Here is a 143,701-nt window from a genome sequence, read left to right as displayed (position 1 = left end):
TTCAAGCTATTCATGTTTACACTGAGGGAAATGTTCTAAATGTCTCATGTGTCATTTAGTTTACATTCCCCTAAAATTCAGCCTGGTATATTTGGTAGCCTCTTGTTGAAAGCTTTTGGAATCTCCTAGTGAGAGATGAGTTAGCTAAATGACTAGCTAAAGCTTGAAAGTTATCTACGTTGGTGCCACACCATTGTTTTGAAGGCCTATTATTCCATAATCCCAATAGTCTGAAAAATACTCCACTGGACTGATTTGTTTGACAGCCTGTTCTCTGCTAAACAAATGGCCACTGTCCCAAAAGCCCACTGCTCTGAAAACACACTCTCCCTGCAGTTCTTAGTTCAGTGGCTGCTGGCTCTGTCCATGTTACTGAATTGGTGGAGTTTTGCCCTTAATAGCCCTTAATGAGTTCTTTTTGGCCTTACACTAAACAAAATTTCAAGCAATTTTATTGTCGCAGGGCTTTTTTAATGTCTTAAAATCAAGAACGTTAAACTTACTAACTACAGGGAGAGTGTGTATTTTCGGAGCACTGGGTGGGCTGTCAGGCAAACGGGTTTTCAGTCCAGTGGAACATTTTTCGCAATAACGGGCCATCAGAACAATCAGCAGTCCCGTTACATAAATAGCTGCTGTTAATGTAGCTCCTACCCTGAGTCTGTAATTTTCTGATGAAGCGATTTGTAGAGAGATTTGTTGGACTGAAATCAGTCCAGGTTTTGGCTTCCAGTAGGGCCCTATTTATTTTCTCTGTTCAGCATTGGACTTTACCAACTCTCTTTTAGTCTTTGCTTGACTGCTCATTTTTCTCTCGACCTTTCTAGACCCCATTTGCTGACCAAAGACAGAAATAGGAAAAATGCTTTTAAATTCAGAAAAAGCAGTGATAATTTTTCACACTGGCATCAAAGATCAGCTCCTAAAGGAGACATGTAAGAAACTTTAGATTCAACTGGTTTCTGTGGATGAAAAACAGTTTAAAGAGGCTACATTACACACTATCATTACTGCTTTGCTTTAACGTTTACAACAAAGTCTGACATGCATGGACTAAATCCATTACTGCATGGAAAGAAATCATATAGATTAGATTACACAGAACAACATTAACAATATTTTCCAGTTGCCTCTTGACCTCAGCCTCATCCACATCTTCTAGTTCCAACCAGAAATGTCTCTGTGTTGACACAAAGGTTAATTAACATTCGGGCTGCAGGGTAGCAAACAAACATATTACAACATTACAGCAATATGAGGTGGGAAATGAGGAATGAGCTGCTGATGTTTAAATGTAACACAAGTTTTTAATTGAAGGCAGAATGAGTCTGTTTTTCGGAAGTGAGTTAATGTTTTGAGCTGTCCTTTCTGAAATAATAAAAAGTTTTTGATAAGCATTTCAAAAATATTTTCCTCGAACCCACAAATCATAAAGGACCAGTACGTAGGATTTAGTGCCATCTAGCAGTGAGCTTACAACTTGCAACCACCTCACCTTACCCTCCCCTTCCAAGTGTGCAGGAGAATCTACGGTGGCCACAAAACTCTCAAGAAGCTTGAAAGGCACTGTTCAGAGGCAGTATTTGGTTTGTTCATTCTGGGTTACTGTAGCAGGCTTTCATTTTTTTTTACATTTTAACACTAATGAAATATTATATTCCATTTCTGCCAACAAGAAGGTGAGGTCAGGCCACTTCTGGTGGGCCACCATGGGACCTAACATGAACTGTAGTCAGTGGCAAGAGACAAATTGTTTTTCGATTCCATTTGAATAGTGCCACAAATTACGCTCATGATGTCTGTCGATTTGAAAGATAATTTTACAAGACGAGAAAGTTGAAGTTAGGTCCCATGGGACACACTGGAAGGGGTGTGACTTTGCCTCTCCTTAGATCCCCCCAGATCTTACACACTGGACCTTTAAATATATAAAAGTGGTAACTTTTTTATTTGGAGTTTTCCTCTAAAATAAATGGTTTCCATGAGCTGTTGTTCAAATGCAGATTTCAAATTAAGATTTTTTTCATTTTAAGTCACATGGTCCCTTTCACACATTCACTACACATAGAAACTACATCAAAGAATCACTTCAGTTTAGATTAAGATATGATTCACATTTTGCAAAGTTAAATGCAACAATATGTAGTGTTTAGCCAACAGTGTACTTTTGGCCTGTGACAGTTTTTCATGTTTTGGGGCCTTTAGTATCAGTGAAGGGAAATCTATGTAGATAGTATAGATAGTAGTGTGTGTATGCAGGGATGGCATACAGCATGCACATGCATGCACACATTAATGTACTCTCATATCTATTTTAATTATTAACACTACATATTACAGTTTCTTATTCCTGTTTCAAATTTGTATTTCAAAGCTAAATAGTCCTCTCTTTATCATGGAAAATATTTTATGATTTATTATTTAGATCATTTATTAATTTATTACATAGGCTAAATTAACCTAGGAAAAAAAAAGTAGGCTACATCCAAAAGAAGACAATGCACATTTAAAATTATTTATCAAACAGTTGATTCAAACTAAGGTCCTGCTTCTCACTAGACAGATAACCAATCATACTTGAGCATAATAGGGTGGTCAGTGCCCCCCCATGCTCCCCGTCCAGAACACCCCTAGCCCCCATGCAAACAGTCAAGACCATAAAGCAATGGATTTGCCTGTTTGGTATGAAAGAACATGACTGTCCTGCTCAGAGCCCTGACCTCGATCCCATCCAACACTTTTGGGATGAACTGGAACAGACTGAGCCAGAACTCATCACACAACTTCAGTGCTGAACCTCACTGATGCTCCTCTGTTTGGATGGAAGCAAATCTCTGCAGCCAGGTTCTAAATTACTATTACAGCAGCAGATTAATGCATGTTTTCAAATTCAGATGTCTGCATACTTTTGGCCATGGAGTGTACTTGTGAAAGTAACACAAAAACACTGTCCCAAACCAGACATGCACTTCTTCTTTTTTTAGGTCTGAGAGTTTAGCTGTGTTGAAGCTCCAGCGTTTCTCCCCTGAGTCTGTGTTTCTGACTTGCTGCAGGAGGCTTTGTGTCCTGCAACACACTGATACTCAGAGTCAGTGAAGCGCACAAATCCAATTTGCTGTGTGGGAGCATTAGAGTATTAGACTCCTGTGTTAATTTCTTTCTGAAATGACTTCCAGTCTGTTCTGTGCTCACCCTGGGACAGAGACAGAGGGGGAGAGAGGTTAAAAGAGGAAGAAAGAGGGAAAAAGACGGAGATGGAGACAGAATCAGGAAATACAACAGAGATTTAAAAAAAAAAAAAAAAGCAGAAGGGATGAGCAAAAGAACTCAAATTGTTTGGCTAAGTGAAAGGACTAATTTGATTATCAATACTAACTGAAAAAAGTGTTCAAATCACATTTCATTTAGTTTATCTAACTGCAGCATCTTTGTAGGAGAATAATATAATGAACTATAACCTGTAAATCAAATCCTTTTGTTTTTTGAGAAATACGGTAAGGTTTAATAATTTTTTTGGTCTTGAATAATGTCTTCAAATTTCTGTATACAATCTCAACAAGCTCCACCAATCAGAGGGTAGCCTAAAGCTCAGGGCCAAAAAAAGGTGCACAAATCACCTGCTGCTGCTTAGAAAGCTTATTAATGCTTGATATTTCCATCACGTTTTTCACAGATTTCATTCATTTGAGGTTTGAATGGAGCTCTTTTAATTGTGTTCTTCCTCTGCAATGGTTTAATGGCACCAGACTGGAAAATTAGCAACACAAACTATTTTTCTCGATGTGCCCTAATACTCTAACATGTCCTCGTACCTAAATTAATATGTCAACTGCCAGTGAAACCACACATGACCACTCACGAGTACCAGCGGCCCTTAATGTTGTGAAACAGCAGCAGTTTCATTAGGTTAAGGCACCAAAACTACTTGGTTAGGTTTAGGAAAAGACCATGGTTTGGGTAAATGTTACGTATGCCACATGACAAAAGTGACAGAAATCCCAAACTTTAAATAACTCAGTGTTGACTCTTGGTTTTACACGGGACACAAATCCAAGTCTCCAGGTCTCCACAGTCTGCTGTGTATGTTTGGCACATCCATCCATCCAACCTCCTCCTGTGGACTTTTGAGGTCTTCATACTACATCAACTGACATCTTCCTTTGCTCCTGTCATAGTTCCTATGGCCATTGGAGGTTGTCACCTAAGAATAAATGTCGTAAATATGAGTTGTAGTAAACTGCTTCCACAGATGACCTATTAGTAGAGATGCACTGATTCCAGTTGTGTTGGCCGATTCTGATTTTCAGTCTTTCTGAGAACTGTAATTAAATATTCATTCATTTTCTCCAACAGTCCTCCAGGTGACGACAAAGTCTAATTATATTATTGTATTAAGATTCTGGACTAGAGGGAACACGATCTGGCGAGATCTCATGGAATCTCGCAGAATTCCATTTCATGTGATCTCATATGGAAGCAGATGTAAACAAACCGGAGACTGACAACAGTTTGCTGTGGTAAAAGTTTGCGGTGAGAAAAACAGAAGAGAAAAAAAAGAAGATGACACACTAGATGTCACAAAGATGTCTAGAACTTAAGTTCTAGACATCTTTTTTTCTGGATAAAATCCAGATTGTTGGAGTTATAAGAACTTGTCTTTGTCCTCAGTGGCGGACTCAGGCTGCCTGAGGTTCAAACAAAAGGAAACAATACAAAAGGCACCTACAGGCAGCAGGACAACAGCGTGGTGAAAGTTGTGATACTACTTGTAATGAAACAGTTCCAAACCTTGGTTTGGATTAAAACTGACTTGAAGTACAGCAACTACTACAGCTCTGTAATGAAAAACACAACTGATATAGCTCTGAATTGTGTTTCGTCTACTGAACGGACACCTCAGTGGGCACTTTATCACGTTTACTCCATGGAAGGACACCGCAGAGGGCATTTTATCATAATGTGCCCTCTAGAAGGGCACTTTGTCATGTTTTGACCAATGAAAGGGCATTTTAGAGGGCACTTTGTCACATTTTATCCACTGGAAGCGCAATTTGTCATGTTTTGTCCACTGAAAGGACACATTAGAGGGCAATTTGTCATGATTTGCTTTCTAGAAGGGCACTTAGAGTGCACTTTAACACATTTTGTCCACTAGAAATGCATCTTAGGGGGCACTTTAACATGTTTTATCTACCATAAGGGGATCCAAGAGGGCACCTCTGCGTCGTCCACCAGTGCCTGTACTGTACATGTCAGTCTGTTCACTGCTGGATTTTATCCTGAAAACGAAACGCACCAAAGCATTGATCTGTGGAGGTTAAGCTGACAAAGATTGCATCAGAGTTATGAGAACTTGTCTTTCTCCTCCTTTCTTTGATGTTCGTCTGTGGGCCTGAATCTCACTAGAATAAGTATGTATCCATGTGTTTTTGAAACAGGGTCATTAATGCACATGCTGTGAGTGAGCTAACGTGTTTTTATTAATGCCTGAGCACACATCTATTTTCCTGCTGCTGAGAATCTGTTGAAAACTTGTTGGACGTCTGACAGAGAGGAAAAAAAAGGAGAAATCCACAGCACTTGATTCTGAACTGTGTTTCTCAAGTCGAGCAGAGCGTGTCTGAAAGTCAGCCGGGTGTCACGGTGCTTTACCCTCACTCATCTGTCCTCAGTTAAATGGACTGTACATGAACTCAAGTGCTTAAACATGTTAATACCTCTTAAGTTTGTTTCCCTACTGCAGTCTGAACAGCAGATCAGTCAAAGAGAAGCCTGGATGGATCTCTAACGCAGTCCTCCGACCACACACAGATCCTCTATTGACACAGTAAACACTCGCTGTGAGCTGAAAACATGGCCGGACTCATGCTTCCTCTCCTCAGCCTCATGTGTGGGTGGTCTGCTCGTTGCAAGGCAGATTCGACCACTTCCTGCAGCGGCTCACGTCTCCTCTTTCATGATTCCAAATTCAGCTTTACAGCTAACCTGGCAATAAAAACAAATACTACAATTGTTAAGTGATTCATGGTTGATACAAAGGCTCTGGTCACTCCTTGTCCAGAGATCAAATCTATTTTGTTTTGTGCTTCTTTTCTTTTTTGTAAAACTTCCCAGTGTGTCTCAGTCAGTGTGTCTGACAGGTGTGTTGATTGCTGTGTAATAACAGTTTGTGTTGTGTGCTCGTTGGGAAACATCTGGAGAGAGGGATAATGGCAGATGAGGTGTAAGGGAGGAGCGAGTCCTCTTCCTGTGCCAAGACATTCTTGAAGAAAAAGAGGGAAGTAGTTTCCAAACATTTACTTTATGTTTTTCTGTCGTGAAGTCTAATTTGATAAATGGAACGATACCTAAAGGCAGAGGCTTGGACTCCAGTCACTTGACTTGAGTCAGACTGGAATCACAAATTGGATGACTTTAGACTTGACTTGACAAAATCAAAAAAGATTTGCAATTCAACTTGGACTTAAACACTAACGACTTGTGACTTCACTTGGACTTGAGCCTTTTGACTTGAAAATACTTGATACCTGCCCCTGAGCCCAAAGATTGGGTGTTAAAAAGAGTGAATCCACAAATTAATTCATGCGCCTTCATTTTCTAAGGCAACTAACAAGAACACTATTCCTTCCCAGCAAGTCAACATTTAATTATCCAGATCCACTTTGTTTGAACTAATCTGAAAGCATCCAATCAGGCTGCAGGTAGCAAGTCATAGTAAGTCTAGAGGACCATGAAGGAGTAATGTTACGTTTCTGAGCTCCTTTTGGAAAAACTAATAATACCAAAGATAGCGAACAAAAACTACAAGCTGGTCAACAAAAAATGAATTGCAGCATGTAAATAATGCGGTTCAGAAATTACAGACAGAGATGCAATAACTTCCGCACTTGAAATTGCACAAAAAACAGAGATAATAATCTGTGTATTTGAGATTAGCCAGCCCTGCACAGAATCAATCACCAGCGATTGCTGCACAGTGCATGCTGGTTAGATTTGTGTGTGGCTTGATCCCGACGTCATGCACCTGTGGGCAACAATAACCTTACGAGATCAAGGCGGCCACAGTTTCCTGAGCCCATCGCCGCAGTTGCTCTCAATGATCTGCAAGTGCCTGGCTGTCACCTGATCAATGAGCTGACAGACTCCAACTGGCTCTACATTTTGACAACTGACACTATGTGTTGTATAAAATACTATTTTTCTGTGTAATTGTAATATTTAACAGTATATATATTAGTCTTAAATTGTGCAATCAAGTTTTTATCATCAACAAACAGATATTTTGTAGCTGATAATAATAATAATGGTTATATCAATCAATCAATCAAATTTAATTTATATAGCACTTTTCATGCAATCAGAGTGCAACACAAAGTGCTTCACACAATAAAAACAATAAAACATACACACACATAAAGCAAAGACTGTAATGGTAAAGACTAAAATAAGAACAGCACTCATTTTTAAAAAAAAAGGCAGGGACTGAGGAAACACCAGAGGCAGGATAAAAACTCAAAATAGAAAACTATTTTAAATCAGTCAATAAATAAGTACATAAATACGTTAAAATAAGTTAAAATAAGATAAAATAAATAAGGAACAAAATAGAAGAATATGGCAGCTAGAAAACAGATTAATAAAAGTAAATGAATAGATAAATACACAACAATAATAATAATAAATACAAAATAAATAAAGACATAAAGTTCAATTAAAAGCCAGGCTGAGTTTACTTTAAAAACATCAACATTATATGTGACTTATCAAACGAACAGTTGTTTCATCAATCATTAGGGGCAGAACAAAATCCCACTTGATATTCTCTGGGCACTATTTGACAATTATCCGAAGATCGGAAGCCCACCGAGAGACTTACTTACATACAGCAGCAACACACACGCATTATACACACGCCAGAGCCGTGGGCCGCACCGGCTTCCGTACATAAACAAAGTTCAGCAGTTCGCTCTGCAGTGTAAACTTCCACATAAAGAAACAGTTGCACCATCTAGATACTTCAAACGAGGCTTATGGATCACACAAAGTCTCTTAACTGTCTCCCAGTATCACACAATTAGTCCAACAGCGCCCAGACCTCCCGGAAGTAGCCATACTAGCAACAGAGTGGCGCCAAATTAAACAGGATACGCTACGGAGTAAATACTAAAACAACACAAACAGGACAAAACTTACAGCTTTCCAGTTTGAAGTCGGGTCACAACAGCTGGTATTTATCCATCACTGAGCTTGAACCGATAACGACAGATGCTTGTTAAGAAAGCAGTCAGGCGGAGTAAAATCCACACGTTGTCATCAAAAATAAACTTTTTGTGGAGGCTGATGTAACCATATCTACTGTTTCTCTGACATGATGTCAGTTAGTTTGGAGCCAGTAAATATTCAGTAAACAGCCTGTTACTCTGAAATAAAATAAAACAGAGTCCGCAGACGTTCTTTCAGCACCTGAGCAGGTAATAACGCGATCTGGTAGTATCGCGTTATTTCCAGGCGCCAGTAAAACAAGGGAAAATACACTTTAAAAGACAAAACAATAATCACATGAACTATTCAATTTTCTATCATTTAATGACTATTAAAATATTTGAAAATCATGATTGCATCCTTACCAATTATTATTAAAGACAGATAATAATTGTGTGGTCAGGGGACTTAACTTTTTTCAGTTTATTGAAGGGGGCACGCCAGAAAAGTTGGGACTTGATTCCAGACTAGCCTGTCTTACTTGAGTCCAAAGACTTAGAGACTTTCTTGTGACTTGCAAAACAATGACTTTAGGCCCACGCGCTCCTCTGATTTTACACACTTTAACCCACCCACCATGTTTAGTCCTCCTCAGACTGTGAAAACAGTTGAATAACAATTAGTCTGAGAAAATAACCCCGATGGTGTCATACTGATGTCATCAGGTTTAACTCAAACAGCACTTGGAAGGAATGGCAGACCGGCGGCATTATGGGAAATATGGGAGCCTTTTGGCGCTTAACCCAGGGATTAAATGTCAGGACACCTTGGGCTCTGCTAGGACTTAAAAATATATTCAAATATATTCTGCTCCAGTACACTTTGATATATGTTACAAATACACTTATAAAATGTAAGTCATGGTATTTCAAATGTGTTTAAGTACACTAAACCACATTTTGTGTGCAACTTTAATGAGTATACTGTAAGTGTGATTACAAGTATGCTATCTAATTCCATTTTAGCACGTTCAAGAAGACTAAATGCAGTTAAAGTTCACCTTTTGTACAACTGTCGGACTACTAACATACATTAAGCATAAACAATATTTGTTCCATTTTAGCTCTTCTAATAATTTCTCTGTCAGCTACACTTTAATGTGCTGTAGCATTTAGATTCAGTTAGCACAGATCAAGTAAATCAAATACGCAAAATATGAACTAAAATCTGAAACAAACAAAAAATCTATGAGAGAAATATGTGTAACAAAGGCATTGTAAAGTGCATTCAGATGCAGAGGCAATTCAAAGTACTTGCAATCAGGCAAATGAATAGATTAAAACAGCATTTGAAATCACAATGAAAAGTCGGATAAAAGTTAAAATTTACTACAGTTACAGTGCAGTAACAGGTTGCCCCAAATTTCATAAAAATATAAGAAAATAGTCCATCATATGTGTGTGTGTGTGTGTGTGTGTGTGTGTGTGTGTGTGTGTGTGTGTGTGTGTGTGTGTGTGTGTGCGTGTGTGTGTTGGACAGCGTCAGTCAGCATGAATAATTGGATGTCAAACAAACCAAAGGAAACTGAAGAGTTCACAGACTTACTCATGTTTAGGCAGTTAATATTCTGTGTTAGTTTGCACCCAGTTTAATATATTTATTGGATTAAAAGCTCTCAGCTTCTTTATTTTCTCATCTGAATTAAATTTACACACTCATCATGGTCATTTATTTTTAATCAAAGCCACATTGTCTAAAATCAGTGGTTGCATTCAGGATGAGCTGTGATGCAGGAGCAGCTCTGAACCAGCAGGAGGAGCTGTTGCTCTGTGTTTCATCAGGCTGATGATTAAACATGACATCCTGTAGTAGCACTGGTACACCACTAGGTGGCAGACTGCACACATGGACAAGATCCATTCACTCATTTTTTTTTCCTTCATTCATTCAGGACAAATTCAAACTCAGTTCACTCCTGACTCAATGCTTCAAACCACTGGCTCTGCATGATTAATGACATAGTAATATCAAATTTTTTTTCCTGCACAATATTTTGCTGATAATAGCTTTACTTTATTTTACCTCAGATTTTTTTTTTATTATTATTTTAGAAAGCTGTAGTGGTGCTTTTACTGCTGAAGTAAAGGGTCTGCAAAGTTTTTTCACCACTGCTTAGATGTGAAGAATAATTATAAAACAGTACCAGGGCGAGGCATAAGGGGAAAAATCAGAAGAGGAAGATTTTTTAAAAAACACATTATTATTACTTTGCATTTTAAGAAAAAAATGAAATGTCAATAACAGTGTATTTCCTGACAAGAAAAAAAGTAGTCAACAAAAAAAAAACAGTAACACAGTCATTGTCAAGACACAAGAGACACTTTAAAATTTTTAGAAAAAGATCATAATGAAAAAATCCCCAAAAATGTTCTGTATTTTAAGTGGGTTTGAATTATTGTGAGATATTGTAGTATACAGTATTTATAGACCTATGGTGTAACTTTTTATTTTATTTTTATCCATTTTGTTGTAGTTACTTCATTGTTGTTTCCTACCTCTGATGTGTCTCTTGGACAGCGGAGACATGTGAGTTTCCTCCATGTGGATCGATACAGTCTTCTGTCAGTAGAGGGCGCTGTAACAGTTCTGTCCTGTCAGATGTGCTCCTCTGCTCTCAGCTTCACATTAGCTGGCACTTCACTGAGGAGAGAGACAACTGTAAAGTTGAGAGTAATTTTTGTACAATAATATTGTCCAGTGTCTGCAAGAAAAAGACTAGATTCAAAGTAGTGAGTGAGATTTTGAAAATTAATACACAATATTTAGTATTCAATAGTACTGTTAGTATTTACTTAGTTTTAGTAATTTGCTGTTGTCTATCTTTCTATTAAATGAAGAAATTAAATTAAAAAATTAAACATTTCTTGTTAATCTGGATGCGTTGATTCATTCTATTCTATTGAATTTATTTGAACTGAGTCCCTCAACTACAGAAGCTGAGAATGGCCATACTTGCAAATATTTTTTTAATGCCATACTTTTATGCAAAAACACAGTAAACCATTTAATGCATAATTTTAACTTGTGATCTTGAGATAACAGGATTAAGAAAATATTTGCAAGTATGGTCATTCTCTGCTCCTGTACTCAGCTTTAAGTAAGTGCAGTACTAAATACTTAAATTTCTTTCTATTAAAAAGAAGAAATTAAATGTTTCTTTTTAATCTTGGAGTCTGACATTAATCTTGCAGAGTGAGCAAATGTCCTCTATTGATTGAGAAAACTGTACAAAGATCACGATTGACAGAAACAGACCATTTTTAAAAAAAGTGATACCAAAAGTCGTTCATGGAAATTTGCTTGGAAAAAAAAATGCCTAATTGATAGGTGACATTTTGGAGGATGTAAAATATTCTTAAACACGTTTCATAATCTTCACCAGCACTAATCAATCGGATGCACTAAAACACTAAAACAACAAAGTGCCCTCCTACCTATCTGGCTAATTGAGACACTGTGTTAATGACAACCGCTCTGCAGCCAATCAGAAAGCAGAGATGTGTTGTCGCTGGGTAGAGCAGGGTGCAGAGCTCGCCCTGCCATTGGCTGTGGCTGGATTTCTTTGAGTGATTCCTGAACAGATGATGTGCCTGCGTCCATATGGCAGACCTCTGGGACTCCTTTGTGCTGTGACTGATGTGACTCACGTCAACTTTAAAGGCTTCCTCCTTCACTTTAAGACCCACCCCCCCAACCTCACCCCCTGCCTCACCCCCCCTGTGCTGCTGATCTGCAGGATGAATGGGGAGTCAGCTCCACGTTGATCTGGCAAAGTGTGCCTTTCGTTTTGTATACATCCCTCCTCCTCCTCCTCCCTGCAGCCCTGCAGCCTGCACACACTCACAGCTCCAGACTTTGTTTTTGGTGAAAGGGACCGTCTCAAATGTCCCGTGCAGCCAACAGCAGCTGCTCCTGGACCTCGCCATTCTTCAGCACAAAAGAAGGGAGAGGGCCGGGGTCTCGCTGCACCTTTGTGCGGGGCCCCTCCTGTCGTTTTTCTGCTCTTTGTGCCCATTGACGAGGGTGTAGAAGTGTTGGCTGTAGCTTTTGTCTGAGTTTTGTTGTGGTGAGGGTGTGTAGTGGATGGGGGCACCGTACAAGCACATTTAGCCATCTGATCTGCTTCTGCAGGACACACACACACCACATGTACACACACATACACAAGTGTTGTGTCTCAAGTCTGCTCTGCAGTCCACTTTGATGTGATTGTGTCATTTTGATCTTGTATGCACAACACACCTCCAGTGTCCACCAAAGTCAAAGAAGCATTTTTTTATCCGGTGTGATATGCATAGGTGACACAACTACACACATTCTGTACTCAAGCAGAAGTACTCATCCAAGTTTTTTACTCAAGTAGAAGTACACAGAATTCTGGTAAAAGTAAAAGTACAGATCCTTGTGCAAAAACCACTCTGGTAAGTATCCCTCTGAAAGTCATTTCTACCAGCTGTGTCTCAAAACTAACTGAACCTCAACTTTTTTCCACCATCATGTCTCCGTCTCATTTAGCTTGTTACATCTTTGTGACATTTTTGTCTTGTTAAATCTTTTGTATTGTTTTTGTCTTTTTATCTATTGCATTCTTTGCATATTATATTGTTTATTGTTTATATTGTTATACCAATTTTGTCTTATTACGTAGTTTTCATCTTGTTACATTGTTTTTGTCTCGTTATGTAATTTTTGTTGTTTTCGTCTTGTTACGTCTTTTACATAATTTTCATCTTATTACATTGCTTTCATCTTGTTAAATCTTTTTTTTTTTTAATTTTCGGCTTGTTATGTCTTGTTATTTTATTATATCCTTTTTGTCTTGTTAAATCTTTTCCGTCTCTTTGGTCCTGTTACATTTTTTTCATTGTTTTTGTCTTGTTACGTCTGTCATGCACTGATGGATCGGCTTTGTGTTGATTGGTCTGGACATTGGATGCAAATGCATTAAAATGCATTAAAATTAAAATAATGAGCCTGTTTTAAAAAAGAGTATAAAGTACAGATATTTGTCTTAAAATGTAGAGAAACTACTTTAAAACACTACTTAAGTATAATAATAAAATAATTGTACTTTATCCATCCCTCCTCTGATATCAGATTGAAAGCTTTCAGAAAAGGTCATAAGCACACCTTCAGTTAAATCTACTTTTTTCTTCTTTTTTTGTGGTTTGTCAGACGACTGTTTTAATGAATTCACTTTTATGCTGCAGTTGTATACTCTGCCATATTAGCTGTCAAACACACACAGACACACATGGAGAGTGTTGCTGCTGTCTGAATGAGGCCCTTGAGGGCCTCAGCAGTGAATGGAGAGGCAGACCAGTGTTTAGTGTTTTGGCAACAGCTGGCAGTGTGTGTCTCTGTGTGTGCGCGTGTGTGTGTATGTGTCCACTTTGCATTTACAAGCTGCTACTGTGGACGTAAACAGATAAAAACACTTTATCTTCATATTTATTTACACTCTGTTGCCTTTTAAGATTAAATCTGATACAAGCAAACACACTTTTTACTCCCAAATAACATCTCATTAGCTTGTAATAACATCATTATGGATATACAAAAAAACCCACAACTTCTTAATAGAAGTCTTCAGAACTGGACATACAAGTTCTCACTTTAATGCCATATTGATGATGTTTGTATTATTATTATTGCATTAATATTTTGAATTATGCAAATTCATTGCATAACCAGCAGAGCAGCAGCCTGAGGGGCTTCAGGTTTGTTAATGTAATTAATGATTAGATTCATCATGAGTTGACACAGGCCTGACTGATGGAGATCACACACAAATTAGCATCAACAGCTGATGACTGAGAGTATGGGCGTGTGTGTGTGTGTGTGTGTGTGTGTGTGTGTGTGTGTGTGTATGTGTGCATATATACAGAGTTACACGTGTGTGTGTTGATTGACCCTGAGCCTGCGGTGACCTGCAGCAGCAGCAGGCTTATGGTAATGATGGAGGACATTAGCATAGTTAGAAAAGTAGATTAGCATAGTTATCAGACAGTCAGCAGACATTAACCTCTGAAACTATTCATCTTTACAAACTCACCATGTTCAGGCAAACATTTTTACAAAACTGCAAATGATAGTGGAGACAATGTGATGTGGCTGAAACAAGCAGATTCACAATACACATGATAATTTCTCTCTGCAGCTTTATTTTTGGCTGGTTGCACCAACAAGGGTTCATTTTTAAATCACGGTTTAACTACAAATTATGCTCCACCAAACTTTAATAGTCACTAAAAATTAAGAAAGATTCAATTCAAAATTCTCTTTAAACCTCAGTTTAGTTTTTACTCTCAGCAGACAACATTAAATTAATTCTGTTGCACTAAAACTTTCCAAACGTCCAATTTAAAATGTCAACCTAACTTTAAACTTAAATTTTAGCAAAATAATCAAGTTCATTGATGAAAGTTAGGGGACAGACTCAACCCAACGTTTATGATCTGTCTCTTGTTTCTGACTTCTATCATTTGGTTATATTGCTTCATTAACTCAACCAACATGTTTTTCACAAATTAGAACTTCTCTGCTGAGCCACAGGCTAACTAATTGTTTAGCTAGCTGGCAAACGATGCAACATTAACTTCCTAACTAGCACACAATGTAACATGTTGTTATCGTTTTAGTTAGCTAGCGAACAATGCAAAATGAACTTCTTAACTACCAAACAATGTAGCATTTTATTAAATTTTAAGTAAGCTGCCAAACTGCAATGTTAAGTTTACTTCTTAATTAGCAATAGGTGTGACATTTTATTAAATTTTTAGCTAGCTAGCAATCATTGCAATATTAACTTAACTAACAAATAATGTCACATTTTAATACATTTTAGCTATCTAGCAAATAATGCAACAATAAGTTAACTTATTACCTAGCAAACAATGTAAGATTTTATGAAACTTTTAGCTAGCTAACAACCATTGCAACATTAGCTTTTTTTATGGAGCAAACAGTGTAACATTGAATTTTTAGCTAGCTAGCAAAAAATGTAACAGTAACTTCTTAACTAACAAATAACGTCACATTTTAAGACATTTTAGCTAACTAGAACACAATGCAACAATAAGCTAACATATTACGTAGCAAACAATGTATCATTTTATTAAGTTTTTAGCTAGCTAGCAAATGTTGCAACCTGAGTTAATTTCTTAACCAGCAAACTGTAACATTTTATTAATTTTTTGGCTAGCTAGCAAACAACACAACTATGAGTTAACTTGTAAGATTTTTTTAGCTAGCTAACAAACAATACAACAATAATTTCTTAACTAACAAATAATATCATATTTTCATACATTTTAGGTAACTAGCAAACAATGTAATGATAAGTTCACTTATTAACTATCAAACAATGTAACATTTTATTAACTTTTTAGCTCGTTAGCAAACAATGTAGCATTTTGGTGAGAAATTCGGAGCAGCCAAATGTTAATGATTCAATGATCAAACAGAAAAACAACACTAAGCTCCCAAACTTAAAACTGAACAGGAGAAAAAAGGGAAGGGAAATAAACAGCGGACAACGACGAGGCAAGACAAGTTCAACAAAGCACTTGCACCAACAAAATGTCTTAATAATTTGGTCAAGTGTGTCAAGAAAAATAAACAACTTAACAAACAAATAAATAAAGGTAGATAAAATGAATTTGAGGGGATGCTGAGGCCTGTAACCTAGGCAACCTGCTCAACCAAAACATCAACAAACTAAAACACAGAGACACACACACACACACTGAGCCTGCAGCCTGTCATCACAACCATCTGCTGCAGCTCTCTAGCGCACAGAAAAGATTTTGGGAGGAGGAGGAAGCTTTTATGTTGAAAGGACACTTGAGAAGCAGCATGTGGCTGCAGCAGCAGAGCTTTTTATGACCAGGGTTGAGACAGAGGGCAGCTGAGGTTGTTCAGGGTGACAGAGTTCAGAAGGACTGACGGAAAATTCAACCACTTCTATTTTTCTGTTTGTGTACAAATAAAACAAAAGATATAAAATGTTAATTAGTGAGCTTTAGAGATGTCGGCAGGCGTATTTTTTTAAATCTGGATGAAGCCAGGCCAGCTGTTTCCCCTCACTTCCATGCCGTTATGCTAAGCTAAGCTAACCATGCCCTAACTCCAGAAAGAAGGAATATTTCCCAAAAATCTTGAACTATAGCGTCACTGTGAGTGTTCTCCGTCCTGCAGGCGCTCTGCTGTGTTGTGTTCCTGCTGACTGTTGGGGGATGTTGTTGTTGTTGTTGATGTTGTTGTTAGTCAGGATTTGGTCCTGAATGGATGAATGGCAGCAGGCTTGTGCCAGGCACACTGCCTCCTCCTCCTCCTCCTCCTCCTCTCTCCCTTTCTCCTCATCATTAAATTGGACAGCAGATGGAGTGAGTGCTGGGGTGGTTGCCATGGAGATTTTAAAGGGCTGATTGCGTTTCTGCTGGTCCATTTTTTTCCCTTTCTTTTTTGACACGGAGGGTGTGTATTTGTGTGTGTGTGTGTGTGTGTGTGTGTGTGTGTGTGTGTGTGTGTGTGTGTGTGTGTGCACATGTGAGGGTGCAGCACAGTGAGTGATGAAGCTGCTGCAGGTTTTAATCACGTTTTTTTAAAAGTCACTCTTCTTCTTGGGTGCGTTTTTTGTTTTTCTGCTGAAACATTGTATTATTTCAAGTTGTATGAGCACTTGAATAGAAACAGAGAAAGTCATAGTCGTGTGTGTGTGTGTGTGTGTGTGTGTGTGTGTGTGTGTGTCACAGTGGGGCGTGGGGGCTGCAGCAGCTGTTGACTCCACAATAGTTTGCAGTGACAGGCGACATGCAGGTCAGAGTGACTTTAGAGTTTGAGTCCAAACAGACAAAAGCCTCTTAAAACTCCTGAATCACAAATGAGGGAGAGAAAAGAAAAATCAGCGTGTGCCAGGAGCAAAAGATCACCTTCATTAAGCTGTAGCTTCACTTTGGTTGTTTCTTCTTGAGCAGCATCGCGAAATAAAACTTCTGAGTCTAATTAAAGTTAGTGTGACATTTTTCTCTGAAAACACGCTGAGCTGTAAAAAGTCAGCTAACCAGCTCAGATTAGCTGTGATGATCAGCTGTGGTAGCAGTTTGACACAGTATTTTACAACATCTGTGCTCATGTACACTCAGAATAATGAAGAATGAAAAATAGGACAATCTGCTGAATACATCATCAAGAAAATAAATCTCATCTTACACCAACAAAGAATGAATGAGCACCATGTATTAAGAAGTGGTGAGCAGTGCACTGAAAATCTGTAGTCAAGTAAAAGTACAGTTATTCTTGTAAAAACTGACTCACTGACATATCTAACATTAGCTAGCTAACTGTATCTTCATCTAAAGCTGTGTTTCCCAAAATTTCTGAGGACCTGCTTATTGAAAATAACAAACTATCGCAATCCAGTTCACAACAGCCCTTACCAATAAGCCTTGACAAGAGTTAATTTGTGCTTAAATTAACTTTTTTTTTTTTATAGTTTTCCCAACCTATAATCTGTAGTTGAGATAATTTACTTTTCTTCTTTAGATTAACTTGAATCTTTGACCTTTAGAAACCTCCCAGAAAAATTGCATTTCAAAATTTGTTCACAGTGAACTGTGAACTGTATTTGTCATTATTTGGGTGTGGGTGTTTTTTTATTGAAAATATTAAAATGCTAACCAATATTCACTTTACTTCGAAGGTACTCAGTAATTGTTGAAATTCAGTTTTGGGGGGTTTCTAAAAGTTTAGCATTCAAGCTTATATGAAGATGAAAAGTCGTCTCAACAAAACATTATTACTTGAAAAAACTTTTTGAAAACTCAAAACTCTATTGAAGTAAGTGACCTTGTAGTGTAAGACATTTTAGGTTACTTCATAAATGAGACAAAATAAATGCATTTTGACGGAATTAAAAGGCTCTTGTTCTTTCCTTTCATCAGTAAAACAATATATTTTAAATGCTTTAAAACAGGTGCATTACAGATATAAATCTTAAATTTGCAGAATTTCTTCCATAGTATCATTTGGTGACCCACCTGTCTCTGGGAATGACTGATCTACATTACGTGCAACTTGTTTAAGTGTTGTTTTGGAAAACGTTAGACGAGAAGTTTTTAAGAGTGGGGATCTCAGTGTTTTCGGGGAGGCGCCACAAACACCTCATCATGTAACATTTTAAGATTTTGCTCTGCTTTTTAAGATTTTACTCTGTTTTCATTCCATGGTGATCAAAAGACACGTGGTGCTTATTTTTCCTCCAGATAGCAATAACCTGTAGAGGTGTTCCTCACACACTCCCTACACTCAATCCTCACATTTAGAGCAGACTGGAAAATACAGTGAAGTAAAAAATAGATTAAAGAGTAAAGAGTAAAAGTACAGGTTTTAAAAAGAAAAATGAAAAGCACTTGTACCTTAAAAAAAACATTTTTTTTTAGAATAGAATAAAGATAAGATAAGATAAGATAGAACTTTTTTAATCCTAAAGTAACTTCTTGTGCTGGATTGCTCCAAAATTACAGAATAACAACAATAGAACATTATAAAAAAATAAATATAAAAATGAAATAGAAAGTGTATAAGAAGTAAATGCAAAAACACACTGCCCAATAGAATAACAATAGAAGTAAGATAAGTAAGAAGTTAAGTTGCACCAGATAATGAATGTAAAGATAGCATGATTATGATATGACGTTATAGACCATAATATTAAATAGTGCACATGATAATGAACACAATACAGCCCCTGATATTGAAAAGTAGCATTTCACATGATGATGAAAATACTGCACATGATATTAAACCATGACATGAAATGTGATAGAACTACTTTCTTGCCAAGAGTCAGATCACTCTCATGTTTGAGGAGCTAAAGCTAGCAGGTGGTTAGCTTAGCTTAAAAAGCTCAAATCGTCTGTTTACACTTCACTTCAGTTGTTCTAGAGATTTAACAAACTAGATAAAACAGCTAACCTGGTTCAGTCCATCTACCAGGAAGTCTAAAGCTCACTCCTTGAGTCTTAATGCTAAGCTAAGCTAATTTCCTGCTGCCTCTAGTTGCGTATTAGCCTACATGAGAGTGATAGCAGTGATAGTGGGTGCTGAGGAGGGTGCTGTCTGTGTATTCTCTCTCTTCCTTTCTATATTACTGTTTCTCCATGAGTTGCAATCATTATAACTCTTTGATTTATGGGATGGCATGTCGGCTCAGTGGTTTGCGCTGTCGCCTTACTTCCTGTGTTGGCCCCTGTGTGGGTTTCCTCAGGTTGCTCTGAGTGTTCCAGCTTCCCCCACCATCAAGAACATGAACACTCGGTCACTTCTCCTGTCGGGCACAGCGGCTGACCACTGCTCCTGATACTTAGGAGGGATTAAATACAGAGACTGAGTCTGACTGTATGTTATACTCTGTGAGTGTGACAATGAAGCTGACCTTTACCTTCATAAGGGGTTATATATGCAAAAATGGAATATGTACGTACACTTCTTACACATATAGATATGTATGTATATAGATTTTGGTTGTATTTTCATTATTTTTATTCTTGCATCTTTACGGATATTTAATATTTGTACTCTGTCCTGCTTTGTTCTCTGATTGCAGCAAAAAAAAAAAAAAAAAATCCCTCGCGACAAATAAAGTTCTACCTTTTCTTATCATCTGACCAGAAATCACACACATTTTTCCATGTGTCAGACTATTCCTTCAAACTTGGTGATCACACTGAAAAAGGATGCCTGATTACTTACAACTACACTGGATAATATTTAGACTAAATTTATTTAGATGGTGATTTTGGGTGACTTTTTGAAGACTAATGACCCCAGGGGTTCAGTTCACGTAATCAGCTGTAAGAGGGTGTCATCTTGGTGACTAAATGAAGGACAAAACTGTTCAGTGAAATCTGTCATCTCCACCCCAGTCATCATCCAAACACGACTTACATTGTGATCAGCACATTTACTGATAGACATCAATAGTATTTTATTCATACGGCCACTAAACTTGCATCACAGGTGTTATTCTTGAATTACTGTAATGTCTAGCCTTCAAATCACAGCATGTTCTAAACCAGTGGCTACCAAACGGTGTGTCGAGGCACACTGGTGTGCCATAAGGCAAGTCCAGGTGTACCTTGGGATATTACGACAAACATATATTATTATTGTAATATGCAATTACACAGAAAGTTATGACAGAATCAGTACTTTGTTCACACTCATTTCCTAATACAGTTGCCAGATGGTGTGAATTATTAGACACGTCAAAACTCCTGAGTGACTGTCACCCTATTTTCTTTTCCACCCACACACCAGGAATTCTGTCTCTGATTGGCTAATAGGCTTCTCGTTGCCTCCATGGGTTAAGTTGGTTCTAGAGGTTATTTTGCATGGATATGGATACAGCTGTGTCCTGAGAAACTCATAGTATGGTTCCTTTTTTGCGCAGTGCACCTGACTGATTGTATTAAAACATCTCAAATCTCACTGAGCAAATACTTCAGACTGTTCCAGATCAAAACCCCTCACGTAAAAGTGCACCCAGGGAAGACTCAGATTTTGAAGAACAGGAAATTTTTAAAGAAATTACCAAAAAAGGACTTGTCAATCAGACTGGAGCAGGTTTGTCAAATAAAATGTCTAATTCACGCTTTAGACAACTTTAACCTCAAAAACCTGAAAAAGTGAAAGTACAGTCAGAGGACAATACTGATTTCAAATCATTTTATTTCTATGCTTTCATCTTACAAAATATCAGATACACAGTGAAAAGTTAACAAAGTTAACAAGTTAATGGACATTTTTTCTGAGTATCAAAGATGAAACTACATCTAAATGTCACTATACACCTCTGTTGTAAATGATAAATAAATCTATCTTGTATCTTGAACAAGTTATTTCATTTGACATAAATAAGTGAAGTGAAACCTTCAGTAAGTACTACATTTCCTTTGTTTTGTTTTTTCATATTTTTCAGATTCCATGTCAGATTCACTTTTATTCTCTTCATGTTAACATCTTTTTGTATTTTTTCTCTTAATATTAAATATCTAAAGTGAAACCATTAGATATTATTTTTTCCAATACTTTTTTGAAGACTGTTTAACTTAATTTAGCCATTTTCTAAAGTGAAACCTTTAGAGAACAGATATTTTTTCAATGTTTTTTTTTAAGTTTTAGAATATTTTTTGTCATTGTTAAATTTCTAAAGTGAAACCTTTAGAGAATTAAGACAATTCTGGAAAGTGGGAAACATTTCAGCTGATTGCAACTGTTGTCATGTTGCTCAGCAAAGAGGCCATCTTTAAAAAGTCCCTTTTTAAGAAGTCCTCTTTCTCAGCACCGCTTCTTCTCCTGCTGCGCGTGCTTCAGAGTGCGACATTTGCTCTGTGGAACCACAGGACGCAGAACTCGCTTCTCCTTCCTCTCCAAACCTCATCCGCACAAAGAATGAGGGTCGATGTGTCGCTCTTGTGGCATACCTGACCTCATTCACATAAAGAATGAGAGTCATCTTGGCATGGACGGGACAAGAGGCGACGGTTCATCACGGGGGCCCCTCGGGCCGGCGCCGTGCTGCCTGGATGTGAATCCTCCTCAGGAGTATCCAGGGATGAGCAGAAACAGGGTCATCCTGGTCATCAGGATGAGTATTTCCAAATAAGAAGCTTCACAGCATCTGAGCAAAGAGATGGAGCCGAGGCCCAGATCAACGCTCGGGCAGGCTGATCTCAGGGACCCAGTCGTTCAGACGCCGGCTCTCCTCACAGAACAGGTGCAGCTTCTCCAGAGCAGGGTCCTCCCAAGACCCGTCAGCTGGGTTCTGTTCACAAAAGAAGAGGAAGGAGGGTTTAGTCACATGTCTCTTTAAAAAAAAAAAGCATGAAATAAAGACCTCTGAAATAGTTTAGTAAGATCTAATCTGAGCTCTACATACCGTGATGAGGACGCAGTGGGCATCTTCAAGCTGATCTGCCTTGTCGCCAACAATCTCAGCGAGACGCTGCATGTCGCTCACTCTGACGATGCTGATGTCGTTGTCGAAGCAGAAGGACTGGATGAGGGTGAAGTGGATCTGCAGAGCGATGTCACACTCAAACTCCTCATCCATGGCCAGGACGCAGAAGGACACGCTGTCCGGGTCACTGTGGGCAAAGAAAAGTCTTGTTAGCTGCTGCTGTTTAATGCTGATCATGTTGGTTTCAGAGAGGATGCCAGAGTCATATTTAAATCATGTTCAGTTTACTTACTCAGTCATAATCTTGGCGCTCTCGTAGACTCCGACAGTGAGTCGGTCCTCGCTCTGAGCACAGAGCAGAGCTTCTTTCAGAGATTTTCCAGGAGACTGCATGGTGACGTTTTAGCTCACAGTTTGGCTGATGTGATCACAAAGTCCAGAAAAGGGTGTTTGTGCTGAGCTCCAAGAATCTGCCAGCTTTTATACTGCAGACCCGGCACACGCTCACTCTTTGATTGGCTGTCCAGGCACAATGGCTACAACAGGCCTGCAGCCCCCACCCCACCCTCGAGGACGCGTGCCTATAGAAAAGTCTTAGAAAGTCGGGGGCAGCTTTGGTTGAAAGGATCAGATGTAGAAACTCTCTGACCTTTAAATGATTCTTTCAGCGTACAGGAATAATGAAACCACACAGGAAGACCAGACTGCTGTCGTCAAAGTCTTCAAAGTTCTGGAAGAATTACAGGCAGCCAATAACTCCCATTCAAATGTGGACTATATAGCGGCTTTTCCATGTGTACATCGATGGTGCTTTTCATCACAGCTGAGCATTTTACAAACCACACTAATATTTTGAAGATTTTCTTGTTATTTTTTTTTGACAGGCAGCCATTGATTTCCATTAATTTAAGCAAATCAATCTGCACTTAAAAGTAAAAATAAATTACAGTGTAAAACTTAAATTAAACTCCATTACCGTGCAATGATAATAGAATTTTGACCAATGTTTTTGCAAATTTGATGTTCACTACGGTGGACTTCACATCAAGCAACTTTCAAGTGTCTACTATGTCATTTTTGTACTGTACAGAAATTGAATGGAAGTCTATGACTGCCTGGGGTGATATGGAAAGCTGAAGTGAAATCCTCAAAAAGTGCTACATTTGTTGTTCACTCATTTTGCTTCCACATTGTTTCAGATTTAAGATCATATTTGAAGTCATATTTAAAACCATATTTTGTTTAACAGTTCAGTCAGTCATTGACTTCCATGAATTTCTATACAATATGAAACTGCATTACTGTGCAATAATAATCTAAGTTTAAACAACATTACTGTAGATTTGATGTTCCCTGTGGTGGACAAAAACCTCAGGCAACTTTCAAGAGTCTACCATTTGATTTTCACACTGTACAGAAAATGAAAGGAAATCTATGGCTGTTTTCAATATACTATTTTTAATATATTTTTCAACAATATTTATATTTTATAATTAAACTCCATTCCTATACAATGATAACCTAATTTGGACCAGAATTTTTCCAGACTTGATGTTCAGTGTGGTTGATTACACACCTCAAGCAACTTTTAACTTTTAAGACTCTACTATTATGTGTGTGTGTATATGTATATATACTTGGTACAAAATGTAAGGAAATCTATGGCTGCCTGAAGCAGCATGAAGAAGCTCAATTGAAAGCCTGAGAAAGTGCTACATTTTCATTCCTTACACATTTTTTAAATTTCAAGATCCAAGATCAGATTTTAAAACATATTTACCTACCAGTCAGTCAGCCATTGGCTTTTATTAATTTCTATACAACATGTAATTAAACTGCATTGCTGTGCAATGATAATCTTAATTTCAACATTTTTGCAGATTTAATGCTCATTGTAGTGAATTACACTCCTCAAGCAGCTTTTAAGAGTCTACTATTTGATTTTTCAGAAAATAAATGAAGGTCTGTGGCTGCCTGGAGCAATATAAAAAAAGCTGAAGTGAAACCCTCAAAATGCCTACATTGTTGTGTTCTGTTATTGTCCTTCCATTTTGTTTCAGATTTCAGAATTCAAGGTTAGATTCTACAATGTATTTTCCCTAACCAGTCAGCCATTGGCTTCCATTCATTTCCATTCAATGTGTATGTCAATTAGCAGACTCTTGACATTGCCTGAGTGAACAGTGAACATCAAATCTGCATTAATTTTGGTCAAAATTTAAATTATTGTTATGCAGTAATGCTGAGCAGACCTTTAAAACTAATCTCCACTTTCACATTAAAAACCTTAGGTTTTAACCTACATTATATTTGCATGCAATTAATTTTTGTTTGGCCAATGTAATTTTGCCAAAAAGAAATATAGATTTGATGTTCACTGGGACTAAACACACAAATCAAGCAAGTTCCAAGAGTTTACTGATTGATTTTCACATTGTGCAGAAATAATTGGACACCAATGGTTTCCTGAAGGTTTTCACTCCAGCTAAATTCACCTCAAAATATCTATCTAATATATCAAAATAAATAACTTTTTCACCGTTTTTTCCTCTAAACCCTCCAAAATAAAAGTCTGAATTCAATGTTGTTTTTGTCTGTTTATGAAGTTAATCTGTTAATGTTTGTGAAATTAAGTCTCATGTAAACTTTTATTTGTCTAACTTCAAGCCTGTAATGACTTTTCTGACATTCTCATTTTGATTTTGTCATGTTTGAATGTTGCTGAACTGTACTGAAACTTGGATAAAAAGCACTTAATACTCTACACCATGCATTCAAACATGGACAGAAAATATGTTACGTACAGTAAGGACACTGGTATGGTCCTTTATTTTCATCATCATAATACTCAGAGAGACTCTTTTAATTGCAGGATGTCAGTCGGACTTTTATGACTCATGACTAATTTCACTCCATGAACTTTTTTTTGTATATTAAGGCAGTGGCACGCGCCGCTGTTTTGCATGCGTAAAGCCTGGCCACACTTGAGGCGCGTGGCATCTGGAGATGCCTGCATGCTTCATCTCTCTGTCTGCATCACTCTCCATGGCAACCGAGAGATACCATCTGTCCCCGGGGGGAAGGTGAAGGGACGGGTGGACAAAGGAAGTCAGGCAGCACCTGCTGGGCGTGATGATGGTCGTTTTTCATTCCGGTGCAAATATATTGTATTTAAGTCTAAACACATAAGTTCAGCTGAATCAATATTAAGTTTATTAGGTTTTGCTTGTAGTTCATTTGATTAATGTAAAATAAATAAATATTGCGTTTTTTCTTGTTTTAAATCTGTTTTCCCAAACCACAAGTGATATTTGCACACACCAGACGCCAAATATGTACCATCAATGTCATCTTATCTGCAGTTTCAGACACTTTCTATCCTTACAAAGAGGTTTAGGGCTTTACTGATTTGCCGCAGGTCACCAGAAAAAGAGCTTTGACCACCAACACCTGTCGCGCGCTGCCGGGGAGGCCTCCGTCTGGCAGATGTGCTTCAGCAACAATAGGTCCGTATCGATTTGCACGCGCCTGCCCTGTGGTCATGCAAGCTGATCCTTCCTAAAATAGCTCAGTGTTCGAGCTTCTATCAGCTGGACCCAAATCAAACCTTGGCCCAAATAAGCCTCTCAGCCAGCTGATGTGCTTGATGAGTTTGCAGAAACTGAAAGCGATGCAGAAATAAACAAATGGTTGTGTCGCTTCAGTAATGTGCAGATAAGAGTTTTGTTGTTCCGCAAAACACGCTTTGAGCATTCTTGCATGTGTTTACAGCTCAAACTGAAAGTGATTTTTATCTGCCTTTCCATGTCTGGCATCTTTTGCAGATAACACTTGAAAGTTTGGACCATAAGCTTGTCTCTTTGGCATTCAAATTTAATCAAAACTCAGACAACAGACTGGCGAATGTGGAGACTTGGAGACAAAAGAACAGGGCGCCCTGGGGTCGGGGTTGACCTAGGTTTAGGAGAGAGGAGAGGAGGGGAGGGGGGTCCTCTCATAGCGACAGTTCTCCATCTGCCGCTCTGCCTTCCGCAAAACAATAGCGCTGAATCAATCACCGCCAACCTGTGTCTCCTCCTGCACCGCCTCTCCACAAACCCCCCTCCTCTTCACTATTTACGCAGCAGTGGCAGCAGGCCTGACCTGATGCAAGATGTGTTTTGAATTATTATGCAGATAACAGAGCCAAATAAGCACGAGCTGTTCAAGAGAAGCTGGTCTATTAGTGGAGCAGATGAAATAGAGGCGTGCGTAAAAGTTTCGTCGTGCGTAAAAGTGATCGGAAATTAATAGAAGGCTGTCAGAGACAACTTTATGTAAAACAGCTGACAGACAACTAGTGGATCTACACACAAAATACTAAATATAACGAAATGAGCACGAGCTAAAGGAGAGACATATTCTATTAGTGGAGGGCATGATAGAGCCGTGTGTAAAAGTTTTGTTGTGCATAAAATAGAAGGCTGTCAGAAACAAATGTATTTAAAACCACTAATAAAGACATTTAGTGGATCTCCGCAACAAATGCCAAACACAAGTGCAAGAAACTTCACAAGTTTACTAAATACAACCAAGCTGCAGAGCAGAAATAGCTCCGTCAGCGGAAAAGATGATATAGAGCTGTGTGTAAAAGTTTTGTTGTGCTCAAAAATGATCAGGAATCAACAGAACGATGTCAGAAATAAGTCTATGGTGGATCTACGCATCAAACACAAAACAGAAGTTAAATAATCTTCCCCGATTTACCAAGTTTACCAAATATAAATAAGCTACAGGGACGACACAATTTCACTCAGTGGAACAGGTGAAACAGATCTGTACTTAAGTTTTATTGTGCGTAAAAGTAATCAGAAATTAAAAGTTAGCATAACTAAGTTGAAATAAAACCACAGATGAGGACATCTGGTGGAACACCAAACAAAAGTACAATAAACGTCCCAAGTTTACTACGTTTACTAAAGGTAACCAAGCTGTAGGGAAGAAGACAGCTCAGTCGGTGGAGAAGATGAAATAGAGCTGTTCGTAAAAGTTTTGTTGTGCGTAAAAGTGATCAGAAATGAACAGAAAGTTGTCAGAAATAAGTTTAAATACATTTGGTGCATATGTGCATCTACACACCAAACAAAGTGCAATAAACTTCACAAGTTTTCCTTTAGAATTCAGGTCGTGTGGCCTCCTGAACTCCCCAGAGTAAATAAATAAAAACCGAGCAAGGATTTTCTGGCCAGCTGATGGCCACGTGGTCAGCAGTGGGCCAGCAGTGCAGATTGCGCAGCACGCACAGCGTTCTGGCACGCGCTGGTCATTTGCATTTGTATGGAGCTTCGTGATAATAGAGGGCTTCTGCGCGCACAATGGGGCCGTTTTATGGCCAGCCTCTAGTCCACAGATGGCATCATCCACCTGCCCTTTCTCTCTGCTTCTGCTGCTGCTCGGGGACAGCGCAGAGGGGGGAGGGGGCGCTTCACACTTTCTCCACTGACATACTGTCACCCAAAATCCAAAATATTGAGAGTTTGTTGAGTTTGTGTAGAGTTTTCTTTTAGTGGAGCTCAGTTTTCCTGTTTAAAATGTGACTTTTGATCAAAACTGGTCTGTAAATCATTTTTGTCTTTACAAAGGTGACAATATGACAGCTTTGCTTTTCTTTTTTCTCTCCTCTTCTTTTCTTCAGGCCTTCTCAATCCTCCACAAAACATTTTGTGAAATATACAAACGCTTTTGCAACTTCCACTTCTAATATTATCATTATCATTACTAAAATGTTGCATTTGGCCAAAACTAGTCTGAAAATAGTTTTTGTGTGCCTCTGTGCATGATCAGGAGTTCTTCTAAATGCATCGATGTCCAGCAGCGTGCATCTCTGCAGAATCAGCTGCTGTGTTTTCATTAATCTGCACCAAAGTGCTGCACAGCGATCAAACTCCTTTTTTAATGGAGCTATTTTTAGTTTGAGGCAGGGCTGCTGCTGCTCAGAGGGGGAGCGTGCGTGGCTCGATGACCCCCATCAATCTGCCACGAGCCGGAGTGTGACAATAGCATTATCATACCAATACACCATTCAGCTCTCAGCCAATCAGAGCGCTTCGCTTTCACTGCGCCGCACGAGCTGGAGAGTATAAAAGAGGGAGGCTGCGTGTCTGAAAGCACTCTGCTCCCTTTTCGGATTTAGCAAACTCTCTAAAGCTCTCAGCTCTCCCTTTGCGGAATATCTTCATCAACTTCATCATGACTCTTGAGGAAGTTCTGATCCAGAAGCCCACCGAGCGTGCTCAGTGCACCGGCCAAGCCCTGGAAGAGGTGCTCGTGGCTGCTAAAGACAACGACTCCCTCACCGTGGGCGTCTACGAGTGCGCAAAAGTGATGAATCTGTAAGTATAAAGAGACTCTCAGCTGATTTATAGATTTAAAAACACTTTGGTCAGTTATATCAGTTCATTTTGGATCATTTTTGAATGAAATCTCATGCGCTTTTCCCCCTTTCTTTTGTCTCCACAGTGACCCGGACAGCGTGTCCTTCTGCGTCCTGGCCATGGATGAGGAGTTTGAGTGTGACATCGCTCTGCAGATCCACTTCACCCTCATCCAGTCCTTCTGCTTCGACAACGACATCAGCATCGTCAGAGTGAGCGACATGCAGCGTCTGGCTGAGATTGTTGGCGACAAGGCAGATCAGCTTGAAGATGCCCACTGCGTCCTCATCACGGTATGTAGAGCTCAGATTAGATCTTACTAAACTATTTCAGAGGTCTTTATTTCATGTTTTTTTTAAAGAGACATGTGACTAAACCCTCCTTCCTCTTCTTTCGTGAACAGAACCCAGCTGACGGGTCTTGGGAGGACCCTGCTCTGGAGAAGCTGCACCTGTTCTGTGAGGAGAGCCGGCGTCTGAACGACTGGGTCCCTGAGATCAGCCTGCCCGAGCGTTGATCTGGGCCTCGGCTCCATCTCTTTGCTCAGATGCTGTGAAGCTTCTTATCTGGAAATACTCATCCTGATGACCAGGATGACCCTGTTTCTGCTCATCCCTGGATACTCCTGAGGAGGATTCACATCCAGGCAGCACGGCGCCGGCCCGAGGGGCCCCCGTGATGAACCGTCGCCTCTTGTCCCGTCCATGCCAAGATGACTCTCATTCTTTATGTGAATGAGGTCAGGTATGCCACAAGAGCGACACATCGACCCTCATTCTTTGTGCGGATGAGGTTTGGAGAGGAAGGAGAAGCGAGTTCTGCGTCCTGTGGTTCCACAGAGCAAATGTCGCACTCTGAAGCACGCGCAGCAGGAGAAGAAGCGGTGCTGAGAAAGAGGACTTCTTAAAAAGGGACTTTTTAAAGATGGCCTCTTTGCTGAGCAACATGACAACAGTTGCAATCAGCTGAAATGTTTCCCACTTTCCAGAATTGTCTTAATTCTCTAAAGGTTTCACTTTAGAAATTTAACAATGACAAAAAATATTCTAAAACTTAAAAAAAAAAACATTGGAAAAAAGTCTTTTCTCTAAAGGTTTCACTTTAGAAAATGGCTAAATTAATTTAATACTAAAAATTATGAGAATTTGTAAGATTATCTTATAAACACAATGTTAAAAATGAAAATATTGAACTTAAAGCTACTATATGAAATGTTGGTATTGTTTTGATTTTGGAGGCAGCATTTAAATAAAAATGTCCTCCTGATTCTTTTTAACTGGCTGATGAATGTCTCACTGTAACTCTGCCTGGAGAAATGTAAACACAGGCTCCATCTGATTCCAAGAAGAATCCAACCCGGTGGCAGCCATTAAGAACTAATGTACAGAAACAGCCAGTCTTCAAGCTGATGGTCTTGTTTCATTATGTAGATCATATAGAGACATCAATCTACATTGAGACTGTTTCACACCCAATTTAAAACTTCTTGTAGTAGCTTTAAATGTTGTGATCCTGATGGAAACTAATTTATATAATTATACCGGTTTCACGTTAGAAATTGTTGGAAATTATAAGTGGAAAATGCTCAATAAAACACAAAAAGAAAAATATTTCTGCTGTGATGTGTTTTCACTTTCTAAGTTGTGTGTATTGTGTGTGTTTGGGTTGGAGGAGGTGGTGGTGACAGCAGGGAGGGAGGGGTTGGTTATGAAACTAACAAAAGTTTAGGACTCAGCAGATTTGCATGGAAGGCGCTAAGGTCTGTCATCTGCTCCGCGCTGCGGTCCCTCCTCCAGCAGACCTCATCTGCATGTGTATGGCGCTGCGCACAATAGCGCAGCTCCGGGCCTGTCAGCTCCAGCGGTCCGCACAGAGCGCCTATTGTCTGGGCCTGCAGATGTCTCCGCAGCCACGCCGCGCCATCTGCCGCTTCCTGCAGGTGGGGGTCGGGCCAGGGCAGGACAGGGTTTGGGAGGAGGAGCAGTGCCAGAGGGGGGATAGCCGGGCGGGTTGGGTCTGGCCGGTTTGGGCCGGTTGTGGAGGGGGGGGGGGGGGTCCTGCCTGAGTATCATCTGGTGTCCTGCCAGCTGCCGTCGGGTCTTATTATTTACTCGCACGCAGTTAGTGAAACTTTGGTAAACAGGCCACAGAGACGCGAGATGAGCTCTGTTTGGGTGCAGCAGCAGCCACCTGCTCGCCTCCAGCCTCAACAAAGAAATCTGCGTGACGCATCAGTTTCTTTCAACACTTTTATTGAGGTTTGCATCAACAATAAGAATCTTTTCTAGACAGGATTGGTTCAAGTGTCTGTGAGCTTAAACAAACTTACAGATTGTTCAATAAACTTTCTCCTCTGTGCACTCAAGGATTGAAAAGCAAAAATCAGATGCTCAAATATATTTTAGTTATATTCAGCTGCTGCCCCCCCCCTAATTATTTAGGGCTGTTTGGCTCTGGGAAAATACTAGATACTTTCACATCTTCAGACCCCTATAAATCCTTCAAATCAAATAATTTAAGAAGAAAAAGCACTCTTTAGTTGAATGTACATAGATGCTTTGACAACATTTACTTTTGTTTAAAGGTATAGTTTTGATTATTTGATGTGGGGTATGGGGTACTCAAAGTCAGTGTATTACTACCGCAGATGATGGTTGGCACACCCCCTGTTAGGAGAAGCAGCAGTAGCACCAGCATGGAAGCTAAGCAATATACACCTGTGGACAGGGACAGCAGAAAAAACATATTTTTACTCCTAAAAAAAGACCAATATCACTTTAAAAGTTCAAACCCATTTTTCCTCTCACCTGTAGTGCTATCCATCCATAGACAGACTTGGCATAAGCTGAAGTGTTTTGGAGAAATTTCCTGTAAAGATGTCCGCTTTCTTTCCAATATAATGGAACTAGATGGCACCGAAGAACTGTACTGTAATACAGTGACTGCTGATCAGTACCTCATACAACTCCACATTAAATGATACAAACTATCCCTTTAATTTCCTCAGGCACATATACATATTAGGCAATAGTTTAGGCTATCCCAAACAGTTGCATTGAAAGAAGTAAAAGAAATGTATCAAAAGCTACAAAGTGTGAAAAAGTATTTGTCAGTAAAAACTACAAATAAACAATGTAAAATAAAAAAAAATCACTGCTGCTACTTATGTGTTTGTATAAAAGAAGTCTGTGTGTATAAAAACTGTGCTGAAGGATCTCTGTCAGTGTCCTATGAAAGCACACACAGTTTAGAGGTGTGTCTGAGGCCCCTGTAGGCCCGGAGCCCCTCCCTCTTAGGGTCCCTGACCATCCCTCGGACCACTGGGAGGCTGTCGCAGCCCCTTCTCTTCTGGGCTCGGTGCCGCAGGATTCGATAAACTCCAGTGACGGGGTTGCGGCTGTCTTTGAGCGAATTGTTCCGCAGGTGCTCTGCAGTGAAGCCAAGCTCCTCCAGGGAGCTCCTCACTTCCTCCTCCTCCTCCTCCTCCCCCTCCAGGTCCCCACGCTCAGAGTCCAGCAGGCTGTGGAAAGGGCTTTGCGGTTCAGGAGGCACCAACGACCAAGGGAACTCCACAGGTAAGAGCCAATCACAGCCCAGCATCTGGTCGATGGCGTAGCGTTCAGCAGGGACCCCCTTCAAGATGCCCTTGATGAGCCTCTGGCAAGGGCCGGGCACCCAGGGTGGGATGGTGTAGACGCCATCGATGATGTTGCGGCGCAGCTTCCCCATGGTCTCGGCACGGAACGGCATGGTGCCGGTCACCATGAAGAAAAGCAGGACCCCCATGGCCCACACGTCCACTGGGGGCCCCACGTAGCACTCGTCCCTGAACAGCTCTGGGGCGGCATAGGGTGGCGAGCCACAGAAGGTGTCAAGGGCGTCGTTGCGGTTTGGAACCCGTGTGCTGAATCCAAAATCGGCCACCTTTACACAGCTGGTGGTGGTGAACAGAACGTTCTCGGCCTTCAGGTCCCGGTGGATGATGTTGATGTTGTGCTGCATGAACAAACAGACACCCTGGTTTTGAAAACCTGTGTTTTGTTAAATTCTATTTTAGTCTTGACCATCATTTCTATTGATTATGAAAACCTTTTACTTTTGACCCGGGCTTTTGGGGACTTAACAGCTGGCGATAGACCAATTAATCAGACGATAATTGGCATCAGCCGTGGCAGTGAGTGCAGGCAATGGCACCAGTGAGTTTTGGGAAGGTAGGCAAAGTTAGTTTGGTTCTCTGTACTATAAATCTCATGCATCCAGCTGTAAAAAGTTGCCTAATTTTCCTCAGTCACCATTGTCTTTTTTAAATGAAAAGCAAAGAAAAACATTTCTCCATCTAAAATGACCACAAATCTAATCTAAAACCATTATCAGCTAGTGTTAAATATTTTACTGCATTAGAGGATACTATACTGTACCCTACTATACCTGAAATAACAGTCACATTCTGAAATCTGCAGCATAACCTTAGATATTTTTCTATTTCATTCATTAGTAAAAAAATCCATCTAAAACATTATGTTACTGGGTAAGATAATCATGTATATTGATTATAATGTGCATGGAGTAATGTAATTATACCTGACTTTTCTTTGGTTTGATATTGGCATTATGTGTCAGCCACTGGCCACCTATTTTCTAAATGTTGGCATCTGACACCGAAAAACCCCATATCAGCCAACCACTATTAAGAGCTCTATAACTGTGATTAATTAGAAACACAAATCAAACAAGTTTTAAAGTAGTCCAGTTTCTTCAAACAAATCAAAACTACTTGGAAGTGAAAACAAATGTAAACGTTACCACAATAATGTTAATATTGGACCTGGTAGACATTTAACAGCCATCTTTTACATTTCCAAAGGAGTGGTTTAGGTCACTGGGTTTAAAGTGAGTACTTGCTTAAAACCTGACAAACTATGTTACTTGCTGTATTTGGATCCAGTAGTTTCTGTCCCTGGTATGTAAAATGCTAATCTCTGCTGATAGAACCCACCCCACCAAACGATACGTGTAATACTAAGACTGTAGGGTGGAAGGGGGAAGTTTCCACCCCTGCTTCCAGTGTCTGTGCTGTGCTAGACTAAACACACTCTTGATGAATCCCAGAGATTAAACTATTATCGATCCTCTCATCTAACCAAATGTTGGAGTAACGCCACAAGCGCCTAATCAATGGAGTAAGTGGAGTAAATGCATCCCTATTATTCAATTTGGGGAGTGAAGTTATGGTTGTGCTACCCCACTTTTAGTCTTCCCAAATATAGACTTATCATCATACAGTCCACACAATCAGGTGGTTATACTTCATAAATCTGCAGCCTCTCAGAACTACTGCGCCACTGTTACACATGGCTGTTTACTATGTTTACCTTCATTAAATCACCTGAAAACAACATCATCTGCTACAGCAGATCATACAGACCTGTACACACTTCAGACTGGTCTGTTATAACTCCATATTCTGGATTAACTTTCTTTTTATCCCTGAAACCCATCACAGTGCCAACACTGTTGTGTAACATTAGTTACTGAAGTATGTGAAGTGAGATACATTAGGATTACTGCTAAAATAGTGTTGGCTCGGTTTAATCATCACCAAATCAGTTCCCTTCCTTTTTTTTCTGTCATTGTAGCACCTATCTGATGGAAAATCATACTCCATCAGTCTTTGGGTGGAGATTTTTGTGATGTGACTAACTGAAAGAGCATTTAATAATCACGTCACCATGTTCGCTGATGGTACAAAATATTAAACTGGGGGTGCAGGGCATTCTTTTGAACTGTTTTAGAACCCGACTTGGTCTCATTTACATGCTCATGAGTGAGACTTTTTTGCTGTGTCATCACCACAACAATCTACAACCAGTGGGTGTATGATTAAATTGTTCACATGATCACAAAGTTCTTCACAGATCTAAACTCTTAATTAGTCTGCCCCTGGCTCCCCTAGAGGGTCTGTATCAAAATGTCTGCTCTTTTAAGTCACTGGCTTCTGCCTCTCTGGTCTACTGCCGCCTTGATCGGTTAGTTTGTTTCTGTTATCATGTGACTTTGGTGTTTTAAAAGATAAAAAAAAAAACAATCAAGGCAGCAGTAGAGCAGAAGTAAACTCACTGTTTCTGTTACCGAGTCTGGCTGCTTTGAACACAGCTCTTTAAGAATCCTTTCCATAATGTTATCAGACACCTAGAACAATAACTTGAGCCTGTCAGTGGCAAATACAAGCACTTTTAGTGGACACAGATTGACAGTACACAGTTGCTTGGAAGGACTACACTGCTGCTCAGTTTTACTTCTGCCGGCTGCAGTGCTTTCCCTCAATACTGGAACAATTTCAAAAACTGTTGACTGTTGACACAAAAACATGGGAAATAGGATCTGGGTTGAAAAATACCAAAGTTACCCCTTTAAGTGGGTCAAACAAAGTACTATCTTAAGTCCTGACAAACTGTGTTACTCGCTGTATTGAGTTGTTTCTGTCTAAAGCCATGTCCCTGTAATCTCAGCAACACTGAATCGGCTTCGTAAATTTCCTAATTACTTTCAAAATCATTAAAATAATACAAAGAAACTACTATGTCCAAAAGTTTTCCTTCCTCATCATCACTTCATACAACTGCACAATGGGGAAAACAAAGTCGAGCTCAGAAATGTTTCCATGTCACTAACCATATATTTGATGGCAGAGAGGATCTGGGCGAAGGTGATCTTGCTGGTGTTGTCAGAAAGTTTCCCCTCGTTGCAGATCTTGTTGTGGAGGTCTCCTCCTCCTGCGTACTCCAGCACCAGGTAGAGGCGGCTCGGCGTCTCCACCACCTCGTACAGGTGGACCACGTTGGGGTGACGGAGAAGCTCCATACTGTTGATCTCCCGGGCGAGCAGCCGCTGGGCCTGAGTGTCCAACCTGGTCTTATCCAGGATCTTCAGGGCCACTTTGTCTACGAAGAGAACAGATGAAGGACATGGAGACATTACACAACAGCCTGGCTGTGAACAAGAGGTTTGAAGTAAAATGACTCGATGCTACTCAGGCCTTGGTTACAACATCACAAGCTGACAGTGATACAGCTGAACAGATACAACACATAAACAACTTGTGCTGAAATTATTAGTAAATGGACAGAAAATTAATGATGACAGGTTTTGTACATGATTAATCATGTCATTCATAAATTTACAAAGTTTCTACTTCATATTATTGTGAACTATCATCAACAATTGTGATAATTGGTTTATCACTTAAGTCATTTAACAAGCAAAGAAGCTGTGTGAAGCTTGGCGTTTGGCTTATTATCTCTGCCAGGTGTTAGCGATTGCTTGTGTGCGTCTTTGTTCTGTCCGCAGCTAATCTCTCATACTACTGGACCCATCAGCTGAATATTTTTGTGCCCATTTATGACTGTATGCTCAAGCACCTCTTGTGGTTGTGGTGAGTCACAATTTTTGAAAAATATATTTTATTAACTGCTGTTTCATGCTGACTGCTGACTTGTCACTCCTCTTAACTGGCCAGTAGGGGCTGCAAGTTATTAACAACTGCTAGGCTACAAACAATGCTCAACTGTTAAGTCTGTTGCAGGCTACAATATGGCCTCTGTCGTGGTTAAAAAACTGACATCCTGACATCAAAAGTTCTGTTTCATCTTAAATTGGAGCATCTGAAGATCAATTCCATACCTGATATGGTATGCTCCACTATAGTTAGGCACAATACAAGATGAATAAATAACCATTTTGTTAGCTTCACCGCTATCATGACTGTAAGGTAGTCGCTATGCGTCTGCCAGTTCGCCATGCATTTGTTTACCCAAGTAAACTAATACAATGTGTATTGAGAGATGCAGACCTCACTATAAAGTTGACTGCAATATGCTCCATTCTGAACCAGGTTTCATGAAATTTAGTGGTTACTTGTGAGAATTAAACTTGGGACGATCTCTTTGTCAAAACATTTACCCCCTGATAAGCCACAACTTCCACTGGGACATGCAGGCCAGATTGCCGGGTCTTTGTGAAAAAACTTTTTTTTGATTACAGATCAAAACCAGCCCAATGGCCAATAGGACTGGTGTCAGCAGTTGGACAGTATAAGCATGTTGTATTTGTGTTTGTTTATGTGGGTGTGCATGTGACATGTGCCAGGTCCATGTCTGTACATGCTGATCCAGAGTCAGTTAGTTATGATTTCTATATTAAATTACTTCATTTCAAATATGAATGTCTCTTTAAAGATATTATTAATGCAATTTGAATGCAAAATAATTTCACCCAACCAGCAGACTAAAAAAATTCATCCCACAGAAACAAAAGTAGGACAATTCTTAAGGAAAAATATGAACCTGACAACCAGGAAACACCTGCCAAACTTGAGTCTCTGCTGGTTGCATCTGGCAGTTGTGGTGGCATCACAGTGGGTGCTCCACCATCTGTTGCCTTGAGGAGATCTGCACTCCACTGACTGACCTCTCCTAGTTTAAAGTTTTTGTCATTTATTAAGCCAGGTGTCGCATAATGATGAATGTCAAAGCGAGGTTTATAGCTTTCAGTCTTGGGTAGTGTTTGGCTCTGAACTTTGGCAATATCTGTCTGGCTTAGTAAGTTTGGGTCCGGTCTCAAGGACACAGTTACAGGCTGGGTTTGGGTCTCAGTTTTAGGCTTGCACAGAACTTCACTAACAAAGGTGTGTAGGTCTTTTGTGCTGTTTAACAACAGACTGCATCCAGTTTAATGTAATATGACCACACTCTGCTGCTCCTCTTTTCCTGTAAGCTATTCACAAGGTGCTCTGAGTCTCTCTTATTGTCCAAATGAAGTACAGTGAAGGCACACTGATCACAGGTAAATTAACTGAGTCTTTAATTAACTCTTCTTGCACAGTCACGCAGCATGAACACGTACCTTTAGTCAGAGCGTGGAAAGCCAGTTTGACCCTGGAGAAGGTCCCAGAGCCGATCTCCCCGCGGACCTTGTAGAAGCCCACCCTGCGGCCGATGATCAGCTCCTTGATGGTGGTCTCATCCTTGCACATGTCAGTGGTGAGCTTCTGCAGTGGGGTGAGGCGCAGCGAGCCGTCTGCCTCCTCATCCTCTGGACCGACGTCTGAGCTGTCAGTCAGGCTGTAGATGCTGTGGTGGAGCTTGGGGCTTGCCACCTGATACTGGCCTCCAGGCATGTCTGCAGCAGGCTGAAGATTTGCTCATCTTTGAAAACAGAATGTCATTAAACATTTGCCAGCTCAGAGTTTTAATATACAGTTGTTACCTTTTCCCCTGAAACTGCTAATAGGATGTTAAAACTCACGCAGAAGTGCCTCATTATTTTGTAAAAAAAAAAAAAAAGATACCAAATATCAGTACATTTACCTATAAATAATGAGGTACAAAGGGGTTTTAAAGTATCCAGAAAGGGTTAACTTCAGAGAACAGATGCACTGGTCATTGTCAAAAACAGCTGCAGAATGGCTTTAACTCAGTAACAGAATGTATAAAGTCTAACTGAGGAAGCAAGCATCACAACATACTGGTGAAATCATGTTTCCCTTGTCTCTTCACTACTTGAACCCAAATTTCCCCTTAACATCACAAATAAATATTGTATAGGCTCTTTAACACTAATCATTGTACACCATCTACACACCAGTAGAGCTGCAACGATTAATTAATTAGTTGTAAACTACTAAATTAATCGCCAACTGTAATTTAAGTTTTTAAGAAAAAAATTCAGTATCTTGAGCGTGAATATTTTCTGATTTCTGACTTGTCTATGACAGTAAACCTAATATCTGTGGGTTATGGACAAAACAAGACATTTGAGGCCATCATCTTGAGTTCAGGGACAAGTTATAGACATTTCTTACCATTTTCTGACATCCCACAGACCAAACAACTTAATTGATTAATCAAGAAAAGATCAACAGTTCAATCAACAATATGAATAACTGTTAGTTGCAGAACTAGCCATATTAATGCAATTTTTTAGATGTCTGATGCAACATTTTGTACAAATATAACTGTAATTTTACTCAAGACTAGAAACTCTTGAACAGCTGCAATAAGAGATCAAGATAGAGAAAAAAATACAGAAAACAACTCTTGTTTTCTTGCCAAGTTTTCAAATTGCTGCTCGGCATCAAACAGAATCCATTGAAAGCAGCAATACAAAAAATGTTGAAAAAAAATATTTTTTTCCACTTACATGCTGAAGTCTGACATGGTTTGTGCCAAAATCAGTGCAGGAAGTCCTCTACAGTGCCGTCATGGTCTCCTTCTCTGTCCTCTCTGTACAGACTACTGTACACTGATGGACAAGAACACAGGAGGGGAGGGGGCGCATGTGTTTGAGCCATCAGTCCAGCGGATGGACAGTACGGGCTTCCCTGGCCACACCCCTCACAGATCACCTCTCCCCTCTTCATGCTCTCCTTCTAACTGAGGGACAAAGGATTGAGGTGGTGTCATGAAGTGTAATCCTGTTTTAATTTAGGTCTGTCCACAATCCCTTCAAATGTCTAACAGGGCTGCAGAAATAAGGTCAAAAGAATGCAATGGACGAAATATGTCCATGTGTTTGTACCTACAGCATGCATATATGTTTAACAAGGATACTCTTGTTTGCAGGTGTAGCAGAGGACACTTGTGTGAGAGAAACAGCGTGTTATGCAGTTAAGGTTGAGCTTTTGTGAAGATGAAATGTTATGCAATGGCATTACCCAATGTTCCCATAGAGATTAGCTGTGTCCCCTTTAGACGCTGGCTGAGCAGCACAGATAAAGAGATTAAAAAGCATGAGGTAAACACCACACCAGGCAGAGCGTCTTCATTCAGGTGTGTTGCCCCTGTGAGAAGCAGTGAAGGGAGGGACGGCAGGGGGACGCTACAGTCTAAAGACATAAAGACAATAATAAGAGCACGTTCAAGTCTGCTTTGTCTAATGCAATGCAGGTGTAGTTCAGGTGTAACAACCTGATCACTACCACGGCTTTTAGTTTATCAAAGATATAGTGGTGGAAATCCAAAATGCACTATCAGTTGGTATTGAGCTGAAAACAGTGAGGCTGATATCCTCCTGAGGAGTAAGGCAGAACTCCTCAGGAGGATATCAGGGCCAGAATGACTGCATTACTCTGAATATTCCCAGTGAACACTCCACTTAATAATTTATACAGGTAGACATAAAAGTTTCAGGCAACTGAGCAAAGACGATCTTAGCACACTCATGTTTTCCTGCACAACAAATGGGAAATCTTTAAACAGACATTCCAGAGGGCGCATTTCAACAGCTTTTCCTGTCCACAACATCACAACTGTTGATGTCAAGAACACAAGCTTGACTTCAAGGAATCTGAAAAAATAGGAGAGATAACTTGAAATATTTATTTGTTATTTGAATGAATGAATGAATGAATGAATGAATGAATGAATGAATGAATGGTATCTGATTCACTGCCAAGTGTGTCTACGCCTCCCTCTGTCACTACCATGCAGGCGTCTGATTGGATTAAAGTCTTAGACAGGAACATGGCCTGTGTTTAAATGTGCTCTCTGCACACTAGTCACCTGCAAGCAGGGGTGGTGAAACAGCAGGTCTAATCCAGTATGACAGTGCACAAAAAGCAACATTGTTTAAAATAATAAACTAACTCAGAAGCTGGAATTCTGCTTTGAAACTAAACTGAAAGACAACACATTTCAGTCACTTCTGCCCTCAGCAGACCTGATGGGTCAACAGCTTGTTAGCCTCCAAACAAATTAGACCTTTTTCCTCTTCAGACGGGTGTCATTGACGCCGCAGGCACGCTGGTTCTCTTCCAGCTCTTTGATTCTCTGACGCAGAGCCACAATCTCCTTGTTCTTCTCCTCCTGGAAGAACTGCAGCTTCTGAGGACACACACGCACAGTTAATCCACACACACTCACTACAAAGTGGAAATATAAACAAGACATGCAACACGATTCTCAGAACAGGACAGTTGACAGTTTTGTTCTACAAAACACCACTCACTGATTTTAAATCTGTTATTCAGTGATTCTTGTGAACGGCTGCACCAGAATCACAATTCAAAAGAATCTGTGGTCTGTTTTCGATTTAGAGACTGCTTATCAATTTCTTTCTAGGGCTGGAACTAATTATTATTTTCTCCTTATTATCCTATATACTGTGATATTACATGGTTAATTATTTTATTTTATGATTTTTATTTACATTCATTGCAAAAGATAATTCATGCAAATGTTTTAAACATGCTTAGGTCATGGCTGGCTACTTTTATTTAATTTTATTAAAGAAGAAAAGCAGAAGCACTTAAAGATAAAAGGAACAACTAATTTTATACAAATAAAAAATGCTGTACATATCAGATTTCTTCCTGACGATTTTTCAAGTTGTCATTTTTAATATTGTGATAAATATTGCATCTTGAACTTTTTAATTGGGATATGATCGCAGTGTGAATTTTTGGTATTGTTACATGCCTATTACTTTATGATTTCTGAGACTATTATTTTTCTTGATTAATTTAGTGCGTAAAATGTTATAAAATGCAAATTACATTTTCCCAAACCACAAGGTAACATCTTCAACTTGAAGTAAAAAGAAAAACAGCACTTTCCCACATTTGAAAAGGTGGAACCAAAGAATGTTTGACATCAATAATCAATTGACAGATTCTAATAACTTGACAATGTGAGACAAACAGCTGCTAACAATCTTTGGCTTACAACCTTCAACAGACCTCATCTGTAATCAGAGTGAAGACAAAGTGAAATTTAGGGTGCTTTTGCACCTTTTCTGTTTGGTTCAGTTAAAACAGACCATTGTGTGTTTGCCAGGTTAGCAGAGATCACTTGGGCTGAGTGTAAAAGCCTGGTGTGGACCAAACAACTCAACCAAGACCGCTTGAAAAGGTGGGAGTCTTTGCGGTTAAGCAAAAGCAAACAAACCAACCAGAGGATTTTAAGATAGATATGTGATTCAGCCTGATTCCAAAAACTGAACTGTTAATAAAACCATCAGCTGATTGTGAAAACTGTTCAGGAAGTGATCTCATATTAAAAGCTATGTATGGGCTGCGCATATTTATGCAAATCATTTAATAACCATTGTAAAGCGTATGACTTTGTACATCAGTGTGGACATTTCCCCTTATTAATGGGTCACAAGATGTTGAAACTGCTGTGCTTTATCCAACTCAGTGTATTTTGTCAGTTCATTAAGTCAGTTAAAAGTGTGTGACAGTAATAAGCCCCAAATCATTACTGTACAAGACTCCTCCATTTCATCCGGTCTCTACACGAGTCATTATTTCTAACATGAGGAAGATTTGCTGCCTAATAATAATAAATATAATAATAATAGATATACATGTCAGAAGCAATTAAGCGTTGCATCAAGTTCTGTTACCAGAATTTGATTTCCCCACCTTGGTTCTGATGACGCAGGACAACAATCACTAAAACTGTCCAATATAATATACATAGTGCCATGTGCAAAGACACAAGTGGATGCAAACAGACATGAGTGAGGGAAACTTGAGACAAGGACATGTCAGCCTTCAGTGAAGTCATTTACTCTGTCCCCTGCTTTTATGAAAAGAGAAAGGGGAAGTAATAACAGAATATACTGTGTCATGGTTTGTTACTGGGCTGCTGACAGCGCCGTCACTCCATTTCTATCACCCTTCGCTGAATCCATCATAGTTAGTTTTATATTGGTGGTGATTTAGAGACTCGGTTTCTTAAGTTTACAGCCTGACAGGCTGTTGCACTGTTCTTTGTACAAAGACGCAGCTAAAAAACAAAAGCCAAAACTCCACCTCAAGTTTAACTCCTTTCAACATGTTTTAGCAAATATCCCAGGTCCCAATAAAAAATAAATATATTTATGATTCACCTTGTCTACAATTACTCATTGAAATGTCCCTGAGCATTTTTGTAAGGGTCTGTTTGTTTGATGCTGATATTGTGATGGACAATGACTGTCAGAAAAAAAACAAAAAAAAAACAGGTCTTAGTCAACTGACGATTCGACTCCTCTGTCAGGGGGCAGCCGTGAAGCTGATGCTACTTAGATGGTGGGGACTAACAAGATGAGACATCCAGGTCAAATCGATTACAGTTTGCTTTGCTCATGGCTGAGAATTGCATGCCAAGGACACGAGCTGGCAAACCCAAACCACCTTGGAGGATCAAACGTATGGAACATGCTTGTGTACACCAAGACCTTGAACTACAGATTAACTTTGTAATGTAACTTGTTAGCTCATCTCTGTAATGAAAAGAGAGGCTGTACTGTACTACATGCTGTACTGTTACTGTGTGGGCTGCTCACCCTCTTGAAGACACTCTGTGGAAGAAGGTTGGAGTCGTGTTGTTGACGCTGCTGCTGTTGGCTCCACTGAGCTGTACTCTGAACCCTGGCTAACTTTGCACCAAACTGCCAAAACACACAAAGAAAAAACACCGGCAAGCTTATAGAGAAGCAGGAACAGTCCAGCCAAGACTAGAGCAGTTATCCAGCTTTAACTACAACCCCAGCATTATCAATAAATCAATGAGTATATTGCTATGTAAATTTGATTATTAAATGATGGCCTTATTAAGTCTTGTAAGGTTTTCTGTGTACATGGTGAACAGAAAGGTTAAGTGCAGCCTTTAAATTCACCTCCATCTGTAACTTGAGGAGCTCGCTCTGCCTCTCCCTCTCCTGCTCCTTCAGCCTCTTCTTCATTTCATCCAGATCCACGTCCTTTTTTTCCAGCAGCTTCTTCACCTCAGCATCTTTAGCTTCCACTGTTAGGAAATAAACCAACACCAGGCACCAGACAAATATGCATCTTTAACATATTTGTTTTCTTCTAATTATTACTGTTACGAAACTTTCACGTTGTTTTGCTTTACTGAAAAATTATGTAGGAAATGCTTCACACAGTTTCCTACATTGATCCTCAAGTGTTACACATTTCAGCATATATCTGATTCACTGTCTATGTCTTGTATCACAGGAAACCTTACACTGATTGAAGCTCTGTCTGTGGGCCTCTTCCACCTCTCTCCTGCACTGCTGCCTCACAGTCTCTAGCTCCCTCTTGTGTTTCTCTCCTTCAGCTCTCATTTCACTGACCAGCTGCTGAATTTCAGCCTCTCCATCCTAACACACAGGCCACACACACCGCATCACTGACTCATGCTACAAGTACAATTACTACTGGGCAAACCTGTGGAATTTTTACTTAGTTTTGAGGTTTGGAACGGAATCAACAAGCTTTAAAATATTGGTAAGACTGCAGAGAATCAACTAGTCATTATGATGTCGAATTAAAGCTTTGAGTTACAGTTTTTTCTAGAGTCAGACAAAACAAATGTTACTCTGTACACAATGTTGCTGTTTATTTAGATGAATTTATATTAACCTCGCAAATTACCCATTAAAATGCAATCTATCATCAGAATTGAACAATTACAAATGTGGACTATATTTCAGCACCGCATTACAGCACCAACTTTCAAATTCATGTACTGAAGCTAAGATGAAGCTTGTAATTACAAATTGCATAAATAAAACACAGTCAAGTCTCTCCATTCTCACCTCATTTGGTATCGTTTGGAAAAAGCTAATTTTTGTCTGTTTTAAATAATTAATTGATTGTTAATTTTATCAATGATCGATGAAGGAAAGTCCTTACAATTTGCAACTGTAATAAATATATAAATAAATAACAAAAAGACTTTAAGACACAGTACGTCACAAAAGTGAGAACACCCCTCATGTTTCAGCAACCATTTTATTATATCTTCTCAAGGGCCAATACTATAGAAATGAAACTTGGATATAACTTACAGTAGTCAGTGTACAGCTTGTATAGCAGTATAGATTTACTCACACACAAGGTAAAAAAAATGAGAAGGAAGATTTTAAAACTTTTTTTTGCATTTTGAGAATAAAGTCAAAATTTAAAAATTGTACTTTTAAATTCTCAACATTTCAACCTCCTAAATTATTTTACTTATGCCTGGCATTAATTAAGGTCTGACCTCACTGTCGACATTCTGACATTATTTTGTGTTAAAAATCTAAATAGAATACAATTAAATAAACAGACTTTGTCACCTGTAAATTAAAACATTTATTTTAGAGCTTAATATTGCTGCATGCATAAATGATGGCAACCCAACTGAGCGAATCAACACTATTATCAATATGGAGATAGATATCAGGGCAGTAATAGGGCATTGTTTACATGTTTACACGATAATAATGAGCAAATAATGACTAAATTAAATGGAAACTGTAACTGCCCCCCATGTGTACCTTCTATAATAGACAAGTAAATGTCTCTGGGTACCAATAAGATTGATATCATGACATACAGAGAACATTACCAGTGTGGATTCCTGGTGCAGCTCTTACCTCTGCTGATCTCTCATTCTGTTGTTTCAGGTCAGCCATGTCATTCTTCAGTCTCTCATTCTCCACTACAACATGAACAGTTACACAATACTCACATGACAAAAACCTGTAGAGCTGCCATGATTATTTTGATAATCAATTAATACTTTCAATCATTTTTTAAGCAAAATTATCAAACATTTGTTTTTTGCAGCTTGTTAAATGTAAGAATTTGCTGACATTGTCATTTATGACAGTAAATGATGAGTCTTTGGGTTTTGGACTGTTGCCTGGACAAAGAGGCAATCTGAAGACATCACTTTGGGCGCTAAGAAAATGTGATGAGCATTTTTCACCATTTTTTGACATTTTACAGACTAAATGATGATCATGAACACACAGCCCAAAAATATTTACAAACAGTTTAGGGGTGTGTCTCACTATGATTCAGCACTGTCAGTATGCAAAACAATACAATGTGTGAAACTTTACATTTTGATTCTATCAGTGCTATATTTGTAGGGTACTATTAGTCACAAAAAGAAATCATGATAATTTTGCAAAATCCAGTAACAGGAGAGACAGAGAGAAGAGGACATTAACATTACAGTGGCATTCACATCTTATGAACAAACTTTAAAACTGTAAAAAATGCATTTTTGCAATAAGATGATCTGCTACTGTTTCATACCCTTGATGCAAAACATCAAACATTTGCGTGTCCTAAATTGATGTTACACACATGCACTGATTTTTTTCAGATTCACATTGAACTTTTTACCAGTACAGGCTGGGTGAACAAATGCACTCGTATCTTACATAAAATGAGTGACTTGTTACACCCTTAAAACTATTTCTTCTATAAAACTGCTCTAAGTAAATTGTATTGGTGCTGTTATTTACAGTTTTGGGTCCCAAGTAATATACTAAATCAATATCATACAGAAAACAAAACATTTTCACTTTAAAGCAACACTATTAAATATAGAATTGAGAGACCATTTATTTGTTGCAGACAATATTCATGATTGCTGCTATACTTCTGAAAACACTTGTCACTTTCCTTTTATTTTTACACACAATTGTCATCGCACTCTTACTGCTGTGCTGACCTGTTTTTCTCGTTGCACACATTTCATTGCGTCATTGACCCTGTGTTAACCTACTTATGACTAATAAAAGTGAACTTGAACTCCTCTTCTGTAATTCCTGTGGTAAACCTGTGATACATGAGTGTTTAGGGCTGGGCCCTGTGTGCATTTCTTCATCCTTTATCCTTGAGTATTTTAAATATACAGAAATTTTGTTACACCAGTTTAAAAAATCCTTTGTCCATACATCAGAAGAAGGACGTACACAGGAGTCCAATAAGTCTTATACTGAAACTGGTTCAATAATGCTTGATCAAGGAGAATAAATGAATAACCAGTACACAGTTGGTATTGATCTTCCCTTCAGTTCTGGAGTTTCAGTCCTCTGAGACAGTCTTTAAACATTCACAGATAAGGTCATGATGAACCTATGCCCAAATAAGGTCAGACCCAACACACTGAATTAGCCTATAGGTCTGTAAATACAAACACAGGAATTATGAATACACAAGGTCTGAGACCACAGATCCACACTCCCTGGCTCCACAGCTCACAGCCAGTGTTATCCAAACCACATTACAGTTATATCTTCTCTGTTCAGAGAGACAACGCCTCTCTGACCTTAGCCACCATAGCAACACTATCAGGTTGTTCCCTTGTTTATCTAAAAGGTGAAGACAGCTGCATCTACTGTCTGGAGGAGAGACACTATGTCTGTTGAAAGTTAGTGTAGGTCTCTCAATGGCTCCAAGGCCTTAGGGAATTTTCCAATCTATAGGTAACATGCTAACACAGTGGATTTATTTCATTTACCTCTGACGGTGCACTGCTCCTGAACAGTCTGCTGTAGTTTGTTCATGGTGACAAGAAGACTGTCTCTCTCTGCAACACGCAGATCAAAAGAATTATCAACTTTTCAAATATCGTGCGTTCAAATAATAATCAACAGTCTGACACTGTGCATGACCATCTCATTGTTGTTATTAATCTTGTCTATTAGGCTACTGTAGTCTTGTATCACAAACTAGATTCCCTATATATCAGTCCATCTGTTCATTTGAACAAATTCAAGATATTTCATAAACTAACGACACCAGGTCAGGAAGACTGTCATTTAAAGAAATTACCAGCAGAGGGAGATATAGAAACACTAAATCAAGTACCATGGGTCTCTTACATTTTTGAAGACAAACACTGCAGTAAAAAAGTAAAATAAATGTTCCAGCTTTCAAATGAAAGGACAAAAACTCACCCTCAATCAGACTCTTCTCCTTGGTCAGATAGAATTTCATGCATCTGTTGGCATCCTCCAGCATGACCTCCAACATGTTGTTTTTGCCATTAACCTCTGTGATTTTCTGTTTGATAAAAGTAAAAGCAACTGACTATTTAATAACACAATGCCCCCTCAAGGGCACATGGGTAAAGCTACAACAGTACTACTAGTGTAGTTAACTACATGTAGTTAAATTACTAGCTTAACAGCAATTTGCAGTAGCTGGTTTTTAACTAGATTCAATCTCAATAGTTTTTTCAGTACTTAAACTTTGATTAATGCAGTTTAGTTCTTATTTACAAACTACATATTCATAGTATTATCATGACTTTTTTGCCATATAGTATGGCACAACGCCACAGCTCATTGGACACAGTTGTCACTTAATGACAATCATCTTCTATTTTTTTTTTACAATCACCTGCGACGTGTGAATGAATACTAGGAATTTCCCTAGCAATTTACCATTTTCCTGATTCCACCTCAACAATTTCTCCCTGTCCTCTCCTTAAAACACATCCTCAGGCTGCGTAAGGTAAGGCTGGCATGCAAGAGTCCCTAAATCACACACATCTCCACTTCACTCAGTGTCAGGTCAGTTCAAGCTAACAATATGAGACACCAGACTCAGACTATGTAGCTTGAATGTAGTTGAACCAGTTTTTGAAAGTAAGTCTAGTTTAGTTTGACAAGCTAAATTTGTTAGAGCAGTTAAAAAGTGGTTTAATTCCTTTTCATTGTGAAGTAGGTAGTAGTTTGGCAAACTAGTTACAGTACACTTACAAGTAGTTTACCAAACACTGAGCTGAGCATGGCTAATGTAGTACAGGGTGGTTAAGATTTTATTCCAGTGTCTAATGAGAGTTATGTTTAAATTTTATTCCAGTTACAGTTAATGATTTCTGTATTTGTATTGCATTTTGTTTCTTTCAGTATTTTATTACTTGGCTTTAACACTTCCCTTTTGGGGGGGGGGGGGTGCAACAATAGTAGCAGCAAAAGTAGAACAACATAAACAACATGGATGTATAGCATTTAGCAAATAAAGTTACAGTTTAATATAAAGATACAGTTCATTATCATTAACAATTAAAATAGCACTGACCCCTACCCCGAATGGTAAGCAAAATGCTTTACTAGATTTCACTATATTTCCATGATGGCCTTGGGGGGGGCATGAAACCTTTCAGTGGGCCGCATCTTCTTTGAAACAGTCAAACTATGAATGCCACTCCCAAAGCCCTCCTATAATTATTCATATTCATTCATACTTTGTCTCATATTTTGACTCTTTAGTCCAGCTAATAAAGTGGCAACAACAGAATGACAGACAAATAAATCCAATTATACAGACGTCCAGAATTATCCATCAGTGACCTAGAGTTAGCTTAGAGCTAGCTCTTAACAGCTAACTAATCTAGCGGCCTCTTACCTGTTCCAGTTGAGAAAACTTCTTCATAAATGTGTCAAGATTAACGCAGTTTAACTTCGTCATTTTACTAGTCTAAAGTAAGATAAAACGACTGGGAAAAGGTAATAATATTTTATTAGTGCTTCGGTTTCATTAAAGCTGCATACATAAACTCTTCTTCACCTGCCAGCTACGAGGTTACGTTGATGAAGCTAGCATACCTTACTTGTACGTGTAAACGCCGTGCTCGGCTCGCGCACAGACAAATTAACCATCTATGTAAAGCAGACCGAAGGCAGGGTTGCCAGGTCCGCGTTTTTCATGCGGAATTGAGCTACTTTTGAAGTGTAGAATTTTTTGTCCCTGGGTTGGGCAGACCTATTTTGTATCCATATTACATGAATAATATCCATGAACAAAGATTCATATTTTGCATGAAAGTTTATGTTTATACCCAAACCGACTCCAGGCCAGATTAGCACATATGTACATGAAAAAACAAAGCAACGGTTTAGTTTGTGTTCAGACCTATATTTTTATTCATGATACACTTAAGATCTGTGGTGATATTTTATGATACATTTTGCAATGAGCAATGTTGTTGGAACAGTGAATATAGTTTTGTATGGGCATATTCTGAGTTCTGGTATTGGGCTTTTTTTGGTGCTGGTTTTCTTTGCCGTTCAGTTGTTTTTTTGGCTTGTTTTGAGTTGATGTTTGGCTGGTCTTATTCCACAGACCAGGCAACCCTCACCAGAGGAAGTATTTGATTACTGAAGTAATGAGTAACATTAAGTCTGTTCAGTATGTTATGCAAGCACATATTCAGGTACTTTAGTATGCTTACTCAACATTTGGGGCCTAAATATTAGTAATTATCAATCCATCACATTCAAGGCAATCAAAGTCAGGGTGCTGCTATTGTGCATGTTGGCTCAATGGAGAGGCTCTGCTGCACTAAGTGGAACGGGAACTTTATTAGTATGACTGGTAATGCTCCACTATTCCATATCAATATGGCTGACATGAAAGAGGTCTATTTTTCTTGGCGCCCTGAGCAGAAATGAACTGCAGTTACCTGTGCTGTCTTTTCAATGCTGTGGAAACCTAAAACTAGCAGAGATGAATAAGAACCCAGACAGAAGCATGAGAGTTATTTATTTGTAACTAACACTTTCGAACAGTTAAAATGCAGTAACTGTACAAATTCAACATAGATGACCACCCCAAACTTTTAATTTGCACTCAATGCACTGAAACCAAATGAAAAATAACAACTTTCACATGCGCACAAATAGTGACTGACTGACAAACCAAATTTTGTTTGTCAACACTGAAAACATTTCACAGTTTAAACATAAATGAAGAACATGGTATGTAATGGCATCAAGCAAGATAAGCATCTAATATTCGATGAACCAGTGATCCTTGTATACAGCTCATGCTTTATTTTGCGTTCTCTGCAGTTCATGTGTTGGCAGTAACATGATATATGTACTCCAATAAGGCTGAGTGTTAAAAAAAAGCTATCGGTTACTTATTGTAACATTTTTATTGTAGCAAAATTGGTCTTAAAGCCTGAAAAGGACTGAATGCACATCAATTACATAAGACCTGCTTTTATCAAAAGTAAGGCTTCTGTTATGTACAAATTGTTCAGAATAAAGAATGTGATGGTACAACTTTAATGTACTCTGATTTAAAGCTGCATTAGTCAATATTTTTTATGAACACTGAATGAAATGACTACCTGTAATGTGAAAGGTGTTACTTAAAGTGACAAAACCACAGGGAATTACGAACAACTCTGCAGCTTTACAGCGCCCTTTAGCCTTGTAGTTCATAGCACCAAATGGTGGACAGACAAAATGAGAGATGTAGCAGCTCATGAGCCTGATAGAAGTCCCATCCAGCTATCATTTGATGACATTTTAGCTCCTGGGGTCAATGTTTTCCAGTGTAACCAGCATATCCGTTATCAGGATATCCTTGCCAAGGCTTCCTCTTCCATCAGCCAGTAACTCAAGTCTAATTAGCAACTTAGATGCGAGAATAGAGTTGAAGTTGTCTACAGTCAGTTGTTTCACAAGTAGCCAGTTAACACTAAACTGTCTTCAGGACGATAGTCGTTTGGTCCCGAGATTGCATTTCTGTCACTGCATTCTGCCACTTTTGCTATCTGTGTGGACTATTTACCAACATGCAACCAAAGCCTGCACAAACACAACTGGTCTATACTACTCAGACTACAAATGGACTACAAACAGAAGTCAGAATACCTCTGATTCCAAAATCGTTCCCCTTGCCCACAGATTTTGCATTCATATGCAGACATCTGTAAAACAGAGATTAATGGTTACTAAATTTAAGTTTAAAGGAGAGTGAATATTGGACTTAGATTCATTAACTGGACAGAAACATGGATCTTAACAAATGCTAGAGTTTTCCTTTGTCAGCTGGATGTGTAAATAGCAAAGGTTTTCTAATTAATGTGCTAGGCTTGTGTCAGTATCAGTTTGCTGTAGAGTTCTTCTGTCCTCCAGTGGCCAAAAATTGATCAATGCAGCTTTAGCAAAGACCTGTTTTATAGGGGATTATTGAGTTTTTGAGGCAGTTTGCAACACCAGATTGTGATGTTTCCCTTTGTACAGTTCCTTTTCCACAAGTGTAATAAAACATTCTCGTGCCCTTGTCCTCCCTCATACCACACTTTCGACCACGTTGACTTTACAGCCTTGTCAGAGGGAGTAGTGGGAGGCCAGAGGAGGTAGAGGTGGTGGCAGGACAGGCACAGATGCCTCCGACCAACTATTTTAGGAGAGCTGACATTCAACACTCAACCTTGGGACCCTCGGTAGTCAATCTGAAAGACTGTTCCCAAGTTCCACATTTGATTGAAAAGTCTTAACTTTGCACAGTTCGCCGGTGACCTACGGTGTGATGCTTCCCAAAAGGTCTGGGGTCAGGTAGCCATCTGGTGTGGGCATGGTCTTTGGGATTATCAGCTGGGGGGCAGGTGTTGAGTTTGGTGTCAGTAAAAGGCTGTTCTGCCTGTCAACACCCTCTACCACGGTGTAGACCGGAGCGGGAGGAAGAGGGGACACAGGGTTGGTTTCTGATTCCTGGTAAGGCGACAGGGATGGCAAAGAACTCAACTCGGCTCCTGTCTCGGATGGTTCGCTCGTGTCTCCTGTGGACAATCTTGGGCTGATTTTTCCTGCGTTGAGCTCTGAGGTGTAGCCTCCATGATCTGGATCCACCACCATAAGCTGGAGCTCTCTCTCTTCTTTTTCCTTCTCTGCCATGATGTCTTTCTCTGTGTCTTTGCTCGTGGTTTTCTCCACCTCAGTCTTTTCCTCGAGTGACAGCAGCACCTTGCCAGATGACCTCACCTCACTCACCTGGGTGTATAACGCCTCTCTGCCAGGTGCTGCAAAAGGAGGCTCCCCAGTGGTGGGGCTCTCGACTGGGGAGCTTGGCTCACTTGATGTTGGTGACATTTCCTCACTGAGGGCTTGCGTTGGGATGAGAGGATGGAAAGGCGATGGTTCTGGGTCACTAGGGAGATCTGGGTCGCAGCAGCTGGCCCGGCCAGAGTCATCGTCTCTGAAGCCAATGGAGAGGGGAGTGCAGTTGGAGGACAGGGAGCGCTGCATGAGACAGTCAGTGTCCAGGTCTGTCAGGCGGTCGCTCTGCTCCTCAATGTCCAGATCGATGAATTCCACCCAGGGGTCATTGTTCCGTAGCTCTGGCCTCAGATCAGGGGGCCCACCCAGGATGGATGTCAACTCCCTCAGCTTTCCTTTCTGTGAGGTAAAGAAAACAGAGCTGATACACTCAACAGGTCAGATTCGGCAGGTCAACTGCTGCCACAGGCCTTATTTTTGATTTCTACCAGCAATATAACTTTGTTTCATCAAGTTAATTGCTGAGAACTGGGAATGTGGCAGAGGTGGGACCAGGTCATTGTTTTGCAAGTTATAAGGAATTCTCAAGTCTTTGCAGTCTTTGAAGTCCAAAGTCAAGTCCCAAGTCATGACAGGCAACTTCTCAAGACTCAACTCACAAGTCAGTCTCTAAAAGCTTTGCTCAATAGAAACTGAGGACAATCTCTCAGATTTCGTTGCTAAAAGTGGATGGAAACGAATAGTCCATCTTTGTACAACTTCATATGTTGACCAGAGTTGTTGTGTCTCCATCTGGAATTTTCGAAACGCACATTTTGCATACTGCGATTCATTTTTTGCTAACAACCACATACTTTTTGTACGGGAACAAAAGGCTGGAGTCCAGTAAAGTAAGGGGTCATTGATGCCAAGTCAAGTTGCAAGTCTATTTAAATATTGTCAGATCAAATGTAAAGTCATCAGATTTGTCCACACCTCTGGAATGTAGTGACATTGCTAAAAAAAAAAAAGCCAGCCAATCAGACATGTTTTAAACATGCCTGCAGGTTAGCTAAACTTACTTGGAAGCTTCAACTTTGACCTTTTGTGCAAATCATAGTTGTCAGCACACTGTTTGCCTGTGCAGTGAGAGATTAATACTGACATTTTGGGTGACCCCACTTTCAGTTTTACCTAAAAATAAAGTGGTATACCTTGAGCAGTTCAGGGTCAATTCCTCTTATTTTAGGTCCAGGAACAGGTGGCAAAAGAATAACCATCAACCTTAGAGAGGTAGAAAAAAAAAAGAAACATGTTCAGTTTGACATAACACATGAAGGACAATATAGAAAAAAACATGGAAGTACTCAGACCTCAGTACAAACATTGAGAGGCTGATATACAGGACATCTGTTTGTCAGTATCAAAACCTTTGTATTACACCCCAACAAAAAGAAACACTCTTAGCAGTTTTTCAAGGTCAATCAGCCCACACAGCGTGCTGGTCACTGCTCAGCATACTGAATTTTTTCTAAGCTTTTCAAAGCCTTCACAGTCCTACACAGAAAACCTGACGGTTGTAAAATACTTACTTTTCCTGCTGCGATATGATGACTAACATCAGGATGGCCACTACACCCAAGGCACCAAAGATGAGCAAGGCCACCACCGGGAATTTCGACACTGGGAAAAGAAATGCACACAAAGTCACAATCAATCAAAACACATAAATACATTGTTTGAGTTTTATGTTAACAAATGGAGAAATCACAGAAGACATAAAATACATTTTGTCAGACGTGATCCATTTTGGAAAAAGTCACAATGCTGACAAAATATGCACTTTGTCTCTCTGTGTGTTGTGCTGCTGCCACCTTTATGTCAACCTGAGAGGTTTCAGCTCAGATTTAAGCCAAGTTAGAAGTGTTAAAGAAATGTTACTTGGGCCGACCTACTGCAGTAAGATTGCTGTTGCGTAAAAATGACCATGGCGCTTATTCCAATGTGAGACCACTGCATTACCTTATAATTCAGTAAACAGATCCATGTTCCCCTCAGGATGAATGGTAATCATATTGGTGGTCTCCATACTTTGATTTAAGACCAGATACCATGGATCTGTTATTATTAACTGGATACTGGAGCCAAAGATGGCGTCCATTAAGTTAAATGAGAATTGCTGACCTGGCACGTACGTCAAAAAAATTGTCTAGCTCCTAAAGCAGCAACGATTAGCTGGTTAATCGATCAGTCAAACAAAAGAAAATGAACTGCCACCTATTCTGATAATCGATTAATTGTTTCAGTCATTTTTCAAGCATAAATGTCAAACATTTGCTGCTTCCAGGTTCTTAAATGTGAGGATTTGCTGCTTTTCTCTATCTTTATCATAGTAAGCAAAGAGTTTGGGTTGGACAAAATGAGCAATTTCAAGACATTACTTTAGGCTCTGGAAAAGTGTGATGGCCACTTTTTTTCATTCTTTTGACTTTTCATAGAGTAAATGATAACTCAAGCTCAAGGAATTTAAGGTTAATGCCACTATGAGACCAATCAAAAATCCAACAAGTGGGTGTTAGCATGTGGCCCTCATCATAAGCTAGCTCCCTGAGTTGCCGCTCAATCAAATCAAACCTTTGGTCAGCAGTAAATCAGCTTTACAAAAGTTAGCATCCTAACATGCTAAACTGTTATGAACACAGTAAACATTATACCCACAACTTGTTTTAATTGATTGCAAATGTTTTTAATTATACTGTAATTTAATGTTTATTACTCTTGTAAATATATGCACTATTTTCCATTTTACACATTGAATTTCTTTTTATAATTTCATCATTTACACCATAGCATGTTTATTATCCTGTATTTTAACATTTAGCTACAATTTCATTGGAGTGTTTAATGTCTGTTTTGTTTGCAATCACTGTTTTTACATCAAAAATAATGTTATAAGAAACATCGGCATGCTAGCTTGCTGATGTTAGCATTTAGCTCAAAACACAGCTGTGCCTAAGTGCAGCCTTGCAGAGCTCCAAGCATGGCTGTAGACCCTCAGTTTGTTATATCTCCAATCGTGATTACATTAAAGCTACAGAAATACAGTGCTGCTTTTGTCTCAAATAACTAAAACTTTAGAGACAGTTAGTCCTTTAATCCTGGTAAGAAACTTTCATTTATGACTGCCATCCTTGTTTGAGTAAAGAAATGGAATAACATGTACTTGCTGGAGGGAATAATTTTTGTAGCAGCAGGGCAGAAGAGTCTGGGAGCATCATTGGCATGTCTTCAAACACACATAAATATTAAAATATTTGTGTCTGCTTGTTTTTTGACAAGTACAATGGTCTTCTGTGGCACATCAATGCACAGTTCTTAAATATTCAGATTATCGCTCATTCTTAAGAATTAGGACAAAACCGTATTTTGAGGGCGTTTTGATTTTCAATCTTCAATTATGTTGGGAAAATATATTTTAAAAGATCAAACTCTTGGCTATTAAATCTTGTAACATGCCAACCTTCAGGTGATTAAATCTGTTACTGAATGTAGATGTCCATAAAATGTCAACTCCATCAGATTTTACATCTGATGAAGCAGGAAGCGGAAACATTGACAGGTTCCTTCACACAGACATTCAGCTGCAGCCTCTAGAGGTTAAATGTAATGTTTTGTCCATCCAGCCTTGTAAACACTGCAGTGAGTTTTACCTTTAGATGGGACGTGGATGAATAGAGAGTCACTAAATTCTCCAAACTCATTCCCACTGAGTGTTTTGCACCGAACCCGAATCTCGTGGTTAACATTAGTTTGGAGTGCGTAAAGGGAGCAATAGGTGCTTGTCACGGGGCCAACCTGTGGAGAAGAAAACAGAAAACAGAGTTAAATACCAGAAGTTGTGAGTGTTAACAAGAGTTAACTCATAACCATGTAGGTATGTTTTAATATAACATACAGATTAATTGAAGCTGCAATTTTGCATATGCTAAAATAAAACTTCATAGGACACCTACTGATTTCCACAGGTCAGAGCTCGTGTCACGGTACTGGATCTCGTACTGCAGCGTCATCCATCCTAACTCCACATCTGCAGACGGAGGTGGCTTCCAGCTCAGTGTGATGTCAAAATTAATCCCAGTCAAACTCACATTCAGCAACGTCCAGTTCAGATTGATTGGAGGATCCGGTTTCACTGCAGAACATATTATAGAATAATTTTATTATTGTCAATTGAAGAAGAATCTGACAGTGTTTTAACTGACACTTTATATATTCATGGATTTATTCTTTAATATATGGGTGTCCTCCATTGGACTGTGAAGGAAAATAAAGACCACACTAATCTTTGTATTAAGATCACTGCCACTGCTTTTAAACTAAATAGCCAAAATGAGTGGACACCTGAACACTACCTATACATAATAATACATAATTGCTGAACTGAAATAGCTTTTTTTGCCTGATTTTTAGGGCGATATTTGTCATTTTATTTTGCTAATGTAACAGTCTGCAGAGTGACAGTCTCTGCTCTGCACCACGCTCTCATCCAGCGGTGCAGTACACACCCACTCAGTTGACCATGAGTGAGCTGAGCTGAGTGACGAGTGAGAGGAAAACAGCCTGCAGAGTCAGAGTTTGACTTAAGTGTTAAGTTAACAAATATATAATATACATATATATATATATATATATATATATATATATATATATATATATATATATATATATACATGTATATATAAAACTTTCATATTTTTTTATATATATATATATATATATATACATATAAATATTAAAGTTTTCATGTAACAAGATAAATATAATATTCTTTCTTGTTATAACATGAGATAAGTTTGTATGTTCTAATAACATGAAAATATCTTGTTATAAAATGAAAAACATCTTGTTTTAACAAATACTTCACATTATAATGTGAGCTGTAAAAAATATAATTGTGAGCTATAGCATTGAGCTTTTACTGTAACTGAAAAAATGGCGTCCAAAACATGAAAATCAGCACCAGACTAAAAGGTCACAATAGTGTGTGCACAGGGTGGCCATATCATGTATTTATATTTGCTATTTTATCTTATTCTTTACCTTATTTTCAGTCTTAATTTTGTTTCTGTAATAAATTAGCCAACAGTTTTGTGGCTGCATGTTGTTTTTGAAAGTCTAATACAAGCCAACAAATATGGACTGAAGCAGAACATTTACTGGATAAAAAACGCGAATTTTGAACATTTTTTTTCCACACATTTTGACTTTTACAAAGCTCTGGAGTTACTGGAAATGTCTGGATCCCACAGAAACTCCGTTCAGCATCCTTCATCCGCTGCACTGGTGAGTCTGTGCCATGCAGTGCTACTAGCTTAAAAATACGTGTGAAGTTTGCAGACGTATTAGAAGAATCTGACCATGTAAAAACGATTTGTTTTCAGCAGATATCATCCCACCACCTCGAGAAAGCAAAAGGGACTGGGAATTGTCTCTGTTGCTAGTAGTAGGAGTAGAGCTGACCTACTTTCTGAAGTTATAAACTTGGCTTCCTTGAATAGAAGTTCTAGTGACATGACTGTTTTCCTGTTATTAGTCAGATTTCATGTGTTTCCAAAGGAAACGGACATAACATTACCAAAAAGGCTTTTGTTTTGAAAGAGAAGTATCCCACAATATGAGTACATTTTGATCATATCTTTTCAATGTGTTGGTAATCTGTTGTATAATTCCAATATTACACGGGCTGGGCTTTACTGTCCGTCTTATTAGCATCCAGAAGTTAATCTTGAAGCTGAGGAAGAGTATTGTGGGCTTTCACCACAAGTCCACGTCCAGTGAAAGAGGCAGGATTTGTTTGCAACCTGACAGGTGCAGTTCAGAGTAAATATTCCCCAAAGTGCCATGTGATGGTCATTAAACCTCTGAGCGTAAAGTAGAAGGGGATTTTGGGGAAGCCTCACAGGACAGTACCTTGGTTTTTAATCAGCTTGTTATCAACTTTCTCTAATCTGGATTATGACAGGTGGGTGGGCAGTGAGGCAGGAAACTCACCGATGTCTTGAACGTAGAAGCCGTTCTCATCATAAAGGGTGGTGTTGTCCTTGGAGCGGAGCTGCACTCTGTAATATGTCCAGATGCTTGTGTGGTTCTCGTTGAAGAAGCACTCGTTGGGTGTGTCGGTGCTGTAGTGAGGACACTCACTCCATCCCTCAGGAGGGTTTTGTGGGGATCTGTGAGTGGGTGGAAAAGACAAGATCTGGTCTAAAAAAACAGCATGAAGGAGAGGAAAAGGTGACAGAAACACATCTTGATTCATTCACAACACCTACTAGATCCTAACAGGGTACACAGAATATACATAATGTTTTAGCTATTCTCAGACTTTTACAAGGAGTGAAGCTTTAAATGTATCGTTTGCCTAAAGTGAGGTTAGAGTAAAGGTCGTGGAGTTACAATTAAATGTAACCATCTGCTGGGAAAAATGAATATACTAATACTGGTAAATTTCATACCAATCTGCTAGTTACATAATAAAATAATCTTTTGAAAGAAACTGACAATTAGGCCTGACAGCAGTGGTGGAGAAAATTTTATGGAGCACAGCTGCACTCCCCACTGGATTAAATAGTGATTCAGAAGTCCTGATTTGATCCAATTCAGTTTAATTCTTGAAGATCAGATGACCTTGAATATTGCATTAATGCGAAAGTACTTCTCAGAATTTGTCTGGGGAACTCAAATGGCTGTTTATTCTTGGAGTCTTCCAATTACTTTGTTTGAACTTGACTTCATTAATCATCATAGCTATTAATCATCGGAGCACCAAATCCACAGAGGAATGTTAGGGCCAGAAGTAAGAGGAAAAAAATGAGAGAAAGTTTTGTAATTCAAGTAAGTTGAACTTTTTGTATTAATGCCAGGCATGAAAACATATCTAGATTCAAGATGAAGATTTTTTTGTGATTTTTTTTTTTTTTTGCACTTTTGAATAAAGTCAAAATAGCACATTATTCTCAACGGTAGTTCTACTTTATTTTTCACATTTGACTTTATTCTCAATGTTTCAACTTTAACCTCGAAGTTTCAACTTTAATCAATGTTTCAACTTTATTCTCAATATTTCAAACTTTGTTCTCGATGTTTCATCTTTAATCTTGACGTTTCAACTTTATTCTCAACATTTAAACCTTTTGCTTGATGTTAAAACTTTATTATCAACATTTCACCTTTATTCTCGACATTTCAAATTTAATCTCAACATTTCAACTTTATTCTCAATATTTCAACTTTATTCTCCATGTTTCAACTTTGATCTCAATGTTTAGACTTTAATATCAACATTTCAACTTTATTCTCAATGTTTCAAAATTCTTAAAATGCAAAACGGCAAAAAAATCTTCCTCCTCTGACTAATTTTGTGTTATGCCTGGTACTAATACCGGCAGTTCAACTTTAAATTGGACATTTCAACTTTAGTGAAACAGGAGGGACATTTAGTACAGAAGAGTATTAGGAATAAAGTTTGTTAAAGACTATAGTGCCCATCTGTTTTACAAAATTCCTGGCGACTTTTTAAAAATAGAAGTTGTTTTTTACAATGTACTGTACGTCTTCAGCTTGGGGCTGAATACCAGGCAGGGTGAGGCAGCCGCTGAAAGACAGACTAACACATTGTTGGTTTTGAAAGAATAATTCCAGGCTTATCTTTTAAAACAGTAACTTGAAGAAATCTCACAGCCTTTTGGATTGAACATATAAAGCCACTGTGTAAACCTGAACTGGACTTTTGCCTCATCAGCACAGAGTGAGCAGGTGCCAGATAAGACTTAGACACAACAATGTACACATCTGAGCCATAAAAACAGTCAGATAAGCAGGTTAGTGAGAAAGAATGAAAGTGTGTGTGAAGAGGAGTTTGTGAAGTGATTTAAAAAGTAACAACCCTATCTATCTATCTATCTATCTATCTATCTATCTATCTATCTATCTATCTATCTATCTATCTATCTATCTATCTATCTATCTTCTTTGCCTTATATCTACATGCATATCTCTTTTTGTCCCTTCCTAATATTCGTTTTTCTTCTTTTTTGTCTATTATCTGCGTCACACAATTGTTTTCAATTTAGATTTTCCATCTGTATGTGTTACATACAGGAAAAAGATGAAATTTCAAAATGTGGAATTGTACTCCACTGTATAGGATGCTATACATATATATATATATATATATATATATATATATATATATATATATATATATATATATATATATATATATATATATATATATGTATATATATATATATATATATATATATTTATGTATACATTCCATTCCATCCAATATAAAAAAAACATGTTTTCACTGGCATGTAGTGCTTTTTATCCATCAAGAGTTTAGCTGAGTTTTGGAGATATAGAGCGGAGAATCAACTGAAACGACTTTCTTTTCTGCTAGAAACCAGGTCATGATTTGTGGACACTAGTTTTGAATTTTGGTGCTTTGAGCGCCACAAGCTGAGTGACATTTAGTTTTGTTATGTTGGAGAAAAGGCAGACATTGCTACAGCTAAAGCTCTGCAACTCACACCCAAAAAAAATCTAGATGGATAAATAGCTCTACTGGCCAGATTTGAGGTATTTTTGATTTTGAGGTGAAATGTCCCTTTAAAGTTCTACCTATTGAGCCTCTATCTTTTATTATGCACTTGAAAATTTATACTTAAATACATTACACATGACCAATTTTTCATACTTGTATTTTTCATTTCAAATTGTATGTTTATATGTAGATATTTTATTTAATTTTAATTATTTGAGGCTTCTATTATTGTAATTATTATCATTTACCTTCATGCACATGTTTATCCATCTGCCTGGACAGTCACTCTTTTCTTGTAATGACCACATTATTTGTTCTCTGCCTCATTCCAAAAAGTGAATAAATTAAAAGAGACTGCAGGCTTCTTCTCTTTCCCTTTTTTCCCCGCAATCTGTTCCCCTGATTTCCTTGAAAGCAACAGTAAAACCACGTTTCTGTCAGTAGTGACAACATTTTTCCTCTTACTTTTTGTTAATGTAGAATAAGCGGAGATCTCCCGGCTTGGAGAGACCCTGGAAACTGCCCACATTCCATCTGCAGCGGAAAGTTTCCATGTTGACGGAGACACAGCCAGTGAGTTGAGGGAGTTTCTTTGAGGGGTCTGTAGGGAGACAGCGAGAGAGAGAATGGGGTGGGAAATAATTACATATCTAATTATGTTTAACACTATAAACTTCTCTTTTGCTTTGTTTGCTTTGTTGTAACAGCAATGACTCATGGTTGCGGCTGCGCTGCTTGTCAAAGACAGGATAATGACTGTAACCCAACTCCAGCAGGCAGCCACAGGGTGAAGATCAGCTTTTTCCTGGAAGTCAGTTTTACTGCTCTTCAAGTAAAAGCTGCAGCTGGAGGGTTCACTGCCAGGGCTGTCGTGGAATCTATTTGCTCTCTGTACTCAGAAACGTACTTGCACAGTAAATACGACCTGGATCCAGTTTTACTGGCTGGAGAAACACAAACCATGTGTGCGCAGAGCATGTTTCTACAACTGTCTTGCAGCAAGCCTTAGCTGTTTGTCCTAATTCCATGTAAGTGTTGTGAATGGACGCTATAGTTCCACAGAAAGATGAAAAAAGTCGTATAAAATTTCGCTTCACTTGTTAAAGAGGAATTTAATTTTTTTTATTGTGTTGTTTTTGGAGGTCCCTGTGAACTAAAACAGTAGTGTTTCCACCGCCATAACCACATAATACAATGTCTAAAATATAATTATCTAAATAAAAAATCTCCTCCTGCCTCATTTTAAGTGGCTAACATACAAGTCGCTGTTGCTTTGCGTGGGAAAAAGGAAACACAGGCTCATTTCATCTGATTTCACAGAGAATCCAACCCAGTGGCAGGTCCAAAATACACATTTTTCTCCTGGCTTGAAGTGCTGTTTATCCATCTGGGTAGATTTGGTGTGAGCTGCCGAGTTTTGGAGATATCGGCCATAAAGATGTCTGCCTCCTCTCCACTGTAACGGGACTCATGGGCACTCAGCTTGTGGTGCTCACAGCGCCAAAAAATACATTTGAAAATTTCCAAATCTAGTCCATCTAGTCCCATTATACCGGAGAGAAAGCAGACATCTCTACAGCCGATTTCTCCAAAACTCTCCAATCATTTCAGCTGTACTCGTTAAACTTTTGGCTAGCTGAATGTATTAAAAACGTGTAATGTTTTGTGTGTAAAATCGTTAATTTGTTAACTGACTAGTAAAGCTGTCAGATAAATTCAGTAAATTCAATATGTCCCTGTAAACTATGGTGGAGTAAAGTATAAAGTAGCATAAAATGATAAAGTAAAGCAGCAGTACCTCAAAATTGTGTTTAAGTACAACACTTGAGTAAATGTATTTAGTTACATTCCACCACTTAAAATAAAGTTAATCAATTATATAAGTAAGAAAATGATGTGCTACTATATATATTGAGAAAGGGGCACTTTTTTGCGTAAGCCCCCATTTCCAGAGTGTCTTTGCACGTCCCTAGAACGCAGCACCGAGGTCGTACCAAGGTGGCGTTCTTGCTGGCTTTAGCTCCCCGCACCACAGGGCTAACCGAACCAACCACGCCCAGCTAACTTATTTTAGTGGCCCTGCGCTGCTTGGAGCCAACCCCGCGACACCATGTCAGTGCTTCAGCCTATTCCCTGTCATCAAACTGCCCCCTGCTGGTCTCGGAGGCTGTTTTGGTACCGGTCCTTTGGAGCTCTCAGTGTGGGAAGAGTCAGCTAGTAGGACCGCCGCTCTCCACCCTAGCGCTACATCCACGGACCAATCCGGCGGTCTGTTGGCGACTGCAAACACCAATCAGTGTCCAGTCAGAGTCCCTTCCCTGGCTGTTTCATGGTTGTTTAAATGTGAAGCTAAGAACTCCCATGATCCCATGCCACCTCACAACGTCATCATGTTGTGCATTTAACTCGAGGTGCATTTACCACCTTTTTCTTCATAAGTGGATGGAGTTTACTTAGAAAACTATCTGCATGACTGGTTACTGTGAGGTGTTTGTTTAATGTGTGCGAACTGGCCCTTTAAACAAAGCACTGTGGGAGCTTTTGTTTTTTTTCCCCTCTTACAAATCCGTTAAGTAAACAGTGCTGATTGTATTACCACAGCGCTTAGTGATCAATGATTCCGGGGACCGCAGCAGCAGTCAGCTGACCACATCAGCACTTCAGAGAGGAACGGCACGCAGGCCGCTGGCTGGCCGAGTGAGTACCGAGAAGCGTGAGGACAAGATGGCTCCTTCACAGCTGAGAGGCAGGCGCTCGGAGCAGATGATGAATACCTCTGGCCTGCTTAGGGCGCTTCAGGGGAGGGAAGCTACAGGTTAAAAATAACCTGTTTACCAGATCCTCCACTCCTCCTCGGAACTGTGCTTAGCTCAGGATTAAGAGAAAAATCAATTTGACACTCAGCTATGTGGAGCATTTTAGTGGCTCACTTCATCGTGATAAATGAGGACGTGTGGAAGGGGTGGAAGGTCTGTGTGTGTGTGTGCGCGCGTGTGTTAGACAGGGTCACAGCTTCACGTAGTTTTGCCATTTTGATTTATTATGTTGTTGGGGTGTGTGTGAGCGTACTTTCTGCTTTTGTTTTTATTGTTATTATTTTACATTACTGACATTACATTTACATTTACATTTCATAAATTACATATATTTCATATATATAAAGTTTTTCTTTTGGAAGGACATCATTGGCCCAATTCCCAAGAATGTGTGTTTTATTATTTACTTGCCTATTAACCCATTCTTATCTACGGGAGCGTCAATGTTCCCATGTGCACATCTATTTTTAAATGCTGGTAGAATTGCAATGAAATAAGATACAGCAATAATTCTTTTTGCATATAAAACCGTAGGAGTTACACTTACATATCACGCATTCAACGTGTCCCAGAGCACTGTTTCCTTCCAATAATGGGTTTGCAAACATCCAGTAAAAAGTGCACACAACAAAAACATTATAATCCAGACCATGGGTGTTCACAGCACTTCCTATGTTGGAATATACGTCATCACATAGTGAGCATGAACTATCACGTGGTTTTCTTGCGTGTTTCAACACAGTAAATTGTGGTTATATTTTGTTAGTATGGACATAAGTCCATACATATTATTAAAATTTGGGATGTAAGGGTTGAATTGATGTGGAGCAAAATGCTAAAATGCTCCAAAAAATGGCACTACAGCATGTAAAAATGTAAAGATATGCTCTGGTGGACTTGTTCTATGGTAGGTCAAATGGGTTAAATATTAATGTGACCATCTCTTTACTTTATCTTATACAATAATAAATCTTATATCTTTGAATTGTATATAAAATAGCTACAATTTGAAGATGGCATGTTGGGCTTTGCAAACGGTGATTATCATTTTTCACTATTCTGACTTTTTATATCCCTTAAAATTCATCATTTTGGTATATATATTTTGCCAACAATACTTCAATACTTCCAAGTGAGATTGTGAATGCAGGACTTTTACTTAAGAATATTTTCACATTGTGGTTTTCTTGTTTTTACTTAAAGGAGCAATACTCTGTAGAGGGTATGCAGTGTCACACACTTTTACAGATTGTAAATTGTTAATTGTGATTTGTGATTTTGGGCTATATAAGGAAAATATAATTGACTGATTGAGTGATTGATGTAGCCATTGCATATGGGTACTGCTGTTCAAACAGCAAGTCAGACTCATAGACTGTATATTAAAAAGGCTGTACTCCTGTTTAATATATGATCTCCTGACAGGGCAGAGACAGTCAGGCTGCAGGAGCGAAGGATGCATGTAACCTCGTAAATCAACAATAACAAGTGATGACAAGTCCTCCACGGTAAGCTGATGAGCTGTTTATAACTGTCAATTTTCTATTGATATAAAGTTAAGCTTGTTGTCCTGATAATACTCACCGGAGGATGAGTTAAGTGGCAGTCTGTCTCACTGCCTGCCAAACCCCATTAACATTTTGCTTAATTTAACAGCTGTAAACATCTACGAGTTCATTCATGATTCCTCACAACTCATAAGCAGACACTTACTCATTCGGTGAAAATTCTGCTTTAATCTGAACTCTGATTTAAGTGAAACAGACCTGCAAAACAGTTTTTCCAGTCCGGAAAGAAAATTTTCAAAGGGTGACACCTCAGCTCAAGTGAAGCAAGTATTTCAACTGAACATACTTCCTTGATCTCCGATTACACATTGTGGTCACATTTTATGATTTATTACAGTAAATATATTACAGATTTCTCCTTTAACTATTGGATCTGAATAATACTTCTTCCACCACTGAGCATGAGGGAGAAAGGTACATACTGGCTATAACTAATACTGTGTGCTTCAGGTCCTTGTTGGCACAGTGTGGTTAGAATAACCAGCTTGTAGACTGATAGGCTTCATTTTTGTACGTGTGTGCTCTTCAAAGAAAGTGCTGCTGTGTTTGCTCAACAGCTGCCAGGCAGAGTTCACTGCTGGTGTAAGCAAACATGTGAGCAGCACACGCGGAGCACTTTCTGAACACAGCGAGCGCGGCCGCAAAAACACACAGACAATTTACAAGATGGTAATATCAATTTACAACATATTCTCCTCTTTCGGAGGCAAACTGCCACGTCCCTGCGTGGTAAACATGTTTACAGCGTGATTTTCTCTCAGAGTGCTGCCGGCACAGTCTATTTCAGGCTGAAACAAAAACATCCTCGCTCAATATGTTATGATAAGCGCTGATGCGTTTCCTTTCAGACATGATTTCAAAGAGAGCAGGAAACAGCAGCTTGCGTTAATTTCCTTTACAGGACTCACTCAAACCTTCAGCAGGTCTCATAAATTATAGGTAGAACACTGCTTATTGTTCGTCTTTGTTTACACAAGCTCTTGATGATAATTAGTGTGTGTTTTTCCAATTACAGCGTCTATTAAGATCGGCACAGTGCGCCGGTGGGAAGCCTTCATTAATGTCTTTCCTGCGAGCACACAGGGCAAACGCTTATTTAGAGAGTCACATGTTCAGACATCAATCAGAGCTCTCTCAGGGGGGAAATACCTCATCCACTGCATTTAGAAAAGCCATTTCCTTCCTTGGCTAAAGGCCACAATGCTCTTTTTTTTCACTAACCTAACAAGCCTTAAACGTGGAGAGGGGAAAAAAAAAAAAAGCTTGTGGATGTGCCCGAAAGTAAATCGTGATTGTACGACCTCTGAAGTCAACAGACATAATTACATTAAGAACCAATGTCCTGCTTCCCGAGTGATATAAACAGTGCGGCTCAGGTTGTGAGGAGAACAAAACACTTGTCCACCTCTGCAAGGGCTATTCAGTTTCTACAAGTGGCCCCTCCGGCGGATGGTGCTCCAATGCAGCTGCAAAGTGAGTTATTTTGGGCAACCGGTGTTTCTAAAAGAAAAAAAAGCTGGAAAACAAAGCCTCCTCATTCTGCATTTGTGTGTTTTAAACTCCACCTCCAGTGATGTTTTAAACAATATAAAATACTCTGCAAGTATTTTATCACACTAACTAGCTACATCCAGCTTCTCCTGTGGGCTGGGCATCACCTCTAATGATATGTAAAACGACACCCCCCTCGATTAATGGGATTGGTTTCTTAGGTTTGTGATGTCATATACCCAGCCTGACTGAATTTGTTTCATTTAGATGCACTTGCTCAGTGCTTTACTCAGTTTCATAGCATGAAATGCTCAAACATGGTGTTTTCTGCTTATTTCACTCCTGATATAAAGTTAAAAACCTGATTTTCCCTGGAGGGGGTCTTAAAACAGAAATTGGAGTAATAGCGCAGCATCCTGCCTTGAACGGACTGTGCAAAAGAAAAAAAGTGGAACTTGGTAATAAAATATCTGGTTCTTTGATAATAAGTCAAAACCAGTGTACATAAAAATGTAAAGAGAGCCTTGCACTTCAGTCAGAAACATCGAATCACCAAGCTTAAAATCCTCTTACCTGCATCACTAGCAAGCTAAAGCTATAAATTACACTTTGTACAAACCTGATTAAAGATTCAGCAGTTTTCATTAATCCAAGCTGGCTGTGAATCTGAGAGTGAACTGAAAAGAAATCACACCAAGAAAAATGGCACGGGAGCTTCTGTTACTGGTATCTGAGTAGGGTGAAAAAGACTTTTCCCATATGCATGCATTGTGAAAGAGTGCAAAACCCCTGCAAAATGACTCGTTTCAATAACATTTTGAAAGCCTGGTACAATTACATTTTTTTAATCCCCATTTAAGTTAACTGTGTTTGTGAGTATTACGGTCTTATGTGGAAAGAATGTGGATGCTACAAAGGGTGGGGTCGGGTAGGGTGTTGCTGTCCAAGTTATGGATGTTCCTGGCAACTAATTCCCCTGTTCATTAAATGCAAATTTTAATTTAGACTAGTCGACTAGTCTAACAGTAAGAAAATACTAAGAGATCAATCATTTGGTCTGAGCACAATTTATTAATTGATCATGTTAAACCTCGTCCGCAAAAAAAAATACTGTAATATGTATATGTATGTGTAATACGTATTAAGAACCATTTCAATTAAGCTGAGTCACTGTTAATCGTATTGTAAATGCTGATGAAATGTGTGTCACTTTGCACCATGCAATACGAACACTGCGCATTAACCTACAAAACAACAACTCACTAAATGCTTCACCTTTTCAGACCTGACAGGATCACAGTGTGTGCAGGTAGACAACATCTTTTACCCAGAGCTGACGTTAGCTGCCAGGCTGCCACATGGCGTGGCTAATGTTAGCAGTGCTAGCAGCAGCAGCCTGCTCTGCTTGCAGGTTAACGTCAGTATTTGTGATGGTTGGCGCTGGTTTTATGAGCTGTCATCTGACTGACTTTGCTGATAACAACAACGAGGGTTGGGTGGGCCATCAGGGCAAACATGCTAAGCAAGGGGCTGCTGTATGATGGGGCCACAGCCCCAACTAATGGCAAGTGACTGCATAACACCTTAGAGGCTACACTTAACTGGCATTATGCATAAATAAAATATTAATAAATAGGTTAACTGACTAGTATTTCTGAAGCCGACTAGCGAGGGTGCTGATGTTTAATCTTACAGTTGACTCATTGTGCACATCTCTAATCTAAGTATGTTCAAACAGTTTGAAGCTTTACATTACAAACTGATTTTGTCCCAGACCTGTTGCTGCACCAGAATACTCCCTAAACCATTAAAGTGTTGCACTATGACTTGTTATCAGGGTTAATGTTAGTATTTGACTTTTCTAACTAATCTAGGTCACTCAATTTGGGCAGTAACTAACACTTACAACCTAATATCATATTATAAAGTACATGTGAGCAGAATATTGTCATGCAATATATTAAAGTCTGTGTAAAGTTTTTTTTTTCTTGTGAACACATTATATATTTTAGAAAACAGTTGGTGAAAAGATGTGAAAAGACTGAGAACTTTTGATTCTTTTGGGGCGGATCTGAAACATGACTGCTAGACTGAGACTTCAGGTTGTTTTCAGGTTGTAGTGTTGACTGATACTGAGATAGCAGCACGGATACGCCCCCCTGTGTTTCAGAGCAGAACAAACTGCTCATTTTTTCATGGCTTTGAAACCTGATTTCGATCAGGTTTCAAAGTCGATTCAAAGTCGATTCGATTCAAATTTGAATGGCTGATTTTTTTTTAGTCATTCAAATTTGTCTGTGTGGTTGAATACATGTTTCTGTGACGTGACAAACGCAAAACCAAACATTTATTATCGCTTTACTGTATCTTTAAATAAAATAATCAATAAAAAAATTTACTTTCATGTGCCATGTTTCTGCATATTTGACATCAGCGGACAACAGCTCGGTAGCCTAAGTCAAGTGCCAATATTTTTGGCGGCTTTCCAAGTTGTTGTTGCGGCTTAAGGACATTGGAATTTTCCGAGTCGGGAATCATTTTTCTGATTATTCCTACTGGATCAATGTAAGATGGGTCCTGACAATGTGAGTAAAACCAATACATGGTACCTCTCTTAGACAATACTGACATCATAAACAAGTTTAATTTGTATTTCGCCTTCGGTACCGAATGTACGTACTTGCTGCTCCCTCAGGGCACACAGCCATCCACCCACAACCACACCTGGCTGATTTCAATCACATGACACAACATGATTTATGATGAAGGAAGGGATTTAGAAATCTGCAGGTTATTAAAAGTCGTCAAACTTGCTACCAAGTGTGCATAAAAAAAAAATAAAAAAAATTGGCAGCAAGTCACTCCCATGTTGAGCTACAGGGGGAGAACATGCCTGTCAGAACGCAGCAGCATTGTGCAATCTCAAATCAAGAAAAACAAAAACAGAATTTAATAAAAGAAGCAGGAGAACAGTAGTAGAGGGGAAAACGTTCTCCGTCCACATCTCCTCCAAGTTGGGTGTTATGTAACAAGACATAGCACAGGATGTCCATGCGTGACTTTAATGGCCAGTGGAGACCTAGTTTATATCTGTGGGTGAAAACACGACCCATGTATGCAAATACACAGCCTTTCCATCGCTGCTGAGGGGCTGTTTCGTAGAGAGGGGGGCCTCTGCGCGCTAAACAGCTTCCCATTGTTCAGCGGCAGAGTACTCTCTGCTCTCCAGAATTCCTGGGAAGCCACTTCACTAGAAATCTGCTGGCTGTTCCATGTGGAGCGCTTTGCTATTGTGCAATGCTCATTTGTGTACCAAAGCAGCACGTGAAGTTATGATTTATATTATCATGTGGTCATTAAAAGTAGACTTTGCTCATAAATTAGTCCCAGCTGGTGTTTTGCAATTTTTGATTTCAAACAGCTGAAATTCTGAGCATCATGAGAGAACAGATTGCAAAGAAAGCATCATCAGTGCCAAGTATAAATACTGCAAATCACATAACACAATATGTTAATGTATATCACATGATAAACATAATTTCAACCCTGTTGCAAGTCTTCATATGCCCACAAATGTTTTAAATTTCCACTCAGCCTATGCTCTGTAAGCAAACAAGACAGTGTAATCAACATCAGTATTCATAATTAACAGTACCTTGCTCAGAGGCTGATTCCAGCGCTGAAGCAGTGAAGATGTGAAGGCAGAAGAGGAACACGGAGAGAGCGGCAGCCATGGTGTCGAGCTGTGGAGGAAACGTGCCTGAATGTTAGTTTCTCAGTGCAGTCCACCCAGCTGAACCACAACACATGCAGGCCCAGCCCACTGCCACCATTTAACAGGCCGACGACAAGTTAGGAGAGGTCGGGTACACCCATGATAGAACGGCATACACTCACAGCATTGTAAAGGACTTTAGATAAAAGCATGCATCAAATAACTTTGGGTTTGTAAAGCCTGCTCCAGTGCACACGCAGCAGCTTATCTGGGAGGTTATTCTATAGCAGAACATTCGGGTGGATGAACTCTGTACCCGCTTTGCAAATATTTTTCTGGATACCGGAGTTTAGACTGGGACAAGAGGTCCTTTCGCCTTCTAAACCTTTTATTCCGTAGTTCTTTGGCCTTTTGATTTATGTGATTCGACTTCTGCATGTGAAATCACACATGTAACTGCTTTAAATGTTCATCCAGGTCATTTAAATTAATGCCACTTTAACTGATTCAGCTGTCTCCTTTCATTGCTTTCACTTAATACTTGTTTTTGTACTTTTACTGCTACTTTGAAGTCCTTCCAGCAGCTTCATGTCATCTGCTACTGTAATTTAAAGCACACTGAAAAATAGGGAGGACTTCTGAAACAAAGAAGGGATGGTGACTTTTAAAGAATCAAAACCAAAAGGGATGCCTGCAGGTCACATATATTAACCGACATTTAGAAAAATTAAAGGATGACAAAGAACGGCACAAAAAAAAGAATATCTGACAAATGTTTTTCTAAGGGTGTGTTTGGCTGCTATTAGATAACATTAGCTGCTATTAGATAAACAAAGAAGGGATGGTGACTTTTAAAGAATCAAAACCAAAAGGGATGCCTGCAGGTCACATATATTAACCGACATTTAAAAAATTTAAGGATGACAAAGAACGGCACAAAAAAAAGAATATCTGACAAATGTTTTTCTAAGGGTGTGTTTGGCTGCTATTAGATAAAATGCACCTGTCCTTTGAACCTTTCTGTAAGAAACATGAATTCTTCTTCCCAGACGTCTGAAATTTTCTTTTCATTTCACTCTCCGTCTCTCACTCACTGAAGAGGATGAGGCACGGGCTCTTCCAAGTCACAAAACAAGATTTGGTGTACCCATATTATTGTGCCAAAAGTTTCTCACAACAAAGAGGGGAAAAAAAGGTGTGAAATAGGAGAATAAAGTAGAACTGTGACCTTGAGAGGAAACCAGGGGAAGGCAATGAAAAACGGGAGTCTTCCGGGAAAATAGAGAAAGTTGGCAAGTATGGTTTAAAATGGAAACAGGCAACTCTTCAGTCCTACTGTTTGCCAAAGACAACGGGTAAGTCGAAATCTGTTTCCCTGTTGATATGTGTCCCCTCCATCTTACTCTGCTACACCTACCCGTAACCTACCCCTCAACTGCAGAGGCAAACACTACCTACTGGATCACTTCCAGTCAGAGCCTAGCTCTGTGAAGAAATGATCCACGCAACTTTTTAAACATGACAAAGAAACAAGCATGGTCACTGAGGAGGTACACTGAAGATTTAACCAAGATTTCATACTGAATTTGGGAACAGGCAAAGTGACTGTAATGATGTGCATTTCAAAGTAAACTAATATAAGCCTTATTCACACGGGAGCAGTATTGTGATTAAGAAATTACCCTCCATGTCTGTGGTTCGTCTGGTGCATTCACACGGGATACGTGAAGCCTGTATTTTACTTGAAGTTACTGCCATTACCATGCAAATATGAAAACAGACGTAACCAAAAAATGAGTCATAGAGGTGTTGAATTGTATCCATTGTTCAAGCTGGCCCCACACTATAGGATAACTGGACAGATTTTGCGCCCCTCCCGACAATTGAGAGGCGTTCTCGATTCTAGGTCGGTCTGACCAGATTATCTGTCAGAATGATCCTGTAGTGTGAGACGTTTACAGACATAATCTTAATGTTCCAGACTAGACTGGATGCTCCCCAATTTTGAATCAATCTGCATGATTATATCAGCACAGAAGTGAAAGGCAGGTGTTGCCTGACAACGGGAAACATTTTAGCCCTTGTGGCTAACATTAGCTTGCATACTACTGTTGTCTAAAACTGACATTAAAATCTCACCTCCAGTTCTCACTGAAGAATAGACAGCCTGTTTCAACAGCATCTCCCCAAACGTTTTCTCAATCTCCTGTGGTGTGTGGTGTGCCATTATTTTCAGATCTTGTAGTGTGTGCGTGTTTGAGATTAGAGAGAAGAGAATCTGTTTCTCCTGATGTGTATGATGCAACCAGATTTTAAAACCTGTCAGCATTTTAAAACTCCTTTGGTGCGAAGTCAGTCAATATTACAATTTACTAGAGGTCCCCAGGTAGCACTAAATTTATGCAAAAAGGGCTTTGGTTTGAGTAATGTTACTGCTTTGCACAACCAAGTAATTACAGCAGGGGACAGTCTACAGTGGAGACATTATGTTCCTGGGAAAAATGTGGTTTGCGTAGTGAAAGCAAGGCTTACAGAGAACCTGTTGAAATGTCTATTGTGTTGCTGTCTTATAGCAGTACACTGTGCATATACTAATCATGATGAGTTACAGCAAAAACCCTTAAACCTTTCCATTTTAATTGCTGCTTCAACTTTCAGAAATCTGCTTTCAGTGTTATAATAAAACTAATTCCTTTCATGAGTTCACGCAGACAATTTCGCTTAAACTTCAACTGACATTTAGACTATACTTATAATTAACACTTTCAGCTCTTTTTAATTACCTTCACTTTAACTGCCACTTCAACTTCAGAAGTCTTCCTTCAGTTTTTGCCCCTTAACTGATACTAATTCCTTTTAGGACCTCACTTCAAATGACTCTTCCATCTCCATTGTCACTTACGCCGCAACAAACATTTCACACTTCAACTCCTTTCAGTACTTTCACTTCAACTGATACTGTGCTTCACCCTCAATCAGTGATTACACTTGAACTTCATTTATCATTTCAACTGAAACTTCCATTTGAACTGCCACTTTAACTTACCTCAGTAAGTCTGTTCAAACTGTCACGTCAATGAATTAGAGTACTTCAACTTACGATACAATTCAATGTCTTTCACATTATTATCATCATTTTAAAAGCTCCATATACTTTGTTACTGCTTGAACAACATGTTTTTCTTCAGAATTTTTAGACTTGAAACTTGTGTTTCATATTTTCTTCCATGTAATCTGAAATTACATGAAAAATAAAATTATAGGGGAAAGAAATCCAAGTGATGAATCATAGTACGCTGCACTTATTTGACAGCGGGGAGCACTAGCAGGTTTGAATCAGGAACTGGAGCATGTTTTATTCATTACACACTTCGTGGTATTCACACTGTTTATTCTTCCTGGAGAGGCCTGTTATGAAACAGTAAACTGTTCTGTTCTAAACGTGACATCCATCTCCAGCCAACAGCACTGGGTTCCTGACAGCACTTATGGAAACCATCCGTACATTCTGGGCTTCACTTCAGATCCTGTTTAACCTTTACTTGTGTAAGGATTCACATTTCATCTAGTAACGCAGAGTTTTTCAACACAGATAGTGGGGCCTGATTTATCATTTAAAACGTATCTTAAACTACCTCACAGCATCTTCATAATCCATGTGTAGATTGTTCCTCAGTCAGATAAAAATAGTAATGTCATTTCGATTTTAACTTAACACCTGTCTAACTGCTGGCCTACATGTGTGTCACAACACACGTAAGAACGAGTCACTATAGGAATTTTGTTCAGGAGAGTAGATCAGGTGTCTGTAAGGTATCAGATGTTCTTGACCCCAGCTTGTAAGAACTGGATTTTTGGGCCAGATGCTATTTAAAGGGAATCATCACATATCACTGATATGCATGAGCCTTGTTAGTCTGGTTAGTTCAGCATCTGTGCTCTTAGTGTTCCCAGCTCTGTTGTAGAACAAGTCCAGTCTATAGTTTAATGAATTATACTTATATCATACAAATTTTCAGAGCAGTCATTTTCTTATAGTGATGTACATAACAGGCACCTTAATTGCTTCCTACGTAGCTGTTACTGTATTGTACTTCTGTTAGAGCTTGGCGGGCCAATATGAACAAATTACAGATAAATTGTACAGTGTCAGCATTGGTTATATTATACAAATTGTCTTAATTAAGGTTAGGTTATATAGCCACACCCCTAATTTAGGTTCAAATATTTTTTTATTAGTACTCATTCATGATCATTTAATTGACAGTGAAGTTCACTTAAGCTCTGATCATATTCAAAACATGTTAAAAGTAGTAGGCAACAGAGGGTGAAGCACTTCCTGCAATGTCCCAACTGTCAGATGCAACCAGCGTCCATTTGAAAAGTTTTGCATAAAGTTTTTTGTATATTAAGGTGATCGTTTTCTTTAAGATACATAGAATGTAAGGATGCCTGCGAGCAAGTTCAGGCAGTCAACTCGAGCTGCACCGCAATCACAAGTGACACGCCTCGCACTTTGTAGTACATACTAAACACACCCTTCCAAATTTTGCGGCCTATTAAAACCTCTAAAACCTCCCACTTCGCCCTCTGCCTGTCAGTGCCATCCCCTTCCTGACAAGCGTGACATGTTTGGTAAGAAGGGATACCTTTGATCATCTTTCATATGATACCAGTCTCTTCATAGCTCTAAGTGTTTATGTAAATTAGAATATTAACTGATAAATAATAATTGGATTACTTTTTTATGCTACAATATCTGCATCAGTTCAGTATGAGTCAGGCTCTGTGTTCAATAGATTCACACATGCAATATGCTAAAAAATAATGGCTGTTACATAATCGTAGACCACTTGTATTAAGTGGAGGCTTATTACCTTGAATAGCTGTATTATTTCATGTATTTCAAAAGCTGGGAATAGAAGTGAGAATGATGTTCATTTTTAACAACATAAACTCTGCTGTAGTCACGGCATTGTGACTTTGTAATCTGCATTTATCTGTGTTGGTCTACAAACAGCTGAAAACACACTCTGGGATTTCTCATGCTGATAAGACAGACTGACGGATTGTTTGTATTCAAGTTTTTCAGCTTACACAGTTGCAGAGCCGGTACTGAGAGGTTTATGGACTAAACAACGATATTTACTGGACATATTTTAAAAAACAGTATTTCCATACAATCCATTTGGAACTTGATCTGTGTCCTTGAAATTATACATCCAAGAATACACTTTTTTCCCAGTCTGATCTGTTTCCAATATCTGAATTTGGATAACATCCAGTCAGAATTTTCACTGCCTGGAAAGCTCATTTAGTCTGTGTAATGTAACATAATGTGCTTAGAGACCATCCTCATTGGCATAATTTCACACAATTAAGTTTGCTATTCTATATTCCATTATGTTTACTCATGCATTATGTTTATTAAACATGTACATGTATGTTTTTTAATATGTTGTGTTCAGAGCACACTGGTTTTATGTTAATAAATGTCATTTTTGTGTTGGCTTATTGTTGCAACGTGAGTGAGGTGGCTAGAACATTTCTTTAGTCCAGCTGTTAATCCAACTGTTGGATTGGAATGTATTCCCACTATATTATATGGTGATATTGACCATATTCTATCTGATGAATGCCCTACTTAAGTATTGGGCCCTGATACCCATATTAAACAGGGCGGTCCCATTTCTACTTGCAAATACAGCCCAAAACTGTCCCTGATAACTTGATTTCTCAAGCGTAGTAACAATTTTGGAACCCAAAACTGAGGTAATGGGACATAAAAGTTGAGAAACCCTGCAGCAGCTGCTGTCATGCCCCTGTTTAAATATCACATCACAGTAATAAGTACAAAACTGCTGATGGCAGATGATAACGAGGTTATGTTGATCTGTGTTTAGTTTCACGTTCACTGTGGGTGTTTTTTTGAAAAGAAACCACAAATGTAAAAGTACTGCAGGGTGAGAACATGCTGTTTTTGTATCAGTATGTACTGTGTAAGCATTTTTGTCAGGGCTTTAAATGCACTTTTCATTGCAAAGTTTTGTTTACATTACGCACTTCTCATTAATTAAGGCCATCAGGCTTCTCAACTCATTAACCTAAACACCCCAAATCACATATTTTTCTGCAAAAATCAACTGTGACTGCTGCTATTGTACCAAGACTGATTCACACCCAATGTGCACACTTCCTCAATTTACCATATTAGTAATGTTAGTATACTGCTGTACTTGATTTACTTAATTCCATTTGACAAACATTGGGCCTCATGCAAGGACATTTTCATATTCTTGTCTTATATTTATCTTATTATTTTTTTCGTATGAAGGGCTCGTACGAACATGCCACGTCAGATTCAACCAATGCTCGCAACTTCAGAAAAGTGTAAATGATCCACCTGTGTGTATTTGAGTGCACGTGCATGAAACTTGTAAATTAGCATAGTTAGCACCCCAATAATACCATTTATGACTGTGCTTCCTGCACCATATGTCAGGAAGTGTTCATTCGTGAAAATGGCATCAGAGAGTAAAAAGAAGAACTTTACGAGTTTGGAGTTTGATGTCCTGCTTTCAGAGATTATTTAAAGGAAAATCTGTCATTTTAACAGTGTCAGCAGTGAAATTAAAAACCTGCCAAAGCAAAGAAACGGGAAATGCTGTGTTACCTGAGGGTTGGACTGTCTCTGAAAAAAACAAGAAAAGTCTCGATGTGAAAATGAAAATTATACGAAGTGTAATTTAGTTTTCAAATTCAAAATGTCTTCAAACTAATGAACTATAAAGTCATTAGTGTAAAACTTCGGTTTGGAAAACAGCAATCTGACTGCACATGACTACGATATATGTGGACTTCGTACATTGTGTTTGGATCTTCAAGAAAATTCAAAATACAAGAAAATTGGTAAATACGACAAGTTCTCTTAAATCACTCAGACGCACCACTTAAGAACAAATCTGTTCAGATGAGTTGTTCTTGCATGAGGCCCACTGTGTAACTTTGGCATCTTCTCTCAGGTGGTAGGCTATCAAAAAAAAAGACACTGTAATACCATAGATGAAGCATGCCAAGAATAAGTTAAAGGACCAGCATGTAGGATTTAGTCTCATCTAGTGGTAAGGTTGAATACTGCTCACCTCACCCTCCCCTTCCAAGTGCGTAGGGGGACCTACGGTGACTGCGAAAGTAATGAAAAATGTACAAGACCCTCCAGAGTTTGGTTTATCCATTTTGGGCTACAACGCAACAACGTGAACTTTGTGGAAGAGGACCTGTGTCCTAAAGTGCTCATTCTAATGTCATAAAAACACGGCAATTCTTATTTTCAGGTGGAAATAAATAAATGAAAATAGTCATATTCTGCAAAAAAAAATCCCCCTAAATGTTACAACCTGGACTTTCAAAGCTGCACTGTTTTGTTTGTTTTTGTTTTGTTTTTTGGCCACTTGACGACAACAGAACAACCTTATCAAATATTATCATCTGATGAAGTTTTTATTGCAAACGCGTTAGGAAAAGATTAGTCATTTACCCATAAAGCAGAGACAGAGCAACATTAGCACTGATTAGCATCCAACACCCACCCACCTGAGAAATGTCAGCCCACTATTCAGAGAAACCTCGCAAACTGTTTTTTTGTGTCACTTTTCCCACCAGTTGGTCACTGCTTCAATGCATCATCATTCAGACTCAGTATGTTTGGATAGAAATTTTTTAACTGGTGACTAACAGCCATGAAATGTATGCATGATGAGCTTACACCTTTTCCAAAGTCAAATTCAAGCACTTTCCAGGCATTTTCAAGATGCATTCTCAAGCTTTTCCAGCACCTTAAAGCTGTAGAATGTTACATATTCCTATACATATAATCAAAATGATTATTTCACCTCTTTATCATATTAAATCAGATGTTCTTGTGCTACCTAAAATGATGCTTCTTGATAACAACATCAACAGAAGGGTGACTAATGATAAAAAAGGAAACCACAAAAAAGGTTAAGGTTTCACATTGTGTAATCTGTCAGTAGGCTGTCTTGTCAATGTAGCTGAACCAGTATCCCACAAACCTCATTTCTTTCTCTAAAAAGCAAACTGTTTAGTCAGCTAGCATTTTAATAAATAACTTACAATTTATACTACTACAGATTCAAGTAGTTTATCTAAAATCCAAACATTTTTCAAGGGTTTGAAAAAATTGATTAATTAATTAATTCCTTACTTACATAAATATGTTGAGATATGCAAAATACGATTTCGTAAAACCCAAAGTTATGTCCTTTCAAATTGCTTTTGTTTGACCAAACCGTTCAAAACTAAAGATATTCAGTTAATTATCACAATTACGAAGGCAGAACACTTGTAATTTTTGATTGAAAAATTACACAAATAATTACTGAAATAGCTACCATTTAATATTAGGTCTATAACTTGATCAGTCGATTAATTGTTTGATTAATAAATATATTTTTTTTCTTTCTAAGTGATAAGCAAATCAACAATAAACAGCACAGCCTGACTGATACTGGATGTTTGGGGCCGAGCCTATACCAGTATTATAGATTAAGAAAATGCCGATGTCAATATTCATCTTGGCCAATACTCTTTATTAATATACAGAAAATCCAAAATGTCATTGGGGCAAAGACACAATACATTTCCCACAGGACAGCTATATCAGTCTATTTTGGTATCAGTGTATATGTTGTCCAATATTTTTACTCCTTAATAGTGGTACTGGCATTGGCCTCAAAAATCCAGTATTTGTCACTTCCTAATTTGTAATAATCATAAATTAAAAAGTATAAATTAGCACTGCACAATTAATCACAATATTATCAAGATTGCAATATGACCAAGCACAATATCCAAATCACAGAACCCTGCAATTATTTGATAGAGAAGGAAAAACGTGATAAAACAGCATTATAATGAAGCACAAGGTGCTGCATAAATGTTCTGACCTAAAAATCTTGTTCTTCAGATGGTTCAGACCCCGACAAATGTCACATCATCATGATTTGAAATGTTTTTTTTGTGTGAGTAAAAAAAATGAAATGTGAAGCAAAAACAATCATTCCTAATAACTGTATTGCATATTGCAATTTCAGGTAAAATAACTGCAATACCATTACTTTTTCTATTTCAAATCAGCCTAACCATAAATTAAAAAACAAAAATAGAATGAATACTATGTAAAGAATACTATACATAGAATGCTGTCTATAAAACAAAAAAAGTGAAAAATGAAAGCAATCTGCATTATATTCTGAAAAAAACATCTATCAGACAACATATACATCACAGATACTAATATAGACCACTACAACTGTGTTAGTCCAATATTAGACCGATAATATCGTCAGACTGATCGGTGTGGCTCTATTGAAACTGCAGCATTAATGCAACATTAAGTCCCTCAAAAGTGAACTTCATGCAGTCTTGAGTAATTTAAAAACTTATTTCCATCTTTTACCACCTGTAGACCTGGATGTGTCACATTTAAACCTTAACAAACTATTTTTTTCCCAATACACTAGAGATCAATGTAACTTTTTTCGTCACAGTATTTTCAGTTGAATGACATCTCCAGCTTGTTTTCCAACTGTGCTCTCTCTCTCTCTCTCTCCCTCTCTCTCTGTGGGATTGTGCAAGACTCATGGAGCAAATGTAAATAAAAAAATTTAAAGCTGACACGTTTACACACAACAAGAAGTAGTCCTATAAACTGTCTCTGCTCTACAGGTCTATAGGACACTTTAGTGTATACAGTCATTATACTGTTTGCGGTACACGGAGTACAGCTGCGTAAACAGACAGAAAACATGCAGGACAGGACATGGAGCAGCTCACCGCTGTGGTGAAGTGAAGTGGACACAGTCTGCTGTCCGTCCTGCAGATCTCTTCTTTGATAAAAAAAAAAAACGGTATCAAAACAGCGAAACTCTCCCGCACAGTCAAGTCCAGAGTGTCTCTAAACAAACCGCGGAGAGCCTCTGAAAACCAAACAGGAACGTGTTTCAACGAGGACCCCTCCGGGCTGTGAATGCTGTCGAAGAAACTAAACCCCGCCTGACCGGCTGACGGTGTGTGTGTGTGTGTGTGTGTGTGTGTTTGGAGCAGCAGCTGCACAGCTGTAACAGACCCCGTGTTGATTGTGAGGCGGAGAGGAGGGCGACATCTGTCGGTGGAGTCTGGGAACAGCAGGAAAACAACCTGCAGAAACGGACATCGATGACTTAAAATACACCTACAATTTTAATGTAGGCTACTTGTACTTTACTTCTATATTTTCATTTAAGATCTTTTATACTTAATTACATTTGTCTGGGTAATATTGCACTTTATAGTCCATTACTTTTACGCAACAATTTAAGTTGGTTCACTTTTCGGATTAAAATTTTACACAGAGCGCCTATAATGGGTACTATGGAAGTGAAATAAGAAATATCAAACAAATCATAATTATGAGATTTTTTTAAGTCCTAATTATGAGATTTTAACAAAAATCACAATGATGAGAAAAAAGGTTTAAAAAATCATTATATGATTATAACTTTTTAATCTCATAACTTCGACTTTTTAATGTCATACCTGACTTTTTTCTCATAATTTAGATTTTTTATCCCATAATTTCGATTTATAATAATAATAATAATAATAATAATAATAATAATAACAATTTATAAGGCACTTTTCAAAATTCTCATTACAAAGTGCTTCACAAAGGGCAGCAAAATAAAACAGGTTTGAAAGTCAGATAAAACAGATAAGAAGATAAGAAATAAAAAACAGTTCAAGACAGTTACAACTCAGATAAAATCATGAAAGGCTCTCCGATAAAAGTATGTTGTAAGAAGTATGTTTTAACACGGCTGGCCTGACTTCCTCAGGCAGATTGTTCCAGAGCCTCAGGGCCCTGGCTGAAAGGGCCCTGTCCCCTTTAGTTTTCAGGAACAGGCAAAAGACCTCTGCCCGAGGATCTCAAGGTACGTCCTGGTGTTTGAGGTACTAAGAGGTCAATGATACACAAGGGAGCGAGGCTATTAAGGGCCTTAAAAGCCATTAGTAAAATCTTAAAATCTATTCTAAAACATACTGGGAGCCAGTGGAAAGACACGAAAACAGGAGTGATATGATCATGTTTCCTAGTTCTGGTTAAAAGCCTTGCAGCTGAGTTCTGTACATTCTGAGGTCTATTAATAGATTTTTGATTCAGGCAGATAAAAAGGCTGTTGCAGAAATCCAGACGTCATGAGATAAAAGCATGTGAATATTTCAAAAATACATTCTATACTATCTTTTAAAGACACAGAGACCATTTCTCAGATGATAAAGATGTGATTGCAAAAGCTTTGTACTGTGATGTTCAAAACTTAGATTTTCATCAAACCACACTCCTGGATTCCTCACAACAGGCTTCACATGATGCATTAAGGGCCCAGCGGATGGTAGGATCTCTCATAATCATGACTTTTAATCTCATAATTAGGACTTTTTATCTCATAATTTAGAGATAATGTTATCTCATAATAATGAGATAATTTTTATCTCGTAATTATGACTTTTTACCTCATAATTTCACATTTTTTCCCATAATTATAATGTACCTTGGGGATATTTTTTCTTTCCTTTCACTGGTGGAAATGGGCTTCCATGAGTTTCTAACATGATCAGTACTGAAAAGTAACTTTTATGTTTACTCATAAACTGTCTGCAAGTACAATTTTCACATACTTGCACTTAAGTTCCATATTCTGCTACTTTATATATCTACTCCACTTCATTTATCTGACACTTATAGATGCTTTTTTTCATAAAGAAATGGCAAAAGAATGAGATTGCGGATACAGCTGGGAAGGTGAGGAGTTCAGACATCCAGAAGGGACTTAAAGTAGAGCCACTGGTCCTTACTGTCGGAAGGAGCCAGTTGAGGTGGTTCGGGTATCTGATTAGGACGCCTCCTGGATGACCTCAGTTGAGCGTTTTCCAGGCACTGGGAGGAGACCGTGGGGTAAACCCAGAAAAGATTACATGTCTCATCTGGCCTGGGAATCCTGCGGGATCTCTCAGGAAGAGCCTGAAAGTGTGGTTGGGGCGAGGGACATCTGGAATGCCCTGGTTTGCCTGCTGCCACCACGACCTAATGCCAGATAAGCGGAAGAAAATGGATGGATGAATAGATCCAGGAAGAACTGGGAACTCCAAATTGTTGTTGCTCCCTAGGGCTGTGTGCTGAGCCCCACATGTCCACACTGTACATGGAGAGACCCCATCACCATCAGTCAGATTTAAAACAACTTAATGTCTGTAGGAAATCAACTAACTATAACTAATCTACTGTATATAAATTTGACATTGTTTTTTAAGTTGCAAGAAGAGAACTACATCTCACTATACAAGCCTGTATAGTATAACGATAAATAAATCTACCTTATAAGCCAAAGTTAGTGTTACAATTAATGGCAGCAGCCAGTAAAAACTTGACAGTTGCTGTAATGCAATCCAGTAACCATGAAGCATCAAAAACAAAGTTAACAGTTGAGGCATTAACGGTTATACTTCATTATCTGCAGTTTATCTTAAAGAGAAAGGAGATGAGATGAGAAGACACAAGAGGAAAGGAGACACCACACACAACCAACTCATGAAATATGATTTCTATACATTTATTTTATCTTAGGATCTGGATTAAATGCTTAATATTTGGTTCGCTCAGCCTGACAAGGATACGCTCAACTATTAAATCTTTCTACTGCAAACTTGAACTAGTTTGTCTACAGTGTAATGGAGCTGCTCCTCAACAGTGTTTGAGCAGTACATGTATTTCTGGAGTCACATTTCAGGTCATGTTCAGTCTGTAGTTCATGTGAGTTTCATCCACTCACATGTCAGCAACCACTTGTTCTTGACTATGTGTTGTCAGACTGTGGGGACCACCCACACACTCTCCACATACTTTGCATAGCACACACACACACACACACACACACACACACACACACACACACATACACACACACAGACAAAGATGTATGCACAAACATAGTACAGCCTCTGCGGCAACACTTTCTGTTTGTCTTTCTGTCACACTGATCCACACTGCAGTTTGAACTTCAACGTGCCAGAGTTAGCTAAAAAGCTTATTTTAATCCCTGGGCACTTTATAACAAAGCTGTGCATGATGTCGTCTCTACAGTGCTAGCAAGTGCACATCGAGTAATACAAAACATACACTACAGTTCATAAATACATCACAAAAGTACAGAGATAAAAGCAATGAAAGCATGTAAAGGCAGTGCCAAGGATAATATTATTCAAGACTGCTTCAAAAATGGGTGGGTGCCAGACACGGATAAGTACCACACAACCTCAAACTATCTCATGTCACATGTTAGCAAGCAGTTGTCGATTTACACATCTGACTGACTCAGAACATTTTCATTCCATTAAGGCCATGTTTGGGTTTACTTAAGTCCAGCTCTTGTTTTGGCTCTCATTTGGTCTCCAGCTCCTGAGAAAACTATGTGGCTGTGTGACATGCTCCTACATGTCTAAACTTCATTCAGTAGATCATATACCTTTTTGTCTGTTCTGTTTGTACAGACTGTACAAACTATAAATGCAGTAAACACTGGCAAACACAGGCACTCTTGTGGTACAGACAAATCTCAGCAGAGGGTTATTGATGATCTGGGCCATGGTGATGCCACTTCATTAGAAAAGGCCAAGCGCCAGTTCACATCTGGCGTCGGCCTACATATCACAAGGAGCCTGCCTCCACCCAAGACCAGCCCATGTCTTTATAACGTGACATTTATTTATATTCTGCCCCTGGTTTGTAGAGGTTAGAGAGAACATAAAAACATGTCATTACAAACTGCTCATGTACATCTGCATATATATGAAAAAACAACCCAAATTTAGCATATTGCCATTACAGAAGACAAAAATAAGTAGCCATTATCATGAGGCTTGCTGAACTAATTAGCATCTAAGCTGCCTTTAACAATGATGTTAAGGGGTAAATGTTAATGATGAGGAGCCACACAATGCAACATCACTCCCAGTGCTTTGTGTATGATCTACATAAGAAAAGAGAAGACAAACAAAAGACGGTATAACGCTTCAGTTTACAACCCACAATGTACTGCATAATTATTTCAGAGGTACGGTGTAATTTTTTGTCATTACTGTACCAGTACAGTATGTACCAATACATTTATCAGTCCCTCCAGGATTTCGCAAACCTTTTTGGGGATGGTTGCAACCTAAAATGCCTGATTTCATGGCAGCTTTTCTAAAAACTTGTGATGCATGTTGCAATGTTTTTGAGCATTTTTTGCAATGAAATTGCAGGACTAAGAGAAAATTGCAAAAGAATTCATTAAACTTGTTCCAGGGAGAACAAAACTAAACTCTGTTCTGAGTAACGTTACCATTAAGTCTCACAATTACAAAAATTCTAACATATGTGCACCTGGGGCGCGTTTCACAAAGAATCTAAATCTTTTTGGAGCTCAAACTCAGTCAACACAAAATCATAAAATAAAAGTGCACAGCGCACTGATAACAATGACAGATGTATTCCTTTAATGTCATGGTAAAATAAAAAAATAAAGATGCAAAAACTGATTGGTTGAACTTGCACAAAGCTACGATCATTGGTCAAATTTGCAGAAAAGTTTCAGAGTCAAAATTGTAGTGTTGTACAGAATTCACGGGCATTGGCAGAATCTAGACCTGGATGTCCAGATTATTGCTCAGGAGGTCGTATGTACCCTGTAATAATGAAATAAATACTCAATATTTATAAATGCTGGGAATAAATACCAAGTGGTTAAATAATAACTATAGTATTTATTTTCTCAAAATTCCTACCAAATGTTCCAGATTATTGCTCTGTAGGTCATATTTACACTGAAATAATAAAATAAATACCCAGCAGTTGAATAATAATTACAGAATTATTTCTCTCTAAATTCTTCCCAGTGTTCCAGATTATTCCACATAGGTCATATTTACCCTGTAATAATAGAGTAGGTACTCAGTAATAAATAATACTTGTAAATGTAGAAGAAGAAGAAGAAGAAGAAGGTAATTTTAAAAAAGTCATTCTGTGGAGCTTCAGGGCTCTGTCCTGCTGCCAAACCCTTGAGAGGAAAATAAATCACCACTAGATGGCAACCACAACTAACTTTTAGTCTGCCTGAGACGACTCACTGCTCGCTGGCTACAATCCAGTCCAACCTCTGGTGGTTTACCAGCTGGATAAGGTCCAGATGTGGTGAGGGTGATTTTTTATGTTAGAACAGGCTGTGATGACCTGAGATCTGTCACAACCATGTCCCCTTTGTAAAGCTTTTCTGTTGTTGCCGGTGCATATATTCTTGTTTATTTATTGAACTCCTCTGGACATGTCACCTGTTGCTGTATGTATTTCAACATAAAGCACATTGAGTTTACTTATAAAGACTGAGTTTTCATTACTAAATGACACACAGTGAATAACTTCTCATTGTAGTTTAAAAGCTATCATATGTTACATTTTCAGCTTAAAATGTCTAAAAACAGGAGACATATATTTTGATGAGTTGTGAACTGTACTCACACTATCCCAAACGTTACCAACAATGTTCCAACAACTTAAAACAATTTAAAAATCTAAAACTAACAATATCTACTGATATCACAGGTGTAGAAATGTGATATTATAATCATCTTTGTTTTAAAATCAATTTTTTATGAAAGTTGTGTCCCAAATTTCCATCAGCTCTGTCAGATTATTACAAAAACATGATTTAATCAGGCATTAAAAAGAGTTACCTATACTCTTAGCTCCCCTGTCTCACTTCCTGTTTCAAAAAAGGCGGTAATACTGTTCAAGCACTGGTTAGCTTTCTAGTTTTTGAAAATCCATTAATATATATGGCTCATTTCGCCATACGTTACGTTTACTGGCGAGATCGTGGTCTACTTTTAATGTTGTGTTATAGAGTTTGGAGAACCCTGGAACATTTTTCTTCAGTCGAGTCCCTTGATCTGCGAAATGCATTCATTCATTCATTTTCTGTAACCTCTTATTCCCAAAGGGTCACGGGGGCTGGAGTCTATCCCAGCTGACATTGGGCAAGAGGTGGGGTTCACCCTGGACAAGTCGCCAGTTCATCACTCACACTCACATTCACACCTACAGGCAATTTAGAGTTACCATTTAACCTTTCATGCATGTCTTTGGACTGTGGGAGGAAGCCGGAGAACCCGCAGACACGAGGAGAACATGCAAACTCCCCTGCCCCAGCAAGCCGGGGATTTGAACTCAGGACCTTCTTGCTGTATGCCAGCAGTGCTAACCACTGCACCACCGTACCGCCCCATCTGCTTAAGATAGGAAGTGCTTAATGCTAATGTAAGTTGTTGTCTAATGGTAGCCAATGGGTTATCAAATATGATTTTTTTGCCTTGAAATATGGTCGCATTTCCCTTTCATTGTTTTTTCAGTTGCTGATCAATCAGGAGTTGGTGACAAGATAACAATTTGTCAGATTTCATACATTTATTTGAATAGCAAAACCTGAGTTGCAACAACAGTATGACATAAGTCTTTTGATGACAGCATGTGAGCTTCCCATCCCGAATGTGATGTTATAAGGTGTGTAGGTGAGTAGGATTTAATGGCAGCATAGTGTGCAGCTGGAGTAAGAGACTAATATGTTTGCTTTATCTGTGAAATTGAGTTATATTTAAAATTATAAAACAAGATTACTACAATTAGCGCTTAATAAATAACTGTCTTGAATTAAGATAGTGTGTTTGTGGCTGCAAATTATATGAAATGAGGATAAAATTGTTACTCTCATGTTGAAATGAATAGAAAATTAGTATTGCAAATGAAGATATAGGCGTTTTTTCCACATGCATTTTGTGCTGACAGAGCAACTGAGTCAATGTGCTAAAATATGGGGCAAATGGGGATTTTTATGACCTTTGTCCAACTCATGCAGACTCAGCTTCTAAAGGCAGGATAACCAGTTGTGACGCAACTACTGCTTTCACAATCCACTGAGGCTCTCTGGACTAAATAAAAAAAAAACAAGCAGATTAGTCACTCTGTGTACCCCTCAGCACTCAAAGAAAACAGTATCATGGAGGTTTTTACTGGAAATAAGCTCACAGTGTTGCTGGAAATATTTCAGTGCAGATACTGGAGCAAAACACGGCGGGCTGGCTTTGGACCGAAGCTGTGGAAAAGCACAGTGAGTCTCTGTTCATGACTCATTGTGTGAAGACAGGCATTCAAAATTAGACTCAATGAAGGAGAGTTTCTTCACCGTGGGAATTCCTGAACTTGGGGATCTGTTGAGTAACACCCCCCCCCCCCCCCCACCCTGCTGCATTATATGACCCTGAGTGTTGCAGTGCTGGACCAGACGACAGGGCTGAACTCTGAGGAGCACATCATGAAGGTACTGTAAACTCCTCAACACTTTTACCATTCAGACTTATTGCAGCATATTGTTTTGGTTCAGTAGGAAAGTGAAAATGTGCCACCTGTCTGTAAGCAGACTTGGCTTTCTTTTAGGGTTATATATTCTGTGGATTTTCCTTTGTTGAAAATGCTAACAATTTATTAATTGATAAATCATTAATAATGAATAAAAATGATTTTTTTTTCTCATTTCCTTTTTTGTTTGTTTTCCCCCTTTTTTCTTATTTGATGTTTTCTTGTCCAATGAATGGCTCCGCTGTACAAAACAATGTCAAATGAGGAACAATTAATGTCATTTCTAGCTACCGATTAATCAGCAATTAATACATATTCAGTTGGTTAAATTCTTGGCAATTAATCAATCATTAACCTACTATACAATCTGGCTCAGCAAATATCTGACTTATTTTATTTCTTTATCTAAAACTAATTCAGTCAAGCAGCCATTTGTAATGAAAGTAATGTGATTACATTTCAAGCAGTTTCAAGCACTTTATCCAAACACTTTTCAAACCTTGAAAACACTACATCAAAGTGTTGATGTGTTTCTGTTACTTTCCCAAGTAAGAATAACTTGAAAAATCTGGCATTTTTTTTTACAGTATACAGTCTGTTATTTTATGTAAGCTCTGAGAGGTCAGTGAAAAATAAAACTGTTACTAAATGGTTCACTCTTCTTCTTTTTTTCAGTGTTTGTTGTTGTAATACTCGTTTTTGCCACAAGGCCTGCAGTATACCTGTAACTCATGTTCTAAATAAGACAAAAAGCATTTGCGTTTTCTTGCCGAAATAAGTATTACAACAACAGACACTCAGAAAAATGATCCTGGTCAAAAAAAAAAAAAAAAAAAAAAGAAAAAGAAAAAAAAAGAAAGAGATGAAACAATATTTTTTTTCTTCCTCTGTGTGTACAGTTGGATTTGAATGTACCTCTGTCTTCTTTGGCGCTGCTGCTGGCCTTTCTGTCTTCAGTTTGGTAAGTGCCCACACATTATACTGCAGTATTATCACTTGGATAATAATGCATTGATGTATCTTTTGGATTGATCGTATGTTTCAAGTAATTCTCAAGAGGAGTATAATGTCACTGTCCATTCCTCTCAGCTGTCAGCGGCCTGTAAACTGCAGATGGGGGCCTTATGGAGAGTGGTCTGACTGTGATGGTTGCTCCAGTACAAAGGTACTTCAATCACCCAAATACTTGGACACTGTGTAGACTTCTACTGCCTGGGGGTGTGGTCAAAATGTAACCCAAAATACTAACTGTAATAAAAAAGGCTTAAGCATAAAATACTGGAGATGGTTCGCCTGTGGAGACCATCACTGTTTTACTTGGTCATCAGGCAGCTGTTTTTTTCAATGGAGTTTTGCGGCTGTGAAAAGAGCACAGAAGGTGGCGTCGGTTCGCTGTGATAAAGGCTGTCCAACAGCAAAGTAGAGCAGAGAAAATGTTCTAAATAAAACATACACTTAAATGAATATTGATTTGGGTCATGTTAAATCACTGTTTGTGTTGAAGGAGTGATCAGAGAGCAGCTACAGAAGCAAGTAAAGAGAAATTTTGTTGCACACATATAGCAACTGACATGGATATTTTATGATAGGTTTGTGGAATTAATTGTGTAATTCTTGTAATAAATCTTGAGCCCAATTCAAACCTAATATAGTCACAAAAACATAAATGACATGAATTCAAATTTGGATTAAATCTGATTTGTAATACTTTTTATATGCTTTTTATTCATTCATGGTTTTGGTTTACAGAGGCTTTGAGAAATTTTGGGGCCAAAAGTACACAAATCCTAGTCTGACATCTTGTGTACAGTTTGCCTTGTTAATCACTTCAGTTCAGACTCTGCCAATCATTCCATTTGTTCATTTCTGTAATTTATTTCATGGTTGTGATTGCGCCCGTTTCAGGTGCGGACTCGCCATGTGGAGGTGTACGCACAGTTTGGGGGTGTGCCATGTTCAGGAGAAGGCACACAAACACAAACGTGTGTCCCAGTGAAAAGATGTCCCCTGGAGACGCACTGTGGAGACAGGTTCCGCTGCACCTCTGGTATGTTATGACATTCATTACAGAAGATATTTTTTTTATAACAATACCGTGATTTTTTTTTATTTTTATCAATCAAATAACAACAAAAGTGTGACAATACTGTTTATTTGGCCTCATTTGGCCATTACTCAGACTCACTATTATTACACAATATTTTATGACACATTATATAATTAAAAAAGACTTTATAGGTGTAATAAAAGAAGGAGCTTTTTACCTTTTTTCTGAATTATGTCTTTTGCGATGGTGAATGAAAAATCTCCATTGAAACCCTGGTGCAGGTAAATGTATCAGCCGATCTCTGGTGTGTAACGGAGACCAGGACTGTGAGGACGGTCTGGATGAGAGAGGCTGTGATCAAGACAGCAGCCAGTACTCATGTGACATCAACAAAACACCTCCAAACTCCGACTTCACAGGCAGAGGGTGAGTATACAACACTAGCAAACTGTAACAGCAGCCTGATCTCTGCTGGTAAATCGATATGTTTGTAGAGAAAATGTCACCTATTAGATCAAAATCAGTGAAATGTTTTTTCTGTGTCGTGATGTACAGGTATGACGTGCTAACAGGCAAACTGAAAGCAGGTGTGATCAACACTCTGAGCTTCGGAGGCCAGTGCAGGAAGGTGTTCAGTGGTGACCATAAAGTCTATTACAGACTGCCACAGAGCATCCTCAGGTACAGCTTTGAGGTAAGACTAACAACAAATCCAGGTTTGGTTGTAATTTTCACAAATAAGGAGGAAAGACTCGACTTATCTGCAGCTATTTTTTAAATAGAAATTCAATATGATGTCATAATGTTAGAGCTGCTACTGTTATCATGCTATAACATTAAACTTTTCTTGTTATAATAATATACTGTTTATCTTGTTATGTAATGTGTCACGTCATATTGTGGCATCACAAGTTACCATGTTATAACATAAAACATTTTATGTCATAATAGTAAGTTATGACATACACATTATAATTTACAATTTACATTACATTACAACATTACATAAGATAAATAGTATGTTGTTACTAGAAAAGTTTTTGTTATAATGTAAAATAACATTAAAATATTTATATGCTGTAACATGAAAAACATCTTGTTAGAAAAATAAACTTCACTTTTAAACTTGTACAACGTTTTCTTTTCCTGGCGTGGTAACAATATGCTGCCATAACATACTACTTAGAAAGTAAATTATCTGATATGTTTTCATCTATATTGTTATCCTGAAGATAACAGCCACTATCCTGAGTGTTTTTTTTCTTAGGATGGTGAAGCCATTACCTCACTATCACTCTGATTGGCCAGTACTCGTTATCTTGGCTTGTTTGGGTTTGGTAGGTTTAGGCATGAGGAGTACGATTGGTTAGGGTTAGGGTAAGAATATCAGGGTAAGCCAATCAGTGGCAGAGTACAGCAGGTCATGCCTTCACCATCCTGGGAAAAAAATATTGCCAACTGTACAAACATGACTTTGTGTGAAAGTAGTAGGTAGTAGCTATCTAGCTTGTTACTGTGTCACTGCGTCACAGCAGTATGTTAGCAGTTTTATGATGGTTTGTAACCTTATGTATTTATCAATTAGCTTGTTTTACAGTAACTGAAAGACAGACATTGCCATCTCTAGAGTCATGTAGCCAGTGTGGCTAAAAATGTCGTAAATACAAGAGATTGATGAGCTATTCTCCCAGCAGCTGCTCTAATGAAACCAAACGTCGCCTTTGTTTGTGCTGCAGGTGCAAGTAGACAATGATGAGAGCGATGAATCCTATGAGAGCTCCTGGTCCTACATGCAGCACATTCAGTCCAACGCCTTGGTGGGACACGATCGTCGCAGTTTCCACAAAGAGCTCACTGACAACAGGGTAAAGATATACCCCGATCTGCTTCACCAATCACTGATTTTATACTTATTTTATACTCTGTCACTAGATGGCTTAAAAGTCTCTATCAACCAGCTTACAGAGAATGGCATCCTGGTCTTTTCGTGTCTCTGATCCAGGCCTACAGACTTCTAATCCTGAAGAATAAAGTGGAACTGGCCCAGTTCCAAAACTCTGCCCCTCAGTATCTGACTCTGTCTGAAGCCTTCTGGAAGGACTTGTCCTCGCTGCCGCTCACGTACGACTACTCTGCCTACCGCCGGCTGTTCCAGACATACGGCACACACTACCTCTCTGAGGGGTCGCTCGGAGGCGAATACCAGGCCCTGCTGGAGTTAGACCATCAGGCGCTCCAATCGACCAGTAAGAACTTTTGATAATTGTGAATATTTTTACTCTTATATTTTACTATTTAAGTTTTTAGGTAATATTGTGACTTTGTTTCTTGCATTGGTTATATTGATCAGTGCCACATATGAACCTTTCATTTTTAGACTAGTCAACAATGTTGTGAAATATAAAATATATTGGATAAAAATAGTTTAAAGGTGCAATGTGTAAGATATGGCCAGAATTTTTAGTTTAAAACATTCAAAAATTATTTTATTGACAGGCTGAAAAGCAGTCCTTCCAAGAATTTGCAATTCAACCAATCCCTGTGAATGCTTTCATTACATTGACATTTATCGATGCTCTGTGCACCTTTACATTTTGTTCTTGCTATTTTGACCTGAGTTTAAGCTCAAAGAAGCAAAAATATATATATTTTTTATTTTTATATTTTTAGTCAGCTAACAGAACCACTAGCCACACAGCTAACTGAGCTAACTAGCTAACAACAGCTAGCAGCTACATCCATAGACAGTGAAAACAGTAGTAAGTAACTGTTAGCAGTTCCTCTGGAGTTACCTTTGAACGGTGGCCATTTTTTACACATTGCTCAAATAATGCAAATAAAAGCTTTAAATATCCAATTTTGTGTCCCATACTAGCATTGTCTCCTAAAAAAACTATGACTAAATTCTTGATGTACCAGTCGTGCATATTCAATGATAATTTTGAAGTGTTAGACATAAATATATGTTGCTCCTGTCTTGTCTGTATAAAGGTACAACAAACATAGACTACCAGAGGTGTTGGAGGAAGGTGAAGCGCCGTTTCTTCAGGAAGAAAGTCAAGACCGTCTGCGAAAAACTGACAAAAGCTTTATCATCCAGCCACGGTGAGTGAAAGCTTTCTTATTTAGGAAGTCAAACAACACAGAGTGTCCTGAAGGGTTAAAAAGAAATCAGTCACACTCTGAATACATTTGTCACATTTGGATTTATATAAATTAAATTCATTTACTATCACATACTCTGGCCTGAGCTATATTTTCATTTGTCTGCAGGACACAACGTAAACAAGATGCCCATTAAGGTCAATGTGATCGGAGGAGATCCGGGCTCTATAGCCGCTCTGTCTGTTCTGGATCTGGAGAACCCAGAAGCTAACGGAGAGATCTACGACAACTGGGCCTCGTCTGTCAAAGACTTCCCTGAAGTCATAGACCAGAAGGTATGACCTGACAGATTGATCGAACGCTTTTTAAAAAAATTATTTTGTATTCCTTTCACTTACCTTTAATTTCCATACACGTAGATTTGTTTTTGGTTGTCCATCCTCATATTTTTTGTTGCGCTTACCTCTATCATCATTATCATCATTTATTACTGTTAAGTAGACAGCTGAATATGACAACTACTGCTGGCACATGCTACAAGCTGTAGCTCACCAGGCAAAAGGCTCCAAAAAATTCACATGATGGCTACATAGATGATGCTTGTTAGTTTTTTGTAGTGCAGGGGGGAGACATTTAGCCAAAGTAATACAGTACAGCATGATGAGGAAAAAAGTAAGATCACAGTGCTGTTTGATTCCAACATAACCCCTATTTAGTTGCTCACTAAGCGTAATTCAACAAGCAAGGTTATATTCATGGGGTTTTGTTTGTATTTACTTTTACATATGGCTGTAGGTATGAAGACTAACCAATGTGTTTGGCTACTGATTTTAGCTGGGTTGCAGATATCCACATATAGCCTACATGTGATGATGAAATTTACATCACATGGACTCTAGCAGATGATCATACAGTTGCTGAATGTATAAAGCTTGGATTCTACTCCCAAAGGGATGTATCCACAAAGAGCTGTAGAAAAGACGGATGTGTAGTAGTTCTGTTTACTTCCTGCAGTGCGCTTGGAAGAGGTGCTTCACACATGTGTAGTCAATTGGTATCAGGATCGGTGTAGTGGCCACGTTGACAAGGTGTACGTGGAGGTCCACACAGAACCTCTGCGTACACCCGCTCATGACAAACTTTATGTCACAGGGATCCTAGCGGACCAAAGCAGACCCATGTCCACTTGGATGTTAAAAGCATAATGCTAGCTTGATTCCAGGTTTCACCTTAACTTTGAGAGAGCTGCAGCCTCGACCAGCTCCGTCAAAGTGGACATCTTAGTCCTGAACAGGGCTTTTTCAAGCATAACCTGAAACCCCACAAAATGAAGTAGTTAGCCAGTGATAATGCTTAACCCTAGAACGCTTGGTTACTAGTGTAGGTAGAAAGATAGTTAGCCTGGTATATTAATGTTTGCATGTCCTCTGAGCGGTAAAAGATTCTTTTTCTGTACTTTATTGGTTATTATGATGGTAAAAAAAAAAACTTTTTTATGAATCCACATGTGTTTGTATTTTAAGTATCATCCCTGAATGATTATTTTGTTTGTCATATGTTTCGAATGTTTTCACATGTCTAGTGCTCTGCATTAAAGGTCCTGTGTGTCAGATTTAGAGGGCTTTATTTACAGAATATGGCAGAAATGGAATATAATAAGTATGTGTTCATTAGTGTATAATCATCTAAAAAAAGGGAACTGCTGTGTTTTAGTTAATTTCAAATAAGCCCTTTATATCGACAGAGCAGATAGATCCTCTTCCAGAACAGTCAAATCAAACACTTACTCCAGATACAACTTTTGCAGCCTCCATAAGTTCCCCGACACGCTGGCACTAAATCTTACAGACTGGTCCTTTAATAAACTGTTAACCTGTTTTCCAGCTGCGTCCTCTGTATGAGCTGGTGAAGGAAGTGGAGTGTGCAGGTCTGAAGAAGCTCAACATGAAAAGAGCCACAGAGGAGTACCTGGCCGAGGAGCATCCCTGCCACTGCCAGCCCTGCCAGAACAACGGCCAGCCGCTGCTGACGGGCTCCGAGTGTCGCTGTGTCTGCCGGCCAGGAACGTCTGGAAAGGCCTGTGAGAGGGGAGCCGTGACTGGAGAACAACCAGGTAAAAAGAGCAAAGACTGACGGGATAGTGGATTAGTCAGAAGGTTTAGTTTTGATTAGAATGATAAAACCGTATTTAATTCAAAGTTAGTTCTGTTTTAAAATCAAATGTCAAAAATTGATGCTGATAATGCTGATTAATGCTTTTAATTCTCTTTAGAGTGGCAGAATCTTAGGAACTAAACTAATTATATCAATTGTTAATTTAAAATTTAACACTGATATTAGAGTTAGAGATTTTAAATTTGAGTTAAAAGAATAGAGTAATAACACTTAACAGCGTAAAATGTTGCAATGTGTAAAAGTTTTACACAAATTTAGAGAAATGGAAGGAAGAAAGAAAAATAAAGGAGTGAAGAAAGAAAGAAAGGAAGAAAGAAAGAATAAATAAAGAGAAAGATAGGAAGGCAGGAAGAATGAAAGAAAAAAGAAAGGGAGAAAAAGGAAGGAAATGAAAAGAAAGAAAGGAAGACGAAAGAAGGAAATAAAAACAATAAATGAAGGAAGAAAGGAAGGAAGAAAAAAGTAGAAAAGAAGAAAGGAAGGAAGAAAAATAAGGAATGAAGAAAGAAAGGAAGGAAAAATGGACGGAAGAAAGAAAAAACAATGGGAGAAAAAAGGAACTAAGGTAAAAGAAAAGAGTGAAGGAATAAAAAAGAATAAAGAAATAAAGGAAGGAAAGAAGAAAGAAAAAAGAAAGGGAGTAAAAAGGAAATAAAAAGAAAGGAAGGAAGAAAGGAAGGAAGGAAGGAAGGACAGAAGGAAGGAAGAAAAATGAAAAGAATGAAGGAAGAAAGAAAGAAAGAATAAAGAAAGAAAGGAAGGCGGAAGAAAGAAAAAAGAAAGGGGGACGAAAGAAAGCATGAAAGGAAGACAAAAGGAAGGGTTAGAAAAGAAAAGGGGTCAAAAAGTTTTATGTTACCGTGGCATCCAGTCAGTGACAAACTCCTTCACAAACAGAACAGAACAACAAGAGAGTCTCTCTTTTTCTGTCTCAGGGGTGATCCACGGCAGCTGGAGCTGCTGGTCTTCCTGGGGATCCTGCTCTGGAGGTCAGAGGTCAAGAACCCGAAGCTGCAACAACCCCGCCCCCAGCAGAGGTGGCCAGCACTGCATCGGACCGCAGGTGGAGCAGCAGCCTTGTGAAGACGCAGACATCCAGTACTTACAGTAAGGACATCATAATATACTACAAACACTTATATTCCAGAAATACCAGACATGATGAGGTTTCTTCACTGTGTAAACTGTTTGTGTGCAGGATGATGGAGCCTCAGTGCTTCAGTCTCTCTGTGTCTCCACCAAAGACGTGTGGAACGCCTCCGAACCTCAGGAATGGATTTGTTCATGTGAGTTTGCAAACTAAATCCTACCGTTGGGGTACCCACAGATTGTGGAGGTATATTTTTTGGCACATCTCTTTGGAACTGCAGTCAAAAACACCCGAGTAAAGTTTAACAAGGGAGAAGTATTCATTGATTGAATTCATGTTCATGAGTCCTAATTTAAAGTATCGCACGCAATCAGGGGAGAGGAGCACTTTGTCAATCATTTTGAAGACACAGATTTCCTCATCTTTTTAGTCAAAATGCAAATTAACTTCAGATGGCATGAATTACATAAGCAATAGTGTTTTGAGAAGAAATAAATAAACATTTTGCTATGATTCTTGCGGTCCCCAGGGACACCAGTCGGTTGTCCTTGTATATGGGGGTAGGATGGGGGGTTAATGCTGTATTTTAAAAGCAACAAAGTTATGTGAAACCTTTTTCTTTGTTTTGTAGATTGTCTGAATAATCTTTTCTTTAAAGGGACAGTTCACCCCCAAATCAAAAATACGTTTCCTCCTGCCTGCAGTGCTATTTATCCATGTAGATAGTTTTGATGTGAGCTGCAGAGTTTTGGAGATATCAGCTGTAGAGATGTCTGGACTCTCTCCAAAATAATGGGACTAAATGGTACTTGATCGGCTGTGGTTGAATGATGTGATTAAATGCATCTTTTTCAGTGTAGTTACCAGTGTTGTATTTTGTCTTAGAATCCCAGAGATTTTTACCTGGTTGGAAACAGGGTGGAGTATTCCTGCGTAGACGGTTATTACATCAGTGGAGACGCTGAGGCTGAATGCACTGAAAACCAGACGTGGAGGACAGGAGTGATGGTTTGTAAAAGTACGTCTTCACTTCATTAACTCTCCCAGGGAGGTTACACACTCGGTTCTTTTGATTATTCATCAGCAGGATATCTCAGGAATGACTTAATGCGACTAAAATTGATATGTTTTCCTCTCTTTGTCGTACTTTTTCTTCTTGTCGCAGGTTCCACATGTGGGGTTCCTACGCTCGACGGTGACGTTGTAACCACGCCCACCAAGGCAGCCTATCAGATTGGAGACAGTGTGTCCCTGTACTGTCCTGCAGGCTCGGTGCTGGATGGTGAGGTGTCAGAGATCATGTGCAGTCCCAGTCTGCAGTGGTCTCCCTCTCCAGCTAGCGCCCGTTGTCGAGCAGGTACCGCACATTTACTCTCAGTATCAAATGTCAAAGTTGTAAAGCCTCGTACCTTCAACTGGTTGACCTCTTAGAAACAGAATAATTTAAATAAACTTGGAGAAGAGTATCGACCCCGGGATACTTTGCAGCATTTTTAGTCTCTGTTAGCTCATTGTTTTGGTGTTGAGGCACCTGATGAATTTCAGTCAAATATTCACTCTCTTTTAGCTCTGTTTTGGTCTCCACCAATTTCTGAGAGAAATATCTGGCTCTTAACCTGCTAAATATTCCACTATTGCTATTGTTAGCATTCAGTCAGTTTTTAGAACTTTTTTTACTGTGAACAGTTGTTGTTGTAGCCAAAAGTGAAAAAAAAACACTAGTTGCTGGTTGGACAACCAAAATAACGTTGCGTAGAGCTGATGGAAACTGCAGAGTTTTATAATTCTTTGTGGGTTCATAACTATGAGTGACCCCTGTCACATACATGTAATCATGTGATATATTGTTCTAATAAAATACAGATTAAAGCCACTTTAAAGTTGTTTCTGTGGATTTACACACACCAATCCTGCTTTCTATAATTTCTCCTCAGCACCCACAGCTCCCTCTCCTCCATCGGGCCTGAAGTGTAAGCTGTGGGAGACTGTTGGAAAAACGGAGTGTGTGTGTATAATGCCATTTCAGTGCTCGTGAGTATGATTTTTGATCATTATTGTTTGTTTATACACAGAGAAATGCCTGCCCTAAGGTAGAAAATTTTAAAAACACAAAATAAAACTTTGGATCTGTCCATATATTGTCTTCTTTTAGGACTTCCCTGCAGCTGTGCGCCAAACTCGGCTCAAGCCGAACCCGTTTGCTAGAACTTTGTCAGCTCGGAGCTCTGCGGTGTATGGGGCGGAACTTTGCGTTGGCCAATGACAGTGACTGTAGCTGGCCAGACGAGTCGTCCACGTCCTGCGAGGACTGCAAACCAGGGACAGTCTGTCAGGGTGAGCCTGCTTTTGAAGGATAATCAGACCATCTGACAGGTTGTGATAGGAATGATGGCTGAAATAGAAGAATCCTCTAATTATTTAATATGAAAATGTTTGTAACTCACATCAGGATATATTATCTCTCTTTTTTTTATTCTAGAATCAACAGGAAAATGTGTATGTCAGAATCCGTCAGACTGCCCTAAAGACTCCGCCCCCCTGTGCGCCAGCTCCGGCGCTGGCAGTGTTGCCAGGACGATGACTGAATGTGAGGTTGGGGTCAGAAGGTGTGCTGGGGACCCGATCAATGTGATCAGTATTGAAGCTTGTCCAGAATAAAGATGGTTGTTGTCAGTCTCATAGTGTATATAGAATAGGAACCTTTCTTAAAAAACTGTAAATAGAAACATAGAAAAAAAATTTCTAACACTTGAATGATGTAAATATGTTCCTCTTCCACCCTGTGGTGTCTTTTTGTATTTGTCATGGAGAATTGATAATAAACAACATTTACATGTAAGTAAACATAGGACTTTGACAAAATAAGTGCTTCTGTTTTTGTTATAGATGTTAATAATAAAACACTTAAGAAAACACTTTATGTTCTCTTGGTTTTGTTAAAATATTAGATATTTAAAAGGGTTCATTTTCTAAACACTTGGTGACCTGACAGATTATGAAATTGAAAATTTTACAGAAGACCTGAGAGGTAAGTGAGAAAAAAAACAAAACGGCTAAATAAAGTTGACATGTCTGACAGGTTTGCTAAAAGTTGGCTGTCCAGCAGGAACAGTGAAACGGTCTGAGTTCTCTGTTGTGGCCTCTCGTGGTGTTTCGAACACGTGAACAGTTTGTTTCGCCATGCAGCTGGTTGTCTATGCGAATGCAAGTATATCTCCAGCCTAAGAGTGAACCAAAACAGAAGTTGCGGGCTGGAAAACCAAAGTAATGAGATGTAAGCACACAAGAGCCCTTCATTGAGCAGCTGATGAACTGAGGCTGTTGTTTCGTTGTCGTGCTCTAACCTCCAGTATTGAAAAATAAAATAGAAACTTGATCAAGTGCAAGATGAACACAAGTTCAGTGACCGTCCATTTCACTGCCTGCTCCTTTAACATACTGCCCAATTTAACTGTTTTAAACATGTATTCCTTCTAAAAGATTATTAATGATTTCTTACAACTCATAAACAAACACTTGCTCAATCAGTGAACATTCGGCATTAATTTGAACTCTAATAAATGTGAAACACTCTGATGACATACGGTCATTTTATGATTCAGTACAGTACAGATTTCTAGTTAACTGGACAATTAGTCCAGAGCTGCAATGATTAACCCAGGATTCAATTAATAATCGATTATTAAAGCGATCGCCAACTATTTTGACAATTGATTAATCTTAAAAGTCTTTGATTTCAGCATCTTAAATGTGAATATATTCTGGTTTCTTTGCTCCTCTATGACAGTAAACTGAATGTCTTTGAGTTGTGGACAAAACAGGACAATTGAGGACATCATCTTAGGCTTTGGGAAACATTAAGAGAAAGACATTTTTCACAATTTTCTGACATTTTATAACAACTATTTTTCTATAAATTGAGAAAATAATTGACTGATTACTCGACTACGACGATAATCATTAGTTGCAGCCCTAAATTAGACAGTGGATGCTGGGTATTGTGTGGTGTATATATGTTCTACATCTTTGCCATTTTTATGCTATTCAATCAAAGGAAGACGTCTTTCTCATACGTAAATAAATCACTATTTTTGATATAACAGTGTCTGGATCCAGCTTAGTCTGTGTCTTGGTCACATTAATATAGATTTATGCTGTTGAAAAATAAATAATAATGAATAGAAAATGTTGTGGCTCACATGCATAAATGTTAAGCAATAAATGCAATGAAAATCTGCACAAGAAATAAAAGAATAGACCATGTTATGATTTTATCTTTTTATTACTATATGTGAATATTACTGTGCCTACAAGTGGACTTGACTGACTGCTGCTGCTGTCTTCTCCATCCTTCAAAAGTACTGCAGATCAGATCAGGCCAACAGAAGAATTAGGTAAAGTTCGGTTTTCATGGACTGAATCACTGAGAAAGTGAAATGTGTTGAAGATCCCGGCTGGAAAATATATCATCTGTGATCTGTGAGAACTGATCAATAACCTTAATTCACATTTCTTTCTCTTTCTTTACACATCAACGTTCTACCTACAGACCAAAAAGTACAGTCACTGTGTTTGTTCTCTTTCCTCAGTATCCACAAGATTAAAGACTTCTGTGCTTTTCATATGTCACATAAATTGAATCAGGGGTGCACGCAGACTGTGAACAATGCAAAACATGTAAAACTCACTTTCAATTTTTTTTTTTTCCTGTTTGTTTGTTAAACATAAAAAAACGACAGATTAGGGTGAACAATTTATCAAAATTTTATCAAAATCACAATATGGCCTACTGCAACTTTTCAAATTGCTGGAGCCTGGAAAATGTGGGTCAAAATACCGTTTAAAATGAAACACCGTTGTGCTGCAGAGATGTCCTGGTCTACACGTCATATTCTACAAACTTAAGAAAACATCTTTGTTTGGTGGAGATCTGCACAAAAATCACATCATAATCATATGAATATATTTTTCAATGAAAATGAAAATAATTATATGATACATTATATCATTCCCTCGAATGTTGAAAAGCATATAACAAATGTAACATGAGTCAAAATAGTTTCAATGAGATATTTTTTGAAAATCATTCAGCCTTAATACAGACAGAGAATTGTACAAAATATATGGTTGCATTTTATTCAACAGTACACTAATAAGACATTACAAGCTGTACTTTGTATTGAATTAGACAAAGCTAGAAATAATATATTTTATTAGACAGTTAACACACAACTTTACTCTAATAAGAGCTAACAATATGTGATTTGTATCAAATTAGACAAAAAATAGAAATAACTTTTTTTTTTATTATTATTTTATTACAGGGTGAAGTTTTGATTGTTTACTGTCTGAAAAAAAATAAATATTTCTATTTTTTGTCTGATTTGATACAAAGAACAGTTTGTTAGGTGTAATTATGGTGAAGTTGTGAGTGTTTACAGTTTATTAAATAATATTAGCCATACAAAGTATGGCTCATTATGTCTGATTAGGGCAAAGTTGTGTTTGGTTACTGTCTAATAAAATATATTATTTCTAGTTTTTTTGTCTTCATACATATTTCATTTCATACAAGTTATGGCTTGTTAGCTCATATTAGGGTAACATCTTTTTTTTACTGTCTAATAAACAATATATATTTTTTCTAGTTTTTATCCAATTTGGCACAAATTAGGGTTTGTTGCATCTTATTAGTGTACTGTAAAATAATGAATTTCCTGCAGTTATTGTGTTCATTATTTGGGTTCATTGTACAGTTTATCAGTTGTCATTCTTATACATTGATCATAATATGAAATAATTTCAAAGTATGTCACTTAGTCTGGGGTTGTCACTTCACACAATGATAGAAAAGGGGTTAATTAAGATTATAGCTGGGAACCACAGCATTATGGCAAAAGATCCAATCAGCTGATGTGCTTTTCATAAAAAGTTTGATGTGTAACATCACTTTGTTGTTGTCTGTTGTCTCCTGCTGCCATCTAGTGTCTTTTCATAAAATAGGCTCTGAAAGTGGTCTAGATGCTCTGCAGCCAACCAAAGCTTACCACCCTGTTTACACCTGTTATTAATATGTGATCCAGATCAGGAAGAACACATGTTAATGCATGGTGTGGTTGGAATATGATCAGATCTGCCAGACCCCATATGGCGGTAGTCTGGCTTGCGCTGTGTTCAGATCTAAGGTAGGTGCAAACACAATCCGTGCAACAATCTGGATCACATATCTGGATACAGATCGGATTTAAATACCAGGTGTCAATGGAGTGCACAAGTGCATCTTAAACCACTTGTTTAAGCCTGACTTAGTGATGCTCCCTTTGGTTCTGAGTTGCGTAGGGTGATTGAAACCCAGCCAGTCCATTCCTTTATGTACGATGTCATTTTTAAGATAATAACAAGATAACAGTGGAGGGTGTGCTAATATCTATAATGCATCTTAAACACTGTTCTAGTGCAGAGTGCAGCTGAAAAAGAAACAGCAATTTTGTATAGCTGATCTGAAGTGTAAATCATGTTTTTGTAAACCATGTGGTTATTTTCAGTTTTTCCAGCAGTAGTGTGTAGTAGTAGTGGAAGATGCTGCTGTTAGATGAATTCAGAGTTGGAGTTTAACAGCACAGAAAAACTCTGGAAGGATCATCTGGACTCACAGTTGCCTTCATTGAGAATCTCAAACTGATAGTTGGCACATTTGAGGGCGGCCATAGAACAAAGGTCCATGCTGCGGGTCCTCTGGGTCCTGGTCAGCTTCATACAGAACATGTGAGTCTGAGTTTTGGGGCAGTCCCGAGCCGCTCTGCACACACACTTAGACGCTGAGGACAGATGTGAGCTCACGTTAGGAAAATCATTTGTTGTAATATGTGAAGTCTTGTGAATATTCAAACCTCATTTGTGTTCACTGTGTCGCCTAATAAAGTTTTAATACTTCACTACCAGTTTTAATACCAGTTGCAAGTTTAAAATGCAACCACCAAACTGTAAAGTGTGGACTTAAAACATTAGAGGGTTGCGAGGACTCACATAGCCGTCTCTGTAAAGTAAACGACAACCAGGAGACAGTTAGCTTTGCTTAAAAAGCTAACCATGGATGCATTATCAGAACTGGATATCGGACTCCAGGACGCCTCTCAATGAGTTTGCAAAGTGTTTATGCAAGTGCATATGCTAAAAAGCTTTTCAACCCACTGCACATGCATACTGGTGTTTCTCATCACAGATATAAAAGTTTATTTTTAAAGAAGCAACATGTAAAATACGACCACCTGTCAAAGGTAACTCCAAGCAAACATGGGGCAGCATATCACCAGAGTGACCACTAACTGCTGCTCACTATACTCTGTTGTAATAACCCCTGCCTGTAGCTAGCCTACTAGCTACCATCAGTTCAGTTAGCTGTGCAGCTACAGTAGAAGACCTACTATGAATGGAGTCAAAGCTTGGATCACTAGCGGAGTGGTTATGTTTACACAGTGGGCAACAAAGCAGGGTTCAGCAGCCTCTCAGTGAACACAGCTGGACCATGATCGAACGAAACCTCCAAGACCAATGCAGGCCGGCTTGACGACAGGGAATACAGTACAGAGATGATTTTACATGACCAGGTCTCTCACTCCGGGGATGATATAGACGAGGTGGGGACAGGAGAGACGTGAAACGGAGTGGAGCGAGAGGGAGGTCGGGCATCAGGGAGGTGACAGGGAGCCAGAATATTTTCACAACTAATGCAGTGACCTAAAAAATTTACTTTCAGTCAAACCAAAGTTGGTGATTGTTGAACAGTGGAAAGACAAACCAAGATGTTTTTGGTGATCTTTGCTTCGATCCTGATAAGTTTAAAGTGTGTTTTGCAAGCAAGTTTGTCTTATTTCAGTGAGACAGAGAAAACTGAATTCAGAAGGTGAACGGTGTAAAAATATTTACTTTACTTTTTTTTTTTTTTTTTAATTTATTAGACTATAAAAGCTCAGAGCTTGTAAAAGTAGTAAACACTCTGCTCGATACATCTCCCATCTGAAACTACAGGGGGACTGGACTATCACCTCTTGAGGTATAAAGTGGTATTACAAGAGAGAACAGGCTGGGTCTAGCTGGTCAGCATGCTACCTACAATGGACATCTCTGCAATACAATACATAAATGTCTGTATCTAACTCTCTTAATACATCAATGGGCAGGAAACAATGACTTTCTTGACTCTCAGATTGTTACCTGGCAACCAAATGGTGATGTCAGGACTCATAAATGACTGCACCAACTAAGAAATAACCTGGTAAAACTACCAAGTGACCTTTTTACGTTTAAGTATTTCAACAGAATAAACAAATGTGAGGTTTGGAGGTGTTGCTAAGTGGATGTTATTTACTTTTGGACCAAACCAGACCAGCTGGTTTTCTCCCTGTAACCATTTTTTGTCCTAAGCTAAGCCATGTCCTAACTGTAGCACCATATGGACAGGTTTGAGAGTGGTACTGATCTTCTAATCTGACTCTCGAAAGGAAAATGAAGATGCCTTTTTTACAAATTGTCAGACGATTCCATTGAAGTGCATTCACTTTAGCTTTCAGATGATTTAGATCAGCTGTGTTCAGTGAGGCAGGTCCAGCTGTGCCTTAGCATTGTGTGACAAACACACATTATTATTGCATCATACAACTATGGATTTCTAATATATTATACACTGTACTAATTTCCCAATACAGAGGAACAAATTGTTAAAACCCCCAGTTTTTGCTGTTTGCACTGTTGCTGGATGGTTTACAATTATTTTAATTTATAATTATAATAATTATAATTATTAGACTGTGACACATCAAATGCCCTGATTCATGCAAGCCTTATTTTTTAAATGGATATGAATACAGGTGTTCCTTGAGAATTTGGGTGTGCCTTGGGCACAAAAAGTTAGTTTAGATAATATGGTTTTACTTGAGATCTTTCAAAAATGTGTCTGTTTTCAGCAATTAAACTTTATTAATGTCACCCATCTGTATCTCTATACAAAAAACATATCTCAAGTTCCAGATTTGCAGCAATGTTTATACACAACTGTAATTATGTAATGATGCACCCACCCCATAAAATCATGATGTCCAGGGTTAAAAATGAGGTTGACTTATACAGTAAAATCTTATTATAATCTATCAGAAGGATGGCAAAAGTAAAACCCAGTTTGTAAAAAAATAAACTGAATTTTATACTAAACTATTAAAGCTAAACCACATCAAACATAAAACTGAATGTAAAAATCAAACTCACCAGTGCAGGTCTCCCATTCGTAACAGGTGTCAAGATCGCAGGCCTCCTGAACGGAGCTCTTGGAGGACATCTGGGCTCTGAACTTGACCCACTCCAGTTTGGCCAAATCGTCGGTGTCACACTCGCCGTCGTTGACAAAGAAGAACGGATCACCGTGGCAACGCCCGGCATGGAAGGAACACAGGGACATTGGCACGGTGACGCCGATGTCTGTGTTCAGGACGCAGAGACTTGCTGGTTGTGAACTGCACGCATACACACACACACACACACACACAAAGGTCAGTCATGTGCTGATAAAAGACAGTAATACATTCCACATACTAAATTCCCCATATATTTCACAAAGAGTTGTTTTATGATTAACATTCAAAAAGTGTGTACAAGACAAAAATGTTTTTGTACCACAATTCATGGATCAAACGCAACTGATAGTACACTTTTAAAAATAATTCATAAAACTTACAGACAGCTCTCCCGTTCAATACAGACGCATTGAGAGTTCTGCAGTTTCTCTCCTGGACGACACTGACTTTCAGGAACAAACGGCTCCTCTACATACAGGAAATACACAGACAGTCTTTGATTTGCCATCAGACAGCCTTCTCTGACAGAAAACTGCTGTTCATTTGGGCCAAATATTGCTCTCTCCAAGCCTAACCGAACTCCATAGGCGAAATCAACTAACTTGCTGTGACTGTGGGAGCTCAGAATCAGTACTGTACCATTAGAGCAGCGTAGGTCAGTGGCTAACGGAGGCTCCCAGGCGAGGCTGTCGCTGCATCTGTAGAAACTTGATGGCACTGGTAACATGGTGGGGTCAACACAGTTCAAATTCACCGATTCCCCCACTCTGTACTGGTCTTTGTCGGGGGACAGCGTCATGTCGTCAGGGATGTCAGGAGGAAGGCACAGTTTCCCTACAAGCACAGGAGGACAGATTTTAAACTAACTTTGAAATATTAACGGCAGGAATATCCAAGTTTACCTTAATGGTTACTTGTGTTTGCGGAGACTAACATTACAGAAAAATAAGTTTCCTGGAGAGAAAACAGACTTACTGATGCAGCTCCCGGTTGGTTCACTCCACGTTCCATCAGGACGACAGGTGATGAACTGAAAACCATCCAGGTCAAATCCAGTGTAGCACAGGAACTCCTCCTCCTCACCAAAGTCATAATACTGCTTTGCTTTCTGTGTGTGGAAGAGGTTTAAAAATACAAGAAAAGTTTTAATAGTAGTTGTTATTTAGTTTTCATAGTAGAGCTTGACTGCTACTTGATTTTGAGGGTAAAACAAATTCCAATATCTGACATATTTTATTACGTATATAAAATCCAAAATGACTTTAAGGCACTGAAAGGGTAAACTCTTACTTCTATTTTTAATGATTAAGTTTCTATAAAGAAACAACTTGAATTACAAGAAAGGATCAAATATACATAAATGTGTATTATCTAAATAAACATAAAATGTGGTCTATAAAAATAAAAAAAATATAAATCTACATTACATTCAGTAAAAAAAATATCAAACAATTTATACGTTGATACCAATATAGACTGATTTTGCTGTACTAGGTTAACACTGGGCCAGTAATATCAACTGATAAATCTGTCTGGCTGTATTTGTTATTCTCCATCCATTCTTCTACAACTCCACTTTTTCTCTTTCCTTCTTTCTTAATTTCCTCCTACCATTTGTTCCTTACTTTTTTCCAGATTTCCCTCTGTCTCCTCATTCCTCACTTCTTCTGCACTTTATATCTTTGACATCGCATCAGATAATAACAGTTTCATATGATCAGAATTGTGACGAGTCATAACTCTGATACAGTAAATAATTGAAAGGTAGAAAGTGATAATTTGTTGTCATTTTGAGACACTTAGGATGTGCACAGTGGAGACGGTGGCTAACAAAATGTCGCTGTCAGCTCCTACTGTTTGGTACATAGAGTGAAGCTTGTTGAGAAAGTGTCGGGCTTCAGTCAGGTTCGGGCTGAAGTATGCTAACGGTCCGTTTCGGGCAGAATTTTGTCGGGCTTGCTGGCCTCAACTTTTCAGGCCTGATTAAAGTTCTAGTCACCGGTCGGGATAAAAAGGAACGGCCAATAAAATAAGTGTTTCAAGATTTTTCAAAAAAAGAGGTCCTTGAGCATACGGTTATAAATGTACATAGAAAATATGAGGCTGATGGGTGTAGTGGTATGCGAGACTGGCTGTGGACAAGCTCCTGGAGGGTTGGAGGGTTAGTGTTTACCCTGAGGAAGCTGTTGGCGGGCCTCTGTGGCCTCACACAGCCCTCCACACCAGGAGGCAGCTCGTCCCTCCAGCCCACAGTGTAGTCATCATCGTTCTCACAGGTGTCCTGTCTGGACACCAAAATATAGTGAATCCAAAAGCTATACTCATACAGTGTGTGTTAAATGAAGACAAAATACAGCCTAGACAGTAAATTTTAGATGTAAATATCTAAAGCAGCAACAGGAAACCTGTGGTTTGTGTAAAAAAAAGTGATAATGTTAGAATCGCACTCTTATTTTAAGCAAATATCCTACTTTTCAAAGATGGAGATATAACAGGCTTCCTCTTGTCTGGTGTTACCCGGGCAGGGTTTGCCCCCTCTGAGGGGGGTGGGATTATCACACCGCCGCGTTCGATGTCTCTTCATTGAGTTTCCGCAGCGGCTCCACGGCCCCCAGCAGCTCCAGTAACCATCCACTTCCTCTGTGTAGATTACACATACAACCACATTTCCAATGTGAACATCAGCATACCTGGTCACAATCAGTGTGTATATATGGAATCACATTCTAGCTTTAAAACTGCAGCTAGCAGGCTGCATCATTCTCCACATGTCACAGTAGTGTTTGATAGAACTAAGCTAATATTGATGAATCTGCAAGTTTTAGAATATTTCCACCAGTAGTTCTTGCAGTAAAAGCTGTGTTCCTTTCACAAGTGGTTTTGACCCTGATGCGCTGTGCACAAGATAGCAAATGTGCCTGGCCATGCCTTCACTTTGCCTTCATTTTTAGACCTCCCACCAATACCACACAGACAGGGTGCAAGTTCATTTGCTATCCTGCAGACGTGGCAAAAATGGCAACTGTGCTTGTTTAAGATACCATTGGTGCATCTGCTTTGCAGCAGGTGTAAGATAGGACCCTCAGGGTTGAATCATCAGTTCTAGGGATGCATGACAACATCAGCATTCCAATGGTATCGGTCAATAAAATTCTTATTTTTGGGTGATTGTACATCGATGGAAAGGGTTAAGGTTAGGGGTAAAAAAGTGGGAATTCAGAACAGGGGAAAAATACTTCATCGCCCAACAACAGTGTTTTCTTAACTTAACGTGAGCATCAAACATACTGTGTTCTGCAGCTGTCCTACTGTACCTGAAGTGTAGTCAGGAGCTCGTGTCTCACAGTTGGCGCCATACGTGCCGGTCTGGCAAACACACTTGCATTCTGTGCCGGAGAGAACCGGCTTGGCGTTGTTGGGGCAGGGAGCGCACTTGCAGGTATCAAACTCATCCATGTACTGCAGCAGGGCCTTCCTCAGGTGTCTCCTCTTTGTGACAGCACAAGGGATCCCCCGAACCAGATCTATGATGGGGAGCACCTGGACAAACACACACACACACACACACACACACACATGCACCGTCAGCTTTTTGTAGACTTACTGTTTTTGAATTCTCTGCAAGACATTTCAGTGGTGCTTGATTTAACCTTGCTCTCGACCACAACAGGGTTTTCAACAACAGACTTGGCCCAGTTCTTGTAGGCTGTTTGGTCAGGAAGTGAGCCCTGCCCCCCCCAGGCCAAAGCTGCTGCCTCTCTGGGTCGACCTCCTTTCACCATAGAGAAGGTCTTCATTGATGCTCGAACGTATGAGCCTGGACCAAGGAAATGTTTGAGGAAAGAGGGAGGAAGGAAGGAAACAATAATTTAATAACAAGTAGAGTGTGAATAAACAAGGTGTGCTTTCTTGCAGATTTTGGAAGAAACCTTCATATTTCTCAGTCATCCTGTTGTCACTGCATCGGGATACACTCCTGTATTCGGTGTAGAGGATGATAGTCCAGGCGACCTCAGAGCGCAGGCAGGTTTTGATCTGCTCTTCTGTTTGAACTGTTGGAGTGGAAGAGTGTAGAGCAACATGATACAGAAAAAGGAACAAAGGAACTGAAAATAAAACATCATGTAGCACTGTACGGCTGTGCTATTGTACCTGTACTCTTGAGTTCCTCTCGGCTGTACTGGTACAACATGTCATAGTTGCCTCCCAGTATCCCTGAGCCGTAGTAGTGCGTACCAAAGCGCTGGAAGATCTCCCTGTAGAGGGCGTAGTTATAGTCGAGAGGAAGTGCATGAAGGAACTGGAGGAAAGGTAGTGACAGGACAAGGTCTCCCTGGTCCTTCACCTTGAAAGTGGACACCGGTAGAGCCTGGTTCACCCGTAAAAACTTGGAGTCCTTTCGGAGGGAAAGATTGGAAATGACAGAGAAGAGGAAGGAAACGATGAAGAAGAAGGTTTACGTAAAGATTGGGGGATCAGGGAATGCTTTATGTGGATGAAGATCCTCACAGGAATATCACTACAAAAGTGTGTGTGTGTAGTCTGAGTCTCTCACGGTTTTCTTTGAAGCCTCAAACGCTTCCTTGTTAGAGCTGTAGAAATGCCCAGAACTCCTACTGAAAAACAGGGGGAATAAAAGAAATAGGAACCCCCTGTTGTCATCTCGACCGCTGGTCACACTCGAACCCGTCTTTAGATCGAAAGAGTCAGTGTTCAGCGGCTGGGGCTCGGTGCTGAAGTCCTCCACCACTGCAGCCTTTACAAGCACAAGCACGTCATAAATTACAGATCAGAAAGAACAGTATCAACGAAAATAAAACTGTACTTTTTAAAAGTGTTTATCTGTCTTAGTAAAGCCAATGCTGGAATAAGATCCTCTGCAAACCACTGATTTCAAATTATTACACTGAATCCTCAGCTGAACTTAATTAATGTAGGCTACTGACCCTTTATGAATGTGATATGATTACTATCATTGGTATAGGGCCTAGCTTAGGTTTTTTCTGATACGGTGTTAAAACGATACCTTTTTCTTACTGATACCGTTTTTCTTTAAACAGAAGCACACTTTTTTTGTTGCTTGGTACATCTTCAGTTATGGTGTGATGCATTAAAAATGAGGCAGGAACTTAAAGAAACTAATAGCAACGTTTGAATTTGTCACATGGCTCTCTTGAAGCAGTGCTTGATCCCTTTTTCCCTTCTTTTTCTTTGTCACATGGTTCAGCTCCATCATCTCTCACCACAAATATGGCCTGAAAAAGTCATTAACGATCTGGGAACAATGTAATCATGTTAATGGATGCGTGAAGTTTAATTTTTACTTGTTTAATGTACTTTATTTGATAATTAAGTAATGTAAGAGTGTTAAAATAAGCCACCATGAGATATTTGGTTGGTTGGTCTTGGTTCTTATACTGTTCAACCAATATATAATAGGGTGCAATAAGCCTTGATAACTATTTTATTTCATTTCAACTTATAAGTCGTGAGCAAAGATGACAGCAACACAACAAATGGTTGCAACACACTCAATGTCAGGCCATGCTTTAAGTGGCAGGTGGGTACCGTTACACGTGGCTAGCCAATAGGTAGGTTGGGCAACTAGGACGTTAGGCGGAGTCAGGCACTACTGAGATAGCGAGGGCCAGAGCCACCACACTGAAAACTTCACAATGGCTCTTTGGAGAGCAGCCATTGCTTTTTTCTGTGCTACATCAGCACACTTTTTTCTACAGCATGAATGTCAGCTTCTGGTCTGTACTCAGCACTGATTGTGTAGGATAACATGCACGTAACATTACTGTGGACAATTCTCTGTCACTATTATTCTGGTACAATTAATAACACTACCTTAATGTCAAAGCTGGCAAAGTTGTGAGGGACCCTGTGGTAGAGCAGTGTGCTCCGAGGCCTCTTGATGTCGCAAGTTCCTCCCATAAACATGTTGTCCAGTACTGCTCCCCTCTGCTCCTCTGCCAGGGCATCAAACCTGCAAACACAAATCATTGACTTTTCTTTACAATAAGCACTAAATGACAACAATACACAGGTGATATTATTGGCTGATGACATCAGATTATTACTGATAAGAGAAATTGTAGAGCAGTAAGGTGGAGCAACAAATCAGAGCGTTGACCATAAGATAAGATACTATACTTATGTTTATGTTAAATATTGTTTGTTACGTGTTGTATTTATAATTATCTCAAATAATTGAGGTAATGTCAACCGTTAAAAATTAATCTTATATTTACTGTTAGCTTATTGTTCAGCTGAAATATCTTAACTTAAATCTTAATCACAAATTATTTATTTTATATATGTAAACAAATTTTGGAATATATGTATTGAATTTTTTTGATGTCAGTTAATCTTGTGAGGCACCTGGATTCATGAGATCACGAATCCAGGCGTCGCCGTGTTCGCTGTTGTCAGAAACTTTTGACAGTTGTGCAGGACTGACTTTGAGCTGCGCCCTCTAGTGGATGTATTGCTGAACATCCATGTCAATGTAAAGGACACATGGAAGTATGTGAGCACTGACGCTTATTCTGTTTAAAACATATGTGTCTTTTCATATGTAAACGGGGCGTAAATGAGCCTTAAGATGTTACTTAAGTTATGTAACGTAAGTTATAAAATGTAGCCTTGGTAATTTGCATAACACACGTATGTTATGTATGTGAACTTACAGAACTAATGTACTGATTTTAACCCAAACAATGATATTTCCCTAAACCTGCGCAAGTAGTTTTTTGTGGCTTTATTTTAAAAATTTACCCAGACATTGCATATTTTTATTATGTCTAACTTCCACTGCTGACGTACAGCGTCACAAATTGAAATGTAGGGCCACTAGTTTCCAAAACTTTTTTTCTAGAGACCCACTTTTTAAAAATGACAAACCATCGTGACCTAGTTCACGGCAGGCCTCACCATTAAATCTGGGGAAGAGATCATTTGTGCATAAATGAACGAAGATTTTTAGTGTCATTTTCGCGTCACCTTATATTATCTTGATACATGTTATTTAAAACATATATTCATGTTTAAGACATTATAAATGAGTTATTCATGCATTAAGACTGAGTTAACAGGCCATCTTACTGTTTTTGTATCCTCTCATTAGTAAAACAATATACACCTTTAAAATGTTTTATAAATAGTGTACTGGAGACTGTGGAAGAAGATATTTTATTTCTTTATCATTTTATTCTTATCTTAGTGGGATTCTCTGAATATTATTTAACTGTGGGGATCACAACTACAGCTTCTGGGAATGACTGTATCAGACGAGCTGGAAGTTAGAACAACGTTGGAATGTGACAGAAGAGGAGAAGAGAAATGTTGGCGTGTTTAGGCACAGCAGTGACCTTTTGACCTTCAGCTTACCCATTTCCCACCAGGTCAGCCCCGGGGGCCGGCCTCTTGTCCGCCGGACACACCGTTGTGAAGTCGACACAGTCTCTCTCATCAGAGTTATCTCCACAGTCGTTCTGATGGTTGCACGTGAGCGTTGAGTTGATGCAGCGTCCTGCAGCAGAAAGGTTTTTTTGTAGATGATAAAATGTCGGTATGTGTCTTTATCTGTGTGTGTGTGTGTGTGTGTGTGTGTGTGTGTGTGTACAAGTGTTGTGAGAGCAGATCAGTGTCTGAAAAGATCTCATTTGATTCCCTCAGTTGGCTGGAAAACTTATCATGAAATCAATTTTAAAAATAAAAACAACACCACATTTAGAGGATTGAAGGTCTACTTACCATTATCACACTTAAATTTGTCTCTGCAGTCGATGGGTGGTAACTTGCACTCTTTGGAGGGATGACAGGGTCTGTCCTCTGTCAGCTCCTCGCTGCAGGCCGCTCCGCCAAACTGAGACGGCCTCAGGACAGACCGTGTCCGAAACTGTGGCAACGATGTGAGACAGACTGAGATTATGATTCATTCCCTTCGAAACCCTGTCATTCACCAACTCAGTGATCATCAATTGAAACTGGTCATTGTAAAAAAAAAAAGAAAAGAGAGAAGAAGAGACAGAAGTAGAGATGAATGTGCAGTTTCTTAAAGGACGCCCAAATTCTGAAAAAAAGAAAAGGAACTTGCTCAAGTTTCTCACAAAATTCAAATCTTTCTTGCAAAGAGAGGAGCTTTTTCAAATTATCCTTGACAGAACTGACAATAAAATATGGAACTGCTCATCATAAGACATACTATCAAAGGACTTGTCCCCCCCTTTCCTTTTTTAAGTATTGTTTTGTGTTTGTTTTTCTGAGAACCTCATTTATTTCTTGGCAGAAGGGTCGTATACTCCTTGGGATTGTCTCAGGGAATATTTTACAATTACAGACAAATTCATGTGAATTTTTTTTAAGGCTGTTGCTGATGTCAAGAGTCAGTGAGCCTGCTGGTGGAATCAATACTTTTATGAACAAAACCCGCAGAAAAAAGACCATGTAATTGTGATATAAAATTTTGAAAATGTAATTGACAGTGAATGTGAAACAATGCAGTGTCCTTTTTTGTGCTCAGTCAAACATAGCAAAGGACACTTATATAGTACTAATTTGTTTTTTCAAATACATTTCGGTGACAAACAAGTTGCTGCCTGGATTATGTTCACAGATGTTTTTATGCACACTGAAGCTGCAGGTAAAGTGGACATAAAAAGCAAAAAGCCAGTGTTGGCAGTTTGCATCCTCAGTGGCTTCGTTTGGGCAACAAAAGCATTCTGGTTCTGGTTAGTTAAAGATGATGGTTTCCTGTATCATTAACTTTAATCAAGTGCTGCCAGTACCTAATCAGAACCATACAAAAGTTTAATAACACTGTAATGAATACAGGCTGATGTTGTAGTGTAAGATGGGAAAAATGAAATAGGTAATCTGGATTTTGTTCATCATGTTAAAAGTAATCTAGACAGACTTGCATGTTCGCTTTATAAATGAGTTGATGGTGATATATCCAAGTGTATCTTTGGAATGACACTCTCAGTTAAACGTCCAACTGAAAAATAAAGCTTCATTCACAGAATAAAGACGATGCAATACCGATCTGATGCTCAGGAACCAGAGGACCACTTATATTATTTTGTCAGGAAAGTGTTGGTCGTTTCTTTCCCTCCAAAAGTTTAAGTACTTCATTTTTATTTTATAAGATATTCCTGGAGCGGTCTCACCACCATCTGCAAGTTATTTTAATGTTTTCTGGCTGTGAGCTGCTCCTCTATTTGTGCATGTGTCCATCAACAGCACTGAGTGTACTTTATTTTGTCACTTTTGTGATGCATTATGGGACGGAACATGTCAGGGTTTTGCTGCGTGAATTATGTTTCTTGCCTGTTTCTTGGCGCAGGGTGAACAGTCAGACCAAGGCCCGAATTCTCCCAGCAGGCAGTTGATTGCACAGCTCTGCTGGTTACAAGCTCTGCTCTCCTGTTTCAGACACAGATAACCACAGCTGGCCTTCCAGTAATATTCATCATACTGAAATGCCCTGTCAAAAAAGTATTAACGTCACTTTCATATATATACAGCAGCTGTTAGCATCATGTGGATTAGGTCTTTGTATTTCACAACAATAACTGAAAACAGCAGCAGAAATAAAAATAATTATTGACTACAGTATTTCACAATTGCTTAGCTATTTTCACAATATTTGCAAAATGATTTGCAAAAAGCAGAACACAAAACGCTAGACTCCTAATTCTGGCCTCAAAAGCTCACCTGTGTCTTATATGTGTCTGTGCTGTGTCATAACTGTATCTGTGCTGTGTCACCTGTGTCTGTGCCGTCTTACCTATGTCTGTGCTATGTTACATGTGTCCCTGCTATGTTGCATGTGTCTCTGCTGTGTTACATGTGTCTGTGCTGTGTCTGTGCTGTCTTACCTGTCTGTGCAGTGTTACATGTGTCTGTGCTGTATCACCTGTGTATGTGCTGTGTTACGTGTGTCTGTGCTGTCTTACCTATGTCTGTGCTATGTCACATGCGTCTGTGCTGCGTCTTAACTGTATCTATGCTGTCTTACCTATGTCTGTGATTTGTTACATGTGTCTCTGCTATGTTACATGTGTCTGTACTGTCTTAACTGTATCTGTGCTGTCTTACCTATATCTGTGTTGTGTTACCTATGTCTGTGCTGTTACATGTGTCTGTGCTGTGTCACCTGTGTCTGTGCTATGTTGCATGTGTCTGTGCTGTGTTTGTGCTGTGTCTTAACTGTATCTATGCTGTCTTACCCATGTCTGTGCTTTGTTACATGTGTCTCTGCTTTGTTACATGTGTCTGTGCTGCATTATTGTGGCTGGGCTATCTTACACATGTATCTGTGCTGTGTCCCTCCTGTGTCTGTGCTGTGTTGCATGTGTTTGTGTTATGTCTCACATGTCTGTGCTGTGTTACATGTGTCTGTGATGTGTCACTGCTTTGTCTCAACTGCGTCAATACTGCATCTTGCCCATGTCTGTCCTGTGTCACTTGTCCTGTGTTGTCTCTGTGCTGTCTTACATATGCCTGTGTTGTCTCACAAGTGTCTGTGACTTATCTGTGTCTGTGTTGTCATCAGTGTCTGTTCTGTCACATGTTCCTGTTCCATTCACCTGCGTCTGTGCTGTGTCTAACTTGTCTCTAATGTCTCACCTCTGTCAGTGTTTCTCACCTCTGTCTGTACTGTGTGCCGTGGTTGCAGGTCCTGGAACAGGCGGACCAGGATCCCCAGGGGTACTTTTCACAGAAACAGGCCAGACCAACTGACATCCAGCTGAGCAGCTGCAGCAGCAGGACCAACCGACTGGAAGGAGCCATCAGGGACGTTCAGACTGGTTCCTCCTCCTCTGAAAAGAATTTGATGACCAGGTCAAAATCAACCACCATTTAATTACCATAGTTACCATAGTTATTTATTTCATTTTTCATTACTATTTCTTGAATTTTATTATACCCATTATTTATTGTACAGTAAAATAAACACTATAAAATATCAGCATAATAAACAGGTTAAAATCTAACAATATTTATTCCCCCAACAAACTTTTGTGAATATGTGAACATGACTGTAAAAAAAAAAAAAAGACAAGCTGAGAAAATTCATAATTTAGCTACAGTCTTTTGTTGAGATACTTAACTTTTCTTCGTTAGATAAACTTGAATCTTTTAGTTTAAGAACTCCCACAAAAAATCGTACATCAAGAACTGGTGACAGTGAGCTGTGAGTCTAATTTGTCATTATTTGGGTGCTGGTTGCAATCAAAAACATATTATTTTATTAACCATTATTCACTTTTACTTCAAGTTATTTACTCAACAATTTTTGGAATACAATTATTTTGAGGTTTTAACTCAAAGATTCAAGTTTATCTAAAGTAGAAAGGTAAATTATCTCAACAAAACTTTATAAGTTTCTAAAACTTTTTAAAAACTAAAGAGTTTGAGTCACTCAAAAATATACTGTTTCTCAACTTTCTTGTTTTTTCAGTGTGATGACTGGACTGTGAAGTCATCCCAAACTCTAAACTCAAATCTACTGCACTCTATTCATGGCAGTTTGAAATGCTGCAGCACTTCACTTCACTGCAGCCTCCAGCGAACGCCACTTTCCCTTTTCAATGTTTTGTTCTCCGACATACCAAAGTGATTCATTTAACCCTGTTTCTAAAGTTCTATATGCAAAATTACAGCATGTTTTGCATAAACTACATATAAGTTTGATGCACATAAAAGCCTTTTAGGGAACCAAGGTATATTTTAGTTTCAGCACATTGCATAAATAGAATGAATTCAGTTTTTACATGATGCATTTAAGTGCATTTAATAAGAAAAAGACAAAAGAGAATAAATAAATAGTCATGGTTTAGGTTTCAACATGCATGTTACAAGTAAAATGTTAAGTTGACTGAATAATTGTTTCTGCAATAGTTCATTTGATAAAATATTACAGAAAAACGTCTTAATATAGAAAAATCTGACTCACCACATATAATGTGCCTGACGTCCTCTTCAGCAGATATTAAATCTTGTACTTCACTAGCTGCTGTGTTTGACTGTATGTTTGACCAGTTAAGAGTCTTCTCACCAAGTCGACTCTGCACTGCAGACAGAGCTGAATCTGACTGGAGGTCTGTGTCTGAGTGGCCAGCAGCAATATATCCCCCCACCTCACACACAACTGGTGTGTGTGTGTTTTTTTTGTTTTTTTTAACTTACATTGCACAATCCTTGTTCCAAGACATTTTTACCTTTACTTTCACTTGTTGTTTCAAACAAGCAAAAAAACAGAGCAGCACATTAAGTTCTTATGCAACCCTCTTGTCTCTCGTCGTTACGGGAAGTGAGGAGCTCTGGCGTGTCCAGCATGCCGAAACACAAACCAGATGTTTTGTGTTTGAGACTTGACAGTTTGAGATACTGAGGAGGAGAAACGTAATTATCTTCCACTGTCCAAGTAACACAAATGCAACTGGTCCGTGTTAAGTGATTTCAGCCTGTTGTGTAAAACCGAATCTATAACTGAAACAAAAGAAATATACAGAATTTTTCTGCTTATACTGAAAAAAACAGATTGTAGTGCAGTAAATGACTGGAGCCTTTCAACATTTGTTACACTTATTCTTTGATAAGTTTTCAAGATTTGAAAACACTTTGGGGATACAAAAATATATACAGTGTTGCAAAACATACGGAGACATGAAATGCCCAAATGTGCATTAATTTTGTAATTTAAAGGCATAATATGCAACATACATCCTACAAAACAATGTGTAGACTCATGTAAAAATAATCCCTTTCAATCACTATTCATGTCCCATTAGAAGTGTGTGGTGGTGGTTGTATCTGCAGGTTTTTCAGGTCTGAAACCTTTGGCTGGTTCTAGATGAGCTTTGTTCACTGCGTAGTGGAGACCGTCTCACAACACACAGTGACATGACACTGTCAGCTGGAGCAGACAAATAACTGTATTACAAAATGTGGAACTATTCCTTTAAGAAAAAGATGATACAAATGACCATCATGTTATTTGTATATAAAACTTTATTCACATTATAAAATGTCCTAAGCTGTACATAACTGTAGGTTTAGCTGTTGATTCTCTACATTGCAGGACACACTAACTACACATGGCCGACTCTGAGTCATAAACATGCCAAAACAAAGAACTGAGCAGTTTCAGACGTCACCACTTTAGATTACATTAAAAAAAATCACAAACACGAATTTACAGATTATACTGCACTGACATTCAATGGGGAGATGAACTTTGAGTAGATTTCAATTTTTTTAGTGTGTGGCGTTTTCAGTTTGACTGTTTCTATTTGTGGAGCAACTGATGGAAAACTGAATCTGTAACTAAAAAATATTCTTTTATAGGGAAGACTGCCATCTAATGACATGCTGCACATTTATTAAAAAAAAAAAAAATAGACTAAAAGCCCTGCTGGTTTCCAGAGAGGCTGCAATGATCGTTACACCCAAAAATATTAAATCATCAGACAGAATGAACATATCGATGACTCAGCTGTTTTAGTAATAGTAATATCAAGAGCTGCAATTTTACAAGAAAAAGTCTTAATGTTACGATGTTCGAGAGCAAAATATCATGTTATGATTTGACTGGGTCCAACATACCCTCACATGTTCAGAGACGGACAATTAAAAGGAGCATCTCTTAATTTACAGCTTTATTTTGAAAATGTTAGCACTTTTTGTTGTAAAATATGACTTTTTCCTCATATCTTAACTTCATGTTCAAAATCTGTCCTGAGGGTGGCGCTAGAGGAAACATCATGAGATCATTCAAATCAAAGGCGTTTATCTGAACTCATTGGTTTGCCATATTGAACAGGTGCTGCACTGATTTAGCAGGTTAGCTAGCTTTTGTCAGTGTTGTGTACGTGAAATGTTCTGGGTTTTCTTTACGAACAGGCCAATTTATATTTGCTTTTAATAGAATTCATCTTAATGTGTTTTTTTTTCAGTCATATTTTAAGTTTTGGGAGAAAATAAAATCACACAATAACGTGGTGGACCCCCTGCAGTAACTCTGAGGACCCTCTTAGGGGTCACAGACCCCTTGTTGAACACTCATGACCTAAATGATTAGAAATGATCCTCCCTCAGTCTGCGTAAGACGACGAAAGGCAAAGCTTTGCAGCAGCTTTCACTTTATGCAGAATAACATTTACTTTTGTACATGTTCTGATGAATAAATTCAAAATACTTTTTTTTTCTGTAGAAAAACAAACGTCATAAATAATCATAGGCCAACTAAGTATACGCATCATAACAGATGAGCTGCTTTGTCTACAAGGTGTCACACCACAAGGCCGAGCAGAGACTCACCTGGCAAGAGCCTCAAGTTGTCGGGACTAAAACTTGTCACACGGTGGACACAGTCAAACATGGAGGCGTGACACAAGCACAGTGAGACAGCTGGAAACTAAAAATGCCAGTGCATAGCCTGAATATGTACATTTTTAGACTCTTTCATTATATAAAATGGCACAAAAACAGAAAGAGGAGGAGGGAGATGACAGAATATGGAACGGAAAAAAAAGAAGAAAAGAATCAGAAAGTTCTGCACAAGCTTAAAACTGAAACACAAACCTGAAAATTTAAAATCCGCCAGCCAGTATTATATATTTTTTAGATTTTCACCATTTTGCTTTATCCAATATCGACTGTTAGCTTCACTGTTTTCCTCTTTCCACTGGCTACACACTATAGTTGAGATACTTCTTAATAAAATATGTTTAAAATAATCAAACTCGATCAAAACCTGAAAATTTCCCCAACAAACCAAAGTTCTGTGAGAGGCAGGACTGAAGAACCAAATGATCAACCAGCGAAAAAACTAAAACAAATGATTAAAGACAGAGACGGGATAGGATCAGATAACAGATATTACAAGATTACAATTTCAGATAACATGGAAAGAAAACACTGATTCTAAATGAAGAATAAAATAGAATAGGATCCTTGAATCTCTTATTTTATATATATGACAAAATATGATTGAATGAAAGTCTTTTCTTGTGTGTGTGGAGTGTGCTGCCTTCAGACTGTCAGCCAGACACCATGCAGCAGAGTCCAGGGAAGCGTCTCTTCCTCTGTCTGATCAGGGGGTGTGGAGTCAGATTCAACAAGCTGCTGTCATCTGGAACAGACAACAGGAACATCGTGTCATCCTGCTGCGTGTCCATCAAAAACAAAGTGTTATAATGATTATAGTTACAGTTATTGTTATAGTACCTCATACAACCCAATTTCACACAATCCAAACTACATGAGTAGTCGCGGCTCATGTGGAAAGCTTCAGGTTATCTTTTACTGGACTGATCAGTAAAAACTGACAACCTCGTCATCTTTACCAAATTAAAACAACAACGTTTCTGTTTTTTCCCTCATCACCTCTCCATTCTGTTGTTGTTGCTCTTATTTAGCCTCATGTGATTCTAAATCATCGGACAAGTACTTACGTTTGGGTACTTGCGGATACTGAGGAGTCCCTCCAGGATTTTGTGGGCTGTTTTGGGGATTGTTTTGGCCTGAAATGCCTGATTTCATGGCAACTTTTCTCAAAAATTGTGACACGTGTCGCGATGAAATTGTGAAACTTGCAAAAAAAAAAAAGTTGCTTTTTTTGTATAATCCATTAAAAATCAAAGGTAACTTGTTCCAGGGTGAATTAAATTGCACTCCGTTCCATACCTGACCAAAACAACTTATAAAAATTCTAAGAAAATATGTAAATTAAGAAGAGCAACCACAAAATTACAAACTATAGAAGTGCACAGAGCATTGATGAAAAATGTTATTAACAATGACAAACCTTGCGTTCTTTTCAGAGCGCAAAGCTACTATGATTGGTCAGATTTGCAGAGAAGTTGCAGTTATTGTAAAAAAAAAAAAAAGCAAGGTCATGCAGACTTCACAGGGATTGGTTGAGTTTGCGTGGAGGGACTGACTGAGTACTGACATCAGGACTTAATAATACCTTTACAGTTCTTACACTGACTTTTGTATTATCTTCATCATATGTTCCTCTCCATCTAAATGTAATAGTGTAACCATGGTTACTGTACACGTTTCATTTTTGGGTTATTTCTATTTAATTATTATTATTTCTATTAAATTACTGTGCAATAATTCCACAAGATTATTATGGACTTGCAGAATTAAGTTTAGTGTTGATTTTGTTGTTACATATGGTAATTATTTCATTATGATTTACAGCACTTTAACTATTATTTTAAATATACATTTACATGTGTAGTATTTATGTTGCTTCTTCAGGCAGACAGGTATGAGTGTAACAGTACTGTGTTTTTCTTTCCTTCGTCTTTGGATTAATTAGCCGAGGCATTCAACTGGTTTACGTCTGGCGGGACTTATTGGACAGCGGCTGTGATCTGCTTGGTGCACTCTGGGAGTTTGTTTGACTTTTGCACGGACTATTAAACAATTTTATGGACAGTTGCCATACTCCCTGCAGTCATTAGTGGATGACATTGAGGACAACAAGTCTCTCGCTGATAATGACGGCGCAATTAAGAAAAGCGGGTCAGCAAACTCCTTCAGCTCTGCATTGTGTAGAGCTGTAGGTCCTGAGTCCTGAGTTCAAATCCCCCAGCTGGCTGAGGAGTGTGTAGCTGGGGCAGAGCCTCTCTGTGTTTCTCTTTGGGTTCTCCAGCTTCCTCCCACAGTCCAAAGACATGCAGCATAATAGATTCATTGATAACTCTAAATTGCCTGTAGGTGTTGGCTGTCTGTCTCTATGTGTCAGCCCTGCAATGAACTGGCGACTTGTCCTCTCGCCTAATGTCAGCTGGGATTGGCTCCAGCCTCCCGTGACCCTTCAAGGATAATCGGTTATGGACGATGGATGGACAATATGATTTGATATTAAAGAGAATGATCATTTTCACATAATTACTCTCATTACCATTGAAAAACATGTTAAAAGGGTCACGGTGTGTCCTTATTTTCAGGGATCTGATGTATTGGCCAGGACGCCTCTGCAGCACCACAATATTTAATTTAAAATAATAATTTGACACACACGCTGTGGTGCTGTGTTGGGTCTTTAGATGTTTTATCAAATTGCTTGTGTTGAAGCAGCTACTTTTCTTATGGGGTACGGTGTATCAGAGTAGTTTTATGAGTTCAAGTCTGAGCACGAGGGCAGTGATGATGCTGGTACTGGTGTTGGTGCATCCCTACTGAAGACTGTGTATCCAGGGTTTAAAAAAACTTCAGAAAGAATTAGGAGTTGTTGTTGGATGTGGAAGCTGGAAAAGGTGTCTCTGAACTGTGATTATCCATCACAAACTTTACACACCTTGGTTTTTCAGCGGCAAAGGCATCGTGTCCCTGAGTTTGCTGAGCAGGTTTCTCATCTCTCGCATGTCCCTGTGAAAATAAAGAAACGCTGACTCAGCAGGTAGTTATTCGCAGCTTGGATGAATTATTCTGGATTCACAACGGTAGAGAAGCAGTTCACCTTTCATTAAAAAAAAAGTAAGAATGGATTTTAAGAAGCAGGCGCAGTCCGTGTTACCTCTCTATATTTTCAATGTCGGTTCCCACCAGCCACTGCTCCTGTAGAAAGTCGATGGGGGAGGAGGATCGCTCCTCCAGGATGGGGACGTCCGAGCTTTCGTCCACCCTGTAGTCCACCCTCGGCTCCGAGTCCGTTCCTTCAGAACCCGACAGAGACAGCAACCGTGAGGCACGACTCAGACACATTCAGAACAACTACATCTTTAAAGCAAAGGACAAAACAGCTCAGCACACTGTCAAAGATAACATGTTACTGTGAGTCAGTGTCTTTATTTCTTTATTATGAGGTTTTAATTTCATGTTTTTTTTGTGTAGAAATGGTCTCTCTTCTAAACATAGAACTAATGTTTTATCTCATTTGTACAGAATCTCCTTTTTAAAATGCAATAAAACTAAATCCATGTGGTCTGTGCATGTTGAGCAGACTAACTGTTCTCTGCTGCCCTCTGCTGTTTCAACAGTGTGTTGAACTGAACTCTCATCTCAAATATCATCCAACAGCCTGAATAACATCCATACATCAAATATAAATATATTAGTTTTACAGACACATTGCATTTTGACTGTATGAATATGGAAAATGCAGTTAGAAAATGTTTTTAAAGCCAAACTAAGACTAATTTCTGAAGCGAGTGCCAGGAGAGCAAGAAGAAGAATAAATATACTTCACATAAATTATCAGAAGTAGTGATTGGATTACAACTAGAAGATGCATTAGAGATCACCTGTTTTTTTTAAATAAATTAATGCAAGCATTTTGAAAGCTGCAATAAAAATGTAGGCTCAAAAGGGTAAAGAAAATATGATTGTGCATTTTCTAGCAATGATTGTATTGTTTTCTCTCCTGTGTTTATGACTGAAGAACAGTTAAAAAAAAAGGGTTTTCCAGGATCATCTTAGTTCCTTTTTTGCCATCTGTGCACAGGCAAAAAAAAAAAAAGTTTGAGCTGGTAAATTTTTATCAGCATGATTTTTTAAAACGTTTATTGTTGCAAAACTCATTTCGGCCACAAGAGGCTGAAGTGCTCCACTACTCCACGTTCTGAACGGGACGACAAGCACTTCTGTTTTCTTCCATGTGAGTTTTAATTTCTCCCTGCGCTCTGAACACAAGCTACATGCGTGTTTAGCATGTTATATAACGTTGCTGCAATGCAACTGGAAATTTAGAAAGATTATTCTGGGAAAACCTTTTTTAACCTGTTCTGAGTTCACAAACACAAGCTCTCTGTGGGTCAGAGGTCTACAGTGTGTTGTGAGATTATAGCCCAGAAAACCAGGTTGACACATTTTTACAGGTTGAGAAAACTGTAGCTGAGAGTTTTCTTTTTAAGGACGTCCTCCAGTGTTCCCTGTGATAAGCCTGCTGTCTCTTCTTCTCTTCTTCTTATCTATTTTCCAAACAAACAATCATATACTTATGGCAACCTGAGTTGAAGTCATGCAGATGAATTTTCTCTAGTTTATTTATTCATTTCGGTCAGCTGTCAGCCTTGAGCTCCCTGCCTGCCTTAACACACAAGCGAGTGTAAAAATGCAGCGTGAGATCCATGTCCTTATATAACCCACATTATGCTCTTGAATGCAATAAAATGTGTCCTCACCCTTACAGTCTTACAGCTCTTCTGTGTCATTTGTATCCTTTTCACGTATTTTCTTTTTTTGTTCAAGGGGAAGAATTAAAACTGTGAGGGAAAACCATGCAGCTCAAAAATATCAACCTTTTACGAGCCAAGAAAAACAGCCATGTTTTCAGCTTTGTGCCGATGCATTTTTTCAGATTATCCAGCGCCTTCGTAAATGGTTTGTTCGGCTTAACGAACAGGAGAACTGTCTCAACATATAAAGCAGCGTTCCCTCCTTTCAGTTTTATCAAAACATTCAAAATCACCAAATTTGGAGATGAGTGGTTTTCACTGTACAGCGACGCACACTGTGACAGACCAGATAACCGCCTCGCAAGTACTGAGTCGCAGCCTCGAATCCCAGAACCAGAGTTTGAATACAGTTTGAGAAGTTTCTGATTGGCTGTTTTGACCTGGAAAAAGAATTTCAGGTTGTGAAATCTGTCGGTTTCGTTTAATAATTTATTTATTTTTTTTACAATGAGCCTTGAAACTGATTTTATTAATGTTGTTTTTCCCTTTTTAAAATATAAATTCAGTATGTGATTATGGCCATTATAACCGTTTCCCACAGCAGACATTTGACTTATCATAAGAAAAGCACAGGTGGCTCTGTTCTATACAAGTATCCTAGTAATGATGATGTGAATACCTGGGCAGATATTTGCAGTGACATTCAGTATCAAAACCAAACAAATACAGATTAAGTTGATCAGACTCTCAGTCTTCATGATGGCTGTGATGCACATAGATGTGGTTAAATTAAATGAATCTGTGCCTGCTTGCTTTTTTCCTCAGATTAATTAAAATAATCTGCCCAAGGTGATCAATCAATTTGAGTATGTTTTTTTCCCTGCTACTGTGTTTTATTTTCATGCTTTTGTTTTGTTGTGTTGCGCTGGTACTTTTTCTGTGCAGCTGCAGCACCCCCAGCAGGCACATGGATTTGAGCATCTCTGTTATGAACATCTCCAGGCAGCACTGCAGCTGGATGAAGAGCCGACAGATCTCAGGGTGGATCTCTCCGTCCTCTGGACTGCAGCACGAGGAGGAGGAGGAGGAGGAGGAGGAGGAGGAGGGGCGAGAGGAGAGGAGAGGGAGGACGACAGGGTAGAGGGAAAATAGAGAGAAGGAGATATAATCAGACAAACAGAGAGGGGGAATGTGTACATTCAAGCTGACATGGAGCAGATTGAGATTTTTGTTTTGTTTTTCATCCATTCTTAAGAATTGGGACAAATCATGTCCTATCAAATAAAAAGAATTTAAAAACTTAAGTACCACAAGAACTTAAAAGAAAATGTAGAACAACAGAAAAAAAGACAACAAAAAACAAACAAAAAAAACCCAAAACTTAGAAAAAATTAGAAATACAGCAGTCCAATTCCTTTTATTTGGTGGAAATGTATTCTTTAAGGATTTATATCAATGAAATATATGTAATTTCTGAAATGTTTTGGTTTGCTTTCATTTTTTTAATTTCTAAATTTGCTCTGTGCCAGAAAACACCTTTGTCCTGATAGCATAGGTATAAAAATGTGCTATTATAATCATCTTTTTTTTCTGAAGTGATTCGTTAAAGAATACGTTGGCCTTTTAAAGATGTGTCCCAACTGTCAGATTTTTACAAAACCATGATTTAATCAGGCATGAAAAGGGTTAGATATACCCTGAGGACCCCTGTCTCACTTCCTGGTTTAAAAAAAGAGTGAATACTGCTCTGGTAAGTTTTCTAGTTTTTGACAAATATATTCAATAATATTGCTATCAGATGTGTCTCAACCATAACATGTCTGTAGCCTTTCTAAATAAAAGCTGAATAAGACTTATGGTTTAAAAATGTGTATTTTGATTAACATTAAGAGAACTCTGAGACACTTTTAAAAATAAAATGGCTGCTCACTATGGCTATGCTGTAAAATGAAAAACATTTAGCATTTTAGCGTCTACATTTAATTAAAAATTTCATCACTCGGAAGTCAGCCGGTTACAAGGTTTAATAACCTTCAAAATACAGTTTTGTCTCAATTCTCAGTGTTTGTTTTTCACTATTTCTCATTCATTTTTTATTACAAATGAACCAATTAACCAGCAGACATTTGAAACTTCACAAACCTGTCACTGTGACACTTTGTCAGCATTGGGTTTCATCAGAAGGCTTCATTTGAAAAGTCTGTGCTGCAGCACCAAACAGTGATAACACAACATTCACTTTATCGAATTATTTCAAAATTGCTTTGGATTTTCAAACCGATGTTTCTCATCTGAAAACAAAAGTATTTCTTTGTATTTATGTATCTACAGTAAACACACGTGTTACCAATGATACTAATTAAGGTTCCATTTAGTGTATCAGAGTCTTTCCAGTGAGCCAACATGCACAACAGCAGCACTCTGACTGTGTCTGACCTGATTTAGTATCACTGATAACATCTGTGGTTACACTGCTTCATGTCAATGTGACTGCTGTGAAAAAGGTCCATTGTTGGTTTCAAAATTTCTTTGTGAATTAAGACGAGTAACTTCTTCTTCTACTGTTACTTCTTCTAATCATTACAAAGTAGAGCCAGACTGATATCAGTCAGCTAATAAAACTGGACCAATATTTGCCTATATTGATATCTGTATATATGTTGTCTGATATGAAAACTTTGAGACAATACATGACAGAATGCACATTGATTTATTTTAATTTTATAGGCAACATTTTACGTATGTTTTATCTTTTTTCCTTGATTACAGTTTAATATTTGTCTATATTTTTCTATTTGCATTTTTTTTTATTCAGTTCACCCCAAAATCAAAAATATATATATTTTTCTATACTCTTTTGTTTTGGAAATATCGGCATAGAGATTTCTGCCTTCTCTCAAATATAATGGGATTAGATGATACTAGTGATGTGGTGCCCAAAGCGACGATGAATGAATAAATAAATAATAATAAATAAATAAATAAACAAATAAAATGAGTATTTGACTCAATGGCAATATGCCTTTCTAGAAATCATGACATGTATACATAATATGTATTTTTGATTTTGGGGTGCACTGTCCCTTTAAAACACCTGTGAAAGTTTGTTGTTTTTCACTGTATGAGGGGAGACAGAGATACTGTGCTGCTGCCAGCAGAGGGCTGACTGAGATTACAGCACTCATGGGAATAAATGACAGAATAACAGATTTGTGTATACTTCTCTCTTCTCCTTTGATGGTCTGAATGATCAACTAGATTAATCTTAATTCATACATGAAATATTTTGGTGGTATAAAGAGACATGTAGCTATAGCTAGGTACTGGACCAAACCAATGTGAGATATACTGGGGGGGTGCTAATAACGTATTGGTTTGCATTTTGTAATTAGCATAGGAGCTTTGTCATAATACCGTAACTTACACTAAGTAGACAGTGGTTACAATTTAATTTTTAGGTCAAAATTCTTACTAGGGACAATTCAGTTGTCCCTGGATATTGTTAGGGACATTTCCCTACTCAATTCTACAGCTTTGTCTGACTTTCAGGATTTCTTAAGCGCTCCACTTTGTGGCAGACTGCTGGGATAAAAAAAAAAAAGCATTTTATTGGCACTAAAAATGTTTTGAGATGTTTAAAGAATATACAATAAATGTTTCTAGAACTCCAATTTTGTGGTTACATCTCTTTTTTAGTATAAGTTGCAATATTTACAATGTTTTATTTTGAAGTAATTCAAAGGTACCGAGATTAGACTACATTTTTAGTAATCTAATTATGTAACTGATTACAAAAATTGCAGTGTAAGTTGTATTCAGTTACCTGTATTCTAAAGTAATTTGACCCAAACCTGCCATAAATTGACTAACAGGATGAAGCAGATTCAGTCCTGCAGTGTGAAGACATGTTTTTTTTTCTCAGAATTTTAAAGCTACTACAAAGTTCATACAGTGTTGATTTTGCAGACACCTGAGGGCATGTTTCCTCCACCATGACCACAAAATATGACGTCACAAGTAAAATCATTTAAAAATAAAAAATTCTCCTCTTGCTTCTTTTTAAGCGGCTAAGGTACGATTCCCTGTAACTTTGCCTGGAGAAATTTAAACAGACTTGTTTCATCTGACTCCAAGGAGAATCTGGCCCACTGGCAGCCATTAAAGAATATAGAAATAGTCTGTCTTCTGGCAGAGACATCTACAGCTGTCCCCATCCCAGTTTTTCAAAAATGATATCTATAAATGTCTTGTTTTGTCTAAAATCCAAAGACATTCAGTCTAATATGATAATAAACAAAGAATATCCACTAACCTCCACATCTGAGAGGTTGAAAACAGCATTTTGGGTTGTGAGTAAAACAAGACATTTGAGGGCGTCATCTTAGGTTTTGGGAAGCACTGATTGACATTTTTCACCATTTTCTGACATTTTAAACAAACAACTATCAATCGATTAATCTAGAAGATGATCAATCGATCAATTGACTATGAAAATAAACGTTAGTTGCAGCCGTAGAGACATCAGTGTTAAATTGAGACTGTTTCATAAGCAGTTAAAAGCTGCTTGTGGCAGCTTTAAGAGTGAAGTCAGGGATCAAGTTCTTGGTAACAAGGAGTGACATTGAAATGTTGCATAAAAAGTGAGGGAGCCAAAATCTGCTCCTTTAAAATAATAACAACAATAATAATAATAATAATAATAATAATAATAATAATAATAATAAAAAATTAAAAATAAAACAATCCCCTTTGCGTCCTTCTTACCCTGAGACAGCGATGACGGCGAGGTCCTGGTGAGCAGCCCGGGCCATGGAGCATCCTTTGGAGCGAGTGTGGTGCATCTGAGCGCGCAGAGACGGACAGTCGGCTGAGATCTCCCCCACGGAGATGACCTGCTCCCGGTACAGCGCGACCAGGGTGTTGAATTCCTGGACAGTCTGGAAAAAGAGAAAAAAAAAACTGAGAGAAAACCATCAGAGGAAGGCAATTAAATAATTAAAATGTAAGGAGTCCCTGCACTTGTGTCTTTGGTCTCTTTTGCGCCATTGCTGCGCCTGTGTTACATGATCAAATCGCTTGTATCTGGTAAAAAAAACAAAAAACAAGAAGCTGCTGTCCTTTGGTGCAGAGCTGCTGAGCACGGAGCTCCTAAGCATCTCTCCCTGTTTCTCGGTATTTGAACTCACCATCCTGCTGCCGTCCACGGCCCCCTCCGTGCTCTCCCGCCGCTCCGGCTCCGTCTGCGCCACTTTACTGATGGGAAAAATGATCCCTGCGGATCTTGGGCGCTTTTTCCGCCCGTACGGTGCAGAACACATGCATGCACAGCCACCACCGGAGCCCAGCCGGACGCAGACAAGAGACAAGAGACAAGAGATGCTCCCTCCTCTCTGACGGCTGAGTGTCCTCTACAAAAAGAAGGAAACGACCCGCTCACGCGCGGCGCGGTCGCAGGGTTTGGATGGTGTTCGGATCCCCGGCAGGAGTGTGTCGTTATTCCCGGAGCAGGACGGTGTAACGGGCCGGACGGACCCCCAGCAGCTCCCTGTGCATCCCAGCCGAGAGGAGAGTCACCTTCAGCCCCTCCTGAAGGCCGACAGGACAGGGAGGCTCCGCCGTCTTCCGCCGCGCACTCACGTGTGAGGAGGATTCAGAGAGAGAGCCAACAGCAAAACAAGTCGTCACCCACCTACTGACTGAACATTAACTGTTTACGAGCAACACAACAAGCAGGGTGTCCTCTTTATCACGGCACATCACCGACACTGAAATAATGCGTTAGATGGCTACTGCTACAGACGAGTCTACATCACGTGAATTTTCAGTCTACTTTGTTCTACTGGAGGAATGAACAGATTCAGATTCAAAGATTTTTTTTAAAATTTTTATTTTTAGCTTTTTCATCTTTATTTTAAGATGCATTGGATCTTTTGGCCACGAGGGGGCAGTATACCTCAAAAGAAGGTGACAGCGTATTGCTGCCATGTGCCGCAAAAAACAAAAAACGGATCAGTACCACGTTATAACATGAAAAGTTCATCGTTCTAACATGTTTTTCACGTTATAACAAGATATTTTCACGTTATTATGATATATACACTTGTTGGAAAAAAAGAAAACTGTCACCAAGAAACTTGTTAAAACAATATACTATTGATCCTAACGTTTCACATGATAACATGACGTTATACAAAAATAAGTAATTACATAACAATATAAATTATCACATAACAACAAAATAGGTTATCATCTTATAACGATATGTTACGATGTTATAATGTCTCAAGTAACGTTATACAAAAACAAGCTATGACATAACAATATAAGTTATCACATTATAACATTATAAGTTATGTTATAATGTATAACGTGAGGCTATACAAAATTAAATTATCACATCTTTGTAATAATGTCATGTAATAATGTGAAACTGCTAAAATAAGTTATAACATAAGTCACGTTATAATGTGATGTAAAAAAATAAGTTATCACATTATAACAATGTAAGTTATTATGTTACAATGTGAAACAAGATAACTAGAAAAACATACTGTTATAACATGATAAATTTGTATGTTGTAATAAAATGAAGATACGTTTTATCATGAAAACCATCTTGTTATACCACTGCACATTTCACGTTACAATGTGATAACTTATCTTGTTATAACATAAAACATTTCATGTAATAACGTGTCTACTTACATTGTTCCAACAACATGACAAGTTTTTTAGTTATTACATGACAAGTTGTTGATAAGTTATATGTTGCAATAATGTGAAAACCACGACTTTGGCACAGAACATCATTTTTACCTGTTGTAAACAAATCTTGACACAGAAAAAAAGAACCATGATCCAGCACACAGAAATGTAGAGAGGATTGAAAAAAAACAGGCTTCATCAGTTTTTTAAATTAAGTTTTCTTTAAGATGCATGGTTTTATTCATGAACCATTTCCATTAATTCATTCATGTGGCCCAATCTGTTATTACTTTTAATACTCAGCTATCCAGCAAATAAAACTCAGATTAAACCAGAGAAAAAAAATAAGACACCACATTTTTTTTTTTTCAAAATATTACAATTAAAACAGATCAAAATGCTAAATCTGAGCCCATATATTCAAAAAAACAGACAAGGAACATAGATGCATAGCTCCATTGACACAACAACTTTTGCGTTTATAATTTCTTTTTAGTTAGACAATTAAATCTTTACACATTTGAACACTGATATGTACTTTTTCAGACTTTTGTAAGTTTTTTTTCCTTCAGGAAAGAGACACAAGTAGTGTTTTCTAAAAGCTTTAGCTTTGTATAACTTCAGTTTCTTTCTGACTCAGTATGAATAAAGTGTATACAACACAGTCTGTGCCAGAGAGCTAAAGCTTAAAGCTGCTTGATTCCAGTTTCATATTACTTGTTATAGACAGAAGGCACAGACTAAACAAAGGCACCATACTGAAAAGGGTATTTCACCCTTTTGTGAGTCTGATTTTCTGTTTGTTCTTTCTGCAACTCTTAGATATTTGAGTCCTGAGCTTCTCTCTGCTTTGTAAATAAAAGCAAAACTTTCACTGTAATGCATCTCACTTTAAATTTTAAATCTACATGATGTCACTGAGCATCACTCAACAAAACACAAAGACCAAAGTAAAACTCTCACACTAAATCTTCAAAGTTGTGTGTGTGTGTGTGTGTGTGTGTGTGTGTGTTTGTGTGTGTGTGTGTGTGTGTGTGTGTGTGTGTGTGTGTGTGTGTGTGTGTGTGTGTGTGTGCATTCACCGCTGACTCTTCAAAGTTCTTCAGTAAAGTGCCACTTTGTTTCCTAACACCCTACTTACACTACAATTAAAAAATACTTCCAACACTTTGGAAAACGAACTTGCTTTCATTTAGAGATCGAGATGAAAACTGCTGTTAATGATGTGACGATCTGTGCGTTAAAGTAAAGAGCTTGAGTCACAATATGGTTAGCCTAGCTTAGCATAAAGACTGAAAACAGTGGGAACATCCTCTGTGTCAAAGGTTAAAAAAAATGCACTTAACAACACTGCACATTTGTTTAATCCACTGGTTCCCAACCTGGGGATCCTGGCCCCCATTAGGGGTTGCCGAAGCTTCAAAGGGGGTCACAAGGCCTTCATTTATTTCTGTGAAGAGAACTGAATGAAATAGGTATTTTTTGAAGTTATTATTATTATCATTATTTTAGATATTAATTGAAACAAATCTCACAGGATAAGGGCACTGTGAAGACCTGAACACAAGCTGTATTCACAGAGCCTTCACTCTCTGCTGTAAAGTGTCGTCCTGCATGAGAAAAGTACACCGTTAAAATGGTCAAGCATCACAGAGAAGAAAACACTGAATCAGTCAAAAAAGAAGCTTATTATGTATGTATGATTGTTGGAAACTGAAAAGAACACATAATAACGATAGAATTGTGTAAAACCATCAGGAAAACTCATCTCTGATGCTACAAAATTGTTCAAAATTCATAGTTCAAAGTGCTCATTTTACACAAACTTCCTGAAGTTACTGCATTCACTACTTGAGTTAACAGTACAGCTTATCAGTTGGTGTGTACTGTTACTGTTATGAATAGAATATAATATAAAATATCACTTAGTCACAGGGGTCGTCAGTTTACTCAATGATAGAAAACGTCTCTTTTAAGGAAAAAGGGTGGGAACCACTGTCCATAAACAAACAAAAAGGTAAAAACAACTTATGGTGGACATCCATTTACTTAGTTCTTATGTGCCAAGTCTCCAGCTACCTGCTACATATGGCACAGACTTTTCTGTACAAACACAACGGTGCTAAACCTGGCAACCTGTAGGTGATGGCCAAGTGTCACTTGTTTTTACATTTCTCTTTGTGTACAAATTTAAACCATTAGAAAGAGTGTATAATTTGTGACTTTTAGACTTGTTGGTAGCCCTATTTTTATAAGTATTTTTGAAAGTTGGACCAAGCCATTCTAGCTGCTTTCCCCTGCCCCCGGTCTTCATGCTAAGCTAGGCTAACTGCCTCACGGCTCCAGCACCATACTTTAGGAACAGATGTGAGGTGTTATCTGTTATCTTTTTTCTGTATGATGAACACTACCATTATTACCAAATTGTTCTACCACAAACCAAAGGTTTTACTACCAAACAGCACACCATTGACAACGTCTTCCAAATATCCAAAATAACACAATTAATAGGAGAAAACACCACTCTGCTCCAGGCAGTGGGATTTTTCTGTATTTCAGCCTTGCTAATTATTTTTGTATGTATTATTGCACTTATACCACAGATACTTAACAGAGGCAAAAAGAAGCATTGTTCAAATCATCTTTAAATTTTTAAAATTAACTTGTATCCAGTTAGCCAACATTGTAAATTTGCCCAGACATTTTTTTCCATTTCAAACCTAGAGATGTTCACATTCCTGCTCCTCACTCCTTCACAACCACCTCTGCTTTTTCCAAGAGACTTAACCACTGAAAGAACAGGTTTGACTTGTGAGTTTATCCAACCGGTGAAACCAGAAAAAAACGCACATCAGCCGCTCTCTTTGAAGAAGAAAAAGTGCGCCGTGAACTGTGGAGCGCTCCGCGGCGTCTCAAAAGAAGAAGTAGTACATGAGGAAACAGAAGAGCAGGAAAGCCAGGATCCAGTTGACTGAGTGGATGTAGACGATGACCAGGCCGATGTCAAAGAGCCAGCCGCGCATGTCAGTGAAGTCTAAAGCGTCCAGTGTGAAACCCCCGTGGACCAAGTGCCAGCGTCTCCCTCCCATGGCTGCCTGTCTCTGCTCTCCTGAAGTTAAGACAGAGAATCTGTATTTAACACCATTTATTATCCACATCCATTTTCACCCCAAAAAGCCACTGAACGTATATTCTGTAGTGTTTAAGCAACAGATTCCCCACAAAATTCCAGAAACAAGTTCTTATAAATGTCCTGATGGCTGAATATTATGGCATCAAAGAGCTGACAATATTAAACTGATCATTAAAAAATACTTTCCCCATTTAACTTTCTTTAACAATGATTGAAAACCAGCATATAAATCAAATTCAGAAACACAGTTTGCAGTTTAATTTTCCAGAAGAGCCAGATGGGTTTTTCTTCATGTAAGTTTCATAAATATTTTTGTACTCTTTTCTTTTTCAATTTCTAGTAATTATTAAAAAGTGTACTGTTAATATCAGCCAATATATTGATCTCCTAATATCAGTATCTGCCCCCAAGAAACAGTATCGGTCAGGCACTATTTCCCAGTTAAGGCTGCACATTGTCTGCCAATCTAGTCCACTGCAGGGTTCCAACTTTTCATTTTAGCAATAATTTGATAATAATTAATAATCAATAATTTTCAAAAACTAAAATTTCAGTTTCTTAATTTTAATATTGGTATTCCCATTCTTCCACAGACTGTGAGGCTAAATAACCTACCTAAGAAATATTTTTTTCAGCAAAACTTGCTGTTATTTTTCTTCTACGTTCACAATGTGATAATGTTTATCTTACTGGATTTGTGTGACTGCTGTTTTGGTGTCTGTAAAGCTGTTTGCAGGACTTAACAGTCAGCCGCTGTAAAGATAAAGTCTATTATTGGTGATAAGTGTCTGCTTTCTAGTACACAAGGTCATGGCACAACATGAGTGCAGGGTGAAGAAGAGTTCAGGGGGTGAAAATGAGGTCAGTCGTACACAGACATTTCCAGATTTTCTTCACATTTAATGGTAAACTGAGCCACGTCTTCTCAGAGACACCATCCTGGTTACTCTCAACAATCCAGAGACTCCACTTTGAATAAAAATGCTTTTTCGGCAAAAGAAAAAATAAGTTACTATTACAAACAGTGTCTCACCCCAGAAGGTACGGAAGCGTTTGCGACAGCTGGGCAGAGGCCATTTTGCACATGAAGCGTTCTGGAAGGTCTGCTTGCGGGCGTAGTAAACTTTCGGGAAGAAGGTCTTGGCTGTTTGGTTGAGCTCTGAGGAGGAATGAGAACAGCACCTGCAGTCACCGTTTGAATCGGTTTATTGAAGGGAATATGGCATCGTTCCCCAGCGCTTTATAATAATGTCACAAAGTGCTTTACAAACAACAGTCCCTCAAGGAAGCTGCCATGTTGCGTTCACAACAATTAACACAAATGAATCGCTGTGAATTCTGCACAATGCTTTTTTTTTACAACTTTTCTGCAAATTAGATCAATCATCATGGTTTCCAGCAAGTTCCACCGACCGTAGCGGCCCTCTGGGCATCATGGAACTGGCTCAATGTTTTATTGTTTACCGTTTTTTCATTCATTAAATTTTTTCATTTTGTCACAGTGACTAGAAAAAAAAACACAAGGTCTGTGCTTGCTGTTTTACCAGTTTGAGCTCCAAAAGGATTTTGCTTCTTTGTGATGCACTTCTTCATTTATAGGAATAAAACAGTATAAATAAAAACACATATCAAAGATTTCCAAAAGATTTCACGAAGAGAAAAGTTTGAAGACGAGATTTAATAGAAACTACAGAGCTGTTTAACGGTCAAAGGCAGGGCTGTGACTAATGATTAACCTGATGATTATTTGTTTATCATCCACTATCTATACCCACTTTATGTGGGCCAGGGTGGTATGGGACTTACAGTCTGGACAAAGAGGAGGTGTAAATAAACAGATGATTCAGAGTTCAGCATGGTTTTGGCCTTAGGTAGGACAACTAATCATCGAAATTTCAGCTTCAATTGTGACAAACCACAATTTCATAGAGTCCAAGGTGACGTCTTCAAATTGCAAATTGTTTCTCCAGAAACCAAAAGATATTCGATTTACAATGATTAAAACAGAGAATAACAGCAAATCTTCAGATTAGAGAGGCTGGAACCAGCCAATGTTTGGCATTTTTGATTATGATAATCACCTTAAGAATTGGAACCAATCATGGCCTACCAAAAAAAAAAAAAACACTCTAGTTACAAGTTTTTGGGGAACATTTATTCTCTAAGGATTTGTGTGTTTGAAATATATGTAATTTATGAAAAGTTTTGGTTTGCTTTCAAGTTTTTCATTTCTAAACTTGCTCAGTGCCAGAAAACACTCAGACAAGAACTCACGACTTCAAATACTGCTCAGCACTGATAAACTTTCTTTTTTTTTTTTTTTTTTTTAATAAAAACATTAAATAATATTGCTATCAGACATGTCATAACATTCCCACTCTGTAGCCTTTCTAAATCAAAGCTAAGCAAGAATTACGGTTTAAAAATGTGCATTCAGATTAGCATTAAGAGAACTCTGAGCAACTTTAAAAAATAAAATGGCTGCTCACTACGACTCAACTAAAATCAAATAGCCCTCAAAGTCCAGTTTGTAAGAATGAGTGTAATATAATCAAAATTGTTACTATAGTGTCTTTTATAATATCAATTAACACTAGAATGAGGTAGAAGAGGGACAGTATTTGTGTAGGACGCTCACCTTTGTGGAGGTTGGTGTGTGAGATGAGGGTGCGGCAGAGGGGGCAGGGCGTGTAGTTCGGTCGGTTCTTGGCGAGTGTGCGGAGACACGGCTCGCAGAAGACGTGGCCGCAGGGCTGACAGCTGTACGGGCTAAAGTAGACGTCGAGGCACACGGCGCAGGTGAGGCCCTCTCTGTCCTCCTCTTCACTGTCCAACAGTGAACCGCTCACACTCTCGGCCTGGAACAAAATCAGTACAAGTTTTGTACTTTTCATTATTAATTTCAAGGATGGGTTTGCTTGTTTAAGCTTTAAGTCTGTTTGTTGTTTAAATTATTCAGTTTTAGTTTGCTTTTTACTTTTTTCAGTACTAGTTTTAGTTTTTTTTTTATTATAACATAGATGGTACTTGTTCAGGGCAAGATTTAGCATATAGGGTATAGGGTGAGGGTTAGGTGCTCTGTGTACGTCCGCGGTGTCAGCGTGAACTCTGCTCCCTCACCTGCTCCTGCTCCAGCTGACTGTGCAGCCATCGCTCTCTCTTCCTCTGTTTCCTCCGCAGACCCTTCAGGCGGTTCTTCTCTCTTTTGCTCAGCCTGTTTGAGGCCGGCGAGGCCGTGAAGGCTTGGGGCTGAGAGTCACACACACACAGACACAGACATCAATCCCAGTCATTGATTCAACAGCTCAACCAACAGAATCCATGAAGATTAATGTTCGTTAACTAGTATGAGGGGTTAAAAGTATAAATGCGCTTCCAGTGACTTAACATGCTTAACTTAACATATTTCCTTGATCTCAGATGACAAAGTGTGGTCATTTATAATTTATTACAGTAGATATATTACAGAGTTCTCCTTTAAACTAGGTAGTCTTTCGCTAAACTCAAGTTTATCATTCTGGCAACAGATTCGTTACCAGAGATTTCTAAAATACTCACGATTGCATTCTGTATAACAAAGCTGGTTGATTCTTTCTGGCGCAGGGGCATGAGAAAAACTTGATTGGTTGATTGGACCATAGCACCTGACCAAACTTACTCTACTAAATACTTTTTAAGTGTATATTTCTCAACGTTATTGCAAAAGAGGGACAGTGTTCACTACATGCTGGGGTTTTATGAATCTGCTTAAACACAGAGTGATAAGAGGAAAAGAGAGAGACTAGAGGATATTAACACCCAAATTCCAGATTGTTCTTATCCTCTTTTGGCTAAAATTGATAAATAAATAGAACAAAATAATATAATGTATCATATTAAAATAATAATTGTCTACAGCCATAATTAATGCAGGTTACTTTTAACTTCCTGTAAATACCAGCACTTCCTCGTCCTGCTCAGCTACACTGTCAGAGATGGATCTCCCTCTGAGGAACAGGGCTGATTCAGAGACCTCCTCGTCGACTGCCGTGGTCTCTGGAGAGGACTCGACGTCCTCCATGGGCTGCAGCAGCTGTTGATGCGGAGGTGACCGTGTCCTTCCAGAAACAAATGAATCGCAGGCTACAGCGTTGACAGAGGCTTCGCCATCGGCAATAAACTGCTGACTCGCGGGATGAGACACAGGTGACTGCGTGGACTCATCCGTCCTCGCCCTCGTCATCTCAACAGTGGACTTGTCCATAAGGCCCGCGGGGCAAAAACAAGAGGACCTGATGGAGGCGTCGTCCTCCAAACTGCACCGTCTCCTGTGAGAGATGCAGTACAGAGGGCTGAAAGAGAAAGACGGGGTGTTTTCACTGTCGGCCAGCGAGTGAGAGGCCTCTGCAGGGCTGCTGTGAGACATGACGGCAGCGCAGTTGAGCTGTAAACTCTCCAGTGCTGTCCTGTTAAATTCAGGCCTGTGCTCTTGGTTGTGAGAGCCGTCCGTCAGCAGGCCAGCATGCTCCTTCCTCGGCCTCGTCCTCCTAGGCTGGACGATGAGGACGTAGTGTTTGTGGTCACGGTCAACACGGCTTTTGTTGAGGTGGACGGTGGCGTCCCGGCCACAGGGACACTCGCTGCGGTTAATGAAGTTGAAGCCACCCAAACGAGCCGCGCAGTTCTGGCAGTGGAGTTTTCCTACAGTCCACTGGGCCTACACAGAAACCACAGATACATTAATCATAAACAAATCTAAAAATTGACTGGTTCTCTTAAATCTATGATCAAATAAAAGACTGGAAAATTTGGCTTGAAATAGTAAAAACGCACATATAATAAAACACTGAGTGGGTTTGACTAACTTCTCCTCAAGAGTCCCAGCATGGAAGATAAACAATGTGCTGCTTAAAACCTTAAAACAATATCAGTTTAAGTGTGTGCTGTATTTAGATTATTTTCCAACAGGTGACTGAAGCCACCATCGATGCTCTCTTTACAGCCACTAGACTTCTTTGACAAAACAGTGTTTCTTTTCCTTGCAGAACACGGGAGTTGATGGGCAGGTGCTGCTTCAATACCAGTTACTTTGTTTTAATGTGTGACTTTTGTGTTTTAAAACCAAGGCAGTGGTAGACCAGCAACTCTTGTGTTCTTCCAAGTAAAATTTTTCCCTGTTTTTCCCAGTTGTTAAGTTGGCTCAGACTCACAGAAGCAGATTAAGCTGGAGCAGAGAGGTTTTGTTGGTCAACTGACGTGGATTTTTTTAGGACTGGTTTGCAGAATTTTCTTAATAAATGTACGAGCGTGACCACACCCAATTCAAACCCAATATCAGGAAAGTGTACAAAAATCTAAACAATATTTCAAATTAGGACTGAATTTAATTTCTAATACTTTTAGATACATATTGTTATGTATGTAAGTGCCTACATTATATAGTCAGATGGCTTTAGTGTGGATTAATATTTCCTTGTCTACAAAATGTCAGATATTCTTAAAACTGCCCATCACACGACCAAGGTGACATCTTAAAATAGGTTGTCTCATCTTCTAAACCCTCTAAAACCCAGCAAATTCTCACATTTGAATAGTTTAAACCAGAAAATATGTCAATTTTGCTTGATGAATTACTTAAATGATAAATCAATTTATCAAAATTGCATTTGATTCATTAGCTGTGGGTCTACTAATTGATTAATTTATTTAATTGTTTCAGCAATAAAATGTATTTAATTTTATTGTGTTGTATAAAACTAGGGGAAATGTATTTGGATAGGCACCTGTCACTCACAGGCTGTGAAACTGCAGCTGCAAGATGTACAAGATATATATTTACAATGCTTGACGAAAAAAAATTATAAAAGATTTATATTCATTTACATTCATGAATCAAACTTGGCATAAACACTAAAATGTTATATGTGACATCTTTCATGACTATTAGATCATTTTAAAAGTGTAAAACTGTGTACAGCTTTATTTAAATCACCTAAAACACACATATAAACTAGTATATTTTATAAATTAGTTTACCATTTTAATTTAACCAAATCAAAAATGTGAAACTGTGTGATCAACGTATTCAAATCTACACAAGAAAAAATAAACTCAAATGAACTTTGTTTCAGTTTTCTTGCCTTACACTGATGACAGTGAAGGTAATCATTTAACGGAGCACTCACTTCCTCTCTAAGCTGACACACTCACCTGGTGAACTGAGGTCAGTATCCACTCTGGCAACGTGTCAACATTCACGTGCCAAATACTGCAAACAGCAGCTGAGCTTTCATCTGTGTTCTCAACCTGCTTCAACATAAGAGACAAATAATCAACCAGGACAGCCCTCATCAGACCCACTTTCTCTTTTTTATGACTGAGATACAAGCTGTTATCTTTTGAGTTTTCCAAACCCAAAGGAGCCTTAAAAATGTAATAGACTATTAGCTTTGATTAGTCCTGCAACTAATCAATTTTCATTATTACAATGTCTTGCTGTTTTGGGAGGTTATTAATTAATAATTTAATCTAAAATGTGAGAAAATAGTGAAAAACACCGACCACAATTCAATTACTAAATCCAGTTATGAAAACACAGTCAAGAATTTCTCACAAGCAAAGTATGTAGCTGCTTACTGGGAGGAGAAAAGACTGAACACATGCAAGAAATGAGAGTTTTCACCAGGAGATACACAAATACACAAAGTCTTCACCAACCATCGACAAAGATGCAGAGTCAAGGATGCCTTTCCGACACCTCCTGCAGCGGAGCATGGTTTCCTCTCTTCAGGCTCTTGAACACACAGATTTCAGTCCAGCTGTTTATGATGACGATGACAGTCAAAGTCACAGTCAAGACAAACAACTAAAAACACAGTTGCAGTTACATACACAAACATTCCTTTTCTTCTTTAAACTTCAGGTCAGATTTAGCTTGAACTTAGAGAGGATCAAAAATCTAACCTAACCTGACTTTTAAAAAGTGGAGTCTCAATATGACCAGATGTTGCTGCTGGGTGCATGTTGTGACCTTTTCTTCCCCATAAATCAATGTTATTGGTCACTGTTTCCATCTGTCGGTGGATTTTGCAAATATTTAACTGCTGATTGATGAAAGCCACATCACATGCAGGCCTAGTACTGTATGGTTTACTCTGGTTCTGTCTACTTTGCTAAGCAAAACTCTCTGCATTTAGTGTGAATGTAGCAAGACAATTCAGTAAACATATTAAATATAGACCTGTGTTGGATAGAATCTCAGGCTCAAGAGTTGGAAAACCTTTAACTTTTTAAATGTTTTAAAATAAGACTGGTATAAGAGAAGTTACTGCAGCGAGGTAACCTGATGCTGTATCTTATAGGATTACATGTATACTGATGTGGCCATATTTAGAGTGTTCCTCTGTTGGAATTCAGAGAAGAAAACATCCTGTTGTGTAAAATTAAAATACACTATATGGACAAATACAAATTGGAACACATTTATGTGGCAGAAAAAATAATTTTAATATTATTTTACGGTTTTATTTCACAATAGTGACTAAGTCAGTGTACCATAACCTGACTATTACATGGTAATTTACCAAAAAAAAAAATCAATAATTTGAAACAAAACATTAATTTTAAAATGACTTCAGTGATTTAACAATGATTTTATTGTTCATTCAGAGTCTGTGATCAGATCTGTGTCCATAGCAATGGTCTGTTTTTCATAATAAAGGTCTGTTAGACATGGCAGCGGTCTGCTATACAGAAATAACAGACCTTAGACTGCTGTAATTCACCAATCAGAGTTGAGTTTTTAACAAAACCATGTAATAATACAGAGCAACAACTTCCACGCTTCTGATTTCAGGCTTTCCACCAGATTTAGGAAGCTGGCCGCAAAGATTTGCTCCCATTCACACACAAGAGCATGTGAGGTCAGACACTGATGTTGGGAGACTCACAGCTGCCGTTTCAGTTCATCCTGAGGGTGTTGGATGGCGCCGAACTGAAGTCAGCTCGGAATCTGCAGGTCAGACAAGGTCCTCCACACCAAACTGGTATCATGCACGAAGGGTATGATCATGCTCAAGCTGCTTACCCGAGTTATAAGCACACTATTGTGTGCGATATTACTGTATAATGTGGCATAAGTGGCTCAAACCATGAAAACAGCCCCTGACCTAAAGTGTGTGAACAGGGGGGTCCAACGTCTGTGCAAATGTTTATTCCTGTGATCTAAAGCTCGTTGACCATCCAGTACTCAGATATGATGTGAAGATGAACTAGTTAGGTTCGGGTGTTGATTCAGTAGCAGGTTGAAACGACAGGAGCAGTTTCATTCTCTAGTTTTCTAGTTTTAGCATGCTCAGTACACATAGCTAACAATCACGGTGGCAGAGTAAAAACAAATGTGCTAACTTTATGCTAGCTCTGTGAACCACAACAACTCGCTCTGTTGTGGCATTTAAATAAAAAAATAACCTTCCTGAGATAATGACAGTCCCCGCATTCATATTTCTGTTACACATACTCGCCTACCTGACAGCTGAGGAGACTTTCTGAGTCGTGGCAACGATGAAAACCCGTGAGCAACAACAATAACAAGAGAAGTGAAGCAGCCTTTTGCTTTAAGCGAGGCTGTGACGTCGCGAAAACTGGGACGCTACGGCAAGTCTAATAGACCATAAATCCTACACCCTTTCACTGTAAAAGCTTCGGAAACAGTATTTTATGTACTTTATTGCTTTATTGGAGGCAAATAAGGTCACGTTACAGTGCTCCCGTTTAAGAATATAAATTAAATATTAGCATAAACAAATAACAGAGAACGGAAAATAAAAAACATCGAAAAATCCGTGCATTAAGCTATACCAAATAAATAATATAATCTATAACAAATAAGAGGTATGCAAAATATATATATACATTAGGCTGTATTACAATATATGACAATGTAAGTATATAAGTAACTTATTCTACAATAATACACACAATAAGACAGATGCTGTTTTGTTCTTACCATTTTTGAAAAACATAAATAATTAGTATATTAATAACAAGTATTTCTGATCTACTACATTTGAAAGACTTAT

General features: G+C 38.7%; 9 protein-coding genes across 10 annotated transcripts; 2 read left to right on the top strand and 7 right to left on the bottom strand.

Annotated features, from left to right (window-relative positions):
- Positions 1–21,248: 21,248 nt before the first annotated feature.
- On the bottom strand, positions 21,249–22,688 carry LOC146308121 (growth arrest and DNA damage-inducible protein GADD45 gamma-like). The gene is made up of 3 exons (XM_084745631.1): positions 22,518–22,688; positions 22,205–22,412; positions 21,249–22,090 (listed from the first exon to the last, which is right to left on the bottom strand). The coding sequence occupies exons 1-3, from the start codon at positions 22,616–22,618 to the stop codon at positions 21,977–21,979; spliced, it is 423 nt and encodes a 140-aa protein (XP_084601757.1). The 5' UTR covers positions 22,619–22,688; the 3' UTR covers positions 21,249–21,976.
- Positions 22,689–28,362: 5,674 nt separating this feature from the next.
- LOC146308120 (growth arrest and DNA damage-inducible protein GADD45 gamma-like) lies at positions 28,363–30,245 on the top strand. Its single transcript, XM_084746248.1, has 3 exons — positions 28,363–28,596; positions 28,724–28,931; positions 29,042–30,245. Exons 1-3 carry the CDS (start codon positions 28,454–28,456, stop codon positions 29,153–29,155), a joined length of 465 nt encoding a protein of 154 aa, XP_084602374.1. The 5' UTR covers positions 28,363–28,453; the 3' UTR covers positions 29,156–30,245.
- A 1,156-nt stretch (positions 30,246–31,401) lies between these two features.
- On the bottom strand, positions 31,402–39,539 carry nim1kb (NIM1 serine/threonine protein kinase). Of its 2 annotated transcripts, XM_084745857.1 has the most exons (4): positions 38,836–39,539; positions 37,540–37,841; positions 35,311–35,579; positions 31,402–32,634 (listed from the first exon to the last, which is right to left on the bottom strand). In XM_084745857.1, the coding sequence occupies exons 2-4, from the start codon at positions 37,811–37,813 to the stop codon at positions 31,867–31,869; spliced, it is 1,311 nt and encodes a 436-aa protein (XP_084601983.1). In that variant the 5' UTR covers positions 37,814–37,841; positions 38,836–39,539; the 3' UTR covers positions 31,402–31,866. The 2 variants fall into 2 exon arrangements, with proteins under 2 accessions (XP_084601983.1, XP_084601984.1); XM_084745858.1 differs by lacking the exon at positions 38,836–39,539 and having other exon boundaries at positions 37,540–38,327.
- A 548-nt stretch (positions 39,540–40,087) lies between these two features.
- Positions 40,088–49,038, bottom strand: ccdc152 (coiled-coil domain containing 152). Its single transcript, XM_084746201.1, has 8 exons — positions 48,824–49,038; positions 47,368–47,473; positions 46,929–46,997; positions 45,046–45,110; positions 43,650–43,785; positions 43,300–43,427; positions 42,967–43,071; positions 40,088–40,517 (listed from the first exon to the last, which is right to left on the bottom strand). Exons 1-8 carry the CDS (start codon positions 48,884–48,886, stop codon positions 40,389–40,391), a joined length of 801 nt encoding a protein of 266 aa, XP_084602327.1. The 5' UTR covers positions 48,887–49,038; the 3' UTR covers positions 40,088–40,388.
- Positions 49,039–50,906: 1,868 nt separating this feature from the next.
- Positions 50,907–70,638, bottom strand: ghrb (growth hormone receptor b). Its single transcript, XM_084746202.1, has 9 exons — positions 70,566–70,638; positions 70,324–70,411; positions 61,259–61,394; positions 58,240–58,418; positions 56,202–56,380; positions 55,899–56,043; positions 53,781–53,871; positions 53,403–53,472; positions 50,907–52,608 (listed from the first exon to the last, which is right to left on the bottom strand). Exons 1-9 carry the CDS (start codon positions 70,593–70,595, stop codon positions 51,733–51,735), a joined length of 1,794 nt encoding a protein of 597 aa, XP_084602328.1. The 5' UTR covers positions 70,596–70,638; the 3' UTR covers positions 50,907–51,732.
- Positions 70,639–87,768: 17,130 nt separating this feature from the next.
- LOC146308116 (complement component C7-like) lies at positions 87,769–99,119 on the top strand. Its single transcript, XM_084745549.1, has 18 exons — positions 87,769–87,851; positions 88,789–88,850; positions 88,979–89,054; positions 89,795–89,936; positions 90,218–90,362; positions 90,492–90,630; positions 91,673–91,801; positions 91,939–92,182; positions 92,928–93,041; positions 93,210–93,376; positions 94,926–95,154; positions 96,152–96,323; positions 96,415–96,502; positions 97,192–97,324; positions 97,472–97,663; positions 98,241–98,337; positions 98,459–98,640; positions 98,786–99,119. Exons 1-18 carry the CDS (start codon positions 87,786–87,788, stop codon positions 98,962–98,964), a joined length of 2,556 nt encoding a protein of 851 aa, XP_084601675.1. The 5' UTR covers positions 87,769–87,785; the 3' UTR covers positions 98,965–99,119.
- A 3,769-nt stretch (positions 99,120–102,888) lies between these two features.
- On the bottom strand, positions 102,889–117,936 carry c6.2 (complement component 6, duplicate 2). The gene is made up of 18 exons (XM_084745378.1): positions 117,622–117,936; positions 116,311–116,485; positions 114,990–115,146; positions 113,415–113,559; positions 113,049–113,190; positions 111,507–111,645; positions 110,209–110,409; positions 109,806–110,049; positions 109,583–109,705; positions 109,304–109,470; positions 108,968–109,193; positions 108,125–108,293; positions 107,827–107,938; positions 106,629–106,761; positions 106,293–106,487; positions 106,034–106,121; positions 105,568–105,812; positions 102,889–103,124 (listed from the first exon to the last, which is right to left on the bottom strand). Exons 2-18 carry the CDS (start codon positions 116,454–116,456, stop codon positions 102,946–102,948), a joined length of 2,811 nt encoding a protein of 936 aa, XP_084601504.1. The 5' UTR covers positions 116,457–116,485; positions 117,622–117,936; the 3' UTR covers positions 102,889–102,945.
- A 1,119-nt stretch (positions 117,937–119,055) lies between these two features.
- Positions 119,056–130,522, bottom strand: rgs7bpb (regulator of G protein signaling 7 binding protein b). Its single transcript, XM_084745377.1, has 6 exons — positions 129,991–130,522; positions 129,569–129,741; positions 125,737–125,867; positions 123,205–123,343; positions 122,986–123,056; positions 119,056–120,801 (listed from the first exon to the last, which is right to left on the bottom strand). The coding sequence occupies exons 1-6, from the start codon at positions 130,120–130,122 to the stop codon at positions 120,710–120,712; spliced, it is 738 nt and encodes a 245-aa protein (XP_084601503.1). The 5' UTR covers positions 130,123–130,522; the 3' UTR covers positions 119,056–120,709.
- Positions 130,523–134,345: 3,823 nt separating this feature from the next.
- On the bottom strand, positions 134,346–141,754 carry rnf180b (ring finger protein 180b). Its single transcript, XM_084746289.1, has 6 exons — positions 140,832–141,754; positions 138,580–139,338; positions 137,763–137,891; positions 137,281–137,500; positions 135,676–135,801; positions 134,346–134,618 (listed from the first exon to the last, which is right to left on the bottom strand). Exons 1-6 carry the CDS (start codon positions 140,970–140,972, stop codon positions 134,422–134,424), a joined length of 1,572 nt encoding a protein of 523 aa, XP_084602415.1. The 5' UTR covers positions 140,973–141,754; the 3' UTR covers positions 134,346–134,421.
- Between the last annotated feature and the right edge of the window lie 1,947 nt (positions 141,755–143,701).

Source organism: Lutjanus erythropterus, chromosome 20 (genome assembly GCF_056507025.1).
Source record: "Lutjanus erythropterus isolate fLutEry1 chromosome 20, fLutEry1.hap2, whole genome shotgun sequence".
In the NCBI taxonomy this organism is placed as follows: Eukaryota; Metazoa; Chordata; class Actinopteri; order Lutjaniformes; family Lutjanidae; genus Lutjanus; species Lutjanus erythropterus.
Note: the sequence above shows the minus strand (reverse complement) of the source record. Positions and strands in the feature narration are given on the sequence as shown.

Coding starts and splice junctions, on each gene's coding strand:
- LOC146308121 (XM_084745631.1), bottom strand. CDS start 22,618: ATGCAGTCTCCTGGAAAATCTCTGAAAGAAGCTCTGCTCTGTGCTCAG. Junction 22,413..22,517: donor AGCGCCAAGATTATGACTGA/GTAAGTAAACTG, acceptor CTTTGCCCACAG/TGACCCGGACAGCGTGTCCT. Junction 22,091..22,204: donor CCCACTGCGTCCTCATCACG/GTATGTAGAGCT, acceptor TTTTGTGAACAG/AACCCAGCTGACGGGTCTTG.
- LOC146308120 (XM_084746248.1), top strand. CDS start 28,454: ATGACTCTTGAGGAAGTTCTGATCCAGAAGCCCACCGAGCGTGCTCAG. Junction 28,597..28,723: donor TGCGCAAAAGTGATGAATCT/GTAAGTATAAAG, acceptor TTGTCTCCACAG/TGACCCGGACAGCGTGTCCT. Junction 28,932..29,041: donor CCCACTGCGTCCTCATCACG/GTATGTAGAGCT, acceptor TTTCGTGAACAG/AACCCAGCTGACGGGTCTTG.
- nim1kb (XM_084745857.1), bottom strand. CDS start 37,813: ATGCCTGGAGGCCAGTATCAGGTGGCAAGCCCCAAGCTCCACCACAGC. Junction 35,580..37,539: donor TTTCCACGCTCTGACTAAAG/GTACGTGTTCAT, acceptor TTCTCTTCGTAG/ACAAAGTGGCCCTGAAGATC. Junction 32,635..35,310: donor TCTCTGCCATCAAATATATG/GTTAGTGACATG, acceptor TTGTTCATGCAG/CACAACATCAACATCATCCA.
- ccdc152 (XM_084746201.1), bottom strand. CDS start 48,886: ATGACGAAGTTAAACTGCGTTAATCTTGACACATTTATGAAGAAGTTT. Junction 47,474..48,823: donor AGTTTTCTCAACTGGAACAG/GTAAGAGGCCGC, acceptor TTTATCAAACAG/AAAATCACAGAGGTTAATGG. Junction 40,518..42,966: donor CACAGAGTGTCTTCAAGAGG/GTGAGCAGCCCA, acceptor GTGTGTCCTCAG/AAGCTGCAGTTCTTCCAGGA.
- ghrb (XM_084746202.1), bottom strand. CDS start 70,595: ATGCTTTTATCTAAAGTCCTTTACAATGCT. Junction 61,395..70,323: donor GGAATCAGCCTCTGAGCAAG/GTACTGTTAATT, acceptor GTCTCCCTACAG/ACCCCTCAAAGAAACTCCCT. Junction 56,044..56,201: donor GCTCTGACCTGTGGAAATCA/GTAGGTGTCCTA, acceptor TCTTCTCCACAG/GTTGGCCCCGTGACAAGCAC.
- LOC146308116 (XM_084745549.1), top strand. CDS start 87,786: ATGACCCTGAGTGTTGCAGTGCTGGACCAGACGACAGGGCTGAACTCT. Junction 89,937..90,217: donor CAGGTTCCGCTGCACCTCTG/GTATGTTATGAC, acceptor ACCCTGGTGCAG/GTAAATGTATCAGCCGATCT. Junction 97,325..97,471: donor AGGAGTGATGGTTTGTAAAA/GTACGTCTTCAC, acceptor TTCTTGTCGCAG/GTTCCACATGTGGGGTTCCT.
- c6.2 (XM_084745378.1), bottom strand. CDS start 116,456: ATGGCTCCTTCCAGTCGGTTGGTCCTGCTGCTGCAGCTGCTCAGCTGG. Junction 106,762..107,826: donor CCGCCAACAGCTTCCTCAGG/GTAAACACTAAC, acceptor TTCCACACACAG/AAAGCAAAGCAGTATTATGA. Junction 103,125..105,567: donor CGAATGGGAGACCTGCACTG/GTGAGTTTGATT, acceptor ATCTGTCCTCAG/CGTCTAAGTGTGTGTGCAGA.
- rgs7bpb (XM_084745377.1), bottom strand. CDS start 130,122: ATGTGTTCTGCACCGTACGGGCGGAAAAAGCGCCCAAGATCCGCAGGG. Junction 129,742..129,990: donor CCGTGGACGGCAGCAGGATG/GTGAGTTCAAAT, acceptor CTCTTTTTCCAG/ACTGTCCAGGAATTCAACAC. Junction 125,868..129,568: donor GCCGTCATCGCTGTCTCAGG/GTAAGAAGGACG, acceptor CTCGTGCTGCAG/TCCAGAGGACGGAGAGATCC.
- rnf180b (XM_084746289.1), bottom strand. CDS start 140,972: ATGAGGGCTGTCCTGGTTGATTATTTGTCTCTTATGTTGAAGCAGGTT. Junction 137,501..137,762: donor GTCAGCTGGAGCAGGAGCAG/GTGAGGGAGCAG, acceptor ATTTTGTTCCAG/GCCGAGAGTGTGAGCGGTTC. Junction 134,619..135,675: donor ACGCTTCCGTACCTTCTGGG/GTGAGACACTGT, acceptor TCTTAACTTCAG/GAGAGCAGAGACAGGCAGCC.